The sequence below is a fragment of the Patagioenas fasciata genome, chromosome 11, assembly GCF_037038585.1.
Source record: "Patagioenas fasciata isolate bPatFas1 chromosome 11, bPatFas1.hap1, whole genome shotgun sequence".
NCBI lineage: Eukaryota > Metazoa > Chordata > Aves > Columbiformes > Columbidae > Patagioenas > Patagioenas fasciata.
The window spans coordinates 8538045-8656055 of record NC_092530.1 but is presented as its reverse complement, the minus strand read 5'-3'; the positions used below and the strand labels follow the sequence as shown (position 1 = coordinate 8656055).

The 118011-nt window shown below is 47.4% G+C and overlaps 5 protein-coding genes and 1 long non-coding RNA gene across 8 annotated transcripts; 2 read left to right on the top strand and 4 right to left on the bottom strand.

Annotated features, from left to right (window-relative positions):
* Window positions 1-392: 392 nt before the first annotated feature.
* On the bottom strand, window positions 393-9760 carry LOC136106558 (APC membrane recruitment protein 1-like). Its single transcript, XM_065846932.2, has 2 exons — window positions 9629-9760; window positions 393-8332 (listed from the first exon to the last, which is right to left on the bottom strand). Exon 2 carries the CDS (start codon window positions 8260-8262, stop codon window positions 4942-4944), a length of 3321 nt encoding a protein of 1106 aa, XP_065703004.1. The 5' UTR covers window positions 8263-8332; window positions 9629-9760; the 3' UTR covers window positions 393-4941.
* A 1189-nt stretch (window positions 9761-10949) lies between these two features.
* Window positions 10950-15351, bottom strand: ASB12 (ankyrin repeat and SOCS box containing 12). Its single transcript, XM_065846571.2, has 4 exons — window positions 15159-15351; window positions 14953-15036; window positions 12489-13335; window positions 10950-11484 (listed from the first exon to the last, which is right to left on the bottom strand). Exons 3-4 carry the CDS (start codon window positions 13276-13278, stop codon window positions 11351-11353), a joined length of 924 nt encoding a protein of 307 aa, XP_065702643.1. The 5' UTR covers window positions 13279-13335; window positions 14953-15036; window positions 15159-15351; the 3' UTR covers window positions 10950-11350.
* A 3634-nt stretch (window positions 15352-18985) lies between these two features.
* Window positions 18986-46115, bottom strand: LOC136106124 (phosphatidylinositol-3,5-bisphosphate 3-phosphatase MTMR8). Its single transcript, XM_065846229.2, is given in 15 exon segments — window positions 18986-23675; window positions 23678-23927; window positions 25211-25337; window positions 26635-26763; window positions 27178-27378; window positions 30773-30822; window positions 32384-32509; window positions 33788-33897; window positions 35570-35702; window positions 37535-37669; window positions 39138-39266; window positions 40789-40946; window positions 43548-43710; window positions 44388-44510; window positions 46008-46115. Coding segments are annotated over 15 exon segments (2118 nt in total). The 5' UTR covers window positions 46032-46115; the 3' UTR covers window positions 18986-23415.
* Window positions 46116-62231: 16116 nt separating this feature from the next.
* On the bottom strand, window positions 62232-67461 carry LOC139828886 (uncharacterized). The gene is made up of 3 exons (XR_011740944.1): window positions 67372-67461; window positions 65456-65603; window positions 62232-62563 (listed from the first exon to the last, which is right to left on the bottom strand). It is a non-coding gene; the product is annotated as an uncharacterized lncRNA (long non-coding RNA).
* Window positions 67462-67529: 68 nt separating this feature from the next.
* On the top strand, window positions 67530-76891 carry LOC136106559 (APC membrane recruitment protein 1-like). 3 transcript variants are annotated; one of them, XR_011740833.1, is made up of 3 exons: window positions 67530-67647; window positions 68945-72405; window positions 72553-76891. XR_011740833.1 is itself a non-coding variant. In XM_065846934.2 (2 exons), exon 2 carries the CDS (start codon window positions 69039-69041, stop codon window positions 72333-72335), a length of 3297 nt encoding a protein of 1098 aa, XP_065703006.1. In that variant the 5' UTR covers window positions 67530-67647; window positions 68950-69038; the 3' UTR covers window positions 72336-76891. The 3 variants fall into 3 exon arrangements, 2 of the variants coding, with proteins under 2 accessions (XP_065703006.1, XP_071669506.1); XM_065846934.2 differs by having other exon boundaries at window positions 68950-76891; XM_071813405.1 differs by having other exon boundaries at window positions 68945-76891.
* Window positions 76892-84980: 8089 nt separating this feature from the next.
* Window positions 84981-86945, top strand: LOC136106068 (protein shisa-1-like). The gene is made up of 2 exons (XM_065846103.2): window positions 84981-85251; window positions 86397-86945. Exons 1-2 carry the CDS (start codon window positions 84981-84983, stop codon window positions 86879-86881), a joined length of 756 nt encoding a protein of 251 aa, XP_065702175.1. The 3' UTR covers window positions 86882-86945.
* Window positions 86946-118011: the final 31066 nt, after the last annotated feature.

The following is a 118011-nucleotide window of genomic DNA, read 5'->3' as shown; positions in this document are numbered from 1 at the left end:
AGAGGGAAAGCACCTTGTGAGGACAGACCCACCAGTAACACTTCGTCCCCTGGGAGCCACGCTGTCTCTGCTCCCATCTCCCACGTCACCCCCGCAGCGCGCCAGCCCAGCGACAGCAGAGGACGAGACACCAAGGGGAAAGTTGGGCTCTGGGGCCGGTGCCTTCAACGACGGAGATTCTGCAGGTTCATTGAACAGCACAGGGTTTGGCCAAGGGGCGTTGGGGCCAGCGGCGTGCTGTGCTCTCCAAAGCATCTCTTGTGTTGCCTCCTCCCACTGAAACAAACACTTCACTTGCAAATAACCAAGAGATAGGAGGGCAGGGAAAAGGAAAAGATGCAATCAAGCATAAAACAAGCCAAGGAGAAAGCCAAACCACAAGCAAAACCCACTGTTGTCCGAAAATCTGAAGTTTATTCATTACAATTCAGTGAAAGGAACATTCATTGTAAAACACAATCAATACATTAAAAAGCTTAAAGGACGAGTAGCAATGAGAGCAGAAAGAAATCAGAAAAAGCCCCAGACTCAGGCAGGTTGGTCCCCGGGAGGAGCCGCCTCTGCTCCCGGCACCGCGGAGCAGCTGCCGCAGCGGACGGCCCAGGGAGCACGGCCCCCGGACAAGGCCCCGTCAGAGGTTTTCTTTAGAACCGAGAGGCTTTTCTGGGTTTTCATTTATCACTTCACCCAAGTGCCGCTTCCGGGGTGACTCAATACTGGTGAGAAGAGCAGGTGGCCCCGGCTGGAGAGGAGGGAGCCGCACAACCAAGGGCAGAGGGAATGTGGAGTGTGGCACTGGTCCGAGCAACCCAGGAACGCTTGTCCTGTGACCTGCCCGTCCGGTCCCTGTGCTGGGAACAGGGGCAAACTCACCCGGGAAAAAATTAAAAAGCACCATTAGGCGAAGGCTCATTAATTAGAAGACAAAAATAACCCAAACTACCTAGAGCCAAATGTCTCAGCAGCAATTGCCATCTCTGCTGGCATTGGCAGCGGGGCAAAGAGGAAAAATAATCTGCTTTTGGCTATAATCTTTTAGCTTTTCAGCATTTAATTTTCTTTCTGCACGTCACTGTTTGACATTGTTCTCGTCGGCTCCGTTCAGCACCGCGGTTTGTGCAGAGAAGTTATTTCAGCCCTCACACCCCGCGCAGGGTGACAAACCCCGCGGGGCCACCAGTCCCGCAGAGCCGAGCAAACACAGCAGCGCGTTGTCTGACCACATCCAAACCAGAGCAACAAGAGCCGCGTTCACTGGGGTGGGTCTCAGCTCTCCAGAGCTCTCCTTGCCTTTCTGACCCCCAGGCTCGAGGCGGCGTCACCGCGGGAGGACGCGGGACCGATGCTGGCGATGCCGGGGCACAGGAGCTGCCCCGGCCCCAGCCCAGCGGCAGCAGACAGGAGAAGGTGGCAGCCCCGCTGAGCCTGTGCAGAGCCCGCGGTATTTAAAGAGCAGCGCTCAGACCCGGAGCAGGCGATGCTGCCCGTGCCAGGGTGAGAGCCGAGTCCCAGCGCGGCCAGGGAGCACCGCGGGGACAGAACATTCATCCCCGGCGTCACCAGCATCGCCACGCACCGACCAACAGCGGCTCCTGCCCGGGACTGAAGAAAAGCCTCAATTTGGATAAAATTATTTGAGCCCCAACTGAAATCTGTGGTTTCCTAATTTAAAGACGGTCACAATTCTTTCAGGGACAAGTCACTGAACTCCACAAATTCAGATTAACCACAAAGCTCAGAAACAAAGACACAAAGTAGACGGGAGTGACAGAGGAGGAGCCGCGGGCGCTCGGCGGTGTCTGCACCGCGTGTGCCGGCCCGGCTGCCGCTGCCGGCGCTGCCGGGGCCGGTGCAGCAGGAGGTGCCGGCACAGAGCAGCCAGAGGTTCCCTCGCGCCGCACGGGCAGCGGCACCAACACGGAAACGGCCTTTTCTGCACCGGAACGGGACCACGGCGCTTGAAAAGACAACGCACACCTGTAAAACAAAAGCCCGTAACATTTCCCCGTGAATATAAAATGCAAAACTATACAAAAATAGATAAAATCCACCATTTTCTTATGTGTATAAAAACAAACAAATAAAACCCCCAAGGCCCCAAAATGCAATACACAATTACTTGGTAGACTGACCCGAATGTCAGTGGTTTAAGCGCAGTTTAGCAGCCACAATTCATCCCTCTAAGGCAAGAGCTTCCCTGGAAGGGACGTATTCCAGAGAGCTCCTCGAGGGGAGTTTTTCCTTAACATCTTGGCAAGACAACGCTGTTCCTGCTCCTGGGACCTATTCTGGTTCAGAAACCCTTCTTCATAGAAAGCCTCAACTACCACTCTCCAGCCTGAGCTCCTCGGTAAGGCAGGATTGGACCGACAGCCCGATCCGAATCAAGAGCGGAGGCTCTGCTCCTGTTTATCCCAGGCAGACGGGTGTTGTGGGAAGAGCAGCACGTCAGGCAGCGAAATCCAATCGCTCTGCGGCAGTGAGAATTTGCAGGCTGGGTGAGCGCGCTGAAAAGTCCGATTTCTTTGGGTTAATGGGGCTGAATGCGCCAATCCAGCAAACGGACTCCAAAAATGCTTTTAGAAGACTCATCTTAACCCAACAGATCTTTGCTTCATTTAGTTCACATCAATTTAAGAGGAGGAGCCTTTGGTCTAAAGTCAGATTCCCAAGTCTTGGCTGTATTGCTTTCACACATTCAAGTCTAGAGCTGTTTTCACTAAGCCCTTCCATGACGTACCTGCACCCAAGAGAATCACTCCTAGAGACGCGCGTTTGCAAGGGAACATTCATTTTAGCACCGAGACTCTTTCACAGCTCACCAGAACTTTGGCAAAGGCTGCACCACGTCTGAACAAAGCGCTGTGCAAACCCCTTAACCCGCGAGAGCCTTTGGTGACACGCTGAAATAAAATAGCGATTAAAACCCAGCCCAGGCTGCTCGGGCCGAGCAATTGCTGTGAGCGCCCGTCGGGGTGACAGCGGCCCCGATGTCACCAGTGGGGTTCGCTGCGGGTTTGTGCTGTGAGGGGCGGTGAGACGTGCGGTGCCAGACCTGACCCTGTCCTGGCTCTGAGCCAGGGGGAGCCTGTGCCAATGAGGCACAACGTTCGTTAGCAGCCGCTCACGCTGCGCTAACGAGGGGTGACCGCACACAGCGCCGGGAGGCCAGGGGACCTTTGGCCGGTGACCACGTTCTCCTCTCCAGGTGGGGACACGGAGCTGGAGCAGCATCGAGAGCCGGGTTGTCCCACAAAATCCACTCCGGTCGCACAGAGGGACGGGGGAAAAACCACGGCCGGCGGGTTCCTGCGGTGAGTGCTGCAGCGGGACCGCTGGGAAACACTGAAAAGCTACGGGTCAAGCCCGTGGGCACGCAGCTGGGTCGAGTCCAGCAGCGCGTCTGGCCGGGAAAGAAATAAAAACAAACCCCAACATAAATAAGGTGAACGACCAGCAAGCAAAGCCTGGCTTTGCCTTTCCCTGCTCCTTCGCAGGTACACAAGGGAGGGCTGTGAGGAGTCTCTTCTCGAAAAGAAACATCAGAACCTCATTTTGCTTGGGGGAAAAAATAAACCCAGAGCAGCCCCTGGTGCCTGTAAACCCGGTGATGCCAGGGAGCTGCTGAGCGTTCCAGCCACAGCCGGGTCTGTAACTTGGGGGTGGGAGGGAAACCAAAATCATCACTGGTACCTGAACTAAAATCAGAATACAGAGCTTGGACAGGAGGAAGCAGCTTCGTAAGTCACAGACAGGGAGGTTTGGTTTAGCGACAACTGTGTCTGAGATCCCGCAGGACATGGGAGGCGTCTCGAGGACCAACGGCCTGAGACAGATGTTTCCAGGGGCCCGTACGAGCTCCTCAGACAAAGTCCAAGAGGAAGAAGAAACCCAAAACCTGCAGCAACCTCCGGCTTTCTTGTTCCCTCCCGTCAGGAGGAAGAAGTTGTGAAGCCTAATTTAGGCCGCGTTACATCCTGTATTCCGATTAACAGAATGCTTTCCTCAGATGAGGTGATGCAAAGAAAACAATAGTAAAATAACAATAAAAAAACAACACACAAAGCTTCCTTTTGGTGAAAGTAACAGAACCCGCGGCTCGCGGCTCCAGGCACCATGCACATTTAGCTTATTTCAAAGAGCTCGTCCGTGTGCCCTCGGCCCGGGAGAGGCGAGGAGCGCGGGACCAACAGGGAAAGGGCCCAGCGGGAACCGTGCTCCGTGAGGGCAGAGCGGGCAAAGAACGGACACCTGGTTCCTAACGGGACCATCGACAGCACAGCTCTGCCAGCGCGCTATCTGTGAGCAAATTAACACGAGACCTGGACAACGCTACCGGCACGCACACAACAGCTCCTGCTTTCCTTTGGGGCAAGGGAAAAAATTATAAATAAGAACATTACTGCAAAGCTCCCCTTTCAGCTGAGCCGCCTCCCGTCCGCGCTCTGGAAACAGCCGCGTCCTTCCTCCCAGCCGGCCACACCGAGACCGAGATGGAGACGCTGCAAGTGAGTCTGAACCAAAACATTTCACTGAGAAGATGAAGAAAACACCCCCATTTCTCTCCCAGGTTTCCCCGGCTCGCTCCCCCAGCTCCAGCCCCGCAGAAACAAACCCAAACCTGCCGCGCTGGCCGTGGCTCCGGTCCCAGCGTTCACTCCAGCAGCAGCACGAACGCGCCGGGGCTGCTGCTGCCCTTGGTGTTTGAGAGGCAGCGGCTCGCGCTGAAAACCAGAAAGTGCCTCAGCATTAACGTGCGGATCCCGAGGTGGCTCCGCACCCCCCAGAGCACCCGCAGTGGCAAGACCCCGTACCAGAGCTGCAGGAGGAGCTCATCCTGATCAGCCCAGCTCTAAACTCAGCTCACTCACCAAGTGCTCCCTCATCTCTATGTTCTCCCTCCCTGCCCTTTGCAGCCCTTTTCACACCGTCCCCGAGCAGCTACTCGGCTTCGGTGACGCTCAGGGCCGCGCTCCAGCAGCCGGCGGGCAGCATGGGGCCGGCTCTGCCTTTCAGGGTCTCTCCGCAGCGCTCCAGGCTGTTCCCGGCGTCGGAGCTGCCGCTGGGGTGCTGGGGCATCCCCTGGGCGATGCCCACGGGTCGGCACTTGGCGCGTTTCTCCGGGGACAAAGCGAAGCCAAAGCTGGGGGGCAGCTCGGGCTCTGGCTCTCCCTGGGCTGACACGCGGGGCAGCTTTTTGGCGGTGACTTCTCCGTGGGACCTGCAGGAACCGGCCGCCTCCCGGCCCGGCCTCGTGTCGCTCTGCAGGGGCAAAGTGCAGGGCCTGGGCCGGTGCCGGCTCAGCTCCGGCTCTCGGGGCCGCGTGGCCGCAGTCTCTCCAGCGGCGCTCCGGGAAGGGGACAGAAGAAGGGACACGGTGCCCGGCTGCTCCGATGGCTCCCAGGCGCTTTCCCCCGCGGCAGCGGCCGGAGCGAAACCCCAGGGCTCCATTTCCCCGGCAGCCGCGTCGCTGTCGAGCTGGAGCTGCTGCCAGCCCGGCCAGCTCAGCCCGCCCTCGGGAGCCGACAGCTCGCCCTCCTCCTGGCTCCTGCTCCTCCTGGCTCCGCCGGCCTCCTGTTTGCCACCCTCCGGCTTCCACCAGAGCCCGCACGGCCCAGGGCCGCCCTTGGCAACCTGCAGGTCGGCCAGCTCGAGCTCCAGGCTCTCTGTGTCCAGCGAGCGGCTCCTCCGGCCCACGGAGAGCGGTGCCGGCAGCGAGGGGCTCAGCCCGTGCAGGCGCAGGTGCCGGGGCAGGCTGGCGACCCCCCAGGGGCAGCTCTGCAAGGAGCCCAGGGGGTACCCCGGGGACATTCTCTCCTCACATTCGGCCAACGACTCTTGCTGTCCGTAGCCGTCGTCAAAGTCCTCGGCGATGTCCTCGCCGGCGTTCATCTCGGGATGCCGCTCGCACTCCCCTTCTCCTTCCTGCTCCACGTCCACCACGTCGAAGGTGACCATGGTGGGGAGGGCAGGCAGGTTCTGGGTGAAGGAAGAGCCGGAGCTGGAGCTCCCCAGGCTTTCCGAGAGGCTGGAGAAGAGGGTCCCGCTGCTGTTGAACTGCACCAGCGCCTGCGAGAAGCTCACGGCGTGCTCGGGCTCGTGCTCGCTGCCCACCAGAGGTTGGGGGCTGGTGGCCCCCGCTCCACCGCCGCGCTCGAGCTCTGCCAGTCTGGAGCCGGGGAACATCCCCGCTTCGGCTGGGGCTACCGAGCCCTCAAACAACCCACAGTCTGGGTCCAAATCGAACCCCCGATTGTTCTTTGGGAGCTGAGTAAGGCAACTTCCTTGGGCTTTTTGGCTGTTGTAACAGTTCTCTGGACACAGAGTCCCTGGGAAATCCCTCCACTCGGGATTTTCAGCTCTGACCACCGCAACCCCGCCGGCCACAGCCCTGCTTGGGGCGTGCGAGGCCGCCTGCTCGCTACCAAGGCCGCTCTGGTTCTTGCCAACCGAGCCGGCAGCTCTAGTTTTACATTCAAGGCGCCGCTGCTCCCGGGGACCCTTCTCCTTGCCGGGAACATCCAGCCGTTTCACGAGCGGTTCCCGCTGCAGTTCCCAGAACAGCAGCTCTTTCTGAATGGCCGCCAGCCGCTCTTCCTCCGTCTCCATCAGCCCTCGCTTCTGGTCCATCAGCTGGATCAGGCTCTTCTCAGCAGGGAGGCACAAGTCCCAGAAGTAGCTGAAGAGCCCCGGGTGGGGGACTTTGCCCTCAAACAGGGATTCCTCCCCCTGACAGGGACTCAGCAGCGCGTCAAACTCATAAAGGGCATCCCCGCTGTAACTGTCTCTGGGCAGACGCTCCTTCTTGATCTCCCCGAGCCCGTCCCCAGCTTCGTCCTCCAGCCCCGGCGTGGTGGAGTCGTAATAACCCTCGTCGCTGTTGGGGGCGGACTCTTGCTGCTCGCTCTGCGGCGTCAGGAGCTCAACGCCGTCCATCGCGTCCCCCACGTAGGGCTGGGCCTGTGCCTCGCGCGAGGCCTGCATCTCCAGACTGCTGCTGGACACCTGGGCTCCGTAGCTCCTGTTCCCCGCTGCGCTGCAGGGCCACATCTGCTGCAGGTACTCGTCCTCCGCCTCCTCGGGCACGGCCATCTCCTCCCCCCCGCCCTGGTAGGTGACCAGGCAGGAGCTGCGTTTGGCAGCGTCTCTGCTGCGCTCCACAGAGATGCTGCTCTCGGCGATGTCGGGCTCGGCGATGTCGTCTCCACAGCCCGTCAGGGAATCGAAGCTCTTCAGGGACGCGGCGTCTCCTAAGATGAGGCTCAGCAGGTCCCCGGAGTGCAGGCAGGGAGGGTCGTTGTCCATGGAGTCTGGGTGAGAGGCCAGCAGCACATCACCACGGTCAAACTCTGCGCAGACACCGGCGTCAGCCTCTGATTTTGTAACCAGAACGTCCCCATTCCCCGGCATCGCCACCGCGTCGCCCTCAGCGCTGCTGTCAGCAGCCGGGACGCAGCCGGGCTCGGCAGCCTCGGCACAGCCGGCAGCGCTGCCCCCCAAGAGCTCACCCCCTGAGCTGGCTGTGGCAAAGGGGACGGGTCCCAGCGCCCGGCCCTGCACGGCCCCTCGGCTCTCCCCTCCCGCACCGGGAGCTTTGCCGGCCTCCTCCGAACCCCCGCTCCACTCGGGCGCCTCGGCTTTCTCACACTCGGCAGCCTTGCTCTTCCGGTGACGCCGGATGCTGTTCAAAAACCCTTTCAGGCCTTTTTTGGGTCTGGCAGAGGAGGACTTGTCCCCATTGGGCTTTTTCTCGCAGCCCTCGGCACTCCCGGCTGGAGAGCTGTCCCCAGGGCCAAGATCAACCCTGGCGCTGGTGTCGAGGGGCAGGTGAGCGCTCTGGGAGCTCGGCAAAGGGCAGGGACGCGAGTCCCCGCTCCCCTCCGAAAGGCTTTCCAGCTGCGCCCCGTCGCAGGCAGCACCGCTGAGCCCGTCGTGGGTCTGACATTTGCTGAGGCCCTTTCTCGAGGCGACTTTCCCCTGGCCTTTGCTTCTGCCTCCAAAGAAACTGGGCAGCGTGCAGATGCTCCTCTTCCCTCCAAACAGTTTGAAAGCCGTTTTCTTCAGCTTGCCAGGGGGCGGCTGAGGCTGCTGCGGCTCCGCAGCCACCACGGAGGCATCGCCCCGCTCGGGCAGCCGGTCCCCGGTCTCCTCCTGCCGCTGCTCCCGTCCTTCCCACTGCCCGCAGACCAGCGACTGCGACCCGCTCCGGGCGGGCTCCTCCGCGCAGCCCGTTTCCATGGCAGCGGGGCGGTTTGGGTGCATCTAGCTGGAAACGATGACTTTGGTAGCGGAGCCCACTTCTGGGTGCAGAGCTCGAAGCATCACAGCTGATCTAAAGCAAAGAGAAAGGGACAGAGGTGAGGAGGCGGAAGCAGACGGTGCAAAGACAGAGGCGCGGAACTTTGTCAACAGCTGGAACTGGAGCTGCAAAAACCTCCCACAGCCACTCAGATCCTCCACTCTTTAAAGCCGTGCACAAAAACCTCGTGATGTTTAAATTTACCCATGTGCAAGTAGAGGAGAACCAGGTGTCTCCATTGCGCAGCATCCCCGCTGCCCCAGGACGGGCAGCTTTGACCCCTGAGCCACCCGCTCCAGCCCCTTCGCCTTCCCGGCCTCTTTGCCAGCGGGGAGGTCGGGTTCGGTCACCGGGCGCCTCTGAGCGGGGGCACACGGGCTGCTCCGTCCACCTGCCCCTTCACATCAGCAGCTGGGGCACAGCTGGTGGGGAAACCTCCTGCCCACCACCCAGCCGGGCGGCTCCAGCTCTGCCCAGGAGCCCCAGATGCCTCCAGAGCCTCCCTGGAGCCTCTGCACAGATCGCAGAACCCTGAACGTCCCGAGCTGGGACCCACAAGGACCATTGAGTGCAGCTCCTGTCCCGCCAGCACAGCCCAAGTTCACTGCAGTCTGAGGGCCGGGTCCAAATGCTGCTCGAACACCGAGAGCTGGTCAGACGGGCTGAAGGACAAACCACACACGGTGTGTGCACAGGGCTGGGCAGAAAGCAGAGGGGGAATGGAACACAAACACCATTTCAACAGTTCCCTAGAAAAATCCTTTCTCTCCGGCTCCACGTCAGCCCCGGCACCAGCAGCCGCTGCTGGACCGCACGGCTGCTCAGAGGCGCTCAGGACACGAACCACTGGCAATAAATCACGAAAAGCGGTTTTACAGAACAAAACACGCCAGGCCGCAGCAAAAGGCGGCGTTCGTTTCCCTGCGCCCGGTGTCCCGGGCCGGCCGGGGCCGATCTCGGGGTTCGGCCGGTTTGGGCCCCGCACACGGGACGAGCGGGCCCGGCCGGGTCAGGAGGGGCCGGGACCCCCCGGAGGCTCCATCGCCCGCACCGTCCCGAGCGGGGCCCAGCGGGGCCGGAGCTCGGACCGACCCCCGCCCCTCCCGCCGTTCGCCGTTCCCCGCCGGGCTCGCCCGGCTCCGGAGAAGCCGCCACGGCCCCGCAGCGCTCCCGGCCGGCCGGGCAGGGGAAGGCCGGGCCGCGGCCGAAACCCGGGGAGAGCGGCGGCGCCGCCCCGGCCGGCATCACAGGCGGGGCCGGGCCCGCTCGCCGGCCGCAGGGCAGCCGCCCCCAGCCCCGCTTCCCCGGCGCCCGCTCCCCAGCCCTTACCGGCTGCGCGGGGCGGCGGTTCCGGAGGCGGCGGGAGCGGGTCCGGCCCGGCCCGCCCGGGCCAGCCCAGGAACGGGCGAGTGGCCGCGGGGGCAGCGGGTCCGCCCGGCGCGCGGGAGGGGCGGGGCCGGGGGGCGGAGTCTTTGGGACGGGGCGGGTCTCTGACGTCACGCAGGGGTGTGACGCGGGGCGGGGCCACGGGTGACAGCGGGACACGGAGCGAGTGACGCTGCGCGGTGGGGGCGGACACGCGGGGTGACCGGGCGGGCTGGGTGTCTGGGTGCGGTGACGTTTGCCCCCCGAGCTCTGCAGGGTGAAGTCACCGCGTTCCCAGCAGCGGGCCGGTAGAGACACCTGCAGAACCGTGCTGGGGGGTCAGCGCACCCACCCTGCTGCCCCCTTCCCTCCTGCCTTTAACCTACCTACCCCGCTGCTTCGGGTTGGTGGGACACGAGCGACACCCATCAGATGTCCCGGGTCCCATTCTCCGCAGAGTCTTTCCCAACACTGTCCAGGCTCATCCGAAGCCCTAATGTTCACAGAATCATAGAATCCCAGAATGTCAGGGGTTGGAAGGGACCTGGAAAGCTCATCCAGTGCAATCCCCCCATGGAGCAGGAACACCCAGCTGAGGTTCCACAGGAAGGTGTCCAGGCGGGTTTGAATGTCTGCAGAGAAGGAGACTCCACAACCTCCCTGGGCAGCCTGGGCCAGGCTCTGACACCCTCACCCTGAACAAGTTTCTTCTCATCTTTCAGTGGGACCTCCTGTGTTCCAGTTTGTACCCATTGCCCCTTGTCCTGTCACTGGTTGTCACCGAGAAGAGCCTGGCTCCATCCTCCTGACACTCCCTCTTTCCATATTGATCCCCATGAATGAGTCCCCTCTCAGTCTCCTCTTCTCCAGCTCCAGAGCCCCAGCTCCCTCAGCCTTTCCTCACACGGGAGATGCTCCACTCCCTTCAGCATCTTGGTGGCTGCGCTGGACTCTCTCCAGCAGTTCCCTGTCCTTCTGGAACTGAGGGGCCTTCCCTCAGGAGATGCCTCCACAGCCCAATCAATATAGGCTGATTAATAGATTCCACAACATTTGAAACAAGTCTATAAATAATGCAAAAAGGTGCCTGCGTTTTGCAAAGAGCAATCTTCAAAGCCACACGCCTCTGCCCCAACAGCACTCGCATTTGAGATGCGATTAGGGCAGGGTGAACTCAGCTGTGGGGGATGTGTTCAGCTGCATCCCAAAAGTGGTCCAGAGCACCAGCGGGAAGCATGCGCTGAGCTGCTGAGGGGCAGCTCTGATTAAAGGATATTTTGCCAAATGGTAAACAATAGTTTAATAAGAATAGCAGCAACAGTTTTAATTAAAAAAAAAACCAAACACAGAACACACTCCTCTCCCTCTGCCCTCCACACTTTTTCCCACCCCCTTCTCAAACCAGTAGTAATTAAATGTATAATATCTTCCAGTGAAGAGGGTTTAAAGCCAAACCCAGCTAAATCAGATCCTGCTCTGCCATCACGCTGACGTGGAGCAGGAGCTGAGGTCTTCTGTTTTCTCCCCAGCTTCCCTTACCCTTTTGCACAGGCATCGCTTTTTGGAGACACTCCATAAGCAAAAATTACTTTGCAACCACAAATTCACGGCAGCCTCGCACTGCACAGGTGTCAGAGCAGCTTTCAGTTTGGGTGCTCGGCACCCGTCCGGGGCACGGGGCTCTCGTCAGGGCTGGTGTTGGAGGTAGTTCACCAGCGCCACGGGGATCGACAGCTCGCCGAGGGCGTGCGGGTGGCCAGTCTGCTTCAGGAGACGCCGCATGGCCAGCCTGGACTGAGACATCAAGGACTTGGGATGAGCTGTGTAAAGAGAGGGAGGAAAAACGAGCCTGTCACCTCCAGACACGACCCCACTGCTCTCCAACCCAGGCATTGTCCTAAGCGAAGGAACATGGATAGACCGAAACTAAATATCTTTGCCAGGGCTGTTTACGCTGTGTTCAAACACAAGTTTTGCAGGATGTGTTTCACCAGAGCTGGGTGTACAGAGATGAGATCTTCCACCATCATACAGAAATAAGTGCAGTTTACCTGGTCGTAGATGGTACAGGAGAGGCCAAGCTGGGCAGCAGAAAGGAGAGGAATGGAAATAAGCAGCCTCTAAATCAAAAGATTTATATTACGGAGAAAAAACAGGCTATGGAAATCCCCATGTGCTCCAGACCAGCACTGACAACTCTCAGTGGAATCAGCTCCTTTAGCAAGCATCTAGAAATACTCATGGAAAGCAGATGCTGCGGTGAGCCTGAGAGGGAAGATAACCCCGTAAATGCAGGTGGTGGTCACACCGATTCACACCTCCGACCCACACCAAGGCCTCCTGCCTCCCGCTGCAGCCAGCAGCGGAAATTTTGGACATTTGGTGGATATTTATTAGAAACAAGCCCTCCTGTGGCAGTGTCCCCCAAATCCCAGCAACTTGTTTTAGGAGTTTCCTGCAGCAGCATGGATATCCAGCCATCAAATTGAATCACCAGTGGTGAACCTATGCTCTATAAACTTCTAGAGTCCTTCTCTTGCTGTGTTCAGTATTGTAGTCTTGGGTTTTTTGGTATGAACACAGCAATCATTGGGGGAGAGGGAGGAATGAAAGTTCAGAGCAAAATAGTGATAATACTCAAGAGTTTAAGACTGGAGAGAACCAGGAGCTCAAGTGATGCTGCAAAGGGAGTCAAAGCTTATGGGAAATCCTGGGTGGGGCTACTGGGAAGCAGACAAAAAAGAAGAGGACTCTGAAGGAACTTGCACCTAGATGAGCAAAATTAGTGCTGATTTCCAGCCCTGGGGCTACACGTGCAGATTACCTCTCGCCTGCAGCAGCAGCTCCAGGCCCTCGCTGTGGGGTGCCGTCTTGTCTACCGTGATATCGGGCAAATGGACGTTGGCTCCAAAGTCAATGAGCAGCTCAATGAACTTACTCCTGCAGCCGTGCCTCAGGCAGGTTTCCAGCAGAGTCTTGGGCTCCTTGATCTGGGCGATCACCCTCTCCTCAGTGCAGTTGTAGTCGGGATCGGCGCCGTAAAGCAGCAGCAGCTTGAAGCACTCCAGATGCCCGTACACGGCGGCGAGGTAGAGGGGCCCAGAACACGCCGCCGAGTTGGCAGCCCACTCGGGCAGCCTCGCTTGAACGTTGGTTTCCGCACCGTGGTCCAGGAGCTGCCGCAGGATGTCCACGTCCCCGTCCCTCGCGGCGATGAGCAGCGGCGAGCAGTTGTTGTAGACGCTGCCGGCGGGGCTGGCTCCCGCCTCCAGCAGGACTTTCACGCATTCCCGGTGCCCGTTGCTGACCGCCATGAAGAGTGGAGTCTGAGCCTTCACGTCCAGGCTGTCCACCTCTGCCCCATGGGCCAGGAGGACCTCCACGCTCCGGACGTGGCCCTTGGTGGCAGCCAGGCGCAGCGGGGTGCTGGGCACCCCCCAGCCGCTCTTGCGGTTGATGAACTTCTTGTACCTGTCTTGGGACAAGAGCTGATCTAGGGTTCGGTAGTCATCCTCCAGTACTGCTCGGTTCAGCTCCTCACTTTCCCCATTGTCTTCTTCATCTTCTCTGGGCTGGAGCATGGAGAACATTTTAGTGATATCCATCAGGCTCATTTTTCTTTGCTCTTTCTCCCACGTACTGCTCTCATCATAAATGGTAAAACCAGAGATCTACGGGACAACAAAACCAACACCACCAAAATGTTAGAACCAGCTCCCTGACACCAACACCACCTTTTTATTTTTGTTAATTTCTTTTTTGGTACACAAATAAGGAAGTTTCTTCATGCTTATTGCCCTGTCAGCACAGGTGAGGACATCCATGCTGGTGTAGGGCTAAGGCAGAGTCTGTTGCTGTCGCACATACATGGGCCGCTTCCCCTTAAAATGTTGTAATCAAGAATACGCTGAGATAATTAAATCTGGTGTTCAAATGCTGCATGGGGGAGCTCACAGGCTTTAACTTTATTTTTTAATAACTCTTTAATGCTGTACTTCTAGCCCCTGAGGGGCTGAAGAGTGTGAGACTGCTCATGGGATACTCAGACCTCGAGCTCACGAAGGCTCCTGGGTGGCCACAGGCTCCTGCAAGGACTCTGCACCCCACTGGTGGATGAAACCACCCATTTTCCCAAACCCCTCAGAATCCACCCCATCCATCTGCTGAGCGAAGAGCACGTTGGAAAACGGCAGGACTCGAGCCTGCTTCGTATCGGCCAAAGCTTGGAAGCCTCACCAGCACCTGCACTTCCAAAGCTTTTGGGATCCAGGGAACACTCGGAGGAGTGTTAATTTAGGAGCTGACAGCATTGCAAGGTTTTTAGACCCTGCCGCTTTTAAAAGGGATTGGATTTCAAATCAGAAGATGAAGTGAATGTGAAGGAGGCTGGTTTGATGAAGGACTTTCAGCCTCACCCTTCCCTAAGTAACATCAGCGTTTGAGTCAGCAAACCCTCTTCTCTCCTGCCTGTTTGAGCCCGAGGACCGTGGCTGCAAGGATCTGTGATTTTTATAGCAGGAGGTAGGGGTTGGTGGGGGGAAGGCGAGGGGATGCTGAGCTGATCGTGCCGGAGCTGGGACCAATCCCCAACACATTTGCCAGGTGCTTGGCGCAGGATCTGGCCTTGCGGTGGCCGAGCAGCAGCGGGGACGCGGAATGTGACGCCTCGGCCGGCACCTGAGCAGCTGGAAACGCCGCCTGCTGGGAACGGCCGAGGAATTCCTCACCATCTCGGATTTCCTCGGGGAGAGGCAGCCCGGCACAGCTCGGTCTCCCCAAGCGGCTCCTCTGATCCTCCCTTGGAGGAGGCGAGGAGCTGCACTGAGTAATTAGCCTCTTTCTGCAAACGAGCCTGGCGTAACGAGGCGGTCACAGGAGGCTCGTCGCCCATCGCACGCGGGTTGATGCGTGAGCTTGGAGGAGTCCCCGCGCAAGGCCAGCTCCGCAGCTCGGTCAGCTAGAGCGCGTTTGATGGCAGCGAGCGACAGCAAAGCTCTGCTGTGCTTCCACCTGTTACACTAACCCGGACAAATTATGCAGAAATATGTGCAATTATAACATTACTGTTACTCATTAGACACACTGATAATGAGCTCTGGAGCTTTGGAAACTCCTCACCCATTTGGCTCACGGGGTGGGGTTTATTTTGCAGATTGGATTCAAAAAGACGACACAGTTATATTCCCAATGGAAATAATCTGGAAAAGTAAAAAAATAGCTGTAACATTTCCTGAACGCACAAATAAGCATCTCCAAAGGGACGTTACTTCAACAGCGTAAGCACTCACGTGGGGAGCTCAAAGAGGTTCCTCAACCAGAAGAGCCCAAATCAGATTTGTCACTTCTTGAGCTGAAGAAAGTCGTCCATGCACCTGCAGAGCCCCCAAAAAAGAGGTTACGATTGGAGCTAAAGGTGGTGGAGAACAGACCCGCACTTTTACAACTGGTTACCAAGCCATCTCCCATTGCCGAACGCAACCTGCTGCCGCCTTACCTTTGAGAGGTGGGTGATGCTCACAGCAGGCTGAGCGAGCCAGTGGTGGTCCCGTGGTGGGTTCTCTCTCGGTTTAAACCAAAATCAGGAGAAGAGGCAGAGGATGTGGCTGTGGCGGGGCTGGCGGCCGCTCTGTGCGGGCTTGGCAGGCTGTCGCGCTCACAGCTGAAATGCCACTGCAGGGGACAGCCCAGGGCGCTGGGGCTAATTTTAGCCCCATGAGGGTTTTATCTTACCACTTCCATTCTTGGAAAGTTCCCCCTGGGTAAATATAGAGAGGGGCAGCGCGGCGGGGGGAGGATGGGACAGGTGCTGGAGGCTGCTGGACCCATCTGAAGAGACGCAAAGCGTTTGCTTCACTGTTTCCTTGCAGAAATCGCAGGGAGCGGCACAGTTTGAGTCCCCGGCCGGGGCAGCGCGTTCCCAGCCTCTGCCTTGTCTTGGGTGCTGCTGATCGCCCAAACGATTCCCCTCTTCCCCCTGCTCCCAAACGCATCCTCCACTTTCAGAGCAACACAAACGATCATCTGCAACATCCAGAACTGCTTGTTCAGCACGAGAAGGGCAAAAGGCAGCGCAGACAGTCCAGGTTGCTGAGCCGAGCTGCTCCATAGGCTTCCTGCCCGCTACGCCCGCCAGGACAAACTTCTTTGGCGTTATAAAACTAAGCAGCACATCGCAAGGCAGAAAACTTCTCAGGGGCAAACAAAACAAGCAGGGAGCAGTGTCTGGGCTGTGTTATCAACAGCTGTCAGCTGGCAAGTGTAATCGTATTTTATCCAGTTCCCTTTAAAGCTTTTCCAAACTTTTTGGTGGTGGAGCAGGCACAGCCTGACAGTCTGAGGCGGCGTTATCAGTGGTACTGGATAACGAGAGGGAACCCGATCATCCTGCCGGAAAATCTCTGCTGGTGCAAGAAGTGAAATCAGGGGGCTCTGCAAAACATGGATGATGTTCTTACCATCACCACCACGCTCACCGTTTGTGGTCACACTGTGACTTTTGGCTTCCTCATAGTGTCACACTCCGTAAATTCACTCAAAACCAGGTTGTTGCTTTAAAAATAATCAGTTTCCTGAAGTCAACGCTCTGAATGGAATTATTTGGTAGGAGAAATGTGGGTAAACATCAGAGCAGAAGCGGGGAGTTCAGGGTTGATTAAGTGCCAAGAGGCTGCAAGCCCAATGGGGATGCTGGAAACATCCCCATTGGGGAAGCCTGGCTGGAAACGCCCTCAAAATGCAGAAATAAAAGCAGCAATTAAAAAGAGAGTGTATTATAATGGCAAAAAAAAGGGGGGGGATGCAGACAACAAAATGAATACACATTAGAAAACATGAAATGTAGGAAACTGCAATGGAACTTAGAGATGAAAGGAAAATCCTTGAATGGAAAAATTCATGATAAACTGCATATTCTTCTGTTGTTGCTGCTGCTGTTTGGTTGTTAACCAAGAAAAGAAATCTTAGAAACAAGACCAGCTCATTGGTAAGGAACAGAGACTAAACCAAATGCTGATGAAGGACAAAGCACAAAGTACTCGCTGATAAATCCCCCCCAGCTGGAAGAAAGCAAACTGACAGGTTCATCGTGCTCCCCTAACAGCCAGAGGTGCGTTAAACAGCATCCCGTGCAAATATTGAAACATGAGGTTCAGATAAGCGCCAAAAGGGAGCCCGAGGAGAGGCGACTGATAAATCCGACTGATAAATCCGACTGATTTCGGACAAGCTTCCCAACTCCTCAGACCCCGGGGAGCGCTGAGGGGTCAGGGAAGCTTCACCTGCTCCAGGCACGAGCCGCTGCCTGACCCGACGCGCTCCATCTTCTTTATCAGCTGCCTGTTGACTGGAGAAGAATTAACGGGCAGGAGGATATTTAATGCCAATCAAGAAGATTTTTTGGGAAGGTAAATCCTGCCCAACAAAGTTGCTTCCATTAAAGAGATTATAGTTATTAATGCAGCTGGATGGAGGTAAAGAGCTTTCTGATTGAACGCCACTAAGCATTCTGCTTTAGAAGTTTAGCGCTAAACAGGACCAAATAAATCATTTTGCAGGGATTAAGGGTTCACGAGCAGTCCTCAAGGGCAGAAACACACGGTTATTGCACAGGGCTACTTCTGCCTCCTGCCTTTGAACGACACATCACTGCCGAGCCGCAGCAAAGCCTTTCCATGGGGGGCGTCACTGCGACCATCGAAACATCTGCTCACGGTTTTGCAGCACTCACACCTGCCCCTTCTGCTGGCACCTTCTCAGCACCCAGCTTGGAGGTGGCTCCAGCAGCAAAGTGATTCAGATATTGACCGTGAGGGGGCACAAACCCTGTGACCACCCTCTGCCTTCCCACCCGCACAGCAACAGCTCTTGGGGCCCCTTCTGAGGCACTTCACACCTTAATCATAGGATCGTTTTGGTTGGAAAAGACCCTCAAGATCATTGAGTCCAACCATAACCTGACTCTGGCACTAGACCATGTCCCTAAGAGCCTCATCTACACGTCTGTTCAACCCTCCAGGGATGGTGACTCCAGCACTGCCCTGGGCAGCCTGTTCCAATGCCCCACACCCCTTTGGGGAAGAAATTGTTCCCCAGATCCAACCTCAACCTCCCTGGCGTAACTTGAGGCCGTTTCCTCTGCTCCTGGCGCTTGTTCCTGGGGAGCAGAGCCCAATCCCCTGTCGTGGGGGACTATGGTGGGTCCGTGGATTCCCTGACGAACCCCCCTGGCTCCAAGCTCCTTTCAGGCAGTTCAGAGATCAGAAGGTCTCCCCTCAGCTCCTGTTCTCCAGCTGAACCCCCCAGGTCCCTCAGCCGCTCCCATCACACTTGTGCTCCAGCCCCCCACCAGCTCCGGTCCCTTCTCTCCACTCACTCCAGCACCTCAAGGCCTTTCTTGGTGTGAGGGGTCCAAAACTGACCCCAGGATTTGGGGTAATGGGTGCATTAACATCAAAATATGCAGTTGGAACTGAAGGAGGAATCCAGCAACTGTTTCCCTCTCCTCCACGAGCTGTGACTCCTCCCGGGATTTCAGCAGCGCTGGAGCCCCAGGATTTGGACAGCACAGCAAGGTGGGTCCCGGCTTCACCGCCGTCCAGGAGCCCCTTTCCTATTCCATGCAAGGATGCGGCGGCACCAGCAGCCGTAAACAGATGCGAGAAATGACCATGAAGGACCTGAAACTCAGAACCCAAAGCCAGCACGTGCCCGCCCTTCATCACGTCAGTTATTTGCACGACACCGATGGTTCACATAAATCCGCCTGTTGGTCCCGGTGTTTTCCAGGGCTGGCAACACTTGGAAGTTATTTCTGGAGGAATTAGGGGGGCTTCTCTGCTTTTATTTTACAATATTAAAATGTGCTTTGAGGAGGAAGTAAAACCCTAATAATCAGCTCTGAGCCAGGCCAGCCCCAAAAGCCTCTTTGCCCTGAGATCACAAACCACATATTCAATAAATTAAGGGTTTTTTTGATTATTCAAAATATCAGGCAACAACAGGAGGCGTGGGAGAACCACCCGCTCTTAAAGGATTCTCCAAAAGCAGGAAGGCAACAACAACCTTTCAGAAACGGAATTTCTGATCTGTGTGAATTGCCAGCTTCGGTTACTCAGAGATGAAGATTTAATACAGCTTCACTATATTACCACTTTTTTCAAAGACTCTCGGCAGTCCCTCCAGAACCAGTTTCTATTCTGGAAAAGAAGTGGAAGCAAAATCTCAGTGTAAGACAAGTTCACCACTCAAGTCTTTAATTGACGTCACATTTCCAAGTGTGAAGTTCCGCTTTGGGTTTAATTAACCAATAAACAAGAGCAGTCATTTACTTCAAAAAGGCAAGGGATTTATTTTTGTAGGGAATAAAAATAAACTGTAACACAAGTGAAACTTCATGGAATACATTCAGAGAAAACAAAAAAAAGACACAGTGCTCCTCTAAACATGGTACGTTTGTTTTTAAGCAGTGCATTAACTAAAGTGACTGACGTGTACAGCCATCGCAGCACATTCAATATGGAATTTCATCATCCACGATTGTATACAACTGTCCCTCAACAGACACACCGACAAAAACAGCAAAAATGACAATTCAGCTGAGTTCTACACATAATTTTAGGTACATTCCTACAAAGCTGCGCTTGTGGATGACTGGAAAAGCACGTGTGTGTGCGCACTTACACAGGACTAGATCCAGTGCTACACATTATTCCAGTAGTACGCTGCTCATTAAATACAGACACATATTCACAGGTAAATGATATGGGAAGAGATAGAGGTCAATAATTTCAACCCACCTGCTTTCTGCATTGCCGTTGTAGCTCAGAGGTGCCCAAAGGACGCAGTTCAAACAACAAACCACACCGACTGCAAGCGGCACTGACTTGGTTGATCTACAGACGCTTCCAAAAACACGGGCTGCTTGGAGACATTCCTCAGCTAATTAATCAAGTACTGGGTATTAATTACTACATTCAGAAAAGATTCTTGGGTTCGGTCCATGCACAAAATGATCCCAGCAGAAGGTGGAGTGGTGGGAGAGGAGAACGGCATCACACCAGGAATCCCTGGTCACCGCTGCTTCTGAACACAGCGGGCCAAGGGATAAATCCAATGTCTATGGGCAAAACAATCATTCCCTTTTTTTCTCCTGTAAAGCAAAGAGCATTGACTGGATTTTCTCCACCACAGGCGACAATTGCAAAACAGAACACACTTTAAGAACGCAGCACTGTGAAGTTCACGTTAAGACATTTCAGCTGAGAAATAAAGCTGCACGGGTCCCTCTTCTACTCCAAAGTAGTGGCTTTAATGCAGAATGTGACCAGCAGTTGCCTGTTTTCTCCCTGTTTGTAACAAGACAGACACTATGTACGGGCACGACACAATGGAGGATCTTGGTAAAGCAAGAGATGCTCCAGAAAAGGAAGAGTTTGACCCAAAAAGGGTCAAACAAACAGGGTCCCTCCTCCCACCCAGCGAGAGGAATCCGCAGGGAAAGCAGCGAGGGGCACCGCTCACCTCCCAGCTCCAAACCAAGGCCAGCACTCCTGACTTCACAACGGAATAAATAAGTTATAGTAACTTATCGCCTACATCAGGGGATTCCTACGCACCAGCTTTTAGATCTCCTGTGAGGCTTTTCGGGAACAGCCATCACGTCGCTCGGTGCTGGCAGCAGGACAGGACTAAGCCCAGGCCTCCTGCCAGGCTTTGGGAAGCCAGGCCTAGCGGAGCAGAGACCTGAAGACACACTGCAGAGCTTCAAATGGCTTTTCATGTTTGGTCGTGAAACACCCAAGAGTTACTGTCAAAACTAAAAAGCTTCTAGCTAATTGGTTTTTAAACAAATAAGCTCACGGAAAGCCAGGAAACCCTGGACTCTTTCCCAGTTCTGTACATCACAGCACCAGCAAGAAGAATTTCTAATACGTTGCAGACTTTGACCAAGTCTGTATACATTGAATTCCCTTTTTATTTTTGGCTAGGTTTTGCATTTCGAAGTATAAAGCCATTCCTTGCTTTGTTACTGAAGGCAAAAGCAGCGAGATTACTAAAAGCTTCCTAATATTTTCAGTGTATGAAGTAACCTTTCCATGGTTATATGCACCTGTAGCAATACTGTATCCAGAACGGATTTGTGGAGATGTCAGCATCACGTTTTTGGAATAAGCAAGGACTATTATGCTATTTTCAAGGTAATCTATGGTAATTCAGAAGCCAAGGCAACGTGTAAACATTTATAGAAACCTTCTGCAAAACGTTTTCATACCAAAATTAACCAATGGCATGGCTAAATCCTTCAGTAGTCAGTCAAATTCTCTACAGTTCTGTATCCCTAATTTCCATTAGAGATCGCATTATAAGAAGTGATGACACCTAAAATAACTGGTCCTAAAGAGAGATGTCCCTGCTCATGGAAGGGGTTGGACTAGATGAGCTCTGAAGGTCCCTTCAACCCAAACTGTTCTATGATTCTATATGAAACGGGCTCCAAACTGCCAAGACGCTGCTCCACTGGGAAGCAACGGGACATAGAAAACCCACCGTGGATTCTGAGCCCTGGGTGACCACAGCAGCCACATTAAGACGTAGGGAGCAACCCCTTCACTTGACTACATGGGTACGGCCAACTTAAAAGGCTGCTGGGCTATCCGATTTTATATAGGAGCTTCGCAGATCTCTTTTTAGGAGCAAAGAGACTCAACAGCAGATACTCATGCGGAGAGTGAGAAAACGCGCATTTGGAAAAGCGCATCCTTCAAAATGAAATACATCGCTGCTGTATTTTTGATACAAACAGCTTCTGCTTAAGCGTATCGGGTTCAGTACGTTAGTTCTCGCATCAGTCGCACGTTGTGGTTCTCTTGCTCCTACCTCAAAACCAACTATTTTTTAAAAATTACTTCAACGTTACTTCAAGAATGAAAAACCTGCAGCATTAAAAAACGGCAGCGTGTAATTTAAACGACGAGATCCAAAGGCAAGCAGAAGAGCATCTGGAATGATCCCTCTAAATGATGGAGACAACTGTTAGCAAACAGATGTCCAAAGACATAAACTTTGCATTTTTATGAGTTAGGACTGCGTGCTTGCAGGTGTTTGTTTCATTTATGAAAATGCCAACTATATATATACAAACCAGGGTCAGTTCTGTCAGACAGCGTTCGGTAGAGTTAATTCCAAACAGCATCCTATCATTACCACCATTGTCACCATCAGGTCTGTTTCTGAACAACCACCAGAGGTTGGTGGGAGATAACATAGGAAAGAAGTCAGTCTATAATATTTCTGTTTCAGAGAGCAGTACTGTATAGTCAAAAACATGTCATAAAGTTAAACATCAACTGCTTAATTCTGACATATTGAGTGCTTGAGTTTGTTTTTCCCAGATTTGGGATTTTTTATTTTATAGCACTATTTATGCTAGGATATTTAGTGATTAACTAATCTGAGTCATTTAGTATGTTGGTTTCTTGATTACTACTATGGCTGTGTTTGGAATATCCATCAAGACCATAGGAAGCACCTGCGAGCACCTGAAAGGCCCTTGCTCCTGCACTGAAAAATGCAAAGTCTGAAACAACCGCCCTCATCAATCATAGAATCAATTAAGTTGGAAAAGACCTTTAAGATCATGAAGTCCAACCATTAACCTAAAACTACCAAGTCCACCACTAAGCCACTAAGGTTTGGACTCTGTGCAATGAAGGGCTCGAGGGGCTTGTCCGCTCCTGCGTAAATGGAACGTGTGTCTCCGTTTTAAACCCGCAACTTCGAGCGAGCAGCTCCAGCTGAAATCACTGCAGTTCACAGAAGCTGAGTAGCATTAACAAGCACTGGGGTGAGTCTGAGCCGGAGCCACAGCCAAGGTGTCACTTCTTGCGCCAATACAGCCCCGATTTTGTCACCACCTTCACCAAATGAGGGCGTTCATCTCCCCACGTCTTGACAGCACAGATAAAACATCTCTAAGGTTCATGTAATTTTAACATCTGAGATTACATTTGCTGTAATCACTCAGTATGGGATGCGAAGTAATCGTTTTAGGGCCCATTTCTATAATAATAATCTCTAATCACTGTCTTCTCAATGGGTGCGAGGAAAGCACATTGATCCCAGCTTAGAGCAAAGAGTTCCTTCTCTTGCTTCGATCTAACCAAGATCATAAAATAAGATCATAAAATATGTTTTCTCATTTTTAATCCTCCCTCTGTCAAAAATTCACAGGTTACAGGCTTTGTGGCTTGCTGCACTCTCACATCAGTACGTAAGGTGCAGAAAATCTTATTCTTTGAAAGGTCAGCTTAGAAAGAAGCTCCTGAAGTCAGGGGATGGGCAGAGATCCTGGAGAAGCCAGCAGCAGATAAAAAAAACCTGGTTTAAAAATACTGACTACAAAGACGACCAAATGCTACACTCTACACTACAATAATAAAAATAGTACATCGCGTGGCTAGACATTAAAATGGTCTCCATCAAAAGGCACAGGGGGGTCTGGTTTTGTTTAACAAATATGCATAGGAAACAAAAACCGAATCAGTTCTGCCACAAGGTGAGGATCCATGCAGTGATTCATTGAAAACCAAGATTTTATCGTTGTAAGATAAATTGAAATGATCATTTTAAGATGACCTGGCACCACCACCGAGAATAAATGGATTGTATCTCTCCTACTCCGGTGATAAACACTGCACAACTCCATTACCCAGCCAGGAATTCTTCCGGCTTGAAATACCAGCACTGGTGTGCGGTCATAACCTCGAACACACGCTGCACCTCCACTCCAAATTAAGGTTTACACCGCTCAGGGCAGCGTGTGCATCTTCATCACTGCGAAACAAGGTGAACTGAACCAAATGCAGACTGTTCCCTGCAGCGAGCGCGGCTCCCTGCGAACGTACGGACCGGCTCCCGGCTGCGAGCGGTTTGGCGGGTGCACCCTCGCGGGGACGCGGTTTCCCAAATGCTGCATTCAGAGCCCGGCAGTGGTGCAGCCGCTTCCCGTCCTTGGCTCTGAGTCCAAACCATCAGCAGTGGTGTGGAGTGGATGGAGCTTCTCAGAACCAGACGGGTTCTCTCTGTGCTTTTGGTCTCCATCCGACATAACCGAGTCCTCTGCCGAGGCGCCGTTGCTCAGCACAGGGTGGGGCTCCTCTTCGTAATCCTGAGGAGTGTTGAGCATCGGGGTTTTGGAAGCAGCACTTCCCACTTTAGACAAGGAGCAAGTTCCAGCGGGCAAAGGACCATCAAGGAAAGGAAGTTTCTACACAAAGACATGAGAAAAATTAATTAAAGCTATTGTTCCCAGATGGCAGGGATACACAGAACAACTGCCAACATAATAGTCCTGTGTCACTGCCTCTTTTTCAGCTCTGTAATCCAGCATTGAAGTACACAGGCATATTCCTTACATGTTTGACATAAACATCATAAACAGCATTGTTAACAAAAGTTTTCAGCATTCACACTGGCATATTTTTAGATGACTCTCCTACTACTGTATTTTAGGACTTTTTTCTTCTAACGTGTGTAGAAAGGATATTGCAATTAGAGCCCGAGCACAAAAGAAAAGCCAAGCTTCTCCCAGGCAGCTGCACCGGGCTGTGGTGGGCTGACACCGGGGCCCACCCAAGCTGCTCCATCGCTCCCTTCCTCAGCAGCACAGGGAAGAAACGAGATGGAAAAAACCCCTTGTTGGTCAAGATAAAAGCAGTTTGATAAAGCACAAGCAAAGGCTGCACACCCAAGCAAAGGAAAACAAAATATTTGTTCTCTATTTCCATCAGAAGGCGATGGGCAGCCACCTCCTGGTTGCTCCAGAAAACAAACGTAATGACTGATGTCCCCCCTCCGCCTTGCGCTGAGCTTTCCTAGCCAAGCAGACACCATACAGTGCAGCACGTCCCTTTGCTCAGCTGTCCCCACTCTGTCCCCTCCCGAGCTCTTGTTCCCCCCCGGCCTGGCGTAGCCACTTGGAGAGGATCAGTCTATGCAACCCAGTTACCTTTTTGCCATTACACAAAACCCAACTTAAGTAACTCAACTGTTCTAATACCTGGTTGATCATCAGTTTTTCTTGCAAATGAGGAGGCAGGAGAGAAAAATGCGGGGGTGAGCAAAACCCAATATTTTTGTATATTCACATTATTAACGTTGGGAGGGAAAAGCACACCCATTCTCCTCCTCTGGGAGTTTCCTGTGAGTGAAGCTGAAGCCCAGGTGTTCTTTCAACACCTGCTTTGTTTAGAGAATTAGAACATCATGAGCCTGCAACAGAACTTGACCAAACACAGCTCTGACCTAGCAGGTAAGAATTTGGGGTAATCAAACCTATTTTTTTCCGGTTCTCAGGGCCATGGGTTAGCACCAGAGTGAGGTTATGGTTGGACCCCATGATCTTGAGGGTCTCTTCCAACCAAAAGGATTCCATGATTCTGTGATTTTGCTCAGCATGTTCCAGCAATTATTCAGTGCCGATGTTCAAGCCCAGTTATGTTTGCCAAAATAATATCCAAAATCCCAGGATGGTTAAGATTAAGGACTCACATTCTCCAGTTCAGACGCGTTGTCCTCCAGTTTCACCCTCTGGCTCATGCAGCTGAGCAGATGATCCAACACACTCTGTTTTGGGTGCATTCCTTTGTCAAAGCGATTATACATCCCACACCAAAACCTCAAGAACAGGGCGAGAAAAGAGAATTAGGTGGCTAATCATACAACACCAGCCAACAAACTACATGCTGTTTAGGAAAAAAAAATATGTTCCAATTGAGATTAGTGATTGATTTTAAAAAAACAGCCACAGCCTTGGATTATAAAATTCAGCATCAATGAGCAAATTTTCATCAAGTTCAAAAACACTTCTGAGGAATTAAGTACTTCTGCCTTATGATCCACATGCATTGGCAGTAGGTATCAGCATAAGATGAAAATAGACTTCTTCTACAGCAGACTCACCGGAGGCTTGGGCAGTTCACCTACGAGTAAGTTTGTCCTACTGCCCTACTTTTCATAAAACCCTTTGCCCGCCAGTAACCACACATGGCACATAAAACCACATTCGCATCCTACTCTCTCAGCAGGGAACAGGAGTGAGCCAGAAACAAAGCAGAGCCCCGGGCAAGCCAACAGACACGGCAACGACAAAACCCTTCTTGTGATCACCAACCTGCGGGTGACTGGGTGCTGAAATTCCTCTTTGAATGACTTCCTTAATATAGATTGAAAAGGAAGAATGTTCTTTAACAACAGCCTACCCTGTCACAGGAATTTGACAGAGCAAACAGTCAAGGGGGGTGTGTGTGTGTCACAGAATCCCAGAATGTCAGGGGTTGGAAGGGACCTGGAAAGCTCATCCAGTGCAATCCCCCCATGGAGCAGGAACACCCAGCTGAGGTTCCACAGGAAGGTGTCCAGGCGGGTTTGAATGTCTGCAGAGAAGGAGACTCCCCAGCCTCCCTGGGCAGCCTGGGCCAGGCTCTGCCACCCTCACCAGGAACAAGTTTCTTCTCATATTCAAGTGGAACCTCCTGTGTTCCAGTTTGCACCCATTGCCCCTTGTCCTGTCACTGGTTGTCACCGAGAAGAGCCTGGCTCCATCCTCCTGACACTCCCCCTTTCCATATTGATCCCCATGAATGAGTCCCCCCTCAGTCTCCTCTTCTCCAGCTCCAGAGCCCCAGCTCCCTCAGCCTTTCCTCACACGGGAGATGCTCCACTCCCTTTATCTACACATCTAAAGTTCTTTTCCTTGCCTTTCCCATTCTCTTTCTCAACAAAGAAAAATTATTCATTTCAATTATAACATCTGCACGCACTTAGAAATTACCTGTGCACTACTACTCAGTTTAGGAATGAGCAATGGAGATAAAACCATGCTAATCAGTGAAAATTTATTTTATTAAACCAGAATTACCTACATTACGATGAAAAACGTCCCCCTTCTTCCCCTTCTTAAATAAGCAACTTACTGGAAACTGAAAGGCAGCGTGTTTGGTTGGAGCTCTTTGTAAGCTGTAAATCCTCTGTACAAAGGATTTCTCAATTCCTGCTTCTTCTGTAGGAGGAAAGGCCACAGAGAATGGGTCTTCTCAAAGATTCTGTCAATTACAAATAACATCTAATGACTAAAAAAAGAATCAAGTTAAGTGGGCTAATAACAACCCTAGCAGAATTAGACTGGGGGAGCTATGTATTATTTTTATATGGCACTCGATTAGTTTCATAAACACAAGATACATCACTGAGAAATATATAATAATTTAAAATGGATATTCTCCAGTCCAAAATGGGTATCTAGAACTTAATATTGAGCTGCAAATTAGAATTTAGGGATATAATCCATCTCTGGGGATTAATCTATAATTTTTTTCACACTGTAGAACATAAGCATCTATCAAGACAATGTTACCCTTAACCAACCTACATTAAAAACACTCAAACAAACAGAACCTGCCCTTCTCCTGATGTTTAAAGTGACCTTTAGACCTTTGGCTCTATAAAGTCCAACTCACCTGAGATCCTCACGCTCCTTATGACAGGTCCCGAGGAAGTTGCCGAACTGGCAGGAGTAGACGTGGTCATGGATGTCGAGAAGGAAACGCTCGTTAAACTCAAAGGCGCAGGGGAACTGCTGCATGAGCTGCCAGACACACTCCACGAACTGCGTGAAGACGGGGGACACTTCCTTGGGGTCACCGTACAAATGGCCACACCTGCAGAGACGCAAACGCAACAGGGTTAAGTCCTGTGCCACCAACACAAAATAATCATCCCCTCGCCATTAAACAGCTAGGAAGTTTTCCTCACTATTAGAGTAAGAAATTATTTTGCAGAGTCAGAAAACAACCCACCCAGGGTTTATCTTGCAGCAACTGTGCCACCCTCAACATTACATGTTCTCCAAGGGTAGGAGCGATGACAATTGTGTGATGTCCGTTTATTCTAAAGTAAAATTCATAATGGAAGAGCCCACATAACAGACTTGCAAGCATCACACAAGATATTTGCAGAACAGGAAGGCCTGACCCTATGCTATGATGTCAGCACAAGGAAAACCAGGAAATATTCTCCAAAGAAACATCTGTTGCTCAAGTATAAGAGCCTAATGATAGGTCTTCATTGGGGAAAAAAGTTGACATAGGTGGGGTTTTTTCTGTCTGCCAGGAACAATAATAAGCAGTGTGGGGGGGAAAACTGTCCTTTACAATCCCTTATGGATGTGAGAGTATTTCGTGGTGCAGGCGTAGCCACAATGAGCTGCAACAGTCAGAAAAACCTCATTTTGCTCCACAAATGAAATCCTGGTGGGCAATTAGAAAGAAAAAAAAAAAAGAAAAAACTCAAGGAAAACCCTAAAGAACAATCAAAAAATATTTTTACAGCTTTAAATGACGTTCAAATGAACCCTATTAGTTCTGCACAAATCTAGCCAGGATCTATCAGTGTTCATTACAACCCATCTGTGGCAGAATGCAAACCCCCCCTGTCTCCCCCTCCCTCCTTCAATATGGAAGGAGTAGACACATCTCCCCGTTTCTCTGCTGCTTGAGGCCAACAGCTTCTTTTGTTTGAGCCCAGAGCCCCTGGCCAGGGCTGTTCATAGAGAGAAGGGAGCACAGAGGTGCCAGGGAGCTGCTGGGCGCCCACGGCCAGTGTGGGGGATGTTTGGAAGCTTCAGGGGCACCCACAGCCAGTGCGGGGGTGCAGAGAAGCTTCTGGAATGCCCACAGTCAGATCTGATCAGGCTACAAAACGGGGTTCTCATCGAGGCTCCGTCCCTTGCATGGACCTCTTGGAGATATGAGCTGAGCTGCTGCTGCCAGGAGCCACTGCCCACCCCCTGGGACGGAGACTTCGCTTGCCTTGCCGCCACGGGTAAATTAACCCTCGCAGGATTGCCAGTGTACCCACTTTTCGTGCACATTTGCACGTGTATTTATACTTTCCATGCACATTTGCACGCATGCTTTCCACGCTCAATACGAGCACGTGTATAGATTATTTCCTCGCATAATCGCGAGTGCATTTTCGTCCCGTGCTTCCACATAAGCACGTGTAATATTCCGTGCACATTTGCACGTGTATCTCTCCTCGCAGAATCGCAAGTATATACTTTCCGTGCTCAATGCGAGTACGTGTATCCCTTTAAAATAACCCCGCACTGTGTTCAGGCAAGTGTGGACTCTTCCCGGACTCAGGGATGGCTCCAGCATTGTTTTGGGTGAAGCCATGTGCATGCACTCTGTGGACCTCCTGTTGTTTTAGTTGCTGCTCCTTAATAATTTCCTCAACTGATATCCGAACCTGTATTCAAGTCACTTTTGGAGTGTTAAAACTCTGTTTCTCACAGGTTTAATAAAAGTTGGTTTGGACCCTGTTGTCCCTTAAACTAACCTCGGGGTGCCTCCGTGACACCATCACGAAAGAAAAATAACCAGAAGAGGCATTTTTGAAAGCAGCCAATACTCTGTTACACTGTAATGGCTATTCGTGCTTAAGAGCAAAAAAAACTGGGGCAGAATTCTCCTTTTCTAGGATGGGATATAAGCCGGGTATCCACAGAAAGGAACATGCTATCCCCAAACTTCAGTGGAAAAATGAAGTAGGATTTCTTACAACAGAGGTCTGAGCTGACGAAACCTCAGTCCCTGGTTCTGCGATTCCAACCACAACACCCTAAGAAGCAATGGGAGGAAGGACTGATTTCCCTCGCAACTGTACGGCACCAGCCACCAATGTAAGAGTTATTCTGTCCACTGGAATGCAAGTTCATATTCCCAGTCAAGGCTGAAATTCATGTCTCAAGTACTTTTTGTACCCACTGCCAAGTTCTTGTATTTGGAACAATCCTTTCTAATAGAAGAATAGAAAGTAGTGGTGGGGTGTTTCGTTAGCTTGTTAAAGCAACAAATGTGAAAAGAGTCCCTAAATAAGCAGAAACCGTGCCCACAAAACATTCATTTGGTCAATAATGACCAAACAGCAGTTTCTTTGACTGCTGCTTCTTATATACCAGTACGAGACTGTGCATATTTGCTGCTTCTTATATATCACAGAACCATCGAATCCCAGAATGTCAGGGGTTGGAAGGGCCCTGGAAAGCTCATCCAGTGCAATCCCCCCATGGAGCAGGAACACCCAGCTGAGGTTCCACAGGAAGGTGTCCAGGCGGGTTTGAATGTCTGCAGAGAAGGAGACTCCACAACCTCCCTGGGCAGCCTGGGCCAGGCTCTCACACCCTCACCAGGAACAAGTTTCTTCTCATCTTTCAGTGGAACCTCCTGTGTTCCAGTTTGCACCCATTGCCCCTTGTCCTATCACTGGTTGTCACCAAGAAGAGTCTGGCTCTGTCCTCCTGACACTCCCCCTTTGTATATCTGTAAACATTAATGAGGTCACACCTCAGTCTCCTCCAAGCTAAAGAGACCTCAGCCTTTCCTCATAAGGGAGATGCTCCCATATATATCAGTATAAGGGGGTGCGTATTGCTTATTTCCCCAGATATGCTTTGCAGAAACAGATTGGTTTTATTATTAAAACCAGTTCCACATCGAGAGCAAAGCTTCAATCAAGCTACTATCACTGAACAGACTGGTCTCTTCCCTCCTCATATTCTTTCAGACCATCTCGGTTACTAATTCATATATAAGAAACATAACAAGTAATAATTGAAGGTAATATCCACATTGGATGCAGGCTATCGGTTACAGGAATGACAGCATTTTAAATCTGCCTAAAGAATGCAGGTCAAATTGGGTTTGAGCACTATATTTGACTCAAGTTGATGCTCCGAACCTGGTAAAAGTCTTGAAAAACATTGGGTGAGATTTTCTTCCATTGCAGAAGAATTAACATGCCGCGCTGGAACACCAGCTCTCCTCATATAATACGAATGTGATTTTATGAGTAGGAAAAAAAGCAAAAATCAAACAATTTGTCCAAGCCCGTATGATACTGTGAAGTAAGAAGAAAAAGCACTGATGAAATAACAACCCCAGCGGATACTGGCTTTGCGTCACCAGCTCCAGCATTTTCCAAGTCTTTTCTCCTCCGCCCTGTATTCTCATTTAATTTTCTCTCTGCACCCAAGATAACACGTGCTCTTACCTGTGCGCAAACTTGTGGCCCATTGCAATCCACTCCTTTTCGATTAGAACCTTCCGTTTCAAAACAGAGGTTAAAAAAAGAGCATTATTTTGGTTAGAAAAGGCAAAACGAAGCATTTTGTCTTAAACTCTAAAAAGTTTACAACCAGCACTACCTGCTGACCCTACTGTTATCGTTTTGAGGGAGTTTGTGTTGTTAAAATCATAAAATACAAACACACAGAGCTAAAAGAATTAAGAGTTTAATATTACACTATGTACTATTTAATTTGGAAAAGAATTATTGTGATATTCAGCAAAATAAATCAGTAACTGCCATTCGACAAATGTTTCACACACAAATGGGAATATAAGTAGCACAGCTGTGCATTGAGGAGCTCAGGATGAAACCAGAAACACCATATGGCTATTTCTCTTTTAAACAGAATGTCTTTACCATATAGAAGAAAAGAACAAGAACACAGTATTCTCCTTAAAAACATGTCTGATAAGGAACCAAATGACTGCTGCTGAATCCATTATTACTTGCCTTGCTGGGTCATACTTAAAGATCAATTCCTGACACCATCATCCAGAGACTTAAAGAACAAAAGGAAGGCAGAAATTCCTTCAAAAAGTTATACTGCTTTTCAAAAAAGTTATTCCTTTGAAAAGTTATATTGCTTTTCAAATGTTTACACTCCCTTTGTGTTCATTCAGAGATGACCAGTCATAGGACTTGTGTGTATCAACCATTTGCTCAGAGGACACACAAGCATTTGTCTGGTTTAGTGACTGCTCCTGTTCCTGATCAAAATCACGTTTCTTAGGTCACACAGGATTGTCCGGAGCACAAGCAAAGCTCAGGCACATTTCACACTTGGATGTAATTGTAACTGTTATAAGATGGCAGTATAATCCACATGCAAAAATAATAAAAAGGAAACAGTCCTGGCAGTGCAACACAGTGGAGGAGGCAAAATTTGCATTGTTCTGATTTCAGAGTTTCTTTTAAGGAACTCTGCTGAGGAAGAGCAGCAACCTGCATTTCAGGTATTTTACAAAGGGAGATGAATGGAAAGATAACATCACAGATCACACTATAGTTACGCAGTGACAGCTTCAAATAAGAAAACGTCTGCAGTAGAAGCAAACGGCCAAATTCACGAGCAATGGCTTCGAAAAAGGTCTTAAACGATGCACAGAATTTGACGTGATGCACAGGTTACATGCTGCCCTGTGCGTAAGAGCGAGTCCACCCAATTTTAACTCCCAGCAGATGGGAGACTATTCACTATACCAGCGTTAAACACCAAGCTTCTCCCCCAGTTTTTTGTGGATTGCTGCCAGGGCCGCATCCTTTGCTCCTTCATCTCTTGCTGAAGTGTCTCATTAGTGGCTCTCATGGACATTCAAGGAAACAAAGATTTGGGAACTGGAAATCAAACGCTGCCGTTTTGTACCCATGCTGCTCAGAGCAATTAAAGCTTGTTTATAGAATCAAAGCTGGTTTTATATAGGTCACCTACTGTTCGCTCCCGGAAACGGCCTAAAACATTTAATTAGGGCCTGTTTACATTTCAAACTCAGGAAGCACTTTTTGTTTTTGAAGTTCCATCATTTGTGTTCTTACCATGAAGCCTTTAAAAGTCCTATAGAAGGGATCTAAGAGGAGGCTGGCCAGGGAGCAGACCTGCGCTGTGCGATCCCACCCGTCCGAGCAGTGCACCAACACGCTGGCCTTTTCATCTTTCACAGCCTGCAGAGAGAGCAGACACAAGAGCTGAGCAGCTTTCTGGGTTGGTTACTGGAACTAAAAGCTATTCCTTCATCCGCATTTACCCGCCTGGCCTGAAACCCAAGGACAAAATTTGTCATTTCTCATCCGGTCATGGAAATGCACCATTTCTGGGCACACAGCCATCGACCCATCGGAAACCCCAACAAATAAAATGCTGTAGCACGACTTGTCAGCACCACAGACCGTCAAGAAACAAAGCCCCTCTCGTCTCAGAACATTCTGTCTTCTGAACGGCCAAGAATTCTCAGTCCTCTCCTCCGAGGAAAAACTTGATGGATGAGTAACAAATAATAATTGGACACATGGGGACCAAGAACTTCTCAAAAAATAATTAGAAGAGCTCATGCCAGCTTCCTCCCACATGGATCACCTTCTTCCCTTTGTACTGGTGGCAGAAGAGAAACACAAAAGAGCTCCTTGCTTGCTACGCAGGAAAGTTTTACGAGAGAAAAGACAGCATTTACAGGTCACACCTCCTTCACCATCACCGAGGAGCCATGGGCCTCAGCGACTTTTCTCCACTTGCCCGACCTGCAAAGCCACAAGCTCTGCGGAAAGGAGGACGGCACTGAATAACCACCATTGCAATCCCCACATCACACAGAACCAGGAGAAAATAAAACTGATCTGAACAACCCCCCGTTTAAAGCAGAGCAGTTTAATAACTAACGAGCACAAGGTTATGAGTTGTCTGCACTACTAAATATACTGCAGCATTAATAAAGGTGAAGTTCTTCGTTTCAAGCGAGTTCTACTAAAGCCTGGATGACTGCTTGTTACAACACAGTGAACAGGACAATGTCTCAACCCCTACAGCATCTCATTTAATCATAGGCAGCACCTCCCTTGTTTCCCCAAAAATGAGAGAGAGTCTTATATTAATTTTTGCTGCAAAAGATGCTTACTTTTCTACATGTATAGCTGCCTGGACATTATTTCAATTGACTTCTTTAATAAACTGTAACTAGGGCTTATTTTTGGAGCAGGGCTTATATTTCAAGCATCCCCAAAAATCCTGAAAAATCATGCTAGGGCTTATTTTTGGGGTAGGTTTTATTTTGAGAAAACAGGGTAGGAAAGAGCCAGCAGAATGACCCATGGACTGGGTTTGGAGAGCTGAGGCCAACCTGAAGAGTTTTCCCCCCTCTTTCCAGCAAGAACTTCACAGCCTTGACCAGTCCCTAACACACAAGTACAGAGTTTTTAATTCAGCTGCAGGCTGGAATACAGTTTTACCTTGGCAAGAAAGACACCGGCATCCATCACAGCCTTAATGTGCCGCAACCAGCCTGAGTTCTCCAGCCCAGTGAGGAAATCGCTCATTGAGGGGGACTTTGTCTCACACACTAAAAACACAAACAAAGCAATTAGCTGACACTCCATTAACACCACCTCTTTTTGCCACCTCCTCAGCATCTCTTCACAGCAACAGAGCTGGGTAGATCCTAAAAGATACTTTTTATCAGCAGTAATATCCTGCCTACAGGACACAGAAACTACTGGTTGCATGCTTAAATATACAAACCGGAGTCTTTTAGCTGTGAGAGAACTTAAGAATCTGAAAATACCCTCTTTCTCTTTTGTTTTTAAATGTCAGCTTATTATTTTCAGCTGAGTTTTTTGCCAACAAAGGAAGCGTTTAGCGATCTGTAACTTCAGTATAAATCCCCATTATGCACACATCTAATGACCACTAACACGCGGACACCATCAAAGATTTGAAGCAAGGAAGGTTCTAATTTAGAGAGAGAAATAACAGGCCTGACCTTGAAGGCAACTCAGATGCTATAATGAAATCAGCATAGAAAATACTTACAGTAATAGAGTTCAATAGTCCGTAAGCACCATCAACAGAGATATTATCACTTTTAAAGAAGAATATGGGAGGAAACCAATATTTATTCTGCCTCTTCTTCCACCACAAAATAAATCTGCCAGGAACAGGCAATTGAAGGTTTATTTGTGATCAGGCCAATCTCTTCGTGCTGCAAACAGCCTCATTTTTTCTGCAAGGTCACCACGGACCCTGCAGCGTTACCTGGCCAGGCACTTGGCAGCATCAATTCTTCAGCTTTTATGAAGCAAGATGACCGCTACGCTGTTCACTAAAATATTAAACTCATATTTTGAATGGCAGCACTTGTATTACATTTTAGAAAACTAAGCACAGGGACCAAGCAGGATGATTTGCAGCATCTACTCTGAGTGCGTTGGTTTGAGCCAAGTGACACCATGGCCTTTAATGGAACTTGTCCAGCGTCATTTAGCGACAATATGGGCTGGGTTCCCCTCGTGATCTCCAAGGGCTCAGGGAAGTCTTCCGCCTTGCTTTGCATCTTTCCCTAAGATCACAATCTCACAGAGTAACTTAATTACCTGAGCTACTCTGCATTTTAATATATTTTAATGTATTAAAGCATTAATTTAATACATATTCATGTGTTAAAAACCAGTTTGGTTAAAGAAATCAGAAATATATGAAAAACAAGAAATATGTATGTATGAGATTAAAGTCTCTGGGAGATCGTGCCGAAGTTTTATTTTGAACCAGAGATATTGTTAGCACTGAAATACTCCAAACTAAACATAGCAAACCCCAGAAAACCAGTTCCTCAACAACCTATGCTAGTTTTGTTTCAATAGCTCAAAGTAACCAGGAGATTATCTTAACGGTAAAACATAATATTTCTCCGGCCCTTTTCATTTAATTTCACATTTAAGAAACTCACATTTTACGTAACTAACACAATTAAGGAATGTTGTTAGCATTAGTTACTATTCTTGAGTTGCTATAAAACTAAGCACAATAATAACAATAAAATGTCTGGCAGGAAAGCGTTTTAACAACATCAATACTTTCAGCCACCTCAAGACGGCAAACAAAGAACGATATTGACTTGGCTTATCTGTTTCCATCTCAGCACCCACATCCACATGCACTTGTGCACGTCGCATTTAGATATTCAGCAAAAAGTTCTGTCCCAAAGCAGGTGATGAACTTGCATGGCCCATACCCACCTTCCAGGAGCTTCTGCAAGCTGTTCCGCATCACGTGGATGTTTTCTATGCCGATAAATTTAAAGCGAATGTTATCATAATTATCTTCATTCTCATAGCCCTTCCCAGCAGCTCGGTTGGCCATGGCATTTAACTGTCAAATTCAAGGGAACGGGGATAGGGCAGAAAAGGAAGAGAAAATTACGACAAACTACGCAGAAATAAGTGAGTCTGTTTTGCAAGCCCTTCTGTTTTTCAAATCTCCCAGAAAATATACTGCACAAAGTTGGTACTCAAATGTCCTTCCCCACCTCCCAAACATGATTTCAAACTGTTTCACTAAAATTATGCCAGTGTCTTCAGTCCATTAGTCATACGTAGAGACTCACTAAGCCCCTGGATAGCATTTCTTAGGGTAGGCAGAATCAGAACTGTGCCTCATTTCAGAATAAAGAGACAGAGTCTGTCTTAACTGCGAAGCTACATAAAACCAGTCAGAAGCATATGAAAGTAAAACTAAGAAAGCCATTTTTACGAGGAACATACATACATGGTGGTACAGAAATAGAAAGAGAATTCCAAAGCTTTTCACAGACATACATGCACAGATGAAATAAAGCCACCTGAGGGAAACATAGAAATATTAAAGTTGAGCAGAAAGAATACAGCACCCACTGGAACTGCAGAAAAGAAGTAGAAGAGAAGTCAGTTGCTCTAACAGTTACCCAAACCAGATCTAGAGCTACCAGGAAACCTTTAGCAGCAACCCAGCATCTCAACCCCCACATATTAATTTGGGAAGAGGAGTAATTTGTCTCCATTGAGAGGAGAGAAGCAAGAGTTGAATATGTTATATACATCTTTAGAACAATTAAATAACCCTAGTGCTTCAGTTCTACCATTGTGGTAGAAGGAGAAAGGTGATGAGTTATAAATTCTTCCTTTTTCGCCAACTACTTTAGAACAAAATTGCCATCAATGATGCATTTCAGTGGAATATCTGTAACACTGGAATCTGTACCAAAAGAACATGCAGTGATTGCTATAAACATCCACGTAATTACAGACTAGGCTATGTCTAGGGAATGTCATGCTACAAAATGCCAAAACACATTTTGGAACAACAGATGAAACATTTCCTTTTTTTCCCCAAAAAGACTTTTACCTTCTTGCCCTTGCCATAGTTTAACTAAATCCGTAGTTTCTATACCATAACTGGAATATCTGCACAGTGAAGCAGGTTCTCAGAAAGCTCAATTTTAAAGTAATCAGAGCATTTTTAAATCTTTGTATTCAAATAATTGTGTACTACAAAAATCCTCACATTCTAATTTGCTTATACCAGCACTCCCAATCAATATCCTTACAAGACAATAATTTAAATTGGTTTCTAAATTCAGTTCCCCAAACTGGCAATCATTAGAGACTTCATTTTGTGAGTGTTTCTTCAATATCCTCTCACATAAACTCCTCAGCAACGAAGTTCGAGCTCCAAATAGTGGCTACAGGCCAGAAGAGCTGAACTGTATTAAACTCCAAGCTGTGCACCATGAGAACGTTGGTGTTATTTTTATGAAGGCAAAGAAATGGAGGAATTGCTTTTCTTAATTGTTATCAGACTCCACACAGTCTCACTTCTTCCCAGGCCTGCTGATAAAAGCACTTCAGCCTGGTGGAACCCAATCCTAAGGCTTCTTTCCAACTCAACACATTACAGACCTCGCTCTCTGGGGGAAAATGCTTCACTGGCTCAACCAGCTTCAAGTCATCCTTCACACAAACCTCAACCCACAACGCCCCAGAGCACAATATTCTGAACAGCACTGAATAGTTTTGTTATGCACAAGCACAGATACCAAACCGGGAGCCTGATACCAAACTCAGGGCTGACGCAATTTGACCTAATGCAGCAGAAGAAAGCATTAGCAGAGCTGTTCCGAATTCATAGGTGAGCTTTAAAATTAGCCAAACACCCCCGGCAGATACCTTTGGCCTTGTGTCTACAACATACATGAAGGGGCTCCCGGGGTTGGCTTCTCTGATGGCCTGCAGCATCTGTTCATCCTCCAGACAGCGCGCGCTGAACCCGGCGAGCGGCTGGCTGCACCGGCATATGGCAGCCTGCAACACAAACAGCGCGGGGGCTGCTGCAGATCCTGCTGCACTGCCCTCCACAATGCAAACCGGTCGCTTTTAAGCACCCTCTGTATCACAGAATCAATTCCAGAATGTGAGGGGTTGGAAGGGACCTGGAAAGCCCATCCAGTGCAATCCCCCCATGGAGCAGGAACACCCAGCTGAGGTTCCACAGGAAGGTGTCCAGGCGGGTTTGAATGTCTGCAGAGAAGGAGACTCCACAACCTCCCTGGGCAGCCTGGGCCAGGCTCTGACACCCTCACCAGGAACAAGTTTCTTCTCATCTTTAAGTGGAACCTCCTGTGTTCCAGTTTGCACCCATTGCCCCTTGTCCTGTCACTGGTTGTCACCCAGAAGAGCCTGGCTCCATCCTCCTGACACTGCCCCTTTCCATATTGATCCCCATGAATGAGTCCCCCCTCAGTCTCCTCTTCTCCAGCTCCAGAGCCCCAGCTCCCTCAGCCTTTCCTCACACGGGAGATGCTCCACTCCCTTCAGCATCTTTGTTGCCCTGCGCTGGACTCTCTCCAGCAGCTCCCTGTCCTTCTGGAACTGAGGGGCCACAACTGGACACAATATTCCAGATGCAGTCAACTGAAAAGCTGCTACTTCAATGGATGTACAGAAATATTATTGTATTATCTCTCCAAAGTAGAAGCTTGGGTATTTTAAGAAAGCGGTAATTCTAAGGAGCCTCGCTGCAAACTTCATTGCTGTGTTCTCAAACCCACTCTGCTGATGATCAGTATCCCAAATGTTAGCATTTCTTGTTTTCTATATAGTTTCTACTGTCTGAAGTATTATCCTGTACAACTTTGCTTATCAGTTGTTACCGTTCCGCACTCAAAACTGCGCAGAGTACCCTGCAGGGAAATTGCAATAGTTGCCAGCACAACCACATAGAGTTGCCCAGGTCAAAGGACACTTCCTCAGGAAAACAACAATTTGATGTGACAGCATTTTGCTGACATCTGCATCAACCCACTGCTGAGACAGCAAAGCTAAAAATTCACATTCTGCTCTCCAGTGGAATAAAATCAGACTGAAACCTTCACTTATTCTGAGCTAGTGGGGATTTACTTCAGGGTGGTTCTCTCCATCAGTACTAAGAAAATCCAGCTGAGTTAACATGTACCTTGTTAAAACATTATTCAATATACCTAAGCAGGAGAATTTTAAAGTCCCCACATGCTGAAAGCTGATAAATTTCCAGACAGGAAGCTTGGAAAGTCTGTGCTTTTTGCACAGTTGTGGACACATCCCAAGCGTTTGTCTTTTAGCAGCTTATTCTGTGATTCAGAACAAACTAATATTAAAGCTGCTAAGAGAAGCACAGTTCTCAAATACAAAATGAATATGCTCTAATAATTATCTAGTTCTTTCACTAGAGAGGGACTGTGCAACAAGAGGAACCCTTACACCCCACAAAGACAGTGGACAATGAAGCACTAACATTGTTGTCTTTGTATAAGTAAGAAAGCACCGGAATCCGCCCTCTGCTTCTGAACCTTGAACTTCCGATCACCACGGCCTTATTAGCAGCTCGAGGCACCACTATTTCTGGAGGATACGTGTTGCAAACCTAAGCGAGAGGAAAGAAAAAAATCCAGATATCACTAACAATTCAAAATTCATAACAAATCCATCGTTAGCTTATGATTTAGCATTTATAAACAACAGGGATTGATTGTTTGCCACAGCATATCTAACACAGCCAACATCTCGAGTTTCAAGCCATTAAGATGCGTTTTGAAAAACAACACAGGAATAGGAGCAAAATAAAACAGTGTGAAGGAAACCAATTTTGCAATTGAACCTAAAAAATAAACCAAATCAGGCTGCACAGTACACTATACATATTAAGAGTTCTTTAATGCATACATTTTATGAAAGTTTCTGATTTATCACAAAAAGAGAAATTAAGAACAACTGCATTTAAAAAGTTCCCTCTACATCCTGTTCAACTTGAAAAGAGGTTCCAGCAATCAGGCAGCATCCGCAGAGAGCAGCTTTATCCCTTCTCCTCACAGCACAGTCTTTTCAGCCCGCAATACACAGATAAGCTATTCTCTAAGTCTGGCTTTACTTGAGGCTTGAAAATTAAAACATAAGCTGGAAACCCTGAGGAAATTATAAAGCGTTAGCACTTCTGAGTTACACATTCACAAGTGAAGCTTCAAAGTGATTAACGATTTCAGATGCCCACATTCAGATACTCGAATCAGCTAACGCATAAAACACCTCTGGTGTCATAGCTCAATTCAGGTATCCAGCGACACAGTCGTTTAAAATTACCAGTCGCTTACGATGGCACAGGATTTTATTTCTTCAACCCAAAGCATAACAGTAAAGAAAATGATCGGGGAAGGCAGTGGAGAGCAGGGGAAGGGATTCAAGACTGAATAAACTGATATCTTCCTCAGAGTTATTTGCTTTGTCTTTTAGACAAAAACATCTGACTGTACACAACACCGAAAAAACCAAAATAGGAAATAATAATAAGCAGGAGTTTGAGTAAGTTTCCTGAAAAATGCTTTCATTTCATGTTGTGTAGATCCAACATGGCTTTACAGGGAGAAAGAGAAGTAAATTCCAGCAGCAGCCAGATCGGACTAAAATAACTGAGAGCCCTATTTAGCACAAGACCCAACCAAGCAACGAAAAATGTCTGTTTTCTGTTACTCTTTCTTCCTTCCTTACCTAGCCCCTTCCCACTCTGCCTCATTCCGCACCAAGGCAAACTGCTGCCATATATTTCTCTTGTGCACATCTGTCACCAGCCTGGTGGGACAGGGTTTGGAAATACCAAAAGCAGCTAAGGGTACATGAGGCTTTTTGGAACAGATGGTTTGACATCTCTCTAGGAAAATGAGTATCTGGTTCTTTGCCAGGGGGATCAAAGCAAACCAAGGTGAGTCTGCAGCTCTGTTCTGTTCTTTCATAACATCGTTATCCTCAACTTCACATCAAGATGATGTTGCTTCGATTAAAACCAACTGAGCTCATTCTTCCCCAGAGGCATCACTTATGCAGCAGCGGAAAGACTGCTGTATGTCATTAATAACAGATATGGCACCTAAATGGCTACTTTGGGCAAGAATTACCTCGTAGTCTTTATTAGCATCCGTTATTTCCCAGTAGTCGTTTGGAATTCCCATACGCTGGTAATCTACTTTTAAATCAATCAGCTTCCATCCAATCTCTCGGTTCTCTTTAGACATTTTAGGATTATAAGAGAAAGCATAAAGTTCTTCAGGCTTTGCTGGGAAGAAGAAAAAAGAATTAACTAGTTAGAAAGAGATACAAAGGCATAGAGAAAGGTTGGCACTTCTTCCTAAAGCCCAACTTTTGGATAATCCCCCTGTGCAAGGCAACAATCTGCAGGCAGGTCACTACTGATCACAGAATCCCAGAATGTCAGGGGTTGGAAGGGCCCTGGAAAGCTCATCCAGTGCAATCCCCCCATGGAGCAGGAACACCCAGCTGAGGTTCCACAGGAAGGTGTCCAGGCGGGTTTGAATGTCTGCAGAGAAGGAGACTCCACAACCTCCCTGGGCAGCCTGGGCCAGGTTCTGCCATCCTCACCATGAAGAAGTTTCTCCTCATATTTAAGTGGAACCTCCTGTGTTCCAGTTTGAACCCATTACCCCTTGTCCTGTCATTGGCTGTCACCAAGAAGAGCCTGGCTCCATCCTCCTGACACTCCCCCTTTATATATCTGTAAACATTAATGATAAAAGGACTGAAAAAAACTGCTCAGTCAAGAAAGATCAGAAGACTTAGAAATTATTTACTATAGAAGCCAAAGGGCCATGCCACTGCACCGCACAGTTGGCTATGTTTTAATAATAGCTGTTTTCCTTACGCTTTTACCTCCTCAAAGATCAGAAACATGAAGTTCTCTTGTATCACTTTGCGTACTTCACTAATCTAAGCAAACTACTTAAGACTGATTCTTGCTCCTCAAAAAAACCCACAAAAACCTGAGTGCCGCACAGGAGAATTATGGATATTTAAAATATCTCAGCCTCACATTGACAGCTTTTTGTTTGGGGTAGTACCAGTGCCAACAATTCATATTCAAATCCTCGGGAATTTCCAATTTTCAGTTCCCATATGCTGGGAGATATGCTAAAGCATTTTGTTAGAATTAATTAAAACTTTAGAGTAGTTGTTTCTCCAGAACACATTATTTCCTAGTGAATTCACTGCAACAGGCATGTTAGATGAGATTTACATAAGAATTAATCGATAAATGAAAACACACATTAAAAGATATATTTTCTGTGAAGATTTGATAAAACAGCTCTTGCGCACCCTTAAGTTTAAGTTTAACAGTGAGCTCCGAGCCGCATGGAAAACTTGATGGATGTCTTGAATATTACTGTCAGCCCAACAAAAGCTTCAGGCTGTGTCTGACAAATGGTAATTTCTTCTTCCCTCCAACTGTACCAGCCCAGTTTCCTTCCCTCTCTTCATACAATGCAAATCCAACCAATATCTCATTCAGCTGATTCCCAAGGCAGCAGAGACAGAGTGGAACCTGTCAGAGTCTGATAAAGTAGCCAGGGTACCGGAGCCGTAACCCATAGCTGTCAGTCATACATGTGCAAATTGTAAATAATTACATGCTCTGCCAAAAACCCACGAAGGAAGCACACATACAGAAATTTTAAAGCAACAAAATGGAACTGTTAAAATCCATAAACAGAACAATGAGCTGCAGCATATTACACCAATAACCACAAGACAAAAGAAACTGATCTAATACCCTGCAGTGCCAGCTCCCACGCTTCAACAAGCTACGTAAGCCTCTAATTTTCAAACGGAAAGAACAGCAACAGCTTCTAAACATAAAACCAGAAACTTGCCACACAGAGCATTAGAGTTAGAACTTTGGAACTAAGAAAACTCCAAAGCTCAGAGGACAAGGGAGATGCTGGGAACAGACACGAGCCTTCACTTCAATCAAAACCACCCCTCAAACTTGGCAAAACCTTTTCTACCACAGCATTCCTATTCAAGCCCTATCGTTGGCCAGCATGAAGCAGACTGGTGCTGTCAACTCCCTTCCCTTAAACCTTGACACTTAATTACAAAATGCAATTAGAAACGGCATCCTTATAACAACGCTGAACTCCAACTACTGGTTCAATGAAGGAGCACTTCAAAAACCAGAAGCTGCCATAGGCAGAAGGCAGGTAGGAAACCTGGCGGAATGCTGTCCTGTGAGAACAAGGAGCCTGAAGGTCCATCCGCGATGGACTAAAAAGCTGAAGCCAAAACAGATCACAGGCTTTTGAGGATGTTTTGCTCAGGAGTGACTCCAGGTCAGAGCACCCAGGGCGAAGCACAGCATTTCAGAGCTGAAAGGAGATTATAGAGCAGCCTAAACGTGCTATTAGGAAACAAATTAAAGATGCCAATGTTTAAAGCTTTATTTGTGGGACTCCAGAATTCTGTGAACATCTGGATCAACTGGAAAGGGCAGAACACCACACGGCCAAGCGGTAAGCCACAGAAATGCTTGACACCCAGCATGAGCGCAACAAGAAAAAAACCTAAGGTGCCGCATACAGCCTGAATCGGGAAAACAAACTTTGCATGGGTTTCTCAGAAGTTCTTTCTGGGAAATCACCAAATTCCCACTGCTACAAAGACTTGTGTTTAGTTCGGAGGCCAATGCCCTGGTCCACAGGGCAGCACTTTACATACTGATTGTGTCTGGTGGGGGAAACCAATTCTGATTTCACATCCTTCCCCTCCTGTACTGACACCACAAAACCCACTGTTGGGCAGGCAGACGAGTCTTTCAGTTTCAAGCACTTCAGTGATTTCCAAACCAGGCTCCCGTCCTACATACCTGGTTGTGAAAGTTTCAGCAGTGAGGCATACACCTCGTGGCAGTCACGTTCCTGCCCAATAACAAAATGAGCCACGCGGAAGTTTTTGCAGTGAATAAGGAGTGGGTACCCAGCCGTGGTCAGGGGTAGTTTTTCTACAGTCGAAATATGGTGATGCAGAATCTGAAAAACAGGAAATAAATGATGTTTTTCAGAAGCCACTGATAAGGCTGCGAGCAGTACAAGCAGATACTAAGTTCTTGCAATGCTGTTGGCTATTTATGCTTAGTGCATCTAACCAGCCGCAGAAAATGAGTTTACTTGTGATATTTATCAAACAAACACAATAAATGTCCAGACTGTACACCCAAAGGCTAGATAACTAAGCACAAGATCTAAAAAATACAGACATGTAATATAAATTACTTTTAGAGACTGATGTGCAGCTCAGTTTAGCAGGTTCACTTTGCTTTCCCTCCACTCCTCCATATGCAATATATTCTGTCATCCCTATTTTACTTTAGAATTAATAAAAAATACTGCTAATTTCAGTGCTAAGTTTGCACTTCTAAAAGCCGTAAATTCAGCTTTGATGGCTTAGTATGTTGAGTCTGAGATAGGAAACTAGACAAGCTTTTTGTATTCCTGGAACTAACACTAACTCAGTGAGTGATCTCCATCAAGTTACACTACCATTGTGTTCATTTCCTTCCAAAACAGCTGTTTCTGTTAAGCATTTGCTATCAAAATGCTATAAAAGACCACTACAACTTTGGAATTCACACCTGTTCATTTGGAATACAAGATATAAACTCATTTTTACACTCATGTTTAAACAGACTCCCGGTATCACAACATACCCATGTTTCTTTCCTGACTTCAGCAGAAGCGTCTACATAGATGAGGTGGGTGGCTGTCAGGTATAACGTCCCGTTTGCTGCCTTCCTGTTTGTATAGCGATCCAGTAACTTCACATTTTCAACCTGCAACATCAAAATAGCATGAAGAAAGCAATTTAACTCTGACCCAGGAAACATCTAAGCACCCGTTGAACAGTGGTCACGTAACTGCTAACACACAACACAGGAAGAAAGACAAAAATATAAGAGTTAAAGTCTCCCCCACAATAGTAACTCAGCTTTACACTATCAACTCAAATTATTTCCCCAGCAATTAAAGACAAAAAGTCAAGCAAACAGCCAAGGTTTAGCACCAGTGTGAATGACAGGATTTTTGGATTTGGAGCCAAGATGATCACAGCTCATTACTGTGCAAGGCTGCAGAAATAACAAGACTAAGGGCTGTGAAAGAAAAGCCTGTCCATGTTCAGGACAACCAAACTGTTGCTGGGAAAGACACAGCCCTCTCCACTCCGACTTCCACCTGTTCAGTCATTGGAAAAAGTATTCGTAGCTATTTCTTGTAACACACTTCCCAGGCACATAAGCGCCTTTCATAAACCACACTATGCTAATTCATAAAAAGCTTTAAAATAAAATATTAAAGTATTTTACATTATTTGTTTGATTTTCTCCTGGCCTATTTGCTTCTTAGTAACCGTAGATGGAATTTTTCTTTCATCGTGAAGCAAAAATAATGGAAAAAAATGTTTGAAGGACAATAAAAACAGACAGTTTAACAGTATACAATACATTAATTCTGGGTATTGAATATGTAAAACTTCCTTAGGGGGCCATTGGTCTGAGATAAGTCATGAAATGTCAGCAAAAAAGAGCAGAGGTCTCAGTTGTATGTTTTCCAGCACATATTATTATTATTATATCTAATATTGCCCTTTTTCACATCTCTGGAGACAAGCAGGTCCAGCAAAGCACCTCAGGCACACAGGTAACGAGCACCCTCAAACTGATATCCTAGAGAATAAAACAGAATAGAACACAGCACCCTTTGTATTAATATAAACAAGTGAACAAGTGCCTGGATGGGCAGTCGCCTGGAGTAAATACACATCTTTTTAGCTGTCATGAGCACAGCATCACCAGAGCTCATTTCACTTTAGTTCAACTGAAAAAGCACATTTTAATTCACTTATTCAGAATGAGGCGGTCTGTGCACTTCGAGATAAACGCCGCTCACACAAATCCCACCCGAAACCACCTTTCCATCGGTATCTTTACTAAAAATTCCTTTTCCAACAGTACAGCAGGGAACACCTGAACAACCACCACAAGCAGCTTTGAGCTTCCCAGGCTCATCCATGACCCGCTTGAGACGCACAAGTTCAGCGATATCTCTGCCTTGAAGGAAAGCGAAGGTATCTGGTTTATTGGAATTCATCACGACGTTCAAATAATAATAATTTTTAAAAAAAGAAGTTGGAAAGGCAGGGCGCTGCCAGCCCAGCCCCGCCCCGCCACCCCTCAGGGGTTTCACCTCAGCGTCCCAGCCCAGGAAGCCCCCAGCGCCGCGGGGACCCCAAATGGATGGCGGCGAAGCTCCGCGGCGGCGCAGCCCCTTACCTTGGGGGTGGTGATGTGCTCCATGGCCGTGCCGCCCGCCTCCCCGGCCTCACCTCAGCCCGCCCGGCCGGCCCGGCCTCCGCGCCGCCATTTGCACGGAGGAACTGCCCGGCCCCGCCGCAAACCTCGCGAGAGTTCCGCGGAGCGGCGCCACCGCCGCCATCTTGGGTGCGGGCAGGGTCATGGTGCCTCAAGACCCCTGGGCTGGTTTTGGGGTGCTGAGTAGCCCCCCAGAGCCCCCTGTGCTGTCCCTGGGGCCCCTGCTCCGCTCTCACCCTCCTTTCCCTCCTGGCACGGGTACACTCGAAGCTCTCAAGGGATATTTTAGGAAAAAAAAACACATTTTTTTCCTCAACACATAAGGCCATCAGCTCCACCATCAGCAGACTGATGGCGTTCCCCACTCATGATGAAGAGAAGCTGCTAAATTAACGTATACTCTGATTAAGTTGCAAAAGATGCACCCATCATTAACCAATTGACACCTGTTTTTTGACCACCTGCAAAATGAGGGAATATTCTTCAACTTCTAGATGCTTCTGCATGACAAAAGGGAGACAGAAAATTGCGTGGTACGTTGTTCAGAAGCAGAGCGCTTAGCTTATATTTAACTAATAATTAATAGAATATTGTAAGTAAGAAATTAAACAATTATAACTAACATTTATTTCTTGGTATGGATGTATGTCAAAATTTTCTAAAATTGTAATGCATGTGTAATAATTTTGTGAATATAAGCAGCGCAAGAGCATCCAGTCTTTGGAGCACTTATGGAGGATGATCCTCAGAGCTCCCCAGCGTTTTGATAGAGGGAACTAACATTTTAAGGTTTAACTCAACATATAATGGGTGCCTACTAACGAACTAACACTTTAAGGCTTAGCCACACAATAAGTGCTTAGTTTAGAGTTTTATGTAAATTTATGTTAAGAAAAACAGAACCCCATCGAATGCCGAGATAAGAAGTTTTGCTGCACCTGGCTGTAAACGTGAGGAGACAAGATGACGAAGATTTACAGCAAAAGGGGGCGCCAGTCTGGTTTCAATCAACTTGGCAGCTTGGGTTCCAGTCAATCCAACATAATGAGCCAAAGGTAAAAAGTTCACTGTGATGAAGCTGAAGGAGCCTTCATCCAAAGATCTCTCCTCAAGACCACCAAATGGCACTGTGCAGGTGTAACGGGGAGGGGTCAAGGTGGAGACTATGGAAATGATTACCTGGGACTCATTTTAATAAGCGGGGAAAGGTCATGAATATGTAGAGGCGTTCCTGGGGTCATTATGAATATGTAACACCTTACTGTATTTAAACACACCTCGTATTGTTAGAAGTTGCGCATGAATGGTGGAACGATCCCCCTTGCGCTCGACGTCGAAATAAACATACCTGCTTTATAACTTTGTGAGTTGTGAAGTTTTATGACTTTATAGGTTGTAAAGTTGTTTCCGCGCGTCAGTTTAACGGTATAACTGACTCTGCTGTTAAGTTTACTTCTCCATTTTAACAAAAGACAGTTGGAGACACGTTTGACCATGTTGGTACAGGCGCTTCACAGGACTAACAATACCAGTTTTGACAGTTTTTCCGCATATTTTAATTACAAAGCCGAGTGCTGTCTCATGCGGATACCCGGGGTTGATCCCGAGGAACGGCTGTAATCACTATTCACCCTATTCACCTGCTGCTGCTTCTGCAATGAATATTCACACTGCCTCGCAAACCCAAGGGCAGCAGCTTCCCCACCTGTTTGTTGCAATCTAAACTCTCAGTTTAACAAGAAATCTACTTCAGGATGATGACCTTGTATCAAGCCTGAGAATTGACATTTTTCAATGGTTACATAGCGGGTGATATCAGGGCAATGTGCCAGTGCGAGTGTTCATTACAGATCCCAGCAAGAAAGCTACTCACACTCCGTAAGGTGTTGATTAAAATCCCATTTATGACTGACACACAAGAAGGCAAAAGGGGATGGCAGAGATGCTCCTGCGTTCCTCCAGCTGGTGGCAAACCCAAGCTGTATGGGATCGGACAGACCCCGAGCACAGCTCCCATCCTTACAGTTGTTAAAAGATACTCTTAGAAGCAAAAAACTCTCTTAATTTCAACCGCTTCTATGAAACCACACTGCGTTGCTTCAAGATGAGACACAATTACACCTGGTTTAACAGCCTGCACACAGGCTTCTCCACTGCAATTACCCTGTTTCCCCAAATACAAGACTAAGTCTTACATTGATTTTTGCTCCAAAACTTGTTACTTTTTTACATATATAGCTGCCCGGACGCTATTTAAATTGACTTTTTAAATGAACAGTAACTAGGGCTTATTTTTGGAGTAGGGCTTATATTTTGAGCATCCTCAAAAAGCCTGAAAAATCATGCTAGGGCTTATTTTCTGGGTAGGGCTTATTTTCAGGGAAGCAGGGTGTTGCGGCAGCACTTGTTATTTAGGGCTTTGCGTTTGTGCTGCGGATCCATCCAAAGTCATTTTTTTCCCACCAGCAACAAAAGGATGGAGATAATTGACAACGCTAATAATAAACCAGGTGGGGAACATTGAAGGGAACTTGATGGTGCTACACAACATACGTGTCGAATAGCAACAGTTCTTTTTCCTCAAAGGAAAGTTCACATGCAGAAGGCAAGAAATAAAAAAGGAGGGAAGAAATAAGCACGCTGAGATGAGGACTAGAAGTAAAAGACACGTTTCTTAGCCAGACACTACCACCCCAAACTAAGAACTATGCCACGGAGATTGGTTTTGCGCGGGAACCCCAAGGAATAAAGGGTGCCGGCTTCTTCCAGGGAGCTTTTCTCAAGTGACAGATGGAGCCGTGGGCAAAGCACCGAGCAAAACTGAGCTGCAAATGCTCACAGTGGAGAAACGTCCTGATTCAGCTTAATTTGTGAGAAATTCCAAAGGAAAGGTAATTGTAACCCACCTTGGCCATGGGTTGCTGTAAATGGGGGAGATGCTGCCCAACACAGAACTTGCTCCTCTCACTGAAGCAGCAGCAGGTTCAGGGTTTGGTTTTGGTCCCTTCAGGCCTGTGTCCACATCTTCTACCAGAAATCTGCGTGTACTGAACCTGAGGAGATGAAGCAAAGGACGGAATCAAAAGAAGGCGGCTGACAGAGAATTAGGCCACAGAGCTGAGCTTAGCAAATGGATTTTGAGTGTATTTGGGGAGCAGAGTGGAATCATTAAAAAGGATCTTATAGCCACCCAGATCGATGATGAGTAGGATTTAAAAATAGGCTATTTCACCTCTTCTAGTCCTCCTGCTTCTTTTGTTCCGCATTGCTCTGCTTTCTTGTTTTCAAAGATGATACTTAGAAAAGTCAATTTGGACAGATTCTTTGCTAAGGCAAGGTTGAGCTGCCTTTCATAGAGTTAAGCAGAGTTGTAACCTGCTGGAATCCTTTTAAAAAAATCAAACTCCACTGCATTAGCTTAAAAAGAAAATCAAACTCCATGCATTAGCTCCATCAGAGCATTCTCTCCATAATAAGGCATAAGATGGCTGCTGGGGTAAACTGGAGGCAGAAGAGTGAAGGAAACAGCTGGATTTTCCAGGTACCGGGAAAGTATTTTTACAACAAGAGGTGGAGTCCGCAGTAACTCCTGCTTCCCACAGAGTTGTCTTGCTCAAGTGGAACAAGAAGGATGTGGCACTGCAATCCAGCGTGTCCCTTGGAGGGCTGCAGCATCTCAGCTGAGGAAAACACATCCTCGAAGGCCTCTCCTTTACAATATAAGTCACAAATACATCCGTATGTCTCATAGCAGCGCCGTTCGCTGCAGAGGTACGTCAGGTGCGTACAGATCCAGGCAGAGCCCCACCAAATATCAGCACGTAGCTTCTGGCACTGGTGTAGGCACATCCCAGGAGATCAGCCACACACCCACTCCAAATGAAGAGTTTTCCTGGACGGAGGCTTTAGAACGCCCTCCTCTGGGTCAGCAGGGGCACTCGCTGTGTTGAAACCATGTTTGATGGGTGAAGAAAACTGACACAGAGCAGCGACTGTCTTGTACAAGGCCACTGGCACAGAGGCACCCCAAAGTCAGTTTTAGGCAGACAACGAGTTCCAAACCAGACTTTATTCTAGGCGGAAAAGTGCAGCCAATAAACTGACTAGAAACAGGGTTTGTACAATTAGTTAGCACTCCGATGACATAAAATACAGGTTTGTATATCAGTTGAGGAGATTATTGGGGTACAGCAAAGTAAGAATAATGAGGATCCACAACGTGCATGCACACACTCACAAGAAACAAAACCAGAGCCCTCTGACTCCAGGGTACCCACAAGAAATAATCGCTCGCCTGGGTTGGGCAAGGACTCATTCAAGGATCTATCCAGTAAATAACCACTCACCCAAATGAGGAGGTGAGATGCTCTCAATCCCGGGCATCTCCTTAGACAGCGTCCCAGGCTAAGCAGAGGGCTCCAGTTCACAGACTCGCTGCTCCGGGAAGACCACTCCAAGGAGGGGCTTCAGCGAGGACCCAGTTTTATAGCCTGGTCACATGTGGCTTTGGGCATTACAACATGGTCCAGAAGCTTTGCAGCTGCCCTGGGCACCTCCTTTGTTAATGACCCTGTCAATTGGCCAAGGGTTCCTCATCTCCTGTGTGAGGAAAGGCTGAGGGAGCTGGGGCTCTGGAGCTGGAGAAGAGGAGACTGAGGGGGGACTCATTCATGGGGATCAATATGGAAAGGGGGAGTGTCAGGAGGATGGAGCCAGGCTCTTCTGGGTGACAACCAGTGACAGGACAAGGGGCAATGGGTGCAAACTGGAACACAGGAGGTTTCACCTAAATTTGAGAAGAAACTTGTTCCCGGTGAGGGTGTCAGAGCCTGGCCCAGGCTGCCCAGGGAGGCTGTGGAGTCTCCTTCTCTGCAGACATTCAAACCCGCCTGGACACCTTCCTGTGGAACCTCAGCTGGGTGTTCCTGCTCCATGGGGGGATTGCACTGGATGAGCTTTACAGGTCCCTTCCAACCCCTGACACTCTGGGATTCTGTAACTGACTGAAGGTCTCACCCCTCCTGCCCCCCCCAGCTGGTGGAGGTGAAGTCACCCTGCCCTGGGACAGGGGAGGATGTGACATTCAGCACCTCGGTACCACCCCAGGTGTGTATGTGGGGACAGGCACAGTGGGGCACAAAAGGTGCTAAGGAGCCATCAGCTGCCCCAGTGAAGGCTCCGGGTGTCAGGGGGATGTGCAACTGCCACAGTCACCAAGACAATGTCACAGCTTTGACTGAACTTCTAAGCACAGCTCACAGCATTTTCAGACTACAGATTTTTTCCTGTCATTTTAAGCCACATTTATTACAGAAATCCCCCTGTACTATGGGAACCTACAATTCTTTTGATCTTACTCTGGTTTCCTTGCATTGACATTGCTTCTGCCATTCACATGGTGCTACCATCAGACTTGCTTTCAGTGGTGTTACCCCCAGACATTGAATTTGCCAGGTTACTGATAGAAGAACGGCTTTCTGTCACATTCTGCGATTCTAAAATGATTTTGTAATCTGGAGACCAGTCTGAACCTCATCAGTTTGCAGTGAAAGGTAAGCTGAGTTGTAGGGACGATGTGTCCCACGCCAAGCAATCCTTACAATCTCATTTTTATTAGTCAGTCACCCCCTAGGAAGCATTTAACAGGCAGCTGAAATCTACCACAATGAACCCCTATGAGCAAAACAGGGAAATGTTGTGTAATGAAGACAAAACCTACATTTTGTCTGGGAAACATTTGAGAAAGAAAATGATTTATTTTGCCATGATTACCAAGTGAAGGGCAGGAAGGGGCATTGAGAGACACCCACGCTGCCAAGCGCCTGGAATATGATGCCAGAGGAGCTGTTGAAAAGGGAGCCTTGTCTACAGGTGTTACACAGAGAATGGTCCCAAAAATACACGGAGATGGTGGGTTAGATACAATTCAATAGCCAGTTCCCATCAGTATGCACGGAGTCCTGCCCAGGATGCGGTCGTTTTGCAAGCAGACAGGATGATGTTTGCATGACCAGATCCATTGCTGATGCACTGACGCTAAGGTACGTTGAGTGACACCAGGCATGAATTTGGCCTTCAGAGCCTGTTTTTCTCACTTTAATGATACTCGAGAAATAGCTGTCTCAAAAAATAGCCTTAGGGAGCAGAGATTTTGCTCATATTTTAGGATTTTGGCTGTCACAAATAGATTATGAAGCATCTTCCCAGAGAAGAGAAATTTAAAAGTAGCTTAATTCAGGCAATATGAGGCTGCTGAGAAGCACGAAAGCAGAACTTCAGTGGAAATCTTTTAAAGTGAGGTGGTGTCAGGCTCCCTATGTGATGAGTTGCAACATCATCATAATTACAGCTTCTGCTAAGAAACCAAATACGATGCAATTAATGAGCTTCCCCCGAAAGGTCTGGGAAATGCCTCATGGGAAAAAGCCACCATTTCTTACACCTTTTTCTGTTGACATCCCCTGGGCAACGATGATTTTCTTAGTGCCGTGTGTCCTGACACCGGGTCTCGAAGCTGTACTGCAGTTCTGTCTGCCTCGTTGTAGGACATCAATAGATACACCTGACAAAACTCAATTAGTTTGTCCCTTGCAGTACCGAAGGAGTCACAGGACTTGCTCAACGTGTGTTCCCTTGAGGCGATACTGCTAAAGAAATCCAGTCCAGCCCCTGATTTCCCCCTTCAAAAGGTTTTACAGCGCAGAATAGGTGGTGACTACAAAGAGGCACCGAGTGGGGACCGTCCCTCTGCTCCGCTAAACTCTGTACAATCAAATGGAGCCACTCAGGGGTCCCTGGTATTTTTAGACTCCCCAGTTGTGTTGCTTTGCTTTAAATTCATATAATAATCTGCTTGTCATACTGCGCTGGGGCTGTGGGACAGCACCTCCAACCTGCTTGGAGTCAGAAGGTTTTGCTTAATTAAAGCATCACTTGCAGAGATGGAAAATCACTAAGGAGATGTGAGGTAGGGAAATGTTCAGCAGAGTGGTTGTTTTGCTTTTTCCTTTGCAGTTGGTGTGGCTGGATGTTTTTAATAGAAGGCAAACAGAATGTCATTATAGGCACCCTGATGAAATCGCCTGCCACCTGTGTCCCCCCCCAGCAGAGTTTAGGAAGATAACCAAAACCAACACAGTTTCATCTGGTTTGTTGCTCTGGGGGCTGAACTGAATACTTTCAGAACAAATAGTTCACACAGGGAAGTTGCTTCTCTTTTCTTGAGAATAGCTTGGAGCAGGTTGTGATGTTTCTCAGATGCATTTTGTTTTCAAAATTATTCTACAACGTTCTTCTTACTTCTTGCTGTGCAGGTTGAGTTGTACTTGTTGTATTTTAATGGTGTTACCATCGAGTAGCATTGTTTCTTCCCCCTGAATAGAAACAAATCTCCCTGAACATCACAAGGCCCGCTCATATAAAATTTACTTGCTGCCTCAACTTGAGAAAACAGCTATAAATCTGATTTTTGCAAAGAGCAGGGCTACTGAGAACTTTCTTGCATGAACATTCATGGGATGGGACCGTGAGAGAAGCCTGAGCGAGGCCAAAGCAGATGTGTTTACAGTTTCAAACAAATCTCTGTAGATAATGTTTTGCAGTACGTGTCTGTCTCAGTGAATAAAACCCCTCAGCCTTCAAACATGACAGATCCCAGGCTTCCCTGTGGACACGGAGCCGTTCTCCCTCGCCCTGCCGGGAACGTTGTTTCCTGGCAGTTCTGTTCCGCAGCTCCCATTGCACACAAGGCTCCCAGCTGGATTAAAGCTCTGCAGGAATGAGTTGAGGAGGGAACCCCAGGTTCCAGTATAAGTTGGGGAATTACCTATTAGAGAGCAGTGCAGGGGATCTTGTGGACAGCAGGGTGACCATGAGCCAGCACTGGGCCCTTGTGGCCAGGAAGCCAATGGTACCTGGGGTGGGTTAGAAGGGGGTGGTCAGTAGGTCAGAGAGGTTCTCCTGCCCCTCTGCTCTGCCCTGGGGAGACCACACCTGGAATATTGTGTCCAGTTGTGGCCCCTCAGTTCCAGAAGGACAGGGAACTGCTGGAGAGAGTCCAGCGCAGCCACCAAGATGCTGAAGGGAGTGGAGCATCTCCCATGTGAGGAAAGGCTGAGGGAGCTGGGGCTCTGGAGCTGGAGAAGAGGAGACTGAGGGGGGACTCATTCATGGGGATCAATATGGAAAGGGGCAGTGTCAGGAGGATGGAGCCAGGCTCTTCTGGGTGACAACCAGTGACAGGACAAGGGGCAATGGGTGCAAACTGGAACACAGGAGGTTCCACTTAAAGATGAGAAGAAACTTGTTCCTGGTGAGGGTGTCAGAGCCTGGCCCAGGCTGCCCAGGGAGGTTGTGGAGTCTCCTTCTCTGCAGACATTCAAACCCGCCTGGACACCTTCCTGTGGAACCTCAGCTGGGTGTTCCTGCTCCATGGGGGGATTGCACTGGATGAGCTTTCCAGGGCCCTTCCAACCCCTGACATTCTGGGATTCTGTGAGAGCTGGGAACTGTGTTCCCTTTGGTGTGGTGCTGGGGTGGCTGAGACCCAAATTCCGCTGTCTGTCCTGCTGTGTCTGGAAACAGGAGCACCAAGACCTCCTATACAATAGATTGTATTGAATTAGATCCCAAGCAGAGTAGGTACACTGTAAGGATCTGATGTGTATTCTTCTTCCAGTGTAAGACATGAGCTAACTAAATAGAAGAGATCTAGTGCATTAAAATATGTACAGCAGAGAGACTGAATAGAATATTCCTTGCAATACTGACATGTTTCAGGGTCTTAAGCGCTTCATTCCAGCACACAAAGCTCTGACCCTGTCAAGCTTGTTAGCAGTGGCAAATTTATTCCATTTTTCCTTGATGAAATGGAGTTGGTCTTTGTGTTTGAGACAGGACTCAATCCACAGTGACAAAGGGTGGGACTGCCTGCCTCTCAGCAAGCTATCGAAACCTATCCCAGTGAATTCGGGTGTGGGTTGGGAAAGCTACTGAAAACATGCCAAGAACTGTATAATACAGGGAAGGAGAGCAGGGATGGTACCTCAATGCGGGACGATATTAGGATGTTAGCAGCATCTGGAGAGCTGAGATGGTGTCTGGCAGATGACAGAAAGGGATATCATTCAGGACTGGAGCCAAACTCGAGCTTTACTTGGCTGCAGACAGGATCTCCTCTGGGGTTTTCCCCTGCCATGCTTAGAAAATTGGTTTTTTCCCATTTGAAGTGGAGCTCGAATTTCAATATCTATGCATGCACTTAGTGAGAAAATCAACCAGACCTTTTCCTGAAGCCCAACTTTTATTCAGGGGTAAACAGAGGAGCTTTTGGAGATGATAGCTTCTTGTTAGAGGTCAAATTAAGGAGAGAAGTCCCTAGGGCTTGCAGTGGGAAAAATACTTTAGGATTCTTGTATGCTGTGTGTGTGAGAGCCTCCTTCTGTATGCTGTGCAGATCTGTGGATTTGACTCTATTGTTTAATTACAGTTCTAATCATCTTACTCATGCTTCATTTCCCACTGTAAATAAAAGGAATTTTAGGCTGTGCTTTGCTTTTTTTCTTCCAAGTGGCTGCATAAATTTGCCCTTTTTAAAAAAGTGACTGATGATGATATTGTGAGATCGTGTGCTCATCTAGTCAACACGTCTGAGTTGAGTCAGCCCCTTGCCAGGGGAAGCACCCCAGGGGACAAGGATGAACCACTGCAGGTTATTTGTCACCAGTGGGGTGCGGAGTGCTTCGGCTCACTGAGCGACAGCAAATGACAGCACCATGACTTTGTACTCACACATCCGAAATATAATATAGTCTGGTGACACCTTTGGTGGTTTTATCTATAGGGACAATGGCAAACTTTGAGGGAAAGCAAACGCAATGTGTATGTTTTTCCTTCTGTCTCTCACGACAGCCAGGGCAGAGCTTTTCCCAGATCACACCTGCTCTGTCCCAAGTCGGTTGCCATGCTTGCCCATCCCAGTGTGCACTGGTTCCAAGTTGCAATGTGCTTTGTTAGGTCACATTCCCAAGGAATGTCATCCCAGAACTTCCCTGCCACCTCTGTTCACTGCTGACAACGTCTAAAGGGCTTCCAGAAATAAGCTAGAAAATATATTGGAGAAGGGTGAAGGGGCAGGGAGGGAAATAAGGATCTGAACAACAGCATGGGAATGTGATCTCTCCACTGGGCTGCCCTTTGCAAACCGCAGTGCCAGCCCTCACAGGGTCGTCCAGCACTGGGGAATCCGCACACCCGTCCATACCAGTTACTGCCAAACTGGTTTCATGGGGCCAGGCCAGTCGTGTTCCAATTGTCCCAGCCCCATGTGAATGCATTGGCTGGTTTTCCTCTTGTGCTTTCTCCACCCACAGGAACGCTTAAGGCCAAGCACTCTAATGTTCTGTCTTCTTGTTGTTAAAGAAAACAATCTTAATTTCGAGGCTGCTGCAGGGAATAGAGTCTTTTCAAAGCCGTCACAAGTGTCACAAGATTGCTCTAACCACAGAGCAATGGGAGAAGCAGTGAAGAACGGTGTATCTGGAATATTGTGTCCAGTTGTGGCCCCTCAGTTCCAGAAGGACAGGGAACTGCTGGAGAGAGTCCAGCACAGCCACCAAGATGCTGGAGGGAGTGGAGCATCTCCCGTGTGAGGAAAGGCTGAGGGAGCTGGGGCTCTGGAGCTGGAGAAGAGGAGACTGAGGAGGGACTTATTCATGGGGATCAATATGGAAAGGGGGAGTGTCAGGAGGATGGAGCCAGGCTCTTCTCGGTGACAACCAGTGATAGGACAAGGGGCAACGGGTGCAAACTGGAACACAGGAGGTTCCACTTAAAGATAAGGAGAAACTTGTTCCTGGTGAGGGTGTCAGAGCCTGGCCCAGGCTGCCCAGGGAGGTTGTGGAGTCTCCTTCTCTGCAGACATTCAAACCCCCCTGGACACCTTCCTGTGGAACCTCAGCTGGGTGTTCCTGCTCCATGGGGGGATTGCACTAGATGAGCTTTCCAGGGCCCTTCCAACCCCTCACATTCTGGGATTCTATGATTCTATGATTTTATGATCCCGCTGGGCAATGCCGCCCAGTGACAAAGTCCTGCTGAGTCCTGACTGAACACCTAGGAAAGCTGGGATGTGGGTATACGAAGGATGAATGTTTCCCTACAGTGACCTGGAAAAATAATAAGTGGTTGTCGTAATAAAGCACTTTGAGGACACTCTAAAAACAAACTTGACAGAGGGCAATTTGTCCAGCAACTCTTTGCATTCTCAGCGACCAAGAAGTAGCGACAGTCCATGGTGTGAAGAAGCACAGGCCTCTTTCATGCCCTTGGACAAAAGGCCCACACAAGGTGAAGCAGACTGCAGCCAGCTGGCTCACACTTGTGGTGCCACTGGACACTGTCAAACAGAAAGCGTTTGTGTCAGATATAGGTCCATGCTGTTATTTGCAAACCTATCACGTTCCTCATCCACTGCTGGCCTGGCACTATCACCCTCAACTCCAGATGACAAATCGGTTTGAAAAGCCCATTACATCACGCACCCACAAGCAGAACCTTGTTGCCACTGGGTAATATCATTCCAGTTCACAAGAATGGGTTTATACTTATATTGCCAGACAATAAACACTAACAACTCCCATTTCTCACTTTTCTCACGCTTTAATATCAAATCTCAGAAGAGAAACACAATAGATACCCAGACAGTTCTGCTTAGGGAACTTTCCACATGGGTCCCGCTGTTCACTGTGCCCTTACTGAGCCAGGCAGGAGTGCTGGTGACTTCTGATGGTAAAAGCTTCGCAAGAGCGAGCTGGGTGCTCCCATCAGGATGGATGTGTAAGACACCTGCCTAGGCAAACGGGAAAGGATATGGAGAAAGAGTCACGATGGAGAAGTCATTTTTTTTTCCTTAATAAGTTGCATAACAAAAAATTTAGCCTTGACACGTAAAGGTAGAATTCCTCTTCTTTATACTTAATATAATCTGTGCAACTTCTACTTCGACATACCAATGAGACCATATGCCTTCTAGAGGATGATGGAGGCCACAATGTGCTCTAACAAAACATGGCTGGCTCAGAACTTCATTAGCTCGGACAGCCCAGCAGCACGTACCTGACCCAACACCGCAAATCAAATCCTTTCCAGTTCGTTTTCAGTAGAAATCTTTCCTCTTTCTTTTTTTTTTTCTCCTTTGCTGAACCCAAGCGAGATCCTTCAGAGGCCATGGCAATTCAATTGCTCATCAGTGGAGCAAGCCTAAGTCTAGACCTTGTGTTTAATCTTCATGGACCATCTTAGCTTAGTCAATTCTCTACAAGGTTTAAGCGAAAAACAAAAAGATGCAGCAAAGCAGAAAAATAAAAATGACCTTTTAGCCCATGGACGAAGATTTTAAAGCTGAGAAAAATCCAATAAAGCTTCTTACCACGCAGATGAAAACCCACATGTCCCAAGATCGTGTATGTGCAAAACAAACAGAACTCATCAGTTTGTACCTTAGCTGTGGATTTCTCATCTTTCTGCATTTTATTCACATAATTGCCTCCCTCATAAATACTTCAATGCTCAGAACACCTCGGATGCTAGACAGATGAATCTACCCCTTTATGGCTTTGGGAGCTATTTTGAAATTACCTGTTCCTAAGAAATCCCCTTGCAGGGAGAACTTAATGTTCCTCATTCCAGCAAGAAATTCAGTCCAGCGAGAAACGCCTTGGTAACGTTTATAATTTGCTACCAATCACCCTGTATTTTGTAACACTGAACAAAACACTCTACTGAACAAAAGTTTTAGTGCCCAGGCTATTTGTGTACAAGATTGCAAAGAGAATCCAAATCATCTTCCTTTCTCCAATTTCTCCAGTAGTGCTTGTGCAGTCTGATGGAGACATCCCAGCATGGGAATAAATAAACCTGCCTAAGAGTTCATACTCAGCTCTCATTAAACTGCAGATTTTTGCCCAGCCGAGATCTTACTAGATTGTATTATATGTTTTCCAAATGGAAGCCTAAAGTTTTCCTTTTGCCTACATAAATGCTGACCTACCGCAATCCTTAGAAAATAGATTATCTATGTATTTCATATGTCATTGAGAGTCTGTGAATGAAACTGTGCTGATGTCATTTAGACTTTTATTACCATTTCTCCTGTGGAGTCAATTGATCTGGGAAATTTTGAAGTCCTTCCTCCTTTCTTAGGTTTGTTTAATTCACAGAAAGGTTTCTGTAGTGCTTTTCTTCCAGGCAGCTGTCGGAGTTATTTATAACCTCTTAAGGAAATAAAAGAGTTTAGTAACCAAAGTCACCAGAGTTACCTTAGTTTATCCTGTTTAATCTGCATTGTCCCCGTGTCCCTTCTCTCGTGTGTTTTAGGACACAGAAATCTCGGAATCCGCAGTGTGTCTGCAGCCACTCGCCGCAGGAGTCGAGGTGCCGCTGGGAGCACAGAAATGGGCACACTGGCTTTGGATTAATCCGAATTAATCCCATGTGCAAAGCCTGGCTCTGGCTCATGGCAATGAACTTGCCTGTGGTGTCTCCCAGAGATGGGAATTCCGAGCTTCTCAACTTGCAGGCTCGGGGAGGCCATCCTGGGTTCTTTTTGTCTTGATCAGAATTTCAAGCTCTTCAGCCACCTCCACCCACGTCTCCTTCCTCCCCGGGTGGGACACAGTCCTGGCGATGAGCCTCCCGTGCAGGGGGACACAGTGTCAGCAGCTGATCTCTGGAATCCTGCTCTGTGTTTACTCTTAATTTACTATGTGGGTAAGACAAGACATTCAGTCACCGTATCAGTTATTCTGCTTGTAAAATAGAATAATGGGGGGAGGGAACAACAAACAAAACCCACAACACAACCAAACAACAACAAAAAACCAAAACCTCAACAAGAACAAAACAACACAAACCAAACCAAACGAAAACCAAGAAGAAAAACCAAACCAAACAAGACCCACTGAGGTTGGAAGGTAGCCCTGGGGGTCATCGAGTCCGACTCAAAGGAAGACTAACTCCATCCAAGGGCAGTATCCTAAGTACCTCCATTAGAAAGTCTTGAGAGATGCAAGAGGATGGGAAGTTTAGGTAAGATCAGCATTGCTGTGGAACCTCAGAATCCTAAAGGTGATATTCCCTTTAGTAATTCTATTATTTCCATCAGCGTGAATAATTTCTTGCTCTCCTTATACTCTGTCATTATATCTGTAGTGTCTAATACGCACATTTGTGGATTTTATCTGTTGATTGCTTTTGGCTCTAAGGACTCGAACCAGAGCAATTTAAAGACAGAGAGGAAGAACACCAGTTCTTAAAAGAATGGTACAGCAACATTAATGTGTTATGGTAAAGTTTAATATGCATGGTCAGTATGAAGCTGAGCTGCCATCCTTTCTGTAAGGCCATTAGCTACGCTTCCACAGAGACTATTAGGTTGGACAACATTGGCTTTACCAATAACTAAGATTATTTTATTTGGAAGTCAATAAACATAGCTGTTCTCTTGGCTGCCGATGTTCTGACAACCGGCAATTTTTCTCAGTCATTGCGAGTTCCAAAATTCATCTGTCATAGTCAGGATGACCAGCAGAGCATTAGGCAACATGCCATCAGAAAGAGCCGGTGTTCGAAGTTAGCTGGGTTTTATGATGATTTATGATGATTTATGACGATTTTCTTTTCTTGACCCGCATCTGCTATGGGCAAGCAGGGGTGCGGGAACGGCAGGATGTGCAGTTCTAGCGAAACAGCCTTGGACAGGTTATATAGAAGAATGTTTTTTATGAGTGTAAGGAGCGATAGCCCAAGCCAGTGAGAATGATATTTCGGGTTGGAAAACTGCCCCTGTATGTACGATGTGTGAATGTTGGGCCTGGGTCAGAACAGTGCCCACAAGATATGCGTGGGAACGTGACTGAAAACTGTCACAACGTGAGTGCGGTGTGTTTGGGATAATAATTTCTGAAAAAACATCCTGTCTAACCTCTCGGTCCAGCCCCGTATCTGTAAACCTATAAACTGAGAACTGTAAATAAAAGACAGCTCTGCTCTCGCTACTAACAAGAACTTCGCGTCTCTGTGTCGGTATGAGTCGTTCTCATTGCCGCATTCAGGGTCACATGGAGAGAATAAAGCAAATTATTGAGGTCCGCCCTGAGTTTCTGTTGGGAGACAAATTACCAGCTGTGTGTTTCAATTAGCAAAATTAAAAGCCTCAATTTCAGTTTAACAGCCTGAAAGAGAAATTGGCAGAGGGGAGGTTTTATACACCTGCTGTTTGTGTCAGAAATGCCATCGGTGTTTTGCAGTAAGGTGTTCACAGTGTGCCCTGTGTCAGAAGCCGAGCGCAAGCTGCCCCCACGCAGTTCTGCAGACTCAGTCCGGACTTGCAACAGCCCTAATTTCAGTCTCAGGGCTCAGTCCTGACCTAACGTGTCGTCAGCCCTTACTGGCAAGATCCTCTTCTGGGGAGCGTGCCGATCACAACGAACCGTTCCATTCAGGGACACTTCCGCATTTGGGAAAACGTCACTCAGTTGAGATTGCCCAATTAATTCCTATTCACTTGAGCTGATGAAGATTTCTTCTTTACTCTTACAGCTCATCTCTGCCATGTCTTCCTGTTCCATCCCACCAGATTGTCTATGCCGCAGATTCTTTCTGCCCAACATTACAGCAGATCCTGAAATCTGTTAGAATACCAAAGTGGAACTCTACTGTGAAAAGTAGTTCTGTAGAATCAACAGCCAAATAAAACCTTGTTGCAGAGTCCTATCTCCAGTGTCAGTAAGTCCATATCACACTTGTGTCGGTACCAAGCCCAGGGCTGGACCCACCCCACGGCCATTTCTGGACACTCAGCCCAGATGTTAATAATCAATGAAGATATGCAGACCAAATAGTGCAGCCTTGGTACTTCCAGTGGGACTCTGGGAATATGATCGATAGCTTGATCTGAAAACAAGGGAATCGCACCGCTGTTTCTGCAATTGAAATGAATGTAATACATATGTTGATATCATGCACGACAGGCTCCAGCTTGGTGTTGTCTGGCTTTGTTCTTTCTAGACAGCTAACAGGAGAAAAAAGCAGTAAAATTTGCTGTTAATGGGAAAGTTGAATACATATGGCAAATGGGAAATAAACAGGCTGGTTTTATCTTCTCTGCCAAAGAAATAACAGATTTTAGGCCAAACCTTCAGCTGATGATTCATCAGTTGAAAAGTTTTATTTCAGGTGAGGAACTGGCCATTTAAATTTTCCCTTGGGTGGAATAGGGGATCTTGAAAAAGGGCCTTAGAAGACCCTTAATAACATTGTTTGAGAATACAAAGAAATGCTTTAGCGTGACCAAGAGCTATGAGCAAACTGCCTTTGGAAAATACTCCAAGGGGAACCACTTCCCTTCTCAGCATCTCGCAGGGGCCGAGGGCTGGAACAGAAGCGGTGCTGGACGCGGCTGTTTCTGCAGTCTTGCCAGGGGCTGCCAGGGCGGGTGGTTTCTCAGTCACTGGCACCTTCTGATGGAAGAGAACACGGGGAGGATTTTACTGCTTAGACACAAGATCAGAGGTGTATTCTTCAAGAGAAGCAGCGTATCTTTCCAGGCCTCTGCCAGGTTGTTGCTGGTCTGTCCACCGAAGTGCCACTGCTTGAACCTGTCCCATTTACCTGGATGTGCTGGGCCGTGTTTTGGGAGAGAGAAGGATGCTCAGTAGTTCTGTAAACCACACAAGGTCTAATATCTCCTCAGAGTATGCAAAAACCTTATCAGTATTGGTGGCAATTGATGCACATGCATTCAGGGTGAACACAGACACTTGCTAAGAGAGGTCTTCTGCAAGGCCTGATGTTCAAGAAAGCTACACCCATCTCTAGCTTTGGCTGTTGGTTCCTGGAGGAGATTTCAATCGTGAAGGTCTGCTTATAGGATCAGAATCATTTTGGTTGGAAGAGACCCTTAAGCTCATCAAGTCCAACCATAACTAACTCTCGCACTACCCCATGTCCCTGAGAACCTCATCTATGTGTCTTTTAAACCCCTCCAGGGATGGTGACTCCAGCACTGCCCTGGGCAGCCTGTTCCAATGCCCCACAGCCCTTTGGGGAAGAAATTGTTCCCAGATCCAACCTCAGCCTCCCCTGGCGCAACTTGAGGCCGTTTCCTCTGCTCCTGGCGCTTGTTCCTGGGGAGCAGAGCCCGACCCCCCGGCTCCAAGCTCCTTTCAGGCAGTTCAGAGATCAGAAGGTCTCCCCTCAGCTCCTGTTCTCCAGCTGAACCCCCCAGGTCCCTCAGCCGCTCCATCACACTTGTGCTCCAGCCCCCCACCAGCTCCGGTCCCTTGTCAACCCACTCCAGCACCTCAAGGGCTTCACTACACTCCTTCCCCTCCCTGGTAGCACTTTGTTGGTTGTCACAGCAAGCAGAGTTTCTCTTTCTCTGTGTTGTGGGGAAGCCCCACTGATGGCACCATCCATGTAAGGAGCACATTGTGGGCAATCGGGAGCTGGGAGCAGGGACTGGCCAAGCGCTACAGCTCCCAGGAGAACAGCCCTCAAGGCTGGACCCGGGTGCGACGTGGGACTGGAACAGTTCTGGCAGCAAAACTACAATGTGAATGAACATATCCTCATATTAATTAGTTCATTTGGGGCAAAAGGATCAGCAATGAGATATCTTAGTGACAATGCAGTTTTGTCACCCACAACCAATTCCTAATGCGTCCTAACAGCATTCCCTGATGTAACAGATGAGCCGCTGTCGATCTGGCCTAATGGCCTGAGTTAACCCTTCAGGACAGACACCTGTCAGATGGCTGGAAAATGAAGGGCAACAGCTCAGAGTATGGGTTGAACTTCAAAGCCGCACTTTAAACTGCTACCCTTTCTGGTGCACTGATTATTTTATTATTATATCTGAGAAAAAAGAAAAGACTTTGAGACAGAGACTAAAGTAACATATGACAGAACTATTCGATGTTTTAATGTCTGGGGGATTTAGTGCCTTATCTCTGATGCCAGCTGGGGAAAATGAAAGGCTTTTCTTGGCATTAGATGAAAATTAAAACATCGGCTGTAAGAAGTAATGGTCAAGCTAAAAGGCGTTCAGAAGTTCACCTTGAGGTTTGGCTTTGGAAAACCAACGCCTCTTTAAATGATCCGAACTTCTTGGTAATGACCGGGGCAGGGAGACACCCTGTTTCTTCAGCATTTTCTGTGTTCATTGGTAGTGAAATGTGTCCACTTTCCTTCTTTTCTCACTCAGAAATCTTTCAGAGAGGCTCTTATTTCAATGGCCGTGGAGCAGAAATATAAAAGACTAAAAATACTAAGTGAACAGAACTTTTCTAAATTTCTGAAAAGGCTTGGGTTCTGTGAGGGATTAAAACGAGGGGCTGTGACAGGCGGTCCCCAAACCGCAAGTCCCTGAAGATAAAGCCAATTCCACAGTGAATGTAGGAGTGACACACGGTCTGCCAGCAAATTCAAATGGTTTGGTTTAGTGTTTATCTTCTTCAGATACTTGTCCCTGCCTAAATTCCAAAAAATCTGCTTTACCATATGCACTATTGCTTGCGGTCTCGTGCACATCCCAGTTGCCATTCCTCACTGAGCTACCTGCGCTGCGCAGAACCCACCGGTCTGTGCTCACATGGGTCTTGTCAGGATGTTTTAGGCCTCCGGGGCCAAGTTCATCCCGTATGTAACTTTGAGGGAAATTGGGAGACCAGCATCAGAAAAATATTTGATCCCTGTTGTATCACGTTTTTGTATCCTGTTGAGTTCTGTGTTGGCAGAGCTGTAATTTGAAGCAACAAGCAACAAAGGGTTTGCTCGCAGATTGTTCGAGGAGGAATCGGGGTGGATGGCGTGGAGGTCGGGGATGCGCAGCCCATCCTCATCGTTTAGAGCTGGGACATCCACGCTGGTTATTGCAGCTGCCCCTGTGCTGTGCCGTGATGAATCCCGCCAGCGCAATCACACACACACAAAGGATTGAAATGATTGTGACAGGCGGTCCCCAAGCCACAAGTCAGTGAAGATAAAGCCAATTCCACAGTGACCGTGTGAGCGGCACACTGTCTGCCAGCAGAGTCGAAGCAGCGACAAGTGACTGGTGGCCTATTAAGCTTCTCTGGAGTGTCAGAGCAATCGCAGAACTGCCAAGCGGATCAGAGCTTGTGTCTGCAGGGTGTAAGGAAGTGTCAGGAGAGACAATCACAAGAGACACGCAAGTAATTTCAAGAAAGAAACAAGCAGTAACCAGGAAGCACTATGAAGACTCATACCAAGAAATAGAGGAATTAATCTTGCAATGGATATCTAAATTGCTGCTTAATTTAATCCCCAGCACAGTGCCTACATCTCAGTACAGCATCAGACTGACCTGTTGTAGGTCAGTCCTCACGCACCTTGACTGCGTTCCAGACACCCTCTGGTGACGGTGTTTGTTACAGGGCTGCCTTGGGGCTGGTTTGCACATCTTCTGTCTTCCTGCCACTGGGACCGACTGAAATCTGGAACATGTCCCAAACCTCCATTTACTACATCACCTCGCTCCTACAGAAATTTGAAAAGGAAAGTGACTTAGAAAGGTATCCCATCTTCTTTTCTTAATGTAACTGTGAACTATGTGTTCCTGCATGAAATTATCTAGTCATTTTCTTGTCTTTCAGTGTTTCAAGGGTTCTTAGGAGAAGCACTGCCAGACTTTCAACATATTGTTATAGTTATCACCTTGATAAATATAACCTAATCTGTCTGCTTACCCCTCTCTCTGAGTCTTCCCTGCTGACTCCTTACTCTCTTTCCTATCAACCATAAGTTTCTTTCCTCTGTTTCCAGGATCTTCACAGCCTTTTCCTCAACCAGTTTCCAAAATCTTCATGATTACTCTTTGCCTTTTCTACCATCTCTCGGTCACTATGGAACTGTTCATTCCAGTTCCCTGCCAGTCCACAGAAAGCCTCCAGCTTGTTAAAACTTCACTGATAAGGCTATAGGGATTTTTGCACCTTCTATTGTCGTGTTTGAGAGAAGGTGCTTGTAAAGAAACACCCCAGGACGTGTTCTGCTGTGCCGACCCCCAGTCCCACTGTTGCGTTGTCTGTCACCTCAGCACACCTCCCATGAAGACTATCGTGAGCTATAGGCAGAAACTCTTTCTATATTATTTTAGACAGCACCTTGTGCAGTTTCCTTAACTGACAGGTAATATACACACAGAAATATAAATTAAATCACTGTGCCACAGCCAAGCAGATGCCCTGTCAGGACTTATTCCTGACTGTACTCTGATGAACCCAAATCCCTGCAAAGACCTTCAGTTCAGCTTATGAAGCATCATCCAGCTCAGAGCGAAAGGCTTTCCCCAGCGCCCGGATCCACGGTGCAGGGGGTGAGGCAGTGGTTTGTCCTTTGGGTTGACCATGTCACCAGGGAAGGCTGATGTTGGTTGCAGGTTTCATGAGTTTTGCCCAAAACAGGAGCTTGGGGAAGAAGGTGAAGGGCGGTTCGAGCCGGGGTTTGGGCAGGTCCATCCCTGCTCTGTCCCAGCCGCACACTGGTGTGACCTGCACATCGTGGGGATGAGGAGGGACGGAGGCAGCAGCTGAGGCCACCAGCGGGCAGGAGGGCTCAGCTTTTGGGAACACCCTTCAGCAAGAGCAGGGCAAGGGGCTGCAGGTGTTGGGGACCATCCCCTGCCCTCCCCGAACAGCCTTTCGAACCAAATTCCTGCTCGTTGTGGGGATCCCATTTGTCAGGGTGGATTATGGGGCCGGTTTTGGCGCTGGGCTGACTTCTAAAGGAGAGCTCAGTTACTGCAGCTCTGGGGCCGGAGCGATGCTGGGCCGGGACAAAGTCCCCCCGAAAGCCGCAGAGGCAGCGCGGGGGTCGGGGCGCCTGTGGGGGACGCAGCGGGGGGAACGCGCAGACGAGCCGGAGCTTCGTGCATCTGTCCCGGCTCCCTCGGTGTCCTGAGCCCTCAGCACCAGCAGCCCCAGTGTCACCCCACGGCGATGGACGCGGGGACCGGGCGGCACCGCTGTGGTCACAGACCCGCTGCGCTGCAGCACCATTCACTGCGCCCCCCCCAGCAGTTATCAAGTTTTCTCTATTTCTCCCCCTATTTTTCTACCGAGTGAGCAGAGAGCAGGGCGCAGGGGGCTGGGCACCGGGCGTCCCAGGGGCACACGGGGTGAAGGTGCCAGCGCCGGGCGCTGCTGACGAAAAGCCGTTGTCACCTCCAGGCCCCGCACATCGCCATTGTCACCGCAGCCCCAGTAAAAAGACCACAAGGGCCACCCCCGCGTGTCGCGCCCCCCACCGTGCAGCGTCACGCGGGCCGTGTCCCAATGTCAACCGTGGCGTCGCGCGCTCCGCAACCCCCGCGTGACGTCACCGCTCCCGGGCCGCCGCGGCCACGCCCCCTCCGTGCGGAGCCCCCCACAGGGCCACGCCCCCTCCGCCCCTCGGCCCCGCCCCTCCCGCGCGCCGGGCGGACCCGCTGCCCCCGCGGCCACTCGCCCGTTCCTGGGCTGGCCCGGGCGGGCCGGGCCGGACCCGCTCCCGCCGCCTCCGGAACCGCCGCCCCGCGCAGCCGGTAAGGGCTGGGGAGCGGGCGCTGGGGAAGCGGGGCTGGGGGCGGCTGCCCTGCGGCCGGCGAGCGGGCCCGGCCCCGCCTGTGCTGCCGGCCGGGGCGGCGCCGCCGCTCTCCCCGGGTTTCGGCCGCGGCCCGGCCTTCCCCCGCCCGGCCGGCCGGGAGCGCTGCGGGGCCGTGGCGGCTTCTCCGGAGCCGGGCGAGCCCGGCGGGGAACGGCGAACGGCGGGAGGGGCGGGGGTCGGTCCGAGCTCCGGCCCCGCTGGGCCCTGCTCGGGACGGTGCGGGCGATGGAGCCTCCGGGGGGTCCCGGCCCCTCCTGACCCGGCCGGGCCCGCTCGTCCCGTGTGCGGGGCCCAAACCGGCCGAACCCCGAGATCGGCCCCGGCCGGCCCGGGACACCGGGCGCAGGGAAACGAACGCCGCCTTTTGCTGCGGCCTGGCGTGTTTTGTTATGTAAAACCCCTTTTCGTGATTTATTGCCAGTGGTTCGTGTCCTGAGCGCCTCTGAGCAGCCGTGCGGTCCAGCAGCGGCTGCTGGTGCCGGGGCTGACATGGAGCCGGAGAGAAAGGATTTTCCTAGGGAACTGTTGAAATGGTGTTTGTGTTCCATTCCCCCTCTGCTTTCTGCCCAGCCCTGTGCACACACCGTGTGTGGTTTGTCCTTCAGCCCGTCTGACCAGCTCTCGGTGTTCGAGCAGCATTTGGACCCGGCCCTCAGACTGCAGTGAACTTGGGGCTGTGCTGGCGGGACAGGAGCTGCACTCAATGGTCCTTGTGGGTCCCAGCTCGGGACGTTCAGGGTTCTGCGATCTGTGCAGAGGCTCCAGGGAGGCTCTGGAGGCATCTGGGGCTCCTGGGCAGAGCTGGAGCCGCCCGGCTGGGTGGTGGGCAGGAGGTTTCCCCACCAGCTGTGCCCCAGCTGCTGATGTGAAGGGGCAGGTGGACGGAGCAGCCCATGTGTCCCCGCTCAGAGGCGCCCGGTGACCGAACCCGACCTCCCCGCTGGCAAAGAGGCCGGGAAAGCGAAGGGGCTGGAGCGGGTGGCTCAGGGGTCAAAGCTGCCCGTCCTGGGGCAGCGGGGATGCTGCGCAATGGAGACACCTGGTTCTCCTCTACTTGCACATGGGTAAATTTAAACATCACGAGGTTTTTGTGCACGGCTTTAAAGAGTGGAGGATCTGAGTGGCTGTGGGAGGTTTTTGTAGCTCCAGTTCCAGCTGTTGACAAAGTTCCGCGCCTCTGTCTTTGCACCGTCTGCTTCCGCCTCCTCACCTCTGTCCCTTTCTCTTTGCTTTAGGTCAGCTGTGATGCTTCGAGCTCTGCACCCAGAAGTGGGCTCCGCTACCAAAGTCATCGTTTCCAGCTAGACGCACCCAAACCGCCCCGCTGCCATGGAAACGGGCTGCGCGGAGGAGCCCGCCCGGAGCGGGTCGCAGTCACTGCTCTGCGGGCAGCGGGAAGGACGGGAGCAGCGGCAGGAGGAGACCGGGGACCGGCTGCCCGAGCGGGGCGATGCCTCCGTGGTGGCTGCGGAGCCGCAGCAGCCTCAGCCACCCCCTGGCAAGCTGAAGAAAACGGCTTTCAAACTGTTTGGAGGGAAGAGGAGCATCTGCACGCTGCCCAGTTTCTTTGGAGGCAGAAGCAAAGGCCAGGGGAAAGTCGCCTCGAGAAAGGGCCTCAGCAAATGTCAGACCCACGACGGGCTCAGCGGTGCTGCCTGCGACGGGGCGCAGCTGGAAAGCCCTTCGGAGGGGAGCGGGGACTCGCGTCCCTGCCCTTTGCCGAGCTCCCAGAGCGCTCACCTGCCCCTCGACACCAGCGCCAGGGTTGATCTTGGCCCTGGGGACAGCTCTCCAGCCGGGAGTGCCGAGGGCTGCGAGAAAAAGCTCAATGGGGACAAGTCCTCCTCTGCCAGACCCAAAAAAGGCCTGAAAGGGTTTTTGAACAGCATCCGGCGTCACCGGAAGAGCAAGGTTGCCGAGTGTGAGAAAGCCGAGGCGCCCGAGTGGAGCGGGGGTTCGGAGGAGGCCGGCAAAGCTCCCGGTGCGGGAGGGGAGAGCCGAGGGGCCGTGCAGGGCCGGGCGCTGGGACCCGTCCCCTTTGCCAAAGCCAACTCGGGGGGTGAGCTCTTGGGGGGCAGCGCTGCTGGCTGTGCCGAGGCTGCCGAGCCCGGCTGCGTCCCGGCTGCTGACGGCAGCGCTGAGGGCGACGCGGTGGCGATGCCGGGGAACGGGGACGTTCTGGTTACGAAATCAGAGGCTGACGCCGGTGTCTGCGCAGAGTTTGACCATGGTGATGTGCTGCTGGCCTCTCACCCAGACTCTATGGACAACGACCCTCCCTGCCTGCACTCCGGGGACCTGCTGAGCCTCATCTTAGGAGACGCCACGTCCCTGAAGAGCTTCGATTCCCTGACGGGCTGTGGAGACGACATCGCCGAGCCCGACATCGCCGAGAGCAGCATCTCTGTGGAGCGCAGCAGAGACGCTGCCAAACGCAGCTCCTGCCTGGTCACCTACCAGGGCGGGGGGGAGGAGATGGCCGTGCCCGAGGAGGCGGAGGAGGAGTACCTGCAGCAGATGTGGCCCTGCAGCGCAGCGGGGAACAGGAGCTACGGAGCCCAGGTGTCCAGCAGCAGTCTGGAGATGCAGGCCTCGCGCGAGGCGCAGGCCCAGCCCTACGTGGGGGACGCGATGGACGGCGTTGAGCTCCTGACGCCGCAGAGCGAGCAGCAAGAGTCCGCCCCCAACAGCGACGAGGGTTATTACGACTCCACCACGCCGGGGCTGGAGGACGAAGCTGGGGACGGGCTCGGGGAGATCAAGAAGGAGCGTCTGCCCAGAGACAGTTACAGCGGGGATGCCCTTTATGAGTTTGACGCGCTGCTGAGTCCCTGTCAGGGGGAGGAATCCCTGTTTGAGGGCAAATTCCCCCACCCGGGGCTCTTCAGCTACTTCTTGGACTTGTGCCTCCCTGCTGAGAAGAGCCTGATCCAGCTGATGGACCAGAAGGGAGGGCTGATGGAGACGGAGGAAGAGCGGCTGGCGGCCATTCAGAAAGAGCTGCTGTTCTGGGAGCTGCAGCGGGAACCGCTCGTGAAACGGCTGGATGTTCCCGGCAAGGAGAAGGGTCCCCGGGAGCAGCGGCGCCTTGAATGTAAAACTAGAGCTGCCGGCTCGGTTGGCAAGAACCAGAGCGGCCTTGGTAGCGAGCAGGCGGCCTCGCACGCCCCAAGCAGGGCTGTGGCCGGCGGGGTTGCGGTGGTTAGAGCTGAAAATCCCGAGTGGAGGGATTTCCCAGGGACTCTGTGTCCAGAGAACTGTTACAACAGCCAAAAAGCCCAAGGAAGTTGCCTTACTCAGCTCCCAAAGAACAACCGGGGGTTCGATTTTGACCCAGACTGTGGGTTGTTTGAGGGCTCAGTAGCCCCAGCCAAAGCGGGGATGTTCCCCGGCTCCAGACTGGCAGAGCTCGAGTGCGGTGGTGGAGCGGGGGCCACCAGCCCCCAACCTCTGGTGGGCAGCGAGCACGAGCCCGAGCACGCCGTGAGCTTCTCGCAGGCGCTGGTGCAGTTCAACAGCAGCGGGACCCTCTTCTCCAGCCTCTCGGAAAGCCTGGGGAGCTCCAGCTCCAGCTCTTCCTTCACCCAGAACCTGCCTGCCCTCCCCACCATGGTCACCTTCGACGTGGTGGACGTGGAGCAGGAAGGAGAAGGGGAGTGCGAGCGGCATCCCGAGATGAACGCCGGCGAGGACATCGCCGAGGACTTTGACGACGGCTACGGACAGCAAGAGTCGTTGGCCGAATGTGAGGAGAGAATGTCCCCGGGGTACCCCCTGGGCTCCTTGCAGAGCTGCCCCTGGGGGGTCGCCAGCCTGCCCCGGCACCTGCGCCTGCACGGGCTGAGCCCCTCGCTGCCGGCACCGCTCTCCGTGGGCCGGAGGAGCCGCTCGCTGGACACAGAGAGCCTGGAGCTCGAGCTGGCCGACCCGCAGGTTGCCAAGGGCGGCCCTGGGCCGTGCGGGCTCTGGTGGAAGCCGGAGGGTGGCAAACAGGAGGCCGGCGGAGCCAGGAGGAGCAGGAGCCAGGAGGAGGGCGAGCTGTCGGCTCCCGAGGGCGGGCTGAGCTGGCCGGGCTGGCAGCAGCTCCAGCTCGACAGCGACGCGGCTGCCGGGGAAATGGAGCCCTGGGGTTTCGCTCCGGCCGCTGCCGCGGGGGAAAGCGCCTGGGAGCCATCGGAGCGGCCGGGCACCGTGTCCCTTCTTCTGTCCCCTTCCCGGAGCGCCGCTGGAGAGACTGCGGCCACGCGGCCCCGAGAGCCGGAGCTGAGTCGGCACCGGCCCAGGCCCTGCACTTTGCCCCTGCAGAGTGACACGAGGCCGGGCCGGGAGGCGGCCGGTTCCTGCAGGTCCCACGGAGAAGTCACCGCCAAAAAGCTGCCCTGCCTGTCAGCCCAGGGAGAGCCAGAGCCCGAGCTGCCCCCCAGCTTTGGCTTCGCTTTGTCCCCGGAGAAACGCGCCAAGTGCCGACCTGTGGGCATCGCCCAGGGGATGCCCCAGCACCCCAGCGGCAGCTCCGATGCCAGGAACAGCCTGGAGCGCTGCGGAGAGACCCTGAAAGGCAGAGCCGGCCCCGCGCTGCCCGCCGGCTGCTGGAGCGCGGCCCTGAGCGTCACCGAAGCCGAGTAGCTGCTCGGGGACGGTGTGAAAAGGGCTGCAAAGGGCAGGGAGGGAGAACATAGAGATGAAGGAGCACTTGGTGAGTGAGCTGAGTTTAGAGCTGGGCTGATCAGGATGAGCTCCTCCTGCAGCTCTGGTACGGGGTCTTGCCACTGCGGGTGCTCTGGGGGGTTCGGAGCCACCTCGGGATCCGCACGTTAATGCTGAGGCACTTTCTGGTTTTCAGCGCGAGCTGCTGCCTCTCAAACACCAAGGGCAGCAGCAGCCCCGGCGCGTTCGTGCTGCTGCTGGAGTGAACGCTGGGACCGGAGCCACGGACAGCGCGGCAGGTTTGGGTTTGTTTCTGCGGGGCTGGAGCTGGGGGAGCGAGCCGGGGAAACCTGGGAGAGAAATGGGGGTGTTTTCTTCATCTTCTCAGTGAAATGTTTTGGTTCAGACTCACTTGCAGCGTCTCCATCTCGGTCTCGGTGTGGCCGGCTGGGAGGAAGGACGCGGCTGTTTCCAGAGCGCGGACGGGAGGCGGCTCAGCTGAAAGGGGAGCTTTGCAGTAACATTCTTATTTATTATTTTTTCCCTTGCCCCAAAGGAAAGCCGGAGCTGTTGTGTGCGTGCCGGTAGCGTTGTCCAGGTCTCGTGTTAATTTGCTCACAGATAGCGCGCTGGCAGAGCTGTGCTGTCGATGGTCCCGTTAGGAACCAGGTGTCCGTTCTTTGCCCGCTCTGCCCTCACGGAGCACGGTTCCCGCTGGGCCCTTTCCCTGTTGGTCCTGCGTTCCTCGCCTCTCCCGGGCCGTGGGCACACGGACGAGCTCTTTGAAATAAGCTAAATGTGCATCGTGCCTGGAGCCGCGAGCCGCGGGTTCTGTTACTTTCACCAAAAGGAAGCTTTGTGTGTTGTTTTTTTATTGTTATTTTACTATTGTTTTCTTTGCATCACCTCATCTGAGGAAAGCATTCTGTTAATCGGAATACAGGATGTAACGCCGCCTAAATTAGGCTTCTCAACTTCTTCCTCCTAACGGGAGGGAACAAGCAAGCCGGAGGTTGCTGCAGGTTTTGGGTTTCTTCTTCCTCTTGGACTTTGTCTGAGGAGCTCGTACGGGCCCCTGGAAACATCTGTCTCAGGCCGTTGGTCCTCGAGACGCCTCCCATGTCCTGCGGGATCTCAGACACAGTTGTCGCTAAACCAAACCTCCCTGTCTGTGACTTACGAAGCTGCTTCCTCCTTTCCAAGCTCTGTATTCTGATTTTAGTTCAGTTACCGGTGATGATTTTGGTTTCCCTCCCACCCCCAAGTTACAGACCCGGCTGTGGCTGGAACGCTCAGCAGCTCCCTGGCATCACCGGGTTTACAGGCACCAGGGGCTGCTCTGGGTTTATTTTTTCCCCCAAGCAAAATGAGGTTCTGATGTTTCTTTTTGAGAAGAGACTCCTCACAGCCCTCCCTTGTGTACCTGCGAAGGAGCAGGGAAAGGCAAAGCCAGGCTTTGCTTGCCGGTGGTTCACCTTATTTATGTTGGGGTTTGTTTTTCTTTCTTTCCCGGCCAGACGCGCTGCTGGACTCGACCCAGCTGCGTGCCCACGGGCTTGACCCGTAGCTTTTCAGTGTTTCCCAGCGGTCCCGCTGCAGCACTCACCGCAGGAACCCGCCGGCCGTGGTTTTTCCCCCGTCCCTCTGTGCGACCGGAGCGGATTTTGTGGGACAACCCGGCTCTCGATGCTGCTCCAGCTCTGTGTCCCCACCTGGAGAGGAGAACGTGGTCACCGGCCAAAGGTCCCCTGGCCTCCCGGCGCTGTGTGCGGTCACCCCTCGTTAGCGCAGCGTGAGCGGCTGCTAACGAACGTTGTGCCTCATTGGCACAGGCTCCCCCTGGCTCAGAGCCAGGACAGGGTCAGGTCTGGCACCGCACGTCTCACCGCCCCTCACAGCACAAACCCGCAGCGAACCCCGCTGGTGACATCGGGGCCGCTGTCACCCCGACGGGCGCTCACAGCAATTGCTCGGCCCGAGCAGCCTGGGCTGGGTTTTAATCGCTATTTTATTTCAGCGTGTCACCAAAGGCTCTCGCGGGTTAAGGGGTTTGCACAGCGCTTTGTTCAGACGTGGTGCAGCCTTTGCCAAAGTCCTGGTGAGCTGTGAAAGCGTCTCGGTGCTAAAATGAATGTTCCCTTGCAAACGCGCGTCTCTAGGAGTGATTCTCTTGGGTGCAGGTACGTCATGGAAGGGCTTAGTGAAAACAGCTCTAGACTTGAATGTGTGAAAGCAATACAGCCAAGACTTGGGAATCTGACTTTAGACCAAAGGCTTCTCCTCTTAAATTGATGTGAACTAAATGAAGCAAAGATCTGTTGGGTTAAGATGAGTCTTCTAAAAGCATTTTTGGAGTCCATTTGCTGGATTATTGGCGCATTCGGCCCCATTAACCCAAAGAAATCGGACTTTTCAGCGCGCTCACCCAGCCTGCAAATTCTCACTGCCGCAGAGCGATTGGATTTCGCTGCCTGACGTGCTGCTCTTCCCACAACACCCGTCTGCCTGGGATAAACAGGAGCAGAGCCTCCGCTCTCGATCCGGATCGGGCTGTCGGTCCAATCCTGCCTTACCGAGGAGCTCAGGCTGGAGAGTGGTAGTTGAGGCTTTCTATGAAGAAGGGTTTCTGAACCAGAATAGGTCCCAGGAGCAGGAACAGCGTTGTCTTGCCAAGATGTTAAGGAAAAACTCCCCTCGAGGAGCTCTCCGGAATACGTCCCTTCCGGGGAAGCTCTTGCCTTAGAGGGATGAATTGTGGCTGCTAAACTGCGCTTAAACCACTGACATTCGGGTCAGTCTACCAAGTAATTGTGTATTGCATTTTGGGGCCTTGAGGGGGTTATTTGTTTGTTTTTATACACATAAGAAAATGGTGGATTTTATCTATTTTTGTATAGTTTTGCATTTTATATTCACGGGGAAATGTTACGGGCTTTTGTTTTACAGGTGTGCGTTGTCTTTTCAAGCGCCGTGGTCCCGTTCCGGTGCAGAAAAGGCCGTTTCCGTGTTGGTGCCGCTGCCCGTGCGGCGCGAGGGAACCTCTGGCTGCTCCGTGCCGGCACCTCCTGCTGCACCGGCCCCGGCAGCGCTGGCAGCGGCAGCCGGGCCGGCACACGCGGTGCAGACACCGCCGAGCGCCCGCGGCTCCTCCTCTGTCACTCCCGCCTACTTTGTGTCTTTGTTTCTGAGCTTTGTGTTTAATCTGAATTTGTGGAGTTCAGTGACTTGTCCCTGAAAGAATTGTGACCGTCTTTAAATTAGGAAACCACAGATTTCAGTTGGGGCTCAAATAATTTTATCCAAATTGAGGCTTTTCTTCAGTCCCGGGCAGGAGCCGCTGTTGGTCGGTGCGTGGCGATGCTGGTGATGCCGGGGATGAATGTTCTGTCCCCGCGGTGCTCCCTGGCCGCACTGGGACTCGGCTCTCACCCTGGCACGGGCAGCATCGCCTGCTCCGGGTCTGAGCGCTGCTCTTTAAATACCGCGGGCTCTGCACAGGCTCAGCGGGGCTGCCACCTTCTCCTGTCTGCTGCCGCTGGGCTGGGGCCGGGGCAGCTCCTGTGCCGCCGGCATCGCCAGCATCGGTCCCGCGTCCTCCCGCGGTGACGCCGCCTCGAGCCTGGGGGTCAGAAAGGCAAGGAGAGCTCTGGAGAGCTGAGACCCACCCCAGTGAACGCGGCTCTTCTTGCTCTGGTTTGGATGTGGTCAGACAACGCGCTGCTGTGTTTGCTCGGCTCTGCGGGACTGGTGGCCCCGCGGGGTTTGTCACCCTGCGCGGGCTGTGAGGGCTGAAATAACTTCTCTGCACAAACCGCGGTGCTGAACGGAGCCGACGAGAACAATGTCAAACAGTGACGTGCAGAAAGAAAATTAAATGCTGAAAAGCTAAAAGATTATAGCCAAAAGCAGATTATTTTTCCTCTTCTTTGCCCCGCTGCCAGTGCCAGCAGAGATGGCAATTGCTGCTGAGACATTTGGCTCTAGGTAGTTTGGGTTATTTTTGTCTTCTAATTAATGAGCCTTCACCTAATGGTGCTTTTTAATTTTTTCCTGGGTGAGTTTGCCCCTGTTCCCAGCACAGGGACCGGACGGGCAGGTCACAGGACAAGCGTTCCTGGGTTGCTCGGACCAGTGCCACACTCCACATTCCCTCTGCCCTTGGTTGTGCGGCTCCCTCCTCTCCAGCCGGGGCCACCTGCTCTTCTAACCAGCATTGAGTCACCCCGGAAGCGGCACTTGGGTGAAGTGATAAATGAAAACCCAGAAAAGCCTCTCGGTTCTAAAGAAAACCTCTGACGGGGCCTTGTCCGGGGGCCGTGCTCCCTGGGCCGTCCGCTGCGGCAGCTGCTCCGCGGTGCCGGGAGCAGAGGCGGCTCCTCCCGGGGACCAACCTGCCTGAGTCTGGGGCTTTTTCTGATTTCTTTCTGCTCTCATTGCTACTCGTGCTCTAAGCTTTTTAATGTATTGATTGTGTTTTACAATGAATGTTCCTTTCACTGAATTGTAATGAATAAACTTCAGATTTTTGGACAACAGTGGGTTTTGCTTGTGGTTTGGTTTTCTCCTTGGCTTGTTTTATGCTTGATTTCATCTTTTCCTTTTCCCTGCCCTCCTATCTCTTGGTTATTTGCAAGTGAAGTGTTTGTTTCAGTGGGAGGAGGCAACACAAGAGATGCTTTGGAGAGCACAGCACGCCGCTGGCCTCAACGCCCCTTGGCCAAACCCTGTGCTGTTCAATGAACCTGCAGAATCTCCGTCGTTGAAGGCACCGGCCCCAGAGCCCAACTTTCCCCTTGGTGTCTCATCCTCTGCTGTCGCTGGGCTGGAGCGCTGCGGGGGTGATGTGGGAGATGGGAGCAGAGACAGCGTGGGGGTTTGTGAGCAATGGAGGGTGTGTATCGCATCTTCTCCTCCTTGCGCTGCCCCAACCTCCTTTGAGGGGACCATCTATTCTGAAAATTATGACTTTCCTGATAACACTCTGCTCAAAGCTCCTTCTCGGGGCCTCCCCTGATTGCCAACCCCTTGACAGCAGACGGGCAGACATCACATCGGACCTTTAACATGGCTCCTGTCACTCCAGGAACATTGTGTCTCAGAGAACTGTTCAGTGCCAAGCCTGGGTCCTTCAGTGTTTTCCTTTTAGGTGCAAACGGGCTGTATCATGGCCACTGATTTTGCTCCTGGAGCACCAACTGCAGCTGCCCATGGGTTACTGGGGAAACAACCAGGCTCGGCACAACCACCACCCACTATCCAGCCCCACCGGAGATTCCTGTAGCTGATGAAAAGCTTGAGGGCACCTCAGCACCAGCCCTTCCACAGCTCTGCACAGGTCAATGTTTGTGCTCTATACCTGTAACGGGAGGCAGCTGGGAAGCAGCAGTGCAAGGTGTAGGTGTTAAAAACCACTGTTCATTATAGAAAAGGTGGTGGGGATGCTCTTGAGTAGTAGCTGGAGCTCAGGTATCTCAAGCGCTTTCCCAACAGCCAAGTGCTGATCTCTGCCTCTTTGGGCACAGTGGAGACGGCTCGGGGCTGCCCCACAGCTGGGTCTCCTTGTGCTGCCAACACATCTGTTTTGCACGTGGTTCACGGCAAAGGGCATATTTTCACAGAATCCCAGAATGTCAGGGGTTGGAAGGGACCTGGAAAGCTCATCCAGTGCAATCCCCCCATGGAGCAGGAACACCCAGCTGAGGTTCCACAGGAAGGTGTCCAGGCGGGTTTGAATGTCTGCAGAGAAGGAGACTCCACAACCTCCCTGGGCAGCCTGGGCCAGGCTCTGCCACCCTCACCATGAAGAAGTTTCTCCTCATATTTAAGTGGAACCTCCTGTGTTCCAGTTTGCACCCATTGCCCCTTGTCCTATCACTGGTTGTCACTGAGAAGAGCCTGGCTCCATCCTCCTGACACTCCCCCTTTCCATATTGATCCCCATGAATGAGTCCCCCCTCAGTCTCCTCTTCTCCAGCTCCAGAGCCCCAGCTCCCTCAGCCTTTCCTCACACGGGAGGTGCTCCACTCCCTTCAGCATCCTGGTGGCTGCGCTGGACTCTCTCCAGCAGTTCCCTGTCCTTCTGGAACTGAGGGGCCACAACTGGACACAATATTCCAGGTGTGGTCTCCCCAGGGCAGAGCAGAGGGGCAGGAGAACCTCTCTCAACCTACTAACAGCACCCCTTAATTTTAACCAAATTAACTTTTTCCTGCTTGAACCTTTTGGACAGAGGGAAACACGTGGTCACGAGCTGTTTGCTGGTGGACTTGGAGAAGATGTGGGGGGCTGATCCAGATCAGCGGGGCCACCGAGGACCAGGGGCTGCACCCCAGACTTGTTTTCTGTCAAGACGCAGCATTTCACCCGGGAATAGCCCCACATTCAACTGTCATGATACTTGTCAGTGACTTCAGATCTAAACACAAAGCCTCTGATAGCAGTCTTTTATGCTTAGCTAGAAAATGCCTACTGCAGAAAAATTCAGCAGAAAATAATAAGAGCCCAAGGGGTCAGATATTCATGCAGTTCAGAGCTGGGTATTTTAAAAGCAGTTTTTCCTGTGAGATTTCCAGCATTTCAGGCTTCTAATCCTTCAAACTCTGAAGCAGACGCATCTCAAAAAAAGAAAGAAAAACTTACAACTAACTATATTAAAAAAAAATCCAGACTTGTTTGAACTCCAAACACGTTGTGATTTGAGCTGGCACTGAAAGTTTGGCTCAGCTCTCACCGTGTTTGATTTTTAGGTTCCATTGTTCAGCACCCTGGGCCTTATCTTGACACAGACCGAGCTCCGGCAGCTCCCGCTCATTCCCAGGGAAGCTACAAGGACTCGTCCTCTCTTGAAAATCAGGCATATTGTGTATGAACAATCAAGAGCATTCAGGCCATTCACAAAGCACACCTCAGTAAATCAGCATCTCAACAGGTTCTGCCATTCTCATTTCTGGAACCGCTTCTTAAGAAGTGGTTTGTCTTTTTAGGTTAGGAGGGCCATGGTCTGTCCAGCTTTTTGCTGACATCAAGAGGGGGCTCATTCCAGAGGGACAGCCCAGCAGGGAGCACATGAACACTTAATTCTCTTGCTCAAAAGACTCGTGGTAGAGAAGTGCAGAAATGAGGCCGGCTCTTCAGGAAGGAGAAAACAGACATGTAGTTGGGAGAAGGAAAGAAGGAACATCACCAGGAGTGAAGGGGCTATCAAAGTCTAACTCAAGGAATGTTTAGGACCTGAATTTTTACTGAAGTCTGCTGGAAATCGCTGGTTCGGTCAAAAAATAACGCCCCAAGAAAGGAGTAATGGTGTTAAATCCACCTCTGTCTCGTTCTGTTTGCTGAGGGGGGTGAACAGTACTGACTGGTTTTAATACTTCTTGCTTTTGTTTTTAGAGAGATATCAATCTAGATAATGAGAATGTAAAATACATTTAGATGTATTTATCCATTTAGATTTTTGGGACTAGGCAAGTCATTACCCATGGATCACATGGGGTTATGTTAGGTATACACAACAACTATTTTAACTGTATGTACAGATCAGGGTGTTACATTTGTACAGTCCTAAAATTCCATTCAGCTCTTTGAAGGCAACAGTGAGGCTGATGTGGCCCTGGGTGAAAACGAGTTTGACACCCCTGATACGGATCAAAACCAGAGGTGTTTTCTTTCCCATGCACCTCCCAAAGCAGAGTGCTAACATGTTTGTTGTGGTTTTTTGTTCCTTTTTGACACGACTCACATGAGCACACAGCACTAGAGCCAACCAACAGGCTTCTCATAGGCACTAATTATTTCTATATCAAACCTTCAGAGACTGTGCCCTTTTTAAACTAAGCTTACAGGTCTGCTAGTTTTCCTCTGCCAAGGCAGGGTATATTTTTAGAGGCACTAATGTTCCTGATTCTCTACTCTGTTTTCACCTAAAGCGTGGACAGAGCATTTACAGAACAGATAAAGTCATGCACACCTACATTACAGAGAGCTTTTTCCTCAATAACATGAGCAAACCTTGCTACCACATCACAAAAGAAAACCTGACACCAGGTTTAGATCTGTACCTTCAGAAAACAGTTGATACTGCAGCTTTCTCTTCTTCATTGTATTAAACACTCATTATGATTAGCTCATTATTAAACACATTATTAGTTCATTGTGCTAAACATTCATTATTGGCTTCTCCTGTAGTTTCCTCATTACAGTGGCAGCGCATGGGCTTTGCTAAGTACATGTCCCCAGCATGTCCCCTGGTTCAGGGGTGACAGCCCTCCACTGATCATCTTCCAGCAAGGACATGCAGAGATAATGTGCGCTTGTCCATCATCTTGGCACATGGGCCTCCTGGCTCTATCCTGAATTACTGCCTTCTATTTTCCTGCATTCTCCACTTCCTTTAATTATACCATCATAAAGCAATAGTGCCATAATTACTAATAAAGGGACTTTTGCTAAAGGCCAAATCTTCAGTTAGCAAGCAGTCGCTGTAGGGAGCTACCTGTGTGCATATACAGAGCCAGAATGAGGAGACTGCTCTTTGGGATTCACCGTGCCCAGCACCAGCCTATGTGCCAGGAGCTCCTTGCGGCTGCGTTATCCTGATCCAGAGAATCAGGCCTCAACAGCTTCGTGAGACCAGACCTGCTCAGCAGTATGACCCAGCATCGCTCCTCCGGTCCATGAGGCTCACGGTTTGGGCTCAGAAATCCCCCAGCAACACTCTCCTGGAATGTCTTTGCCTCCAGCCAGCACCTCATCCCTCTAAATCACAATCATCAATCTTGAGCCTTGGTCCTACAGCGATTCTTCTGCCCTGTCAGCCCCAGCCTCCCCATTCCCTTAAACTTCTCAGCCTTTGTGGGACTAGACCTGCATGGAGAGAGGCAGGCAGAAGCACAGAAACCCCTAAAATGCCTCTAAAGCAGTCATCTTGGGTAGGAATTGCTTTCTAGCTTACACTGAACTCCACGATACTCAGCCAGTGTTCTCCTTATGACAGCGCAAGCAGCCCCCAGCTCTCCAGAGCAGCTTTCCCCTTGGACACGTCGTGACCCAGACTTCCCCACCAGGCTCCTCATTCACACCACAATTCTGTCTCCCAGCTCTGGCTCCCTCTGCCCCCCCAGACTCATTCCTTGTCTCCTTGCTTAGGTTTGATTCTCTCTTCATCATTGACCCCCTCTCAATTCGACATTCACACTCAGTTAGCTCCTTCCCCCTTGTCTTCATCTTTCAACGTGCGTAAAGGCAGTGGGGAGATCCGGGAGATGGAGGTTGCTGTATACTCAGTGATTAATGCAGGAACCTTCATTCTCCGAGGCACTCCAGCCAGCACCAGACATCCGCGCTCCACACTCACCTGTTGAAACATTCAGAGGAATAATGAGCTGCAGAGGGTCCCCCTGCCTTGCAGCAAACAGCTGGGGGCAGGTGGCATTCAGGATGCACATAAAGCATGGTAAAAATAAAATATATGGAGTGGCTAGCTAGCTACCATAGGGGATTTGTGTAATTCTCATGGGCAGTATTTACCATACTCATGAAATACAAACAACTAAGTTACTGCAGGGCCTTCTCAGTGTGCATCCCATATTTCCCGGTATTTTATTTAGGGCCAGGCCTGGCCAGTGTCAGCACCCAGCCCAGTCCTGACCAACTCCATGGCAGAGGGAAGCAGCATCAGGAGAGGACTGACCAGCACTTAGAGGTCTGCAGGCTCCTGTTAGCAGGGAGGGGTTAGTTCTTCCCTTGTTTCTTGTCCTGTATTGAATATTCCCTTGGCGTTAAGAAATGACAAGAATATATGTAAAATCTGGTGGCAGAGTCCAATCATTAATATTATAGAAGACTGTAAAATACCGATACTGAACAACGGTACTGCAGGGAAGGCGAAGCAGCTGCAAATCGGGAAGGTTCCAGTTTGTGCTTTCTGCTGAGAATAACAGGAATTTTTAATCATCTCACTGTTCGCATAAAACTCAGAAGGGGGAATGTGCATTTCCCTAAATAAGAGAAACAAACCTCACCTAGAAAAAAAGACTTCTCTCTAAGGGCTATTTCCATGGTAACTTGTAAATTCAAAGCTCAAGCTGTCTTGGCTGCAGGGATACTCAGAAAAGTTAAGAAGATTGTTGTTAATAATGGGAAACCATCATCACTGTCCTCTCATGCAAAATAGGCTGAATTGGTTCTGTTTAAAACTCCTCCAAAGCTGGCAAAGAACAAGCATGAAAAGTTTCACCCCGGCAGGTGAAAGACTAAGAAAGCTGAGAGTGACTGAACACGAGCAATTAGAAACTTACTCATGATTTAGCATCATAGTTCACAACAAGCATCCTGATACAGCCAGGTACCCCTTTTATCCTGACCAAATTCCAAGTGGGTCACAAGTTATGTAAGCATATACAATTTTAATACACAATTACATTCAGTGGTTAAGTGAATATCAGGACAAAGAGCAGCCTGTAACCAAATGAAGATGAGAGACTTTGAATGGGGAAACAATACCTGGAACACGCAAACACACATGCAGACCCTGAGCAGAAACTCGGTATTTAGTTTGGAGGAGTTTATCCCTGCTAAGGAAGGCAGTGCAGGACAAAAATAATACATGACCGTGTTAAAGACAGTGGATGTGCAGACAGAGGAAATCATGGAACAGCAGCCATCATTCAAAGTGTTAATGCAGCTATCAACTTTAGGCACTTTTAGCATCTGAATGCCTGACTTAGCAGGTGTCTTTACTCATTTAAAGTGGAAGATGGGAGGAAATAATTGCATCCCCTTATCTTTACTGAGGTACATTTTATCCTCATGGAACCTGCAAAGCACTAAGCACATGCTCAAGCCTGTCTGAGGCTGCTTTTTTCCATAACAACAAATAATAAGTTAGTATTTAGTCTGCCCTAATAGTGCTAGAGGTTAAACGTGTGAATAAACCAGAATTTGCCTTAAGGCAAATATAGCTTTGGGTTTCGAGTATCACTTCAGTGCTTTGAGAGTCCAAGCCAAGCTATCTGACTGTCTTTCCAAGGGTGTTGGGGCTGCTCAGTATTTTCTACATCGTGCCTATGGATTTATAGGATTAGGTGCTACATAGTCAGCCAACCTTACACTTGGAGAGCCGAAACAGAGCAGGGCAAATGCCTATTTCCTTGCACTGCGCAGCATTTGGAAAGGCCTCTAAACAGATCTTTCATTTACCATTTCTGAATGCAGGGGTCTCTTTAACCGCGCTTGCCAAAAAGCCCATTAAAAAATGATTCATGAAAGGTGACTGAGCGGCAAAGGTGACAAGCGCTGATGGCAGATTGAAATACGACTCAACTGAACCTATTAAATAGTTAATAAAGCATCAACGCGCAAGCTGCTATCTAATATTAAAACAAAAATCATCAGAAGGAAGATAATTCTGCGCAAATATTTCTAAAAGCCTGCATCACTGAACAGCCTCCATGTATGATCAGTGGCAACACTCCTAAAAATTGTGTGGGAACTGGCTTTTGTGTGCATTCAAGAATACAGGTTGGAGTCTTCAAGCAAGCTGCAAATAGTGCTATACATTACCAGGATATGGGTCCAACAGATACTGCTTTAAGTCCCTGCTTTCCAAAGTGCTCAGTTAGCAATAATTTTCTTCCTCGCTGCAGTTACGCACAGGCTAACCATGCCTCAGGCATGGATCCTGTTAACAGAGCAGGTAGGTAGACCTGTAAAGGGACTAAGGCCACGAATGATCTGGTTTAATTTTTAGTTCAAAAATGAAGAGGTCACTACCAGTCCTACGCTGCTATAGGGTCTTTGTAACACTTTCCTGTATAGATGAAACTTCTAGAGATCTTAAAACAGGCATTTGGTCCCCTGAAACACACATTTACATCAATGGATTACACTGTGTCTGGGGAAAGAAGTGCAAAAGACCCTTTAAAATTTTCAGCCTCTAGGTTTTCAAAAACGGAGACTGAAATTAGACAAACTTACGGCTTTCAAAATTATTTTTCCGTATGTTTGCAGATTAAAATCTTCTTCTTTGTATTTATGTAATGCATTATCCACGCTAAACAAGGCAAAAATTAGCTTGATCCTAGTTTGTACAAGTTATACTTTAGAGCCCACTAGAAGCTAGTTACCCTTGTGTTTTCCTTCTGTTCTGGAAATGTTATTTCTCACTTGTCATCACGTGTTGTCCCCAGCTCAGTCCCCAGGTCCCACCCCTGACACTGACAGGCCCCTGAAGCTTTGGTACCAGGATATCCCTGGGTTTTCTGTCTCCCGCACCCCTCAGCCCTGGTCCAAAAGCCCAAGCACCAGTATGAGATGTGTCACCTCCAGCAGGAACCAGCTGCTGCTCCCTGCGGGAAGGAAGGGGAGAAATGAAGAAGGTGGAGCTGAAGTAGCTGCAAATGGTTTTCATTTAGTGGGTGTTTCTTTGTTGCTGTAAAGAGAGGGGATTAGGGGCAGGTCAAGAGATAAAAGCTCCTGAAAGAGGAGCTCAGGCAGTGCCTTGGTGGGCAGCTGGTGAGTTGGGAGCATCACCTCTGCAACTGCTGTGCCTCTAAAATAAGAAGCGGGGGGGTGGGGGGGACAAAAAAAGGGCAGCGTGATAAGAGGTGAGAGTCTGTGTGACCCACCATGGCACGGGGGGCTCTGTGTGCCCTGGTGCTGCTGCTGGCTGTGCCGGGCAGCATGGGGCAGGTGGGGGAGTTCTGCCACGGCTGGGCGGGCAGCCCGCAGCGCTGGCACCGCGGCTTCCAGTGCCCTGAGCGCTACGATGGCCCGGAGGCCACCCTGTGCTGTGGGACCTGCAGCTTGCGCTACTGCTGCTCGTCCAGAGAGGCCCGGCTGGACCAGGGCCGGTGCCCTGGTGACCATGAGCAGCCCAGCCCCAGGCCTGCAGCGCCAGGTAAGCTTCCCATGCCTCTAGCAGATGGTGGGGTGGCATATCAGATGGGCTTTCTTCTTTGCAACCCTTGGAGCAGCCTTCCCTTGGTAGCACCGGCCAGATCCTTCCTCTGTTTCTCTGCTCTTTGGAGCTCCAAGCTGTCACCATCGCAGCAAGGAGGACAACAAAGATGCTGAAGGGAGTGGAGCATCTCGCTTATGAGGAAAGACTGAGGGAGCTGGGGCTCTTTAGCTTGGAGGAGACTGAGGGGTGACCTCATTCATGTTTACAGATATATAAAGGGTGAGTGTCAGGAGGATGGAGCCAGGCTCTTCTCGGTGACATCCAGTGATAGGACAAGGGGTAATGGGTACAAACTGGAACACAAGAGGTTCCACTTAAATATGAGGAGAAACTTGTTGGGGGTGAGGGTGGCAGAGCCTGGCCCAGGCTGCCCAGGGAGGTTGTGGAGTCTCCTTCTCTGCAGACATTCAAACCCGCCTGGACACCTTCCTGTGGAACCTCAGCTGGGTGTTCCTGCTCCATGGGGGGATTGCACTGGATGACCTTTTGAGGTCCCTTCCAAACCGTGACATTCTGGGATTCTGTGTGATTCTGTGACACAGCGCTCGGTTTGGTGGCCACATGGGCCAGAGCCACCCAGTTCCCTGAACTGGGAAGAGGGAATGACTTGGAGCCTCATTCAAAAGGAAAACCTCTGAGTTACTAACAAAGTGATCTGGTAACACCTCTGATGTTTATATCCCTGGTGAAACATGTGTTGCTAACATTCCGTTAATGCATGTGGATGACTCTAAGTAATGCATTTAACCTAAGTTCTGGCTTGTAAAAATGCTTGTAGCCCTCAAACCCATAGGCAACCTGACAACAGTTTAGGTACTAACTGTAAAACTTACAAGCTCTTGCATGGATATTCATGGCAGATGCTACAGGACTGACTGGCCCGACCCTGTGTACTTTTTCAAATGTGCCTGCCATAGCAATTGCCAGTTTCTAATATTTTTTGCTGCAAAAAGAGAGAGTTGAGAATAAAAGGACTCTGGCCTGCTCCTGGGTGCGTGTGTGCCTTAAGGAATGAAGCCCACAATAGAAATTAGAATAACCCATGAATGAACAGTTGGCTAATGTCACTCTTACTTTTTCAGTGCCTGTGTACCTGCCGTTCCTTCTTGTTGGGTCTGTATTTGTGACGTTTGTTGTCGGTGGTGCCTGCGTTGGAATTTGCTGCTGCAAGTGCTTAAAATCCCAGGACGAGGGGCAACAAAGTGGACTTGCGCCTGGCCAGACTTGGCTACTAGAACCTGATCTTCCTTCTCGCCTCTCCAGTTCCAGTTCTGCCACCAGAAACTCCCTGAGCAGTGGTCCTCAGACCAGCAATATCTGTGTGACTCTAGCTCCATCTCTTCCTATTATTGGGTTGGCCAACGATGCTCGGTTTTTAGGTCCTCCACCTACCAGCGGGCAACTCTTGCACCCTTCACACACTAACCACAGAATACCAACTGATCATACTGTGATAATGGCTCCAGCATCGTTCCTTAAAAGAACAATTTATGGACACAGTGCCAATGCATCCCCTCTTGGAGTAACACAGGGTGACCAAACGCTGTACTCAAGAGCTCATGTCTGAGGAGGTGGCACATCAGCATACAGCCTGACGCTATCAGAAGTTCTGTGGGACTGAAACAAGGACTTTCAAGTGTTTGATGCTATTAGGAAGTGCATCAATTTTGGCTTTTACAGCTCTGAAGGTGATGTTTTAGAACTTTTATTTTTTTAACTTGTACTATTTTCATGCTGTTGAAAAGGCAAGAGATTCTGAGGCCTGTATACCTGTTCAAGGAATGACTGCAACTGTAGAAATGAGTCTCTTTAAGCTGCCAGACCACGCTCATAGGGGACATGTCAGAGGACTTGGTTTTGGCTTCTGTAGCTGTGTCACTTCTCAGCAACTTAGGGCACGGAGGTGCCTAAACAGAGTTATTAGTTGTGGACACTTGACAGCCTGTAAAACACAGGGATACTGTGCTTAATCTACACGCTTCTACCAGTCGACTGATGCTCGGTGGTAAAACACTGACCCACCTGCCCCTGCTGAACTGTCGGTTTAGTGGTGCTGCTAAAGGAGCAACTTCTAGCCCAAATTTCAGTAAAATGTACGTTTAGTACAGATACGAGGGGAAGATAATAAAATAATGTATGTGTTGCTTCCTCTCTTCCAGTGCCTTAGTGGTCTTTTTTCTTTCTTCACATAACTGGACGCTTCAAACAGGGTAAGGTCAAGAACAAAATAAGACTCCAATCAGTTTTCTGAGGATATGTTGGAAAAGCTTTCTTAATTTGACTCCTTGTTAAGATGCCTGACCGCAGCCACCCCCCTCCCAGCAGGACACTGATAGGAAGAAGTTGTCTATATATACTACTCGCTGCTGGAGTGTTTTAACACCTCCTCACAGCACAGAAACCGGAGTTGATTATGCTGTGAAAGCCTGTTAAAAGGACTCCACAGGTGTCAGCAGCAGGAGCAGGGACCAAGGCTTAAAAATCTTATGTGTACAAGAAGTAAATGCTAAAGCATTTCGTATATTAGCACTGCCTATCAAACAGAAAACTGATACAATAAAGATGTTTGGATACTTGTAAGTTAAAGGGACTAATATACTTTGTAAACATATGTATGACCTTCTGCTATTTTTTATATATATTTTACTTCAGAATGTTATGTCTTAATTCTGGTGAGCAGTGTGTCCTACACTAATGCTTATACTAAGCACATAAGTGCCCTAGTTTGTAGGGGCAAGGCAATCTATTTGGGTAACTTCTTATACCTTCATGGATGTGAATCACAAGTTTCACCGAACGTAGCTGACCCAGGGCTGTGACTTCAGTTTGCTTGGCCACTTCCTCTTAAAATTCGAGTAAGAATATAAGCATGAAAATAGAATACCTTAAAAGGAAAACCTTCCCCAAAATACTGAAGCTTGTGTTGGATACTTTTTTAGTACTGAATAAAAGTAAGTTAAGGCTTCCAGAAGTATACTGGCTTGAACTGAAAATCATTGTCCTTGTTACAGTCAGTGAAAGGTCACTGGGATTTATTGATAATTATGCCAATACTCTGTATGGCTGCTGGAAAACTGTTTTTTTTAAGTTAGGTTTCAAACTTGTATTGCTGAAGGGACTTAGAAAATTGCTTCCTTTTTATAAAGTAACTTGTTTGCAGTTGGCTTAGGCAAAAACAGAGCAAATGGAGTATTTTATCTCCTTAAATGTCCCATTTGATAGTACATCATGACAAAAACTCGGGTCAGCTCAGAGATAAATGAACAAAACCTTCCTGGTGCTCTTTGTTCTGGGAAATAGAGAGCAACTCATGTCACATTTATGCTTTTAGGAAGATACATTTTACGCTTAGTAGATTCAAGCATTAGAAATGAAGAAGAGGTGGTTTTATCGGCCAGTCTCTCCTTTATTCAAACATCGTTATTATCTGCTGTAGCTTTTCTGAACTAGAGAGGTAAAGAAATATGTGACCTGACCATCAGCGCATTAAGCCTCACTCTGTAGTGTATATAGACCTCCTGTCAACCCCAAGAGGAACTGAAAGCGCTCCGGGAGGCAGCTCCAAGATAAGGTTTTAAATTAAATAAGAAACTGGAGAAACAGCCTTCTTGATCCCATAAAACAGAAAAAGGTCAAGAGGCTCACGTGTAACCTGAAAGAATGAAAAGGAAACAAAAGCTGATCAGAAGCAAGGAACAGAGAAGCTAAATGGTTTTGTTAATTGCGCTCTGGAGAGGATTAGCAGGCTGTTTGCAGTCAGTGCACCTTCCTCTCCCCACCTTCCTTGGGTGTCCTACAACTGAAAACCACACAAAACAGAACAGGCAAAGGGGCTTAACTGAGCAGACATTCACCGGCAAAGCTAGGATGGGATCAACAGGATTTTCTGGATCCCTATCACGGTATTTTCTATGTAGTTAAATCTAACGTTCGCAGCAACAAAGCCAGGCCAAATATTTCAAAGGTTCGATATTTCTTTCCAAAACTGCACAAGAACACAAGAACTAATGCTCTGAGAGACGTTTTTCAAAGAACCGTTTGCTTAATATCTTCCATCAGGCACCATTGTCAGGCCGGATTACCTTGCTCCCCCATTAGCATCTGCATTAAAAGCAGATCAGCTCATGTGGTGACTCTATGTAAATTCTATCCCTTTACTAATTTGAGGAGCCTTAGCACATCTTTAGATAGATGGGATATGTTCATGTTAAATCCTTCTTTTTTTTCTCCCCTAAACTGCTTTTTCTGGCTCAAGCTAAAGCAAAAGTACTTAGCAAAGACTAATAGACTACTTACCACCTATTGTACTGGGTGCTTTGCTTTGTTTGCCTAATGATGCCCCCATCCCATTCCCCTCAACTTCTCATTAAGAAATTATTTACACTCTTCGCTCCTTAAGCCTCAGTAATGACACAGGTGATCTGAATTGTTCTGGGTGTATTCTTTCTGGATTTAGGAAGAAAGAAGAGCTCAGAACTGAAAAGGTGAAGATGACAGCTTTAGCCCTCAAAAGCTGCTTAAAAGGCTTGCAGAATAATGTCCTTGTGGTGTCTTACAGGCTTGTCTGCACATGGTTTGAACAGGGGGGTTAATATTCAATAGCTTAAATCTGCTGCTGTTTGGTCTGGGATAAATCAAAATGTGGTTTTGTTCAGATTTAACCAAACTAGTTTAAAGCATAGCAAGTGTCTATGTTGCGTATAACTGTGTCTCCACAATATTCCTGTTTTATTTTTTTCACTGAATCAATATATAGCACTGATCAATCCACTCTGTGCTAACTAGAAAACAAAACCAAAGCAATTTAAAAGAGCTTTTACTCCTCAGGCTATAAAGCCCTGATTTTTAAAGTGCTGAGCTAAAAGCAATGCCCCTTTCTGAACAGGGAAGTATCACCAGTCTCCCGTTGGGGTAAACTGAGGTACAGAAAAGTTGTTCAAGATCTTTCGCCTCTTTAGCTCTTCCAGGGCCACAAAGCATTGGCAGAACCGCAAAGAGACTCCAGCAATCCGCCCCCATAACTTGGAAAAGTCCATTATTCAAGTTAACAGCATAACGAATTTCTTTGGCTAAGAATAATGATCGATATTTGCCTTGCATTAAGTGACAGAGTTGCCTTTATTCAGCATAGCTGCAGTTTTTCAAATGTAAAATCAGAGTTGACTGTTATGGGTGATGTATGGTTTTTTCATGTTTACATCAAGGGTTTCCCAAAGATCTGCAACAATTCATTTCAATCAAGGCAATTCAACCCTGAACTGAAACAAGAACCCCTTCTATTCTTCGAGCAGAGCTACACTGATTTGCTATTCTTCAGTGCCAGGTATTCTGGCAAATGGATCAAAAATTATCAGAATGCAGAAGCCCATCAAACCTACAGATTTCTTGGGATCTCAAAGCAAGGAGAAGCTTCCTCACATGGAAGTTACACCATTTCCTTAGGTCTTTCCTACAAGAAAGTGAAGGTAGTTACAAAGTAAGATCAAAGTTGTTGTGGAAAATTTTATATACTTCTGTTGCTTTGAAACTGGTTTGATTGTCTTTGCAACATCACTTTATGTTGTATTAGATCTTAATATAGTAGAAAGGACAATGCCTAAACAAAGCCCTACATGCTGGGAAGTGCCTGCTGGAATTCCAGAGTCTCGACAGGGATGGATGAGGGTGAAGGAGGCTCACAGGGCAGAATGAAATGGGATGTTTTTAACACAGTAAGTTGGGTCCTGACTGGATGGATGTGCCCGCACAGCCACTGCCACAGTGTGACAGGAGAGGGAACGTGCTGCTGCACCAAACTTCACTGCAGGAAAGCCCTTGAGGTGCTGGAGTGAGTTGAGAGAAGGGAACGGAGCTGGTGAGGGGCTGGAGCACAAGTGTGATGGGAGCGGCTGGGGGACCTGGGGGGTTCAGCTGGAGAACAGGAGCTGAGGGGAGACCTTCTGATCTCTGAACTGCCTGAAAGGAGCTTGGAGCCAGGGGGGTCGGGCTCCGCTCCCCAGCAACAAGCGCCAGGACCGAAGGAAATGGCCTCAAGTTGTGCCAGGGGAGGTTGAGGTTGGATCTGGGGAACAATTTCTTCCCCAAAGGGCTGTGGGGCATTGGAACAGGCTGCCCAGGGCAGTGCTGGAGTCACCATCTCTGGAGGGGTTTAAAAGACACATAGATCAGGTTCTTAGGGAGTTAGGTTATAGTTGGACTTGATGATCTTAAGGGTCTTTTCCAATCAAAATGAGTTTATGATTCTAAGCATGGAAGAAGGGAGAAGGCTGCAGTCTTTTGTTGCCACTGAATCTGTGCCTGCCTAAGAAAAAAAAAACAGATCCTTATGTGCTTCCCCTTCCCTCTAGGGCCTCTGAGAGACGCAGTACGTGAGCACTCTTACCAGCACACTTTCTGCTTGTTTTTTGAACTTACGGAAGCTCTCTTGCGCAGGAGCACTGTGGAGGTTTCAACTGGCACGAAATGCTGCCAGCTTGCTTCATTCCCTTTTATGCACCAGGGCAAGAAAGGCAGCCCCGCTGCTGACTTCAAACTTCATCCCTGTTGCTGAGAAATCAGGCAGCCGCTGCTTCGGCAGGAATAGAAGAGGATCGCAGCTTGACAGTGCTGGGTGCAGGTGCAGAATGAAACTGGAAATGTTTTTCCTTTCCTAGGAAATACAGCATGGAGCAGCATATAGTGCCTGCTTGCTTTTATATATATATATATATATATATACACACATATATATATATACATATATATATGTATATATATGCCTGCACGCTTTCAGGTTGTTTGGCACATGGATTTTGCTGGATTTATTTTTTTTTCTCTTAAGCCCTTAGCAATCACTGTTTTACTGAAACAGGAATAGATCGATGGGGGCCCAGGAGAGGTTGGTCATGTTAGAGACTCATACTTGTTCCCTGATACTGGTTTACGACAAGGATCAAACCCCAGCTCACTGGTGCCTGTGATCATCTTCTCTTTCAACTGCTGATTATTTCAGTCTCTTCTTGTTCTAAGCATCAAGACTATTGCTTTTACAAAGGAATGAATGAATTACATGACTCAGTATGAGACTTGTGCACGCATATATTAAAATATGGTATGTTTTGCTAGTCCTTTTTTAATTTGCAAGGCAAAATTTGGGAAGAATAAGGTGTCAATGAGTTTGGTGGGCACTTGGGATGCTGACGTTCAGAATCCTGTCAATTTTTACAGTTTACTCACTCTGTCAGAGCCTGAGAAAGCTGGTTGTGGATCCAGGACCTCCCTATAGCTGGCACTGTTCAGGACCAGGCCCTGGCCCATACGTGCTCAGGCAATGTCTGTTCCAGCAACATTTTGCAAATACAAGCATACTGCTACTATGAACTGACAACGTGCTTCTAGTATAGATGCAGTTGTATTGACCAACATACAGTTTGTACCAGTAAATTGCTTCTATGAACAAATCGAGCTCTAGAACAGCTGAACAGGATGTTTTCTTACTCAGTCTTCTTAAGGGAATAGAATTGCTTGCTAGGACACTCAGCATCATTATTTTGGATAACACAGAAATGCCAGAAAAAGTCTGGCATAAAGCAGAGAGGAAAAGAGATGTATGTCCCTTTATTACTTTCATGGATTGCAGCTGAATTTCTTAATTCCTCTGGGCTCTTTAGTCAAAGGATAACTGATCCAAATGCATCGTGAGGTTTGGAGAAATTTGGATTCAGTTCTGCACTTAGCAGAATATATGATGCAGACAACTCGCAGTGTAACCTGCACACTTGAGCTTTTTCTGCACCACCTATTTAAATTCAGAGCATCCCCTTTGCAAAAGCCTGCCTGAGTTCTGCTCATCTAAAAATGGTCACAATGGCCACAAATGTTATCTCCCTTCCAATACAGATCTTATTTTAAATTTGTTTGTTTGTTTTGCTTCCTCATGCAAGCCATTAATGATGCAAGTCTATGGTCTTGTGTATGTGTGAAAAATCTAACAGTTCTCTCAGGATAACAAACACACCGATAAGCAGTTCTGTCAGCAGCAGGAACTAATGAAGCTTGGCTTGCTCTGGAGTTGTCCCATGTTTATGTGCTCTGATGTCTAATAAGGTGAAAAATGAGTGAAGCTTTCCTTGGCTATCCATTGCAGCTCAGTGTGCCATGGCGGGTCATGCTGGGTGAGTCGTATAAACCACCTCTCTGTGGGAGTATTAACATTTGTCCCTTCCACCTGGCTACCTGTTTTCACAGAGCTTGTAGGAACTTCACATCTTGGAGGTTTCAGGTCCTGTATCACATGCTTGATTTGAGCAATGGATTCAAAAGGTACCTGGGAAGATTAGGAACAGGCACTTGACCAGCAAACAAGACATGAGGCTTGTTTTCTTGGGGTGCCAGCCTATAAACTGTGCTGTGCTGGGTAACAGAGCCCTTCTTCACCCCATCAGGTCTGCCCAGCAATCAGGCTCACCACTGGAAGGTTGTTTGCTTGCTTGTTTGTTTTCTTTCTGTTCTCTCATCTCCTGCATTTGAATATCACATTTCAGTAAGGATCTTGAGCTGGTTATTATGTAAAAACTACAGACACATTTCCACTTGGAGAAGGTGAGGCTCTTTGCATAAGCTCTTGGCCTAATCATTAGGAAAACTATCCCAAAATCTTTCCATCTCCTGTTGCTGCGATCCTGTCATATCAGAGGCTTGGAGATTAATGAAGATGAAGACTGACTTAGAAACTAACTCATGTTATTTCCAGTGAAATCTCCTTGCCTCATAGATATAAAAATAAACCTGCTATGTTTATTTCTGTGTCTTTAAAAAATAATCTGTAGATAAAAGCAAAAGCATGTCTGCTTTGGGGATGGTTTTAGGAATAACTTTCAATGAACTGTGTTAAACAATGTTTTTTTCAATTTCATTGTGTATTTCATTCACATTCTCTCACTATGAAGTTAATATTTTACCTGAAGATACATCTTTCATGTCTGCCATGCAATTGCAGTGATGAAGAGGAAGGTGAGAGAGCAAGGAGTGATGTAGGGAAGAATATGCATCAGTCCTCCAATAAATACCACAGGCTGCAAAGATCTTCTGTATAGCAAGAGGAGCAGAATTCTTTGAGCGTACCAATAAAGGCAGCTGCCAATATTTATGATATGGAAGTGTTATAAAAGGAACCCGATGTTCTTGGATGACCAGTTTTCTCTTATGCCAGAACATGAATCGCTGCTGCACCTGCTCACCAGCTCCCTTTAATGAGTCCAGGCAAGACCTTAATGGCTCCTCTTCAATTGAAAGATCTCTGTCTTCTTCCTCGCTCAATGCTCGTCTTCTATGTACGTGGCCAGGTGGAAGAGACAAATCCTGTATGTGGGGGAAATGGCTGCAATTCAGGGAGATCAAAGCAGAGAGATTAAGGCTGAATTCTTCTATGGTAGTCCACTAATATTTGAGGCTTTTGATTTTGGGGGGGGGTCTAACTTGAAAAACCCATAGTTAGAGCAAGAACAAATGGGAGCAGGAGGTGCTCTGCGCTTCTGCAAGTGGGTGTTCCAGAGCCTCCCAAATCAGATATTGCTTATGGAACTTTGCCCTTACTGGTAGTTCCTGGCAACATTTCCTTTATTCAGGCGAAATTACCCAGTCACGGAGGCTGTGCTTTGACTCTAAAGTCAGACACATGAAGTACTAGGTAATCTGGCAGTATAAATTTGATTGAATTAGGCAGGACAATATGATCATGATTTTTATTAAGCTAGCCAGAGCATACGCTATGGTATTTATACAGCCTTTGTGATTTCTGTTGCCTTTCTGCCAGCTCTGTAAAGATAAATGATACCTGATATGTCATAAAATCTGCCAAGACAAAGTTCTCACATGACATTTTTGTAACAGACTTGAACCAAACAGAGAGTTTGCACTAGTTCAGCGCTTTGTTCCGCGTGTCATCAGAGCTTTTGATCTGTACAAAGTGTCAAAACCGAGACTCACTCCTTTGTAGAACTGCAGGCTTCAGCTATCAAATAAACGTGCGACCTACAAGTGAAACCTTGAATGATTCTTTACAAACTACATTGTTGATTTTAATAAGAACAAATCTGATCATCATGATGAGAATTTTTGCAAGCACTGTAATACAAACCAACTGAATTCCCAATTTGGTATGCAGTGACAACAGGCACAGCTGGAATTCGTGAAACCTCAGAGCTTCCACCCAAGCTCTTCCAATGGCAAAGAGTTCCTGCAGGGGATTCACTGAATAAATTGTATAAGAGACTCATACAGTGAGTAGAACTGGAACTTGTGGGAGTTTATTTTTCTTCTGTGGTCATTAAGGAGTGATGATCAGATTTCTAAAAGCAAAAACTCTGCGGCCCAGCCAGCACGGCGAACTTACACACTAATAGTGCCCTGGGCAGAAGAAGAATAAATGCAAGAGTGCGCACATGACCCTGCTTTGTGTGTGGGCTTTTAACCCACGAGACCTTCAGCACAACACCCTGGGAATTCTCTTGCACAACTTAATACATTTATGCTTCATTTTCACTAAAAGAGCTCTTTCTGCCAAGACGGTAATTTCGCACAGTTTCTGCAGACATTTTCGCTCCAGATCACATGGATCCAGACCACCCAGCACATCACAACCCACTGCTTATCTGTGGGGAAATCTGATGGAGTCACACTCATATTTTCTATTGGTGAGGTCAGGCAGAGAGCGATAATCCTACCAAAAGGGCTTGTTTCTAACCAGAGGAATTATTTTTACATTAATAACAAAGTCTTTTGAGGACAGATGTGGTAGTGCTGGAGGGCTGTATGGAAACAAGTATAACAGGATCTCTAACATGAGCACGAGTGTTCAGGCCATTTCAACTGTTTAGAGACATCATCTCACCTATCATGGCATCATGATAAAGTGCTGGGAGGCATCGATTCAGCATTAGCAGTCAGGTGAGTCAGAGCTCAGTAACGTACGGCAGAGCAAACCGGGCCTGCTGAACTTAAACAGCAGGGGATCTTCATGGGGTTCATGCATTAGAAGTGGCCACCTCACAAACTTGCTGGATCAGTTTGGAGACAGGATCTCTAATGAAATATGAGTTGAATCTCTGCCAGCCAGCAAAGATGGCAAATGATTTAGATAAGACTTTTCAGAAGCTCTGCTTTTTAACAAGCTGTAACTGAGTGATACAGGTGTCTAACTTTCAATTTCTACTGATAAAATTCTCAAATCTAATGAACTTGTGCCACCTCGGAGACTATAATTTACAGAGGAGAAGTGGAAATAGGGTATAGTTACTTGGAAAAACGTGCCCATCTGTACTGAGGACCAGAGAAGGTGCCCTGGAGGTGGCTGCCGAAGGGAAGGGAGGAGCAGCTGTGCAGCATCTCTCCTGTCACACAACAGGCAGGATTTGCTATGCCAACCAGTAGTTTTTTACAGATTACAGCATTCTCTTCTTAAATCTTCTCCTTCTCCATCATTCAAATTAAGATATAGTTTTCAAGGTACCCAAATTAGTTTTGAAATGACAGTATGTATATATACCGCTTAGTATAGCTTCTGGAATGCCAGCGGTCTTCAGATCTCATTCCATGAATTGCTTCATTTACAGAACCAGGCATTCAATATAAAAGAGAATCCAGAAAACAGACTAGAAACTATTACAATAAACAGATGCTTTTGATTCCCTCCAGAAGAGAGCAGATGTGGTTGCAAGCACAAACATATGCATTCACCCAAATTAATCATAATGTTCATTTGAAGTTTATCTCACAGTTCATCTCAAATACATGAATTAAATATTCTATTAATGTTTTATATGCGGTAGGTCAGTGTGCTTTGGCTTTCACACTGACTTCTGCAAGAATGAAGTTAACATAAAATTGCATCTTGGCTGTGAGACAGCACCTTCAAACAGATCCCATTAGTTTTGTTCTTTACAGAGCTAAATCAAACCAAAATAACCTAACAAAATTAAGACCTGGCAATACAACAGTTGCCACACAGACTATCATCAGCTTAGAGGAGTACTTCAGAAAGATGATGGATGGACAACATCCTTGGGGCTTCTTCAACAATTACATCAATCAGGATAGTACTTCATGCACAGGCAATTTTTTCTCTGTATGTCCTGGTTTTGTTAAAAACCAGTTTCTCTTTTAGTGAATTTTCCTGTCAGCTAAAGCTTCATATTAGCTGCATTTTCCTGGAGAACCAGATACATGTTTTGGTAAACACAGCAATGGAATGCGAGGTAATTGATAAGGATGGATGGACATCTCCTGAGAGGGGCAACGAGAAACAGGTGACCAAGAAACTGACCAACTGTGTATAACATCCCATTCATGTGAATACTTCATATAAAAGTGGGAGATCACCAGGATCTCATCCCTTTTCCTTATGGCCGACATTAGCAGAGGACCTTGCGAGTCGTCCCTGCGAACTGAGGCCCAGTGACAGACTGAATCCAGCTCCGGTTGGCTGCAGAGTCCAGTCCAGGACTTCGGGTGCCGGCTCTGCAGTTGCTGAGACTTTCAAGATTGGTTTTGTATCTTTTGTATTATTTTCTCTATTTTATCAGTAGCGTTAGTAAAACATTGTTAATTTTTCCAACTCTCTTCTCTCTGTCCTTCTGTACCTCCCGATCACCTGTGCTGAGTGGGAAGGGGGAGAGGGAGGGACAAAAGGGGGAAGAGGGAGGAGAGGAGTTTAACAATACATCTGCTACGGTTTTATTGTCACCCCACAATCAAAACCCTCGACACTGTATAAATATGAAACTATGGCAAAGAATCCCTTGTTAAAGGAATGCTATGCATAAAAACAGATGACTTGGTGAAAACATTATTTCAAGGAAAAGTTATGCTTTTCTGTGCCTGTATGAAGACAGCCTGACGCAGCCAGGGATTGCAAAGCCCATTACCAATTAGTTTCCTGTGTGCAACTCATATTACGACTTTTTTGTTGCTCCTGTGTGTTTTTCAGTGAAGAAAACAGACTTGTTTCTCAGTTCACAGGCCAGCTCTTCAGCTACCCATGAATGACATACGTATCTCTCACTAAGACAGTTCTGAAATTGCAGGGCAACATGGTCTGCTGTATGCAGACACTGTTGTAAGAAGTTCCTGCAATTCTAAATCTTCGCCATACTAGATAATACTAGAAATATTAAATATATTACTGCACTGTGATACTAGTCTTATGTCCCTTGGACACTACGGGCCCCTGCTGTCTGACATCTCTGAGGTTTTGCCTCCATCCTCTTGCTTCTTCAACCTGGTTCCCTCCCACTTTACCTGCTCCTCACTGTTTTCTCAGGTTACTGGACTGGACACATCTCCCTTTACCCTTCTAGATATCACACCAGTTTCAAAGAGAGTCAATGATGCCACAATCCCAACTTTATGCCCAAGTGAAAAGCCCTGGATCACTTAAAAATGTATGCAACCACTTTTTTGGTAGAAATATGCTTGAAAATAAAAGTATTTGAAAATTATTTTCTATTATTGAAACACAAAGCACTGCTGCCAGGTCCAGCCTGCAGCTGCTGGAGGCCAACACACATTCAGCAGCTTAACAACCCAACACAAGACAAAATGAAAAATCAGAACTTCTAAAACTCCCTTTAAAGAAATCACAGCACTTTCCAGATGAATTTGAATCTCCGTGTCACAGGCAAATGTCAACTACAGACAGTCTGCCTCTATACCCACTTGTTCACTATTCTGCATCCATCGCCTTCGTGCCCAAACACTATGTGACATGTTTTTGTTTAAAATTACTTTTTAATGTCACCTGAGTACAACCCTGGAAGGGGCTTGACTGCGATGAGGAATGATGATTCACTTCTGCTCAGATGCAATGTTGAAGGGTGTCATGGTAATACTGAAGACAGATTATATAGAACCATCCTCTCATTTGTGAAATGATGGGGATGTAGAAAGCAGTAACATCACATCAGTGTCTGCCTAATAATACAGACTGCTGGTTTTCCATGGCTATATTTACAGAAGCGACCACAGAAGACTGTAGAGCACCTTCTGGCTGATCACAGCTCATGCATGGAAATTCCCTACATGCTCAGTGATCATTTCTACAGGCACTGCTGCAAATGATTTCATTTAACCATATATTACACTTTTCCTCTATGCTTATTCTAGAGGAAAATATCAATGTGCTGCTAAGCCAACCAGTCACAACAGCTTGCGGTGAGTTCTGAAAAGATTTTAAAGGGAAAGGAAAGTTCCAGCAGTAGCTGTCCCAGCTGGTGAAAAGCCATCTCACTGCTACAGGATGCGCTCATCAATGAGACACTTGGCATCAGTTATTCAGAGATAAATCAGCTGCAATCACACAAGCATTCAGGAGCAAAGATACCCATCCAGCAACCCTGATATGCACAGAAGTCTCCCTAGGCGATAACAACTGAGCTGGCTATTACAAAGTAAAACACATTTATTTCAGTATTGCAATCACAAAAAAATATAAACAGGGGTCCCAGATGTATGAAAAGTGTTTGCCAAATGGGGTATAATATGTCTCCTGGGTTATAAGTAATTTTTTGTCATCAGTTTCCCTGCTTCTTCTGCTGAATAAACAATCCCAACTGATTTCCCTGCTCCAGATGATCTGTCCAAGCAAATAATATTTTCATTTCTTTTCCCCTCACCTAGGAGAAAATCTTTCTTTTCTATTAACAGTTGGTTGCATGGGAATTTTGGTCAATGATCTATGAAATGGTCTATGAAAGAATGAGAGTGAAAGTCTTTGTTGATAATTTATATAAAGATGTATCTAGAGCCATTCTTCTGGGTTTATCCTCTTGGTAACAGTCATTTCACAAAACAGAGGAGGAACAAGGTCATTCTCACTGGAGTGTGTATGTCCATTGCTTCTTTCTACCGGAAAGAATCAAAATTGTTGATCTATGTGCCACAAATCCTAGAAAGACATAATCTAATGGAAATGTATCCCCAGTTTATTGGGAAACTATCACTATTTTAGGAAGAAGGAGACTATTTTCGCATTCTAAGGATCAGTGGGCACACCGCTGACATCTGTAAAACGTCCAGAAAGCGACAGATTTGTTTCAATATAAGCTGTCACTTTGAAGAGGAAAACAGAACCGTGTGACACCTGGTGTATCTGGGTAACGTCCTACAAAGACACTGAGACATATTCCAGCATGGTCCCCAAGAGCTGGGCTGGCACAACAAGGGGAAGAGCAGAGCCGGGAAGAGGCAACGAGGCACAAGAGAAGGGGGAGCGTTTAAACAGGCAGAGCCAGCTAAGCCTGTGCATCCATTAGTTATCCAGTCTGCTTCAGCTTTCTCTAGAGCCAGCGCAAAGACAGAGAAAACTCTAGAAGGTGATCTAAGACATCCGAGTGATGCTTTTGCTGAGTAGCCCTCAGAGATTTGCTTACTCTTCGCCCATCTCAGAACAGCAGCCGGATATTTCACTAAGTTAGGCACTTAGGAGAAGCCTAAAGATAAAGATAAACCTAAAGATGAAACTCTTCCCCCAGATTTTTGTAGTACATGTATTAATGTACATTGTATGCACATGAAATGCACAATGTAATGCACATGTATTAACACTTGTACAGTGCTAAGACTGAAGGGGTCCAGGTTCCCTTTCCCTTTGGTGCTATGGAATAATTAATACACATATGAGAGTAAGATTAATCTATTCTGAGCTCAGATCCACCCCGGATGATTAGCTATATACTTATTGTTTCATAAGGAACACATATTCAAAAGCATTTAGCTATTTAAAGCACCATGTCTTCACTTAACAAAGGAATCTGGGTGTCGGAAAGAGCAAAACAACCACCTCCTGAAATACAAGGTCTCTTCAAAATGTCTCTAGTTAGCAACCTAGAAATACACCCAAAGGCACTGCTGCAAGAGATAGCACTGCAGCAGCAGAGATCTGCTCCCGATGGCAACGCTTTTGGGATTTCCACCTTACTTGTACACAGGTGATGAATTTATAAGCAGATTCAGGCAACTTGACAGCCATTCTCTTTTTATCCTACCTATTCTTATTCATATAATTGTCTAATCCTTATTTGAAACTCCCCGAGCTATTTGCCTCAATAATTCAAGCTTTATTCATACTCTGGGGTTTGAAGAAACAGAGCATAGTGTCTCCTGCAAGAAAAATCCAAATGATGTTTCTTTGTGGCTGGAATTTAATCTAAGTGGTGTCTCTGTTCCCTGGTGCTTTCCTTACCAGAGGTTAGCTCTGTAGTGCTGAAAATAGAAGATATTTTAGCATTTATGTGCAAGTGCGTGCATGCAGGAATGCAAATCTGTAAAAGCTCCAGAGTTCATCTAAAATGCTAATAGAATTGTAGAGCTCCCAACCTGAAGAATACATGGTGCTCTTCGCTTCTTCCCAGACATAAGAAATGCAGCTGGAGGTCTCTCTCTGTCCCCACTGGTCAGCAGGGAGTGGTTTTCACTCTCGCTGTTGTCACGCAAAGAAAATGGCCTCGAATTTTATTGAAGCTGCGGGTGTTGCTCATTATACATTCTTGATCTCTAGGGGTGCTAATTTCAGATATGGGGACACTGATTTTCTTCAGGGATTTTTAAACATTTATAATTCTGCTCAGGTGTAATCTAATCGAAGAGTTAGAGCATCCTTCCGCATACCAAAGGGAAAGAAACAAAACCAATCAGCTCTCTCAGCCTTATTCCAGAAATAACAACGGGCTAAATCTACCACAGCTGCCATGAAAAAAGAATAGGGCAGGATGACACACGGAGTGGGGACCGCTCTGCAGAGAAGTCGTGAATAACCACATGTGAGCTGCCACATGGTGATACAGGGAATTGACAATTGACTAATTAACACTTACAAAACTAATACTTGACACTTAAAGAACTAACCCTACCCCACATCACTAAAGACACTTAGAGAGCTAACCCTCTAACCCACATCACTATTGCCTAGCCTTGTTTAGCTCTGCGTAACTTATTGTACAAGAAACAGGACTTCACTGATGCCTTGCAAAGATAATAATCCTTGGTGCATCCTTGGGTGAACTAGATAACAGAAACTTGGGCACAGGACAGGAGTTACGCCAGTTTTAACCAACTCAGCAGTCTGAGACCTCACCAACTCATCACACTGGACCAAAGGTGACCGTGTACAGAGAAAGAGGACCCGGGTTCACAATCACTGTGCAGCTGCAACCAGGAGGAGCCAGAGGTGGAGACTACGGAAATGGTCTCCTGGAACTCACTGTAATAAGAACTGCCTTCTCGGGGACAGGTTAAAACTGTCATGAATATGTAACACTTTATTGCATTTAACCAAGCTCACAGTTACTGTAATTTTACACACCTATTAGGTGAAATGATTCCTCGCGTGTCCGGCGTCGTAAATAAATACATACCTTCCTTATAACCTCAAGGGTTGTAAGGTCATTCCGTGCCTCAATGGTTCCTGCTAGCCAGCGTATCACAGCCTTGTGAGTGTACACACAGCATTCCTGCAATAACTCTTCACCAAGAAGTAATGGACTGCTTCTGTTCAAAGAGCACTCTAAATTAAATCACTTTTCAGGCAATCTAATTTGACAGATCTCCCTCCTCATCATATGTAAATGACATGTTCTTTATTTACATTGCGCAACAGGAGCAAATGCCAAAGTGAAGTTTGGCAATCTCGTTTCTACTTCTGTCTACCACTATCTAAGTGACTCCAGGCAACGTATTTTATGCTGCATCTACTCCCCATTCAGGCAAATGGCACATCACCATCCGTGGGTACTGTCCAGCCATTTCACTTACTAACACTTTAAAGTAAAATAATTTTAAATCCCTTGGTAAGAGCTCCTGAAAGTGAAGATTTTGACTGGCTCTGCATTTCTTGGCTCTCTCCACAATAGGATATGAATTTGTTCAGACATCACAAGAAAAACTGCTAGTAGGTCACTCGCAGCATAATAACAAGGCCAAGATATACAGAACCTTATCTTGCCAACTCTGTATCTGTAAACAGAAGCCCTGTTCCAACCATTAGACCATGTGGATGAGGAAAAAATGAGGAAGCTTGCCTGGAAAAATTTCACCCCAAAGATCAGATTGTTTCTGAAACGTACACTGGTGAGCAGGGCTTGGAAAGGTTACACAGATCCCCCTCACGTCTGCATAAATCAGCAGCTCCCCTGGGGCCAGCAAAGCACCCGAATTCCCTTAGAAAAGGATCCTGCAAGGGAAGTTAAGAACTGGAAAGCATATTCATCAAATAATAGACTGAAGTAAAGTTTAGATCTCTCAAGAGGCTCCAGCTACATAATTGGAAATACTTGTTATTTTATCTGAACCTCATAACTCTAACCTGCAGTGATTAAACTAAAATTCCCATCCCAGATCTGCAGGAAAACAAGCCCTAATAACATCTGCTAAATCTCAATATCACATTCAGCCACCTTAGTAATCTGTTTTAAAAAAGCAAACATCCACAATCACGTTATCAACCAGCCAAGGGGCTGAAATCTCCCAATGGGATATGCTGGGTTAGAGAGAAATTTTGCTTAAAAAGGAAGCTTATATCATCAAAATGAAAAATCCCAACCAAAGCAAGCAACTATGTGCTAGGAAACCTAACCACTGTAATGATTAGCAAACTTCTTTGTCTCCTCAATGCCTGAAGAATTAAAAAGCTTACTATAGATTCTTCCCCTCTTAAATCCAGGTCCAGTCTGTTATTTAAAAAGATTGCTTCTGGTTTATCACATTCTTATGTGTTACTGGTAAACAAATAAAAATAATCCCTATCATTAACACAATCCCCCATATGTCATCATGATAACAGTGCTCTGGAGCATCTTATGCCTGTGCACTGTCATCATCCCAAGAGCACCAGCCAGCTGCGTGAGCCAGGGCAGGTTTTCTTCTTTAATGAGTCACAGAGAGAAACCGAATGTTGAAGCTGATCCTGCTGAACATTTTCTGGTGGCTGAACAGAACCCTCACAGCATTATGATACATCCATAAAAAAGCAGAGGCAGACTCAGTTTCACATGGCTAACAGCATTGCCTGCGCTTCAATTTCTTCTGTCAAGATAAAGTTTCTTTGGAAGAACTACAGCAAATATCATTCCTTGCAATCAGTTTATAGAGGCAACTGTTGCCAGTGGCAACGTCAGTCAGATGAGGGTAATGTGGTGCTTTAGGGATAAGTTTGATTTGCAGTAGATGACAAACACAAAGACCTCTGACATACAGAAAGGTGGGTGGGAAGGGAAAGGGGCTGTCAGGGCAGAAGGCACAGGGGGTACCATGTCTTCTGTCCCCAGTTCATGTCATTGAACAGTGTCATTGTTCAGTGTTGCTGCTTCAAGAAGGATGCAATTAGGCATGTAATGTGATGCTCCGCAGGACGCTCACCTGCTGCAGTCTGTGTGTGTGGCTGGTCTCAACGCTCCCCGCTGCGCAGTTGGCCTGTGTCAGTGGTGGCGGAGTCTCGACACTCAGATGATTTTAAGCGAGGTCTTAACATCTGTGAGGAGAGGCGCAGTCCAAATTACAGCAGGCTCTGCAACAGCACCAAGTTTCAGGAGTTTAGCAAGTTGCCACCTTCCAGCTGGGCTAAAGGCACCGTCTGGTCTGTGTCTGCCTACCCAAATGGAGGTAATATGGCTTGGACTAAACCTACACAGTTTAATGTAAATTACTTCACTGAAGGCATCTGATATTTAACCATTATCTCAACCACTTTTCTGTTTTTGTTGGATGTTGTAGTTGCAGTGCACACAATGGCCAGCTCAATGCCTAATGCTTTGTTATCTTCTTGATACATTACACTCATTGACTCTACCATTTCTTGTTCTTAAAAGCAGGTTGGAGCATGGAGGGTGTTGGTCTCTTCCCCCAAGTAACAAGAGACAGGACGAGAGGAAACGGCCTCAAGTTGCACCGGGGGAGGTTCAAGTTCGATATTTGGAAAAATTTCTTCACAGAAAGGGTTGTTGGGCATTGGAACAGGCTGCCCAGGGCAGTGGTGGAGTCACCATCCCTGGGGTTTCAAAGACCTATAGTTGAGGCTATAGGGTTAGTGCTAGTGTTAGGTTATGATTGGACTTGATGATCTTAAGAGTCTCTTCCAACCAAAATGATTCTATTCTTCTGCAATTTGAAAGAATTAAGAAGATTTGGACAATAAGATACTTAACTAGGACTGCAAAGCACATTTTCAAGGACTAAATTTTACATCTTCAGTTCTCTATTGCTTTTCAGTGACTGTGAAGTACAGAATGAGGGGGCTTTACCTAAAAGAAGCAATTGAAGTCTCCAATGCATACTTGAGTGCAGTTACCCACTAACTCTTCTGAACATCCATCCACAGACAGGCAGAAATGAAGCACGGAGAGAAGGGACAACAGCAGCATTTTACATAACAAACTTGCATGCTCTTGGTTGGGAAGCAGCACGCTTAAGGCTCTGGAAGTGCTCTGATGCCCCTGCTTTCCTTCCCACAAGCAATGCACCGACAATAGAAGGGATGCTTAGGATTAAACAATTCTTAATATGTTGTAGTTATTAAAAACACATGGATTCAAGTCTCAGCATTAAAATTTGGATAGGACAAAATATGCGATTGTCTAGACATGGGGTTTTACTTAAGCATGCTGAAATAGACAGATTAGAACAAATTCTGGCTTTCAAAGACCCTCAAACATGGAATTTCTCATGTACACAGAGAGAAATTATAAATGCTGGAGAGATGTCCTGTCAGCAGAGGACAGAATGAGGAGCATAGTGGGCAGCACTGTAAATCATATTCTGTTCCTGACTTTCTTGAAGTTGGAAAATTCTCTTCATCTCCCTAGCGCAACCCGTAGCTCTGAAAATCAGGTCACTTTGGATGTGCTATTATTCAAGATCTCGCACTACTATGTTAATCTGCTTATGCTCCCACTGGCCCTAAAACCTAAATCAGCTGCCTTTTTTAGTTTTAAGTCTGGTATAGCCTGACAAGACGTCGTTCCTTCTGCACCTATTTTGCAATCAGTATCCCAAATAGTTTAAAGTTTTACTGGGTGTTTTTACATGAGATCACATCTCTGACTGTAACACAAGGCATACCCAAAGTTCCCGACCCTCCCTCTCATTACAAATCAGATTAACGAGCATTTTACACTCTATATAATGCTCTGCACGGCGTTCATGATCAACAGCCAGCCCAGGACAATTCTACGTACCAAGTGACATCAGAGCTGTTCTCGGCTGTGGTCAGGCGAAAGCAAAACAGAGTTCTAAATGAGAACACCACCGCATTTCCTAGTCCCTCTGCCACACCATCAAGCTACGCCTGTTACACAAGATTTATCATACTAAAAATCAGAAATAGTTGCAAACCCACTTGTTAAAGGGCTGGCCATGGAATATTTCAATGATTGCTGTTAAAAACATCATATGCTACAGGTCAGCTACAGCACTGTTTTACCATTAGAAAAGCAAAGAGAGGCAGTAGGTATTTTTTAAATGACTTTTACCATTAGGACAGTGTAGTATATCCCTGATGATAAATATACATGGCCCTCAAGACACCTGCAATCCATATAGTTCTTCATCTTCATAATTCCCTCACAGTTTAGGCTTAACTGCATAAGAAACAAGCAGGCTGAGCATTTGTTAATGCGTGCGGAGCAGGGGAACAAAGGTCTGAATGGCAGCAAAGAAGAGAAAGATAAACGCACTCTGAGGATGGTTGGTTTTGTTCATCTCTAGGGACTCACCAGGCAACGTACACTCGAATTTTGGTTCACCAAAACCACATTGGCAACTTGTGAGGGAGAAAATATCTCTTTTGTAAGGGAATTGGTGGTTTGATCATTCTTAGTAGAAATACGCAGGCTGAATAATCACTGAATTTGTACCGTCAGCAAGAAGCAGCTGCCTCAGTGTCTTTGCCTTGTCAACAAACATCAAAACCAGGCACCCCAAGATGTCCATGGTGACAAGCAACGGCCTCTGAGCCACCAAAACTTGGCATCCCTCTGGTCTGCAGAGGAGGGGGGATGAAAGAGGCAAAGGATACCCAGGTATGAGATCTGTATTTTCTTTGGGGAAGTTACTGGTCAAAGTAGCTGATGGGAGGCTATAATGACAGTTCTCATGGGGCTAATTCTTGTCAGCAGCTGGATTCCATCCCTTGATATTACTCAGGTTACTAGGTTTGGGGGTTTTTGTTTTGGTCCTAGATCAAAATCTTGCCTACAGATACTTGGGTGCAAATTACCACCAGTGTGGGAGTCTGCAAAAGTCAGGTATAAATAAGAGCACTCAGACCCTACGCTGTGTGCGTTTGTGTGTGTGATTTTTTTTAAGCAAGCCCTTTCCAGTTCCCTTATGAAAAATATCTAGGAAAGATGTATTCCCTTTTATTCCATTGAACCAGCTGAACCTGTTCATTAAAGATACGCTTTATTCCTTGCACACTGCAAGCTCCTGCTCGGTAGATGTTGCTGGCAAGCAGGATCAGTATATTCACCTTCCACAGACCTCAGTGTGTTTCAAGGCCTCCTTGTCCTCCAGCACCACAGGTCAGATTTGGTTATAGAATAGCTCCTTAAACATTTTTTTGTGATTCTGTGATTAAGTAACGTCTTCAACCGTTCCCAGGAGCAGAGCACCAGTGAGGCTGGAAAGGACCCCTGGGGGTCGGGCAGTCCAACCCCTGCTCACAGCACAGACAGAGCTCAGCACTGGGCCCACCCGGGTTTGAAAGGCACCATGACATCTCTGGGCAACTTGTCTGACTTCATTTAAATTCTAAATTCGCTCTCCACAATTATCTCCACCGCTTTTATCTTTATACTTGGTGACTATGAGCAATGTCAGCACGTAAAGATCACACACAGAGACCCCGTCCTTGCCTGCCCTGCTGTGAGAATGGTGCCTTTCACCAGAGCATTGCTGTTGCCCGTGTTTCAAGGAATAGCTTCATAACTGATTTGTTTTAAAACAATATCCAGATCACATGATAGGACTGAGTCCACAGAAGTTCTACTATTTACTTTGCCTTATCACTGATGTTTGGCATTTTCATTTCAATGCAAACATTAAGACCAGAATATCTCCTGACAGTTTTATCTTCCATTTTTTATCATGCTTTTATTTTGCTATAGGCCCCTCTCTGATACTCATAATTTTAAAATGCTATCTGATCTTCAACGCAGACGAGTACTAAAAGAAAATGGCAAATTGCTCTAGGAGATAAATAATCCAACCCAAAATAATTACCTCTACACATTTTGGTACTAGAACTTTCCCACTTCCTTTTCCTCCTCTACAGAGCCTAATAACAAGAAACAGTGCTGTGGCTTCTGTTCTCTGAGAAAAGAGATGACTCTGCTAAGAACTGAGAAACCTTACTAAAAGAGTGAAAAAGAACATCTGAGACTGGCCAGCGTAAAAATAGAAATTTATTCCAGGTTGACAGATAATTTGACAAAGTAGAAGTAAAGGAACCCAAGACAGAGCTTGCGGAACTCTATCTGCAACTAAGCAAGGTTTGGGATTCTGTCCCTTCATTAAAGTCACCGTCACTGCCTGCTATACAGGTAAAATATGAGGGAACTGAAAACTTCAGCCAGGTCATCAAGAAGTTCTAAGAGAACTTCATGGTTAGCACAGAAAGATGCTCCCAAATCCCAAAATACTTGGGATAGTAATCCTTAAGTTTTGTTCATAAACAATAATATTTCACCCCAACAGTAGCTCATGTTTAGCAATCTGTGGAGGAAATACGGACTTTCTAAACTATGGAGGTAATACCTTCCCTCGCTTTTGCAAAATTTCCCTATTCAAAATTAATACTTGCAAGGATCTAGTCTGTGCTCCGTCCGTATTGAGAGACTATAGCCAAGATGGTAACCCTAGTTTTGAGGTCCATATGTTACAGCCTTCTTAATGTCTACACATGTGTCTGAAAACACAGATGTCCAGCAAAACAATTGTAAGACACCCATCTATGGCAGCTCTATAACAAAAATAAGCAAATAATAGTCAAATAGTCCTCACAAATAATGCAACTACAGTTTTGCAGTCAATAGAATTATCCACTATTCTTCCATGACAATCACTAACTAAGTTATTTTCTTCCTTGTCTACCCAGAACCTTAAAATAACAGGTGAGATCAGAGGCAAATGAAGAAGAAATTACCATTCCAAGGATAGATATTATTATCTTCCACTTCTAACAAGAGATATATTATTGGTCATAGAAGAAGACAATATATTATTGGTCATAGACATAGACAACAGCCAAAAGCAGCCAGGGATACAGGTACAGTTCAGCTGGCACATCACACCAGCCAGCTAAGGAGATTTTGACAATATTTCACTTATTTGGGGAGGGGAGAGAATAAAGTTGAAATGACAGCCTTAGCTTTTTAGGTTGTTAATAAAACCCCTGTAACTCCTGGGATTATATCAGCTTAGACCAAGGTCACCTTATTCAGATGTTTATTGTTTTCAGACACAAGCCCGATCTTCTGTTTAATGTTCTCCGATGTTGCAAAGGACCAAAATAATAGTAAGGCCCTGTTGTAAGGACAAGCAATTTTATTTCAGGTACGGAACATTTAAACACACATAACAGCTTCTGTTACATGTTAATGGAGCCACAGTTTCACTGTCTCATCTTACTCTGTCAACTTTGTGGCTGAATTATGGTTTTAATATCTGAGTCTCTGCTCTATGATTTTTTTCTGTTGTTTTTCTGATCTGCATTTCAGAATAATACATAGTTAGAGACACTTTAGCTGGTTATAACACAGCATTGTAAAAGGAAAATCTCTTACAAATTATGTCTATCTATGGCTGTACATGATCTAAACACATTCAGAATTTGTTATTCTTTCAGAACATTTGAGTACAAATTCCTGATAGAACAAAAATACCTCTTTACACTTCATTTTTAATTAAAACCAGCAGCACATTCCAGCATAACACTCTTCCCAGTTTACATATTTTCATCACAACCTCCATTCAAAAAGCATCTTCCATCCATTCTTTACAATTATTTTGCTTTAAATATTTAATGATAAACATATAAAATACAATATTGGGTGAATGTGGCCCTTATTTCCTAAACAATTCCCAAGGGACTACGGACTCGCACACAGCTTAATACATAAATCAGTATGCAGCACAGAGTCTATATTACTATTCATAACTAAGAGAGGACTACAAATGTACATTACTTTTAAAAATTCAGGAACAAGCTAGCAGCAGAGTATTTTAAGTTGAGCTATCACAGGAGTCAGCAGGTGTTCTATGAATGAAGGATTCGAAAGCTCAGGGCCCCCTAGCTGCAAGTGTTCCTTAGTTTGAAGAATTCATAAAGCTAAGTAGATGCAAGAAATAATCATGGGAAATTCTATTCAATACATGAGAAAGGAAGGGTGGATGTAGATATATTCTTAATGAAGGGAATAAAGCTTGACAAGGTGTTGACAGCCTAGCCAGTTCATCTGGGTAGATAACTTTCCCCCGCTGAATCCATCTACAGATTGTGCAAATCACAAGGGGACAGAAAACTGCCTTCCACCAAAGCAAGTGAAACACTTTTTCCACCATACCTGTTCAGACTTGATACTCCCCCGACTTCGTTTCCATATATCTAACCTGCTCCACAGTCCCGCCAGGCAGCCCCACTCCCTTCATGAGCTTTTTGATAATGAACAGAGGGTTACAATGATTCACGAGATTCATAGAATACCAGAATACCAGGCTGGAAGGGACCTCAAGCATCATCTGGTCCAACCTTTCTTGGCAAAAGTTGCTAGCAGGATGGGATTTTCAAGCAAAAATTGTCAGGCTCTCAAGTCCACAATTCAAAACGCATGGCAGTGTGAAGATACCTAATCCAACTCTAATCGAGCTGTGGAGAGCTAAATTCTTAGATGTTTAAAGGGAAAATATCCAAGGCTGCAAGTTTTTATAGCTCTCCAGCTTAAATATAATTTTTGAAAGCATATGGAGTTGAGGTAATGGAAACAGAATGATAGTTTAAAGACAATTTGACCATTAGGTTATTCAGATCAGTTCATTTGTTTCAGTTGTTTTTAATTATCTTCTGTGGAGTCATTTTGGTTTTATACTGGTGTAAACACATCACATCCCATGCTGCTTAATTTCCTTGTTTGCCCGTTTTTAATTTTATGAGGATTTCAACTTCCAGGTGTTTAAATCAGCAAGGAAAGAAAAGGAAGATCATCTTAGAATGAAATGGAGTCAATTGAAACTATATTTTAACTTTATGAGTGTTCATTTTCTTACACTGGCAATTCCCAGTCACTAATCTCAGGCAAGAGAGCCTGACACTTTTAACCATATAAATACCATAATTTTGAAATAACTACAGGCTTCTGCTTGTTATTGCTTAAGATTCAACAGAGGATACATCGTAAATAGGCCTTTAAGGAAACCAATTCTACTATTCCTGCTAGCTAGGGTAATGCCTGCCATCAAGAAAATAAAATGACTGCTGTTAAATCAAGGAACTAATTACAATCAGAGCATGAAGTTCATTTTCTGCTGGAGGCTTGATCTACTGGTATGAAATAGAATGACTTACCCAAGAGCACATCTCAGGGCTGTGCCAAATCTGTTGGCGTAGTATATTTCTGATACTCAAGCCACCTGAAGGCAGCTCAGCAGTTCAAGAAGGTTCCCAGGCACTCACCAAAAGGAAATCGGCCTCATGGCCTACATATGGAGTCAAAGGGAATCGGACTTGAATTTTCCTCCACAATCCCAAGAGGACAGGGAGCCTTCAGACTGCATCAAAACCAAAGACACTATTTTCACTTTTCCCTTCCTTTTTTATTATCGACAGCCGTCCAACTCCAAACTCTGACAGCAAAGATCAATGTGATATCAAATGGAAAGGATTATGATGTGTGTATGCTCAGGCTTCTAAAGTAGAGCTAATAAATCTCCTCAGTTCACATAATGAGACGTAACTGCATTTGACAGTATTTGCGAGATACTCTTTACACTGAAAACCCTCCTTATACACCGACCCTGGAAATCCCCTGCGCACGTCATCATTTAATGTGTCTGCCAAACTCAATGTCAGCTTCTTACTGTCTGCCTTCTCCCTCTGTAGGTGGTTCAGCAACTCAAAAGGTACATAATTATTCCATAAATATCCACCAGTGAACTTATGAAATGTGGGAAAAAGGCACAGGATTTTATAAGTTTTGATCTCGTCCATACTTGAGAATGCCATGATAAGGTGACTCACTCCAAATGATAACATAACCAATTAGACATGCTTTCATTACAAAAGGATAATGTCACAGCAAGAAATGCAGAATTAGAATCCAGGAATTTCACCTGTCATTCTGTCTGACCTTAAAGGAATCAGTTACTCTCTATGTATGTGATTGCCCACCCATAGTGTGGTAGAACTAATACTTATTTTAGGTGTCTTTTCAGAGTAATTAATGTTTTGAATGTTCTTCAAAATTTTTTGATGAGTCAGTTGAAAAAGTGTTCCCATTTGTATACTTACTTGGTTTTCAAGGATATTTTAGGGATATACATGCTTATATGTCTAATATGAACTCTTACCAGCCTGTAATAATTGGAGACCAAAAAAGAAAAATCCCACCAAAATTTACATATATGAGGTCCATCCTACTAATGGGACATCAGAGTTAATAATTTACAACTGTGTTTTCTTTATAACCAACACACACTGGAGAGAATGATAAATTTACTTAATAGCTGAGGCATTATTCAACACACAGCCTAGCGGAACATTCCGAAAAGTGCCGAGTGGTTTGTCTGATCGCCTCCAGCTCCCTGTCCCACGGGAGTTGGAAACATCAGCTGTGTTTCAAGTAAGATGCTGTTAAGAATATAATCGCTTAACCAGGACAATGAAAATCTCTATTTAAGATTATAGAGGCTATATTTATTGAGATGTTTTCCCTTAGGCTATGATACTAAAGTTCTCAAACATCTCCCCACACATACAAACACAGGTAAGCGGCACAAACTGTTTGCCAAACTCCAGACTAGTGTCCATTTTCTGAGTTCTCAGACCCAGAAAATTAAGAGAGAAGTTCTTTCTCCAAAAATACAGTCACTCAAAACAACTCATCTTACGAGCAGGGAAATGCTCAGAGCAACGCTGATGTTCCTTCTTCCAGGACCATGAGATTTCACAGAAATAAACGCGCCTTCAGAAGAGATTATAAAGATCACAAACATTGTCCTCTGAACAAACTATAAAATCACTCCACCTTCTCCAGTATAAATAATATTCCACCAGTAAAGAATTAGAAGAAAAACAGAAAGAGCCTTGCTAATGTGACAGCATGTGCACTTCACTACTGCAATGATTAGTATCACAAAAGCTCGCTGAAGAACAAATAAATACTGTGTTTTTACAACAGATGGATATGTGATGGGTTAAACAGACTGTCAACATGAAAAGCTGCAATTTCCAAATTAAGGCATTTTCTGAAGTGTCAAAGCAACTCAGCAGTTCGAAGTAAATTCTGAAAGATTCCCCAAAGAGTCAACCTATTACCAAAGAAAACTGATTAATGAGTCTAATATCGATCTGTTGAACGTGTATGATGACTTTGCCTTTCCCTTTGAAAGCTCTCGCCACAGCAACACACTGGGAATTCATCAGGGTGGTCCACTGGGAAATCGTTAAGCAAAAATAATAAAAGGAGAGAAGAAAATCAAGAAAATCTCAAACATTTACTATATGGGTTTCTGAGGTCTGTTTTTTCACATGAATTGAGGTTGTGTTCAGGAAAAAAAACCAAACAGAACAATCTGTCCATCTAAGGGAATGCATTAATCCTCAGAAGCACAATGATACACCACAGGTCTTGAATACCCAACTATTTAAAGGATCTCCTTAAAGGCACCTACAATAACTGCATGAGGAAAAATTAAAATTAACTGATGCAAATGTGCATACAAGGATGCAGACCGAGTTAAAAAACAACACCTTTGTCCCTGAAAGCAAGAGCATCACACATTGGAACTTTCTAATGCTCAAGTAGCACTGAATCTACTCAAACACAAAAGATCAAGACAATTGGTGAAAGACATGATTTAGAGATTCAGTCCCATCCCATACAATCTCAAGTTTGGGATCAGCAAGCAGACAATTCCAAGTTAAGTACTTTGAGAGATCAAAAGTGGATCTAACTCTAACTCTTCTCCATTACAAGTTTTACTTCCCCTGTGAAAAACTACTGTCACATGCCTGGTGAGTGTCCTTTCTGCTATTCAAGCAGAGCGCTTCCCACAGCTGTGTGTTCTCCAACAGGCCTTTAGGTCTCTGGTGAGGGGTTCAGATGTTTTCATATAAATGGAAATACATACATATGTACATATATGAATAGGTATTTTATAATGCTGGCTAATGGAACTTTATTGCATTTTCAGGTGTTTTCCCATAAGGTTATTGCAATTTCTTCCTATTATAAGCAGAACGTACTGACAAGGAGATCTGCAATCTATGTTTGCAGTTTGCATTGAAAACTCCCCCAAACATGAGAAGGTAGATGTTTGCTATTTACCACCTCCTTAGGACACATAATGGGTAAGAATATTTATCCAGCTGAAAACACAAAACAAAATCAGGAAGGCAAAGTGTGATTATGCTAACCGGAATCTAGTCTGTGTGCCGACACTAATACCAAACTTTGGAAACGCAGTCATGAGTCCTTTCATAATCACAAGGGATAATTTCTGTTTTGCGTTTCATCCTAAACACAACCTTTCCTCAGGTTATGCCAGGGAGAGCGTACAACGCTTTCCAGCAGCTCACAGAAACAACACATCGTACAAAACCCAGGCTGGTTACCAGTGCTGACACAGATGAAAGTACAACCGCCTCCAGAGATGCTCCTGTGACCAAGGACAGGATCGTAAGAGACAGTTTATCTTTTTCTCCCAAAAGACTTTTAGTTCTCTTTTCTCCATCAGGAAGCCTAGTAAAAATGCAGTTAATTGTGGTTTCCTACGACCAACCAAAGCATAATTAACAATAGCTATCTACAAATACAGGTCTACATTTTTCTCTGCCTGAAACTCGGTGGATACTTTTAACATTTAATTTGTATGCACACTTTTGATCTGCCATGGACACCAGCCAGTCTCTAGCAACTTTAAGCAAAGATCAGTCCATTTCCTAATTAGAGACGTGAATTAATGGAAACTGAAACAACCATTTTAAATAAAGCAGGCACTAAACACTCACTTCCTGAGATGCTATTATACATTCCCCAGAGCGTTTTCTTTGTAATATTTTCAAACTATCCGCTCTCATCAATGATTTATGGTGTCTAGGTGCTACTCGGCAGTACTTTCAAGGTCTGTGCTGCTAAAGAAGAAAACCTTTATTTTATCTTGAACTGTCAACAAATGTTTTGAAATTCCATGTGAGTTCTTGCATTTGTCCTTCATATTTCCAGAGCTTAGAAAAGCCAACTACAAACTACCTGCCTTTTCATATAGAATAATGCTTATGAGCATCTCATTTATGAGCCAAATTAACTTTTTCCCCCATCAGAATATGCTTAATTCCATTGGTCTCACACCATAATTCACCAGCCAGGTACTGAACCTCATTGTGACAGCCCAATTAGTTCTGCTGGGAACATTAATGAGATTATGATTATTTGAGAAACATTCCTAGCAAGTATGAATTGTTATGCAGCCCTCTGGTTAAAAGGGATATTACAACATTAATAGAAGGAGACATCAAAAAGCATTTTCCCACACAAAGGAATTCAACAATTGTGTTTAAATTTAATATAGCATATGATAAAGAGACGAGCTGGAGTAAAAGCCTGTCACTGCTTCTCACGTAATATTATTTATGGCTCTACATAGGACCAACTCCATGACATTAGCAGATGGAAATCTTAATACCTTCTGACACAACTGGGTTGAGCCATATATTATCACTCACAAATCCTTTAAAAACAAACACTGGTTCAAATATTTATGTCATTCAACATATTAACTTCCTGGACATCAACAAGGGGAACCACAGTGATAAAATGACCTGTTTTAGAGAAGATCAGTGAAAAGAATAATCTGTATCCTGGGCTTCAAATCAAAAGCCTTTAATACTAGGATCACACTCTCCACTGAATAAATGTCAGAGAAATAAACTTGATAGAACAATATATTTTCCATGCTCTAAAGTTATGAATTTTAAAAAGGACTGAGAACATGAAACTACAATGTCTTTAACCTCTTGGGAATACATTCAAATACCAACCAGGTCAGTAATAATCTAATGTCAACTGTTCCCATAAAAAAAGATGATAATAAATACTGAAGTATCAAGCTCCCAGGGATGTATTTAGTGGGAACTGTGAGGATCTGTGTTCTTCTTAGTTATTCTGTGTTATTTTCTCTGTATCTTGAGTAGAATTTTAAAGAAAAGGTAATGATGTTTCTCCCAACCCTATTTCACCATTGTTTATAACCCAGAGCATGAAAACTGCCAGCCTACCTCTTAGATCCTTTCAGATACTGGTCTTATTCAGCTTGGGTGCTTCCTAGCTTGTTTGCAACATTACTTTCCTGAGAAGGAAAATACAACATAGAACAATCAATGAAAGGTGACTCTTCGGGTTGGAGAGGTTTAGTACACAATGCAGATTTTGCTGATGTAAATGGCATATACTTTCTTAATTACATTTTCCTCCCTGCGTAGTATTGACAGCCTAAGTCTCATTGGTATTCAGCTGACTCCCCCTCCTGCACTATGGATAATTGCCCCTTCCATTCGCAGCTACACACCTCTCTGATCACTACTATAATTTGTATGGATGGAAAATGTAAAAGAAATGTTTATCACAGATGAATTATTTTAATTTCTTGTAGCAAGGTAGATGGAAATGAAAAGGGCCAGCACCAAGCAGTCTACACTCTGCAGAAAGCAGTGAATGACCGAATCTTAAAACATCTGAACCATTTGTAGGCAGACTTGTTTATTCCACTTTGCTTTACACTCCACCGCATCAATGCATTTATTTACTCATCTATCTCATCACACTGGCCAAACTTTCTTTATATTATGGGTATAGCTGCAGCACACAGAGCTCTCTCAAGAGAAACAAGAGAACTTGAGCTGCACATTGTGAGCTGCACTGAATCAAAAATGGGAGAAGACAAGATCTCTGTCCTGAAGGTCTCGGCCACGCTGAGGCCTTGGCAAGTCGGTCCAAACACAGCATGAGGTGCTTCAGAGCGTAAAACCTCAGTGACTTCCATGTGACAGACAACAGGCTGTGCATCCCTGAACTGAAGAATAAGCTTCTCTTGATAGAAACAATGACCTCCCTGAAAGCAAAACAAGTGCTATTAGCTAACCTGAAATAGCAATATCAACTGTGGGAGACTATGGCGGGTCCGTGGATTCCCTAATGGAGGGTATGGGAACAGAAATTGACCTTGAATATATTAAGGTGCACCCGTTAGAAAGAAGGGAGTAAAAGAGTAACATTAACAATAGCAAAATTAGCCAATGATATGTTACTATTGCAACCTGTAACCAATAGCAAAAAGACACATGAGCTGGTAAAGACTATATAAAAAAGTGTTAGTGGCAATAGAGACTGCTGTTTGTACCTAAGAAGAACTTCGTCTATGTTGTTTGTCCATTTCAATCGCAACAATTAACCCCAAATCCCA

Bases quoted from the DNA above. Each gene is read 5' to 3' on its own strand.
- LOC136106558 (XM_065846932.2), bottom strand. From the start codon at position 8,262: ATGCACCCAAACCGCCCCGCTGCCATGGAAACGGGCTGCGCGGAGGAG.
- ASB12 (XM_065846571.2), bottom strand. From the start codon at position 13,278: ATGAGCCTGATGGATATCACTAAAATGTTCTCCATGCTCCAGCCCAGA. The intron at 11,485-12,488 runs GTAATCTGCACG...CTCTTTACACAG, and splicing joins GCTGCTGCTGCAGGCGAGAG to CTCATCCCAAGTCCTTGATG.
- LOC136106559 (XM_065846934.2), top strand. From the start codon at position 69,039: ATGGAAACGGGCTGCGCGGAGGAGCCCGCCCGGAGCGGGTCGCAGTCA.
- LOC136106068 (XM_065846103.2), top strand. From the start codon at position 84,981: ATGGCACGGGGGGCTCTGTGTGCCCTGGTGCTGCTGCTGGCTGTGCCG. The intron at 85,252-86,396 runs GTAAGCTTCCCA...TTACTTTTTCAG, and splicing joins CCCCAGGCCTGCAGCGCCAG to TGCCTGTGTACCTGCCGTTC.